Genomic DNA, 144,179 nt, shown 5'->3' on the forward strand with positions numbered 1-144,179 from the left:
CTCCTACAGTTTTGGTCTGATTTCAATATAACTTGGCACACAAGTAGGCTACACTAAGATACATAATTCTATGTATCGGTTTTTGATTTCGATGAACGGTGTTGCCGTGGTTACTAAAAATAGAAATTTCTGTTAAATACTCTCAAAATGCTACTCCAAATAACAGTTTTAGTCTGGTTATAATATAATGTGGCATGCAAATAGACTACACTAAGAACATAAAGAGACTTAATCAAGGATCATTATTCTATTTATTGCTGTTGAAAAGTTTCAATTTCCAACTGCTTAAGTACTTTTCTCTTCCTTTGCTATAAGTACAAACCAGTAGAGCTTCAGTCTCGACAGAGACTTCTGGTTTTATTTAATACCTAGGAACAGAGAAGAAGATTTTCAAAGAATTCATGTATTTTTACAATATAATCTATAGAGCCCCCCCCCCCAACACCAGAACCGTTGACCCTGGGACCATAAAATTCACAATTTTGGTAAAAGCTCTCTTGCTTATCATAACTATGCACTTAGTTGGTTTATTTAATGCCTAGGAGCACTGAAGAAGATTTTCAAAGAATTTGTGTATTTTCATTCTTTAATCAATAGAGCCCCCCCCCCCTTACACCAGAACTCTTGACCCTGGGACTATAAAATTCACAATTTTGGTAGAGGCACTCATGCTCATCATAACTATGCACTTAGTTAGTTTATTTAATACCCAGGGGCAGAGAAGAAGATTTTCAAAGAAATCATGTATTTTCACTGTATATAATCAATAGAGCCCCGCCCTAACACCAGAACCCCTGACCCTGGGGCCATAAAATTCACAATTTTGGTAGAGGCACTCTTGCTCATTATTACTATCTAGTTAGTTGGTTTATTTAATACCCAGGAGCAGAGAAGAAGATTTGCAAAGAAATAATGCATTTTCACTATATACCTATTTAGCCCTGCCCTAGCACTAGAACCCCTGACCCCAGGGCCATGAATTTCACAATTTTGGTAGAGGACTCAATGCTGATTACAATCATGCAAACAGTTTGACTGCTTGATGTCCAGGAGTAAGGAAGAAGATTTTTAAAGATTGCATTAATTTTAGTGGTTTTGGCCCCACCCCTCAGGCCCTAGGGGGGCAGGGATCATGAAATTCACAATTTTTGTTCCCCTTCACCCATAGATGCTTTGTGCCAAATTTGGTTGAAATTGGTTCAGTGGTTGCAGAGAAGAAGCTGAAAATGTTCAAAAGTTTACGAACGACGTACGACGAACGACGACAGACGAAAACGGATAGCAATAGGTCACCTGAGTTTACTCAGGTGACCTAAAAAAGGTCGGAAACAAACTCCCTATCACCTTTCATGAAATAGGCACAGTAACAACTAATTCACTAAGGCAGGACATTAGGCCTAATCATAAGTTACAGCCAGTTCAGTTTATGGTTCAAGAGGTACAGTTACATACCGGTATATACTAGTGTATGCCATACCTTGTTTGAGTGTAAAAAAAAATATTTTCAATTACCGGTATGTCAATTACTTTAATATTTGTACCCTGCTCATTCAAGTTTAACATCCTGACAATAATCAGATAATGGTTTCCTGTACTTTATACTCGTATCATAAAAATAAATATGCACGTCAATCAGGAATACTGTTTAAAAATCAAAAGTTTTCCCCACACTATAACATATCAATGAGAAGCTTTATCTTCATCGTTTCTATATAGAATAGAATAGAATTTATTTCCAATCATGGTGCCACTAGGGGCATACGTTGTAACACAGATACAAGTATATTATCACATAAGATAGAGACAATGTACAAAATAAAACATTAAACCAATAATGCAAGTCCATAGTGCCCCCCCCCCCTCCGAAATAACTGGTCATTAGCTGCTTATTACAGTGTAGCTATGGAAGTTCTCATTCTTAGGCAGGTTTGCAGGTCCTCCTTCCCCTCCGCACTATTAATGCAGTATGGTATTGCACTGGATTTTTTTTTTTTACGGAAAGCGATTGAGAAATATAGGACAACCCCCCCCCCCCCTCCCCCCGCCCTCGCTTCCCCCACAAAATATGTTCTTCGATTTTTTAAAAATAGTGTTCAGGTTTTCTTAAAATATTTTTAAAAACAATTTTAATATTTTTGTTGTTGTCTTTTTTTTTATTTGCCTTTTCAATGCCCCCCCCCCTCCTTTGAAGAGCGATGCTTCGACTACATGCCTGCTATGTAGAATAGTAGAATATCTTGAAAATGTGATAAGCAATCAATGATGCGACATGTTCCACCGATTTCCAGAGACTATATTTTCCGCGTTTTGTTTCCAACACCATCCGCTTACAAGTTACATATTATATTAAATATTTTATTAATTCAATAGCCATCTGTAAGCGATGGTACAACTTATCGCTCGGTCAAACTTGATATTTATCATTGTGCTTAATTCCATTATATTTGTCCAAAGGACGACCTCCTAACATTTGGAAAAGAAAGCTGAATTAAAAAAAAAAACATTTAATCACTTTGTCATTTACAACATTCTTTTACCGGAAATTTACAATACCTGCTATTAGGAAAGATAACTCGTGTTAAGAACGATAAGTCCAGTTTACGGGAAGAGAGAATAGGTCACCTGAGTTTACTCAGGTGACCTACAAATGCATTGATTTGTAAATTTCGGAAATATTGAATATTCTGAATGTACATATTCAACTGTGACCTAATTGAATTTGCGTAATTTGTATGTAGGGAGAGGGCGTCACAAGATTTTAGAACTTGTGCCAAATCCCTTTGTAATTAGCAATTACAATAAAATATGTTCAAACAAAAGCTAATGATACCATCGGCTTTCTTAAACGTAACCTGAACATAAGAATCGCAAATATCAAAGAAAAAACCTACAAGTTACTCGAAAGATGTAAAATATGCTTGAACTACCTGGGACCATATCTGAAAGAGGATATATATGTGTAGCGAATTATTATGTAACTATGATTTGTTTATATAACATTGCTCCTCGCGAGCAATGGGTTTTTGTTTACATTGCATTGCTCCTCGCGAGCAATGGGTTTTATGTATAAATATAGGAGCGATTTTAGACAGACAGTCAGTCAGTTTTTCATATTCATTACGATCACTTCGGACAATTTTTATTTGGATTTTTATACTTACTGTGTTTATGTTATTGTGGATTTTAAAATGTGAATAAACCGTAAACTTGATTACTTGCGTATCATTTCAAGAATATTCATTGGAAGAAATGGAAAACACTGAGAGTTATTCCCCTTAGACCGTATCGGAAAAACATTACAAATGGTGGCGAGACTGAAGCTCTACTGGTTTGAACGGTGTATAGCAAAGGAAGAGAAAATGTACTATATAAGTAGCTGGGATTGAAACTAAATAGAATAACGATCGTTGATAAAGTCTCTTTATGTTCTTAGTGTAGTCTACTTGTGTGCCAAGTTATACTGAAATCAGACCAAAACTGTAGGAGGAGTAGCATTTTGAAACAATTTTACAGACATTTCTATTTTTTGTAACCACGGCAACACCGTTCATCAAAATTAAAATTCGATACACAGAATTATGTATAGTGTATTCTACTTGTGTGCCAAGTAGTGAAATCAGACCAAAATGTACATTTTGAAACAATTTTACAGATATTTCTATGGATCAAAATCAAAAACCGATAAACAGAATTATGAGTGTATTCTATGTGTGCCAAGTTATAATTCAAACCAAAACTGTAGGAGGAGTAGCATTTTGAAAGAATTTCACAGAAATTTCTATTTTTAGTAACCACGGCAACACCGTTCATCAAAATCAAAAAAATTACAGAATTATGTATCTTAGTGTATTTACATGTTTGTAATACTGAAATCAGACCAAAACTGAATTTCTGATGTAGGAGGAGTAGCATTTTGAAAGTATTTCACAGAAATTTCTCTTTTTAGTAACCACGGCAACACCGTTCATCGAAATCAAAAACCGATAAACAGAATTATGAATCTTAGTGTAGTCTACTTGTGTGCCAAGTTATATTGAAATCAAACCAAAACTTTTAGTGAAATTTCTGTGAATTTGTGTATCTTATAATTGCCAAGTTATAATTCTGTGTGCATTTTGAAAGAAACAGAAATTTCTAACCACGGGTTCATCAAAATCAAAAACCGATATACAGAATTATGTATCTTAGTGTAGTCTACTTGTGTGCCAAGTTATATGAAATCAGACCAAAATGTAGGAGGAGTAAAAGAATTTCACAGAAATTTCTATTTTTAGTAACCACGGCAACACCGTTCATCAAAATCAAAAACCGATACATAGAATTATGTATCTTAGTGTAGTCTACTTGTGTGCTTAGTTATATTGAAATTAGACCAAAACTGTAGGAGGAGTAGCATTTTGAAAAATTGTTTACAGACAGACGGACGGACGCCGGACGCATTACTATCGCATAAGCTCTTCTGGTCTCTGACCAGTAGAGCTTAAAACGGTACAACTGGTGGCGGCCGGTGGGATTTAACAATTCCGGTGTGATATGACGATTCAAATGGATTTCTTATAATCTGTCTATATTCTTGGAGTGATTTCTGTGTAAATTGGATTAATTCGTAAGCAGGAATTAAAGCATGAACACAGTGATTTAAAACGGATTTAAAATTAATAGTGAATTCTGTGAATATGTGATTAAAAGTGATTCTGTGTGGAGAACACAGGAAATTTCGACTTTCTTTGTGTGCAGATGGATTAAAAAAAAAAAGTCTCTACCAGACAACCGGACAAGATACGTTAATATTTACGATGTTGATGAAAGTGGGAACTATATTTTCGTTCGAACGGAGGATGCTTCAAAACGAAAGGAATGTCCGAATTGTTTTGTGATGTTTATAAAAAGTGAAAATATTCATTACATTCGCAAACAAAGTGGAGAAATCAGCAAGTATTACAAATGTTTTGCGTGTGGATGCAGGATTAAAGCGTTTTTGTGATTATTGTGACTTTATGTGATTTTAGTTATTATTGTGTGCGGAAATATATCAAACATGGAACAAACTACGTATTCACCTAGAGATATGGAATTGACCGGAGACGCGAGTGATAGTCCTATAGCTGAAACACCAAGAAGTGCGAGGAATATTCCGAGAAGGGAATATGGTTCATCAGCAAGACGAAATTTAATGGTGAATTTTAATGAGGCGGAGAACGTTAATTCGCCTATTCATGCAAGTACTCCTGCATGTTCAGAGCCGGACCAACAGACCGATTTTAATCAGGAATCCAGTGAAAGCGAAACTTCACAATGGAAAAACTTCATGTGTTTATGGGGTTTGGTATTTCTGGCAGGAACTGTAGGTTTATACCTTTTGTATAAATATTTCCCAGGATATATGCTGCTATGCCTAACACGGGAATTTCTGATGACAGGAACACTGGCAATCTTGTGCGTTATACTTATTAGTATTATTTGCAAGCTGGCATTTAGAGATGATCTTGTAAGTGGGCGCAACAGAAACACAGAAAGGAATTTAACATCAAGGACCCCTATACCACGACGAACTCCAAGTCTCTCGCCAGGCGTTAACCAGAATGTAATGTCAGGTGTTCAACCCTCCCTATCTAGGGTTCCCAATACAAGGAATACACCAGCGCAACAGATAAATGTGAAAAGAACATTTAAGGGAGATGGCACAGATATTTGGAGTGAATACATACGATATTTTGAAAATATTTCAGAACTAAATGGCTGGGATAATGACAGAAAACGAAAAGTATTTTTCACAGTGTTGCGGGGACAGGCAGAAACATTCTGTTACGGATTATCCGATTCCGAGCGGAGCGACTGGAAACTGTTAACAGAGTCAATGAACCGGAGATTTGGTCACATGGCTATGAAAGAGAGCTACATTACGGAAGCAAAGTTGCGATTTAAGAAGCATGGCGAGACTTTCCGAGATTTTGGACAAGCTATCCAAGATTTATACAGACGAGCTTATCCGGAAAGCAGGGAATATGTACAGGAAGCTAGTCTCAAGACTTTCCTTGACAACTGTAGTGAATCAGGAGTTTTGTTTAGCTGTTAAGAGAACACGACCAAAGACTATTGATGAAGCAGTTACAGCAGCAATGCAGGAAGAGTGCATTAGACTCACAGAGAACCGGAAACCTAGAGATCAAAGGATCATGAAACCCCCAGTTTACCAGGTATGGTCAAATTCTACTAAAACCGGAAATTAAGACGGATATGCTAGAGCCACAGGATACAGTCCAGAGACGGTACTATAACAACAATAATAGTGTGACGACAGGTACGAATTATCAAGCGAGGGACAAGAAATTGTGCTATCATTGTAACTCAAGTCAACACTTAATCCGAGATTGTCCAAAGAAAGCAACTTCAAAGAAAATGCAAAACACAGGTGCGACTTTCCAAAAGAGGAAGAATCAGGAAACACCCGAGCAGCAGTTAAACGACATTCGACCGAGGCAGTAGGCCGTGTGTCGGTCACAATGCACCACAGGCCTAATACATTGGATTTGCAACATTCCGTTTCAGAGAACAGGGAGACTAGAAATGAAGCTAAATTGCTTGAGAAGCTTTCTGTGGTAAACTCCGAGGAAGGAGAATCTCCAGTTTTTAATAAGGAAGCGGGTGTAAATGATGCAACGCACATCGGTGTAAACTCCAAGCAGGGCGAGGACCGGAAATTTAAGGTTAAAGGATCCTGTGACATGAGGATCAATGGATGGGTAGAAGGGACTCCCCTTGAATGGAAAATCGATACAGGTGCGGTTAATACCTTTATTACGGAAGATACATTTTACAATATCTTACCGGAAATTAGACCTGTGCTGGAACGCGTGCAGAAGAAATTTCACATAGCTGATGGAAATGAATTACAGATTCTAGGGACTGCAAAGATGATTTTAAGTTTTGGAGAAAAAGACGTTTTATTTCGTGTTTTTGTCGGAGGAGTTAAGTGCAATCTCCTGGGACAGGATTTCATGAGACAATTTAAGTGCAACTGGGATTACAGTGAAAATTCGTTGATGTTAAATTTTGATTCGTACAATCAAGGAGGAGATTTCAGTCATAGAACTTTGCGGGTTTTGTCCATAGAGGATTGTGTTATACCCGGGCGACATGAAGCTTTGATTAAAACTAGGATACGATGCACGGAAAATCTTGGTGATGGAATCTTATTGCCGATTAAGCAGTTCATGCATGTTTATGGATTAATGATTGCGCATGCTCTTGTAAACGCTGACTTAAAGGAAGTGTTTGTGCGTGTATTTAATCAGTGTGATAACGATATTTTGGTGAAAAAGGACACAGATGTAGCACTGTTTTCACCTGTGAAATATATTAGTGAACATATTCATGAACAAGGAGTATTTGATGTAGATTTTAAAAGGAAATCTGAGGATTTGCCGGAACATCTAAAGAAGTTGTATTCAGAGGGATGTGAACATTTAACAGAGGAAGAAAGTATTACTTTCAAGGAATTTTTAATGGAATTCAAAGGAGCATTTGCTGACCCGAACCAACCAATGGAGCGTGCTAATTTTGGAGAGCATTGCATTAAATTGAAAAATGAATCGCCGTTTAAGGAACCACCCAGGCGAGTCCCTATATTTAAAAGGGAAATACTGGACACGGAAGTTCGGAATTTTGAGAAGCATGGACTTATAGAGGAGTCTATTAGCCCTTGGTCATCACCCCTTGTACTGGTGCAGAAAAAGGACAAAAGCTGGAGAGTGTGCGTAGACTATAGGAAACTCAACGCTCAAACAATTAAGGATGCTTATCCCATTCCAAGGATTGCCGATAATTTAGATTCATTGGCGGGATCTAAATGGTTTACTTCATTGGATTTAAACATGGTATACCATCAGATTCCAATGTCGGAGAGTGACAAGGAAAAGACTGCTTTTGCAACACCACGTGGAGGATTGTACCAGTACCGAGTTATGCCTTTTGGACTATGTAACGCGCCTGCAACTTTTCAGCGTGTTATTGAGAGAGCATTACAAGGACTACAGTGGCATATAACAGTACTTTACTTGGACGATATAATTGTGACTGGTCGAGATTTCTCAGGTCATCTGAAAAACTTACGACAAGTGCTCGATCGACTACGGCAAGCAAACTTGAAGCTTAAAGCGAAAAAGTGCAAATTCTTTCAAAAGGAAGTGATATTCCTCGGACATATTGTGTCAGAAAACGGTGTTAAAACTGATCCGGCGAAAACTAGAGCTGTCGAGGAATGGAAATCACCAGAGAATGTATCTGAATTAAGGAGTTTCTTAGGACTTGTGTCATATTACAGGAAATTCATCAAAAACTTTGCCGAAATAGCAAAATGTTTACATGCACTTACAAGTAAAAATTCTAAATGGGAATGGATGAATGAATGTGAAAATGCATTTCAAATGCTGAAATCAAAACTAGTGACTGCTCCCATACTAGGATATCCAGATACGGATGGAGGTGTATTTATTCTAGACACTGATGCTAGCAACAACGCAATTGGAGCTGTTCTGTCACAAATTCAAGACGACAAGGAAATAGTTATTGAGTACGCTAGCCGAACTTTGAATAGTGCAGAGAGAAATTACTGCGTTACTCGGAAAGAAATGCTAGCGCTTGTGTATTTTATAAAGCATTTCAAACATTATTTGCTCGGGCGGGAGTTCATTCTTAGAACTGACCACGGATCATTAGTGTGGCTGCACAAATTTCGGGAGCCAGATGGACAAGTAGCGAGATGGCTTCAACAACTGGGACCATACGTATTTCGCATTGTGCATAGACCAGGTAAACGCCATGGAAATGCTGACGCATTATCCAGAATCAGTGACAGTTTAATCTGTAAACAATGCAAGCGCTACATTCACGAAGAATCGACAGAAGAAACTTTCACTCATGTAGACGAATTAAGAAAACTATGTGAATCCCCGGATTGCTACAAACAGAACACAGAAGTTTTAGATATCGGATGTTTGTTATATCCCGGAAGTTATCCGAATCCGGATGCGTGTCAAGTAGAATCAACAAATGAAAACAGTAAAACGGCTAGGCGTAAGAAAGTCAAAAACAGACCCCCTCCAGCGAGGCAACGGAAACAACCAACAGAGTCTCTGACAGTTGAAAATATACGTAAGCGCCAACACGAAGATCATGAGATGTCTGAACTACTGCGCTTAAAGGAAAAATTGGATTCTGTGAAACCTGCGATAAGTTCTATTTCTCATACCAGTTTTGAGTTCAAATTCTGGTATTCTAGGTGGGAAATGTTAACAGTTGATCGTGGTTTACTATGTTACCGGTGGATAGAAAAAGACAGTGAAACACTTAAAATATGTATTCCCAGGACTTTACGTGACAGTGTAATGTGGTATTTACATGATTCAAAAACTGCCGGACATATGGGAATTAGGAGGACTGTTTCAAAGTTAATGAATAGTCAGTACTACTGGCCACAGCTGAAGCTATATGCTCAAGATTATGTATCGTCATGCGATATTTGCGAAGAGAGGAAAAATCCAACAAGGAAGAAGCGATCTTACATGAAGACGTATTTAAGTGGTGACAGGTTCCATAGAATAGCCGCGGATATTGCAGGACCATTTCAGAAATCAGAAAATGGATACTTGTACATATTAGTCGTCGCTGATTATTCTACTAAATTTTGTGAAATTTATCCCTTACGTGATATGGAAGCTGAAACTGTGGCAGAAACATTATTCAAAGGTTGGATTAAACGATACGGATGTCCGTTAGAAATACACTCTGATCAAGGTAGACAGTTTGAAAGTCAACTATTTCAAGAAATGTGCAGATTACTTCAGATCAACAAAACACGGACAACTGCTTACCATCCGCAGTCCGACGGGATGGTAGAGCGATTAAACCGAACTATAAAGGAAATGTTATCGAAATACATTTCAGCTCATCAGACAGACTGGGACAAGTACATAGACGGGATCGTTCTGGCCTATAATAGTACACCCCATGAAACAACGACTATATCTCCGTATAGAATGGTGTTCGGTACAGAGCCCTCACTACCCTTAGATGTTATGACTACAGAATTAACCGAAGAAGAACCAGTTCGGAAAAATGATTCGGAATATGTGAGAAACTTGGAAAGTGAACTATATTTTGTGCACAATCTTGCGAGAGAAGTTACAGGAAAATTATCGCAAAGACAAAAACATTATTATGACAGAAATGTTTGTAATGTGAATTATGACATTGGAGATAAAGTGAGGCGAAATCAACGCCAAATTATTACAGGGACGAAAGCAAAACTAGCAAGGAACTGGACAGGGCCATGGTTTATTGTGAAAAGACTGAGCGATACGCTTTATCAAATTCAACATTCCAAAAACTCCAAGCCTGTGATAGTGCACGCCGACAATATCAAACCATACAGGGGGAATAAACAATTGCGCCCAGTTCCTGAATCCGAATATACAACTGGCGAGACAGCAGGTGCCCCGCGACGTCGCGTGCCAGCTGCGAGAGAGAGACCAATGACCAAACGATTGAAGTTACCGCCAGAGCCGCGACCCGAGACTGTCACAGCGGAACAGTCACATGCCGACAGCCAATCAGAAGCCGTCATTAGAACAACACGACTTGGGAGAGTTATAAAAAGACCACTTCGGTACCAGACTGACCATTCTCCAGATGATTTGTGAATATTGTGGGTGTGTGTTTTCGACAAATAGTCACTTGTACCAGCATCAACGCGAACAACATAGAAGTGATTTGAATGTTATTAAATGTGAATATTGCCAAAAACTCTTTACTAGAAAATCAAATCTTAAAAGACATGTTAAAAACGTCCATAAGTTAGACGAGGACTTCATCAATGAGGCCTTAAATCCCCCGCGGAAGAAGATTCAACGACACAGCTTCATGGAGACCCGGAAACCGGTGTACGTTATGAGTGACTTTTATGAGGACATTTCCTCCGATGAGGAAGAGATGCATTATGCTGAGACTGCGCAGCCACTCGTTAGGGATTCATATCCGGACTTAGACATCATTTCAGTGAATTCGGAAGACTTGCCGGAAGTAGATGACGCTTTTGTTAGTGAAATTCTGGGCGACATAGAAGAGGAAGAAACGTGTGCGCGACCAACAGAAGAATCTCTCGAGTCACCAGACGTGAGCGAAGCCGCGAACTCGTCATCAGAGGACAGTGATATGTATGACATGGACGATAACAACAATCGCGTAAGTGTCGAGACGTCAACCATATGCCTGGTGATGAAGAAGACGATTCGGACTAATCCTGACGGCACCGAGGAGATTAATCGCGAATCTCAAATTATCTACTCAGAGAACGTAAATCCAGAGGAAGTAGACTTTCGTGATCTTGCCGAGGAGATTCTGGATGAGGTTCCGCGACACCTAGCGCCGAGTGCCCGTGTGCGGATAGTAAAGGGAGATTTGTCCTTGTGAACCGTGTAACAAACTAAAGGCCATACTGAAAAGTTGTGAACTCTAACAAAAGACTTGTGATCTATTAACAAGCTTTTATGTATATAATATTTAATTATTTTGACTTTGATTTTTATTATGTTTTAATGTCATGTTTGTAAATATTTTTTTTTTGTGCTTTGTTTGTCCGAAGGTGATTTATTGTTTACGTAGACTAAGTTTGCTAGGTGTAAGTTAATATGTTTACTGTTTCAACAAAATGATTTTATTATGGATTGTGTAGTAAAAATTTACTGATTTGGAGAAAATAATTGTTTATATAGCTAACGTTTAATTGTTTATGTATTTACTTTAAATTTTACCATCATGTTTAACTTCAAGAAATTATTTTTAGTTGTCTATTGTTTAATCATTTTGAACGGAGTCAAAAACTTAAGTGGGGGGGAGTTGTAGCGAATTATTATGTAACTATGATTTGTTTATATAACATTGCTCCTCGCGAGCAATGGGTTTTTGATTACATTGCATTGCTCCTCGCGAGCAATGGGTTTTATGTATAAATATAGGAGCGATTTTAGACAGTTAGTCAGTCAGTTTTTCATATTCATTACGATCACTTCGGACAATTTTTATTTGGATTTTTATACTTACTGTGTTTATGTTATCGTGGATTTTAAAATGTGAATAAACCGTAAACTTGATTACTTGCGTATCATTTCAAGAATATGCGATAGGATAATTCTTCTATAAAATAAGGAAGATAACGCGAACAGTATTCAATCTCAAAGTCCAGAAAACATTCAGTAATGAGCTCACTAAATAATTCCCCCGCCTCCCATATGAATATAATGGCAGTAACCATGTTTTGTTCTGGAAAATCCAAAATGTGTTATTAAAGTTGTTTAATTATAAAAATATTTACATTGTATTCTTCAGTATCCACTTGCTCTTTGTTTATTTTCGTTTGGCCATAATGGAGTCTTCAACTGGAAGGATCTATTTGCTAAAATAAAAGATAGGTTCAGCCCGGAGGACGAGTCTGTTTAGTATTAATTACCCAATCATATCCAGGGGTTTCCTACTTCTGTTAAAACAGCTTCTATCGGTGGTAAGCTAGCGCCACCTAATTACGTCATTATCATCCAATCAAATTTCTGGTTGTACTTTTTTTAAATCCGACCACTGTTTCCGCCAATTAAAACACTTTTTTCATCTATTTCAATCCATGTTTTGGCCATTAAGCATCACTTTCTTAGAAAATCCTCCGCGGCAGAATCCACGTCGTTTAACACTGATTTAATCTTGTAAAAAAAAAATTGTGCGTGTTCCGTGTGACCTTCTACGGCCGATCTAGTACGTGTTTTAATCGTGCCATCGAGACTTATCATGGAAGCCGTAACTGCCTGGGTCGTACAGTTCTTTGGACTTCCGACGTGGTACATTCTCTACGATGATGAGGCCATGCGTATCCACGCCATATTGGTAGACTGTGATTTCGACATTGCCAAAGCCTTATCTAACATTGCGCTAGACTGCTCCGCCATGTGCAACGGATGTATTTTCAGCGATCCCGAGGACATTATCCCCTTGCCTGCCTGTATTCCTAAGCATCCCAGGAGTACCTAAGTTAACCAATTAACTATTAACCCATTAACTGTGATTAACCCATTAACTGTGATTATCACGTTTTTGCTGTGAATTCATGATTATTAATTTCCGATGACGTCACAAAAATGGAATCCGAGGGAGAAAAAGAAGTCGCCATCACGATCGGCGAAGAAGCTGTCCATGAGTGGGCCACGACCAAAAAACTGTAGAGTAGGACTACCGACACCCTTATCAATATCGGCTACGATAGCATGAAGGCCCCTATCTCGACTAACAAAAGAAGACTTGATGCAAACCGAGATTCTGGTAGGCCAGAAGAATTCGGTCTTACACTGTGTTAAAAACACTTTCCCACTTGGACCCGAGGCCAAGACGAACCAACCCTGTGAAACTCCTAGTATTCCATGCGCACCAGGACCGTCCGCGATGGATTAATCAGCCCTCCGGCATCAATGTGTGATCAATCATCGGACAACTTCATCCGAAACGTTCTCGGACAGTTGTCGTCAGCGCAACAGCCCGAACATCAACCCCCGTCTTATGGTGGAAGTGGAATGCAAGCCTTGGAAAATACAGGTACGTTTTCTTGCAAGACCCCCAAATTTATTTAAAATATCTCTCAAACCCATCTGCAAATTATAGCTACTTAGATATTACAGAATTCGCTAATTCGACGGCAATTTTCCAAACGGAAAGAATCTTTTCTGATAACTATGATGGGCAATTAATCTTATAAGTCGATCCTCAAAACCTAAGCTCGAGTCCCTATCCATCTCACAATGGTATGTGGCTAACCTAGCAATTCTACTCAAATAGTTACAGGATAATTCCTTAGCCCAAGGTCAAATTCTCGACTATCTTTCGTGCACCACAAGAGTGTATCAACTCTTCCCTATTTATGACGTAAATTCCTTCTACTTCTATGATAGGGAATCCAGAAAGCTCCAACATCAACATACGTTTAGATGGGACACTAACATCCCCCACATTCAGTCTTTCTCAGACCAAAAAATGCCCCCCCCCCCTCAGTATGCCCATCAAACCAAACAAAACCCAAGACCCAAAATAGGGTTTTCCCTTCATCCCCGAGCCTCCCATACATCACAGGGGATCGAGATTTTCCGGCGATTCAATGCTAAACGCAGCTGCACTGTGCAGCAATGCAAGTATGCTTATACGTGTTCAGTACCGGGCTGTTCGGACAAGCACCCTGCTTCAGAGGATGCCGTATTAAAACACAATTCCTCGGGTTTGATCCTCTCTGCCTGGGAAGAAGAGCTTTCCAAAGACCCCGATAAACATTTTATGATTGAAAGAATTGAAAATGTTTTGACATCATCGACCCAACCTTATCCCCTATCCCAGCTGAAATGGAAAATCACCCTTCCTCTCTTAATTCGGAACTTTTTGACAAAGCTACAGACCAAATTCTTAACAAAATTGCTGAAGGTAACTATAATTTTGCACCGTCTCCCCCCATTATTATTATCCCCTTAGGAAGTATTCCAAAGAAGGACGGGGGGGGGGGGGGGGGGTACGTATATTTCATGACCGTAGCGATCTAAGGGACAGAGAAGAAATGAACACCGCCTTTGAAGGCTTTACAGGCGAATCGGCTGACGAATGTCTCCAGATGGTTGGCGGGAGACAAGATGGTGATCTGAGAAAGCGGTTACATTTTCCAATCTTGTATGCAAATGAGGTCGGTCAACCAGATGGCCATGATTTAGAGAGAGAGGAATCGTTAAATGAATATGATTGTTAAAAATCAATTTAATAAAAAAAAAAAAGTTAAATTTTTTTTATTGTTGTGTAGTATATTTAAAGGGGATACTTTCTAACAGAATAGTATCAAGTTGATAAGATATTAATGGTGAATGATCGGTTATTGATCGATTAATTAATTCAATCTCGATTGTTCAAGGTTTTGTTACGTACAATATAACCTTACTATGAATTGTGTTCTGGTCAAGTTGTTCAAAACGATTTATTAATTTCAATATTTAGGCTGGAAATGAACCAACGACCAAGAAACGTAAGAAGTCAGACCAGGGACTGGAGAAAAGAATATTGGAGCTGGAAATATCCCGAGAAAACGAAGGAGAAGAAGAACTGGGAAATTTGAAAGCGAAGGTGAGGGGTTTATGTATGCAGACGGAACCTAGCGTCCCGCTGATTCCTGTCTGTATGGAGGAGCTGGCTAGAACTGCGCGAAAGTCAAACCATGCAGACCTACTCTTCCGCTTTTGGCGTAATTCTTCCGCTTTTTACCACAAAATTAAGCTATTACGCCTTTTATATTAATTTTACGCTTTTGATACTTTGGTTAAAATTTCATTATGAATGTCTCAATTCAGAGTTAAAGTACGACCTGCTGAAATGAAATAGGAAGTTCTTATGAATGTAATTCAAAGATCAGTTCGATAATGTGCGTAGTATACCTAGTAGTTACATGTAAACTGGTGTGGTGAAGATTCGGAAGAAGACGAGAAGGCACTGCTTACAGGCGCGGATCCAGGATTTGGAGAGGGGGCGCCAAAATTAGACAAGGGGCCTTGTGGCCGCCTTGAGGCCCCCAGTGGGTCCAGGGCAAAAACCCTGGTGGGGGCCCAGGGGGCTTCGCCCCCGGAAGTTCCTGGATTCTAGAGATTTTGAAGAGTAAAAATGAGGTCTACCAAGTAGACATATTTGATTTACGCTAACTTTGACAATTTCAGGGGGGGGGGGTGCGCCTACCCTTAAATCCGCCACTGGCTTACGTTAACTATGAAACGATATTGCAAAACATACAGCCATTTCTATGCTCAAGTAAGTTTATTTTAACAATTCCTAAAACAAGATAGAGAAATATGAGTGTTTAAAAAGATAGGAAAAACAATTAAAAATGTACAATTTGTTTTAACATTCAAACGCAAGCCTTCAGTTACGTGATTTGATACAAATTGACCAAATGCTTCATCAAAGGTGTACGGTTGAATTGAGTTTGATATAGGATACTTGTATTTAAAAACACTTTTTTGCTAATAGATGCTTTTAAAAATTATGAAAAGTTTATGCCAACTTTGTTTAGTATTGTACAATTCCGGTTGTTTTGAAAGAAAAACAAAGTATTAAAGTGAAACAAAAAAAGTAAAACATGATTGATTACGCTTTTACCTCTGAAATTCCACCAAAATTGTACCAAAATTACACTCTTGCAATGAAAAGGGTAGGTAGGTCTGAACCGTGACGAAATGCCAGTATTTGAAGAATTATCAAGACAAGCTAACTGCAATAAGGAAAAACAAGATATTCCTTCATTTTGCATGAGTGTTCTTGGGGGAAAGCTACTGACGTGGTCAGCAAAGCGTTGGCGAAAGCTCTGAAGACGAAGACGGAATCGGGGAACAGTAGTTGCCAAGGAAGAGCAAAGACTCCCCGATAATGAATTTATACCCCCACCCATCTCAAGCCTATTGGGGTTTCGGACAAGGGAATTGTGTTCCCCCCAATGTACCCATACGGAGGTTTAGGGGGATATACAGGGTATAGAAAATATCAGAGAGGTTTCGGCCGGGGTCAATCGGCCAGGGGAAATTGTCAGTTTCGCAGCGCGTCTGGTCATTATGTTCGTGACTGTCTAAAGATGAAAGCGGCTAGGGGAAAGTAATGAAATATCGAAATTGTGACAATGAGACATCTCTTGTAACGTGCAACCTCTTAAAAAATGTAATAGTGTCTATTAGAATGAGAAATTGTAAGGGACTAATCGCTTACCATTGTGTATATTGTTTTGTAATCCCCAACTGCTGTATCATCATTAATCGTCTTTTGTTAGTTTCTTTTAATTGATTATCAACATGTTGCTGCTATCAATTTTGAATTTCTTTTTGTATATATTTCTCTTTACCTTTATGCCCTGATGAGCCCCAAATTTGTATAAATAAATCTTATCTTATTGTTTTTGGAATGACAGAGAAATAAAACTTCGTAAAATTTAAACTTACTGTTTTTATCCTTTAACCTGACATCCGGGAACTCTGAAGCCCTAGTGATCTCGCTAACGTGGATTGCAGGTTTAGATCCAATCTTCAGCGTTATTTCGTAGAGATGCTTTATTTGAAAATGTTTCTTTATCCCTAACAGGATTTTGAGATTGAAGTCCCGGAATGGGAAAGATGTGAGTCATTCCATCCGGAGAAAAGTGTATTGGAAAAGAGAGAGCATCCTACGTGGACAACACTGAAAGAAAGTGATCCCAAACCTGCATTCCACGTAAATGAACAGTTTAAGTTGTATGACGATAAAATAGATATTAATGATTTTGTTGTACGAAATCCAGATACTTTTGTGTCGGGAAAAATTTATAATTGTTCAAATGAATGGTTGGATATTACTGGGAAAATATCTGATAATATGTCTAAGACGGTACAGTATTGCGTGGACGCAGGAATTGACGCGCAGTCTTTTATGCGCTCGTTTAAAGGGAATAACAAAGGGAGATCTTTTGATTCAGATAGTCCACCAAAACAGTATTTTCCTAAGTCATTGTCGTGCAAATCACACACCTCCTTTATCAGAAAGGAAATATAATGCAATGTACGAAAGATTGAAATGCTATTTAGTTACGTTAGGAATATATGAGGGTGAAAACCCACACAGTTTAAGGGGAGGTTTCGCTATTACAATGGCTGTTTCGAGTGCGGTTAAGTGTCCTAGGGAACTCATGCACCATGTACGGTGGTCAACAGAAAGTTCGGCACACTATTACAGTAGATCAAAATCTTTTGACAGATGCTAGTAGAGTGGCGGGTAACATTGCCAAAATCACAAGTGATAGGGGGGATATAGAACTATTTTACAAAACACACGGGGATATGTCTGCATTGTCACCCGCCTTCAACTGATGTACATGCATGTTATTACATTTTCATAAAATGTTATCACAGTAGTAGTATATGGTATAGCAAATATCTCTACCCTCACCGGATGTGCTTGATGGGTAAACTAACTAGAACTGTCCAATAGGGACAAATACCCCCCGCAGGGTTTTTCAGAGAAGGTGCCAATTCAAAAATACTTTATGGATCTAGAGATGTTCACAATTTACTTAAAAAAATTTGCAGTGAAATATAATTGCTCATCATGTTTCTTAATGAATGAAACGGAGGTGCAAACAAATGAAACATCAATACTAATACATTGTAATTCCATTGTAACATTTTTTTAAAAATTTTTCATTTAATTTTTCTTTATTACTGCATTAAAATAAAGTGCCACGCCACAGCATGATACGCCCGTCAAAAAAAAATACAATTACAATGTATCTTAAACAGTTAAAAGTGCAGGAAAATCATGTCAACCTTGATTTTTAGATTTCAATGATGTTTACACACCTTAAAATATCTCCTGTGGTGTAGGCATTAATTATAACAAATATTGCATCATTCATAGATTTCTATACCTTGCCAAATGCCTATCATATTTAAAAATATCAAATTAGTCTTCACAACTTAATCTACACCTAATTAACTTTGGAAATAAAAGACTGGCCATCAAATATAAACTGACCAACAGCTCTTCTTCTAATTCCCGAAGGATACAGATTAGACCATGCTCTGAAGAAATGAAAGAGATTCCTACATTGAACACATTAATTAATCTTTAACTGGATGCTTGTCTACTCATTACTCCCAAAAGATTATTGGATCTGCGCTATCTACCATAAAACATTTTTAAAAGATATAAAACATCAATGATTTTTTTTTTTTTGGATTTAATGTCAGACAGTTAATTGTTAATATGCAATTCATATGGACATGCAGATTCCACCCCTACCACCATAAAATTAATTTTTAAGTTCATAATATTATGTAATATCAAAATAGTTAATATGCAATATCAAATTTGTTTTAATTACTTCTCATCAAATTCATTTTCAAACTTCGGCTACCTAAAAAGAGCTATTTTTAATCCAACAGGCTTACCCATTTGGCCCAATACTCAAGGGATATAGATAGCACCGATGCTCTTACAGCTACTCCTCTCACTAAACTCATTAATTTCTCTCTCTAAATTGTCATGCAATTTTCTGTTATCATTCTTCTTGACCAGTGCTTGATAATTAGACTCATGGGAGTGGTGGAATTTCTCTAACATACTCTATATTTGTTATAGATTGCTGTCAAGTATATGCTAAAAAATAAGTATTTTCTTGATTTAACATTTTTCTAATAAGGTTAGTGCAATAATTTTACATTATTCTGAATGTGTAAATGAAGAGAAAAAATTTAATTTTTTTTTTAAAAATTCCACTTAAATTAAAGGTCACATGTACAGTGACCTTGAAATAGGTCGCGACACACCTTTTACCTAAGATGCATAAACTGGCCAAGTTTGATGATTCTAAGTCTTATAGTTTTCTAGTTATGGACCGGACAGGATTTTTCCATATTTGGCTATAACTTTTTAATTATAGGTCAGAGCGACATACTTTTTGTGCGCGACACACCTTCTACCCAAGATGTATCAGATGACAAAGTTTGATAACTCTAGGCCTTATAGTATTAAAGTTATGAGCCGGAGACGAGAAAAGCTAACAGACGGACGGACGGACAGCTAGACAGACGGACAGACAGACAGACACGAAGCCTATCACATAAGACGGGCATATAAAAATATATTGCAATTATGTGTTATGTCACTCTGCAAACTGATTGTTGAAAAAAAAAAAAAAAACATTATACAAAATCAAATTAATCTTGATACATCAATTTGAAATGCATTTTGAAAATAAAGAACTGGTCATCCAGTAATGAAGTGTTTTGACAGACAATAAATTACAATTAAGAGAATAAGAGAAGAGAGATCTTTAATTCTTGTGCCTTATTCCCTGAAGATTTGATAACACACACACACTTGATAAGAGATATGACTAAACAACTTCCAACACCCAACTCATTAATTTATCTTTAACTGGATGCATGTCCAGTCATTATTCCCCAGAGACAAATGAAATTACATTATCTTCTGTGCAATGTAAAAACTGTTTTTAACACTTGATGTTTCTTTTTTTTAAAGTTTTTATGAGTAGTTTTAAGCTGTAGTTCACGTTTTTGTACAGATATTCTAGATTCTATGTCTCAAACCTTATACATGAGCCCAAAATAAACAAGTCAATTAAAATTTTAAAAAACCTGTAAAATGCAGAAAAATGAATAAAAAGAGTTGAAAATTCCAGGTGCACAACTTCATATGGTGAATAATAATTGTACAAATTTTCAGATTAATCCTTGCAATAGTTTCTGAGAAACGGTCCAAACAAAATCACAAAATAAAAATGAAAAAACACCTGTAAAATTCAAAATAATAATCCAATCAAGATGAAAAATATCAGGTGCACAACTTCATATGGTGAATAATATGTGTACAACTTTTCAGACAAATCCTTCCAATAGTTTCTGAGTAATGGTCCGGACAAAATCTCGTCTACAGACAGACGGACAGACGGACATGGTGATTCCAATATACCCCCCCCCTAAACTTCGTTTGCGGGGGGTATAAAAATAGACACGAAAGCAGATCAATCTACCCTGTGTGAGATGGGTAAACTAGAAAATAAACACACTAAAGGGACAGACTAAACATTCAAATCTACTATTAAAATAAAGAAAGTATTTAAATCCATGTATCACAGTTTAATGTTATTCAACGTTACATAGGACTTAAAATCCGATGTTTTAGAGACGTTTTATTGGTTACTTAGCAATCAAATTTATACTTGTAAAATAGTGAAATATCACATTGTATCATTTATTGAAATCGTACACTACTGAAGTAGTAATATGGATTTAGATAAGATTTTATACCATGTTGAGGATGTTATAATAGAAAGTGAAGTGCAAGAATTTCAAAACAGAAATGAATTAATTCGATGGGCAGAGGAGAATAATTATTTACACCACTGTAGCGTTACAAGGAAATTAAAGGAACTCGAATCAGAGTAAGTGAAAACTATTTTTTTTTTTACATAAGGTATAATTTTCCACGAATAGAAATTCAAACAATTTATATAAAAGAGGTATATTTAAGATATCAGAGAAATATTCAAAATTTATTTTAAAATTTCAGTCAACGCGTTAATACATGTAGCTGATATCTATTTATTTTATATAGGTACGAAAGTAATGGCACGGACGACGAGGATTCAACTGACGAGAGTGACTACAACTCGGAAAATGACACGCAAAGTGTTGATTCGAATAAAATAAGCAGCAACAAAACTGACACTGAAGATACAGAGGAAGGAGATGTCATTATAACATCTACACAGCAATATCTTCAAAATCCTGTACATTTAACCACAGAGGAAAAAAGAAAATATATGCAAGACACTGAATATTCCGATTTATCAAGATTCAGACCTTCATGGAATCCACATCACACAAGGAGACGGGAATTGTCTTTTTAGAGCTGTATCGTATGCTATAAGTAATACAGAAAACAATCACGATAACCTCAGAAAGAAAACCGTTCAATATGCACTTAAAAATAAGGATCAATTCAAAGACATTCTACGATCGGACTTCGATACTGTAAATGAGTATTTACAAATAACAGAAATGGAGAAAATCGGCTCATGGACTACTGAATTCGAGATATTTGTTTTAGCGCATTTACTTGCATGTAACATATACACGCATACATATGGAGACGCAAGACCACTAAAATTTTCTGCTCGCGTAATCGAGCAAAACAAAAAACTTCTGACGGGTAACATTTTATTAGAACATCGTCACAAAAGACATTACAATGTATTTAACAAGTGGTGAATACGTAGAAATCTGCGATTTATGTATATAGGTTCAGTAACAATTTAGTGAAATGATTTTAATAGTGCAATCTGTTCTTATAATTATCTGTCCGTAATCTATTAAGTCAAAATGATGGGGAATTTTTGTGATATCTTGTATGTGCATATATTATGTAACTTTTTTGCTGATCGAGTTAACGTCCCACAGCGGTCAGGGCTTCCGCGCACCCTGTGGTCTTTTGAAGACAGCCGTTAACCACTGTTCTCCTTTGAAATGATGCAGTCCAACTGACCACGCACGTGCAGTTTCCTTCACTTCAACTTCTATACTAAAGACAATAAGATGTATCTTACGCTGATGATATCAACATATTATTGATGAAGGGGATCATGAGCCAGGATTATAAGAGAGAAAACGACATTGTCAGTTGTTTTTCTTACAAAAGAGAAGCGTTTCAAGGTGAAACAACGATGCGCATAGCTAAAGTAAAAGCTCCGAGGTTGGCAAGACGGACTTCCAGGATCTCGAGCTACTGGAAATACTTAAAACCACTATCCAATGCAGAGACATAATTACCGCTGAACAGACCAAAGTCATTCTCAACAATATTCCGTACGAACATGTAAGTAACCATTTAATTAATTAACGGGGGGGGGGGGAAGAATAAGAGCACAGCGTTTCCTTATCAAATGAGTTATTTCTAAACATCTACATTTTAACACGAATTTCAGGCAAAAACATCAACCACCGACTCGAATATGACAATGACCAGTATTGTGCAGGACGTTCTAAGCAATGGTACAGGTAATTAATTTATATTTTTCATAAGTCAGATACCCGATCACTATAAAACATATTAACATAGGAGTTAGTCAAGGAACTTGTGTGTGTGTGTGTTTTTTTTTTAAACATAATACGCGAACTTTGAGGGAAAAAGTTATCAAAATTTAAGCATCTACAACTCGTTTTTTCTTTTGGATGTTAACCTGATTATTGTATACGGAGCCATTTCTGCAACTTTTATTTTGTTCGCCGGAATATGCATTAGACTCACCTTATGGAGAAAATTTAAAAGGAACGCGACCAATATCCAAGACCGTGATTCCCTGGTGTACTTCAGCATAAGTGATATTAAACTTGAATGAATTGTTATCTTTCAGTGATTATCTGTCTCCTCTGTGTAGCGCAAAAGATTTTCCGTCCTCGCGATCAAGAGGAAGAAGTCCGTCATCCACCAGAGGAAATTCAAGAAGCAATTCCCCAACTCCGTAGATCTACCAGGGTTAGAAGAAGGAGACCAAACCGCCTCTTATTTTAAGACTGATGTTTAAAAGTGTATGTAAGACAATTAGTAGCTGTAGTTTGAAAAATGCGGTAATGAAAATTTTCTCAGTGTACCATTTGAAAGAAAAACAAAATTAAATCTTAAAAACTTGTATGTTTTTTTTTTAATTTTTTTTTTCCTTTCCCGATTCTTATTACTAAGTGACATATATATTCGTTCCATTGTAGAAATGTCACGCAAACATTTGTAATTTATTTTATGAAGTAATTAATCCGTCTAGTCATTGTTCTTTACATTGTTTACATAATGTATCAAAGTATAGGGGGAAAAGGAAACCAAATATTTTATAAGTCCTGAAGCATATTGAAACTTTCCGCATAACAGCCAGTAATGTATAAAGTAGTGGCAAGTTTTAACAAGTCTCAAAAATAAAGTTGTTCTTATAACCATAGAGACAAGTTGTGTAAAATAAAAGTATATAAACTCACAATGTTTACATAATCTTCTCGAAATATCGTGTGGAAACGAAACTTTACAGACAAACATCCCTTCAATATTGCGTTAAGAAAAAAAGAAGGGACCCATGAGCAACATCGATCACCTGAGCTCCCGAGTCATTGAGATAGTGACTGCCAGTGAGATTTAAACTGGAAGATCAGGATCCGTTTATTATACATAAATAGAATGTAAATACTTTTAAACTAGTTATCTCTCAGACCTTGCAGAATCAAGACATTAATAAGGCCTGTCATATCCGGTGACTCAGATTTTTGGCGAGTTGTCTATTCGTTATAACTGATCTATTGTTGATTTATTCTTTATTTCATTGTATTTATTTATGCACAAGAGAGATATATGATAAATCCAGGATTGAAACCAGATGTATCGGAAGAGACTGTAGCTTGACTGGTTTATACGTATGCGTACGAAAAGTAGCAGTTGGGACATGAACATGACCGGCAGGCACCAGAGACATATACATTGTTTTATATGTATCTGATGGCACTTAGTTTTTTATTTATTTTTTTCTTACACTTTTTCATTGAAAATTTAGAGTTCCGTTTGCGCAAGGCCAGTGTATAATCATCATGGTTGATGGAACGCTGTATATTGTAGATGTAGATGTAACCTTACAAAAGCAATAGGTAGAATAATGACCCTTGGTTAGTTTCTTTTTGTGGCAAGATTGCAGTAAGATTACAAATGTAAAGTAGCTTTTAATAAAATGTTACAGAATTTTCAATTTCAGTTACCTTGGTAACATCGTACACAGGATTCTCTGTTATATACTTGCACAAGCCAGAGAGGGATTCGTCATGACCATGAAAGCAGATAGGCTGCATCCAGGTAGTTTAACAGTATTTTCATCTGTTTATGTCTTACTTGTTAATTTTTAAAAGAAAAATCGTTTAATTAGTAACACATAATTTCTAAAAAATTTTAAATGCTCTTAAGTAATAGTTAGATCATATTAAGTAAAATTTTAGTGATTAAGAAGGGGCGGAGGGAGCGAAGCGACCGAGCCCCCTTCTTAATCACTAAAATTTTACTTAATATGATTTAACTTACCGGTACTTAGAACCTATCGCGCTTTTTCATTGGCTAATTAGTCAGCCCGCGGAGTTTCTGCATAGACATAAAATCTTAACAATTAAGTGATCGACTTAATAGAAAATTTAGCAGCTGCTGATTGGAGGAAAAAGCGGGTTAGGTTCTAATGTTACTTTATCAGTTGACAATTCCAAACAAGCCCCGGATGTCAAACATATTGAAGGTATTAAAATTAGGTATACAGATACGTCACATTAATATCTAGGTCAAGTTTCGTTTTGGCTACGATCTCACCATTTTTGAAAGTTATGCCCCTTGGACTTAAAAAATTCCAATTATTTGCAGTTTCTGTTCATTTCCTTCACAATTTGTGAAAAAGATTTATCAGATGAATATCTAGGACAAATTCGGTTTCGAGTACAATCGCGCCAAGTTATGCCCCTTGGACTTGGACAAATTCCAATTTCGGGGTAGGGGGCATAAGTGTTTTACAAACATCTCTTGTATTAATTATATCTTTTTAATTTGAATTAAGTTTATAAAAATTTAATTTATTTTTGTATATTTCTTTTGTAGTTTTTGCCATCACAACTTTAGGAATGGACAACACGGACATTGTTAAAGCCATAAACACCACTATCGGTTCCATGCGCCGTGCTGTGAAAGAAAACCGACTAATCTAAGTAGATGTCCTGTATGAAGAAGGGAGGGCATATTGCTTTGCTGCTGTCCGTCGGTTCATTTTGTTTCCGTTCATTTTCACAATCATTACACACACTGAATTGAAATTTGGTTTACATGTTTGTCAGGTAAAGATCCCTCACTGCTTAATGGCCCTGAGTGCCGAGTAAAGGTCAAAATTTGAAGCCCTTCACCGGCATACGGTGACGTCTCCATGTGAGTGAAAAATTCTCGAGAAGGACGTTAAACAATAAACAATCAATCAATCAAAATAGTCCTGGCACCGCATTGAAGCAGAATTCAAAGTCAAGTGTATGTGTCTTTTACTTCCTATTTGAATGGCTCTCTCATGACACTGAGGCATTCAACAGCCTAAAACTGAAAACTATTGATGATGACTTTTATTACCATATACTGAATCTGGGGAAAAGCTCCAAAGGTCACCGCTGGATTTGATGACGAAGTTCATCGACGGGCTTCCAATGCAGCTCCAATTTTCGTTCGCTCTGGTAAGCTTTGAACACAAAATAACATTCTGGAAATTAAGTGGTTTTACCAAAGTCTAGACCCCATACTAAGGGACGGGTGCACCTAAACGACATGGGCAATTATAAACTTCTACGTCAGATCAGGGGTGTTTTTCTTCATCAACCGACTAATACAGGACCTATTGCTACACAATCTTGAAGACGGGGGTTTATTGCATTGTGCGTTTTGTTATACTACGAGAAAGTATGATGTGTGTAACATTTCATTCTTATTTCAATGTTATTGCTCATCATTTCATTTTTATTTCAATGTTATTGCTCTGATGGGAATTTTTTTTTCATTTGTGAACATTCTTATAGAAAATGTAATAGGACTATTTTCAAGAGGTGCAACCGAAGAAGAATTTTGGTTCATTTTCGATTTATTATGCTAACCGATGGTGAAATGAGGTATAAACCATATTGATACCTCAAACGAGGTTTTAGTAAAACACTCGCCTCATAGAATTACAGGTTCCACTAATATAACATTAGGAGTTAATGATAAAGTTAGAACAAAAATACATTCTGGGAAGTTTGTCAAATTTTCATCACATCTACCTAAACATTTCACAGTAGAAAAGGAGAACAAATTCAGCTCATCGCTTTTTAAGCTCACATGGTTTTTTGCAAAATTATGGTCACATTGTCTTAATAAAAATTACCATTTTCGAACTGCAGTACAATGACATAACCCTTCGTTTTATTACATATATTATGTCAAGATTTAGTTATGTGGTTTGATGTTTATGTTCAACTTGACTATTTCCGCTCCACGAGCTTTTCATGTGTACAAGGTTTTTTTTTGGATGGTGTTTTACAGACCCCGCAGTGTATGTAAATTTATAATTTCATTTTCATCTTTATATTAGTGATGAGAAGGATATGGAGATAAAGAAAAGTATTCAATCTCAATAAAACAATATAAAATAAGAGCAGAGCAAACACGGAACCCTGAAACACCAGAGGTGTTTCAGGTGCCATGGAGGAGGGAGCATCCCTTGCTGACCGGTCACACCCGTCGTGTGCTCCCTGCCATGATCAGGAAATAATGAAAAATTGTGTATTTTTTTTAACTACAGTAAATTAAATATTTTGCATTTGAAAATTTTGTTCACGAGAGTATTATTACATGTTGTTTGTATGCTCCCTGGCATGGAGTATGATGGTTTTTACATGTGCTACATTGTATTGTTTTGTTATTGAAGCATCTACAATAAAGTGTAAATGTGGACAGACTGAATATTTATTCCGAAATCCGAAACTGACTACCAAACATAGACATTTGGAAAGTACTATGATTGTATCTGAAGAGTTAAAGGAAAAATAAATTTCATTCCCAATAACCATCATGTACGTATGTCAAAAATTTGGGAGCCCTTGGGTACTTTTTTTCAATTTCTCACCTATGGTTCTTCAGGATTTTCCTTATGATGGTGAAAAAAAATCCCTAAAATAGGATCTTTACAGTATCACAAAGACTATTCCAAGTCGATGAAGCCAAACTCCAAAGTTGAGGCTAATTTTGGCCACAGTTGCTTTAGTTATGGTGTTAAATATACCAAGTGTAGAACGCATCATTCGCTACAGACCCTTAAGGTAAAAAAGCAAATCCCCAGGAAAATTAACGAACGTGTGATAATCCTACACCATCACTAAAATAAACAAAACTACTCGGGCATGAAGGTTGTGATGATCGTGACCACCAATGGGCAGATTTGTGGCTAAAATCCAGGTTCCGATGCACTCATAGAGAGCAACAACAAATAATCGAATTGAAAGTAAAACTTTAGAAACTCTCTCAAATCAATAGACTCATCGAGAGTAAGATTCATATCCATTAATGTTTCTGGGTTAAATTCAGAAAAACAATTTCCCGAGTTTTATTTTATTGATAAGTATGATATAGTGTGCCTTAAAGGAGATGATAATCGACAATCCTAATTTACTTCATTTTGTAAATTAATCACTTTGGAAATCCGGTGGAATTGTTGTGTATATAAGAAATTCAATTGCTCAAAACTGCAATATTATTAATAACGAATGTGACAATGTACTTTGGGCCGGAGTAGAAGGTAATGCATTTAGAATCTATGAGCACGTATTCATAAGAACTAAATACCACCTGTTAACACTAGATTTTTTTCTGGTGAAATAGGAATATTTGCACTCACTACAGAGCATACATTGTGACTTTAACAATAGAGTCTACTTTATTAAATGATGAATAATTTGTATAAACAAATTACAATATGTGTGATAATGATTGATTAAATTGTTCAGAATCTCTCTCTATCTAATTATAGAATTTATTTTCAGTAGAGCTTGCATATTATGCATATGCAGACAACCTGACCCGCATGATTCTTTGTTAAAATGAGCAAAACAGGGAGCTTGAATCTTGCTTTGTTAAGTAAATTTAGTAACATTATGGCTATAGTGTGTAAAAAGGGTGTAACAAAACACTGTTCTCAACGAGTCTGTGGAAGTTACTCAAGTTATGCAAGGAGTTTTTTTTATTCAATTTTCCAAACCTTGGAGAGAATCCGATATTGAAAAGTGTAAACGATTGGTGAATGCTTGTAATCGGAAAGGTTGTTCAACTGCAAAGCTCACTAAGGATACAAAGCAAGCACCCAGACCCCCTTCCTGCAACCCAATCTGAAGAAGGTACTTTAGTACAGCATATTAATATGTGTTAAAATTTTGTGATAACATAAACTAGTATATGTAGAAAAATACGTTGTTTAATTGTGCAATACTGTTCATCTGTTTCGCTTTATTTATTTTTTGAACAGATTAAAAAGATGCACAACAAAGCGTAAATGTCCAAGTCGCATCGCAGACAAAAAATCTCACATCCCAGGAAAATGGCAAGAAAATCTCTTCATTATGAATAAGAACTGACAGGATTCATAAAAAAAAATACAAGTACAACGGAGTCCATATATCTCAATGCTAAAGTACCGGTATTTGTCAAACTTCAGATAGATTGACAGACAAATGCTTTCAGGTCAAACCTCAAGAAGCATCAATGAGTGCACAAACCGAAGGGAACATCACTATTGAATTAGAGGTTAGAAATGAAAAATTGCATGCTACTAAAATCAATTGCTCCAAAATGAAGTTGATCATCTCCAAACATCTAGTTGTCATAAATAACCTAACAAAAAAAAACCTTTGTAGAGACTTCGGATGAGTTAACTTTTGATGTCACAATCAAGGATGAAGAGTTCAAGTATTATACCACCGCAAACGAAGTAGAGGGAGTTAATTTTGAATCAGCTTGTCCGTCTGCCTGTCTGTATGTCCGTCCATATGTAGACAAGAAATTGTCCGTACCGTTTCTCCAAAACTATTGGAAGGGTTTGTTTTAAAAAGAAATGTACATTTATTATTATTCATCCTAACTTATGAAGGTGTGCACCTGGTATTTTCAGCACGATTGGATGAATTTTAAGCAGTTTACAGGCGTTTTATCTTTTTATCCCTCCCCCTCCTGAACGAAGTTAAGGACTGCTCCATTTCAATGGGAGATAATCCATAATTACTGAAGAATCAATGGCATTTTTCCAAAATGTTCTGTTCAAGACAAACTCTGCCAGGAATGTTATGTGCCTGAATCTTTAAAAAAAAAAGATAAAAATAATTCACTGACAAATTGTTCCTAAGTTGAAATATGATTATGAATTCTCGGAATCAATTTTTAAAACCAGGTGGAATAACCGTCACAATTCTGTTGAGGGTTCAGAACTTATATGCAGAAATCGCATTAATATTGGTAAAAGTGTGGCATCAATAGAGATATGTTTTCCTTATATATCTCTGCTAGCCATATGTATGACATGAAACATTCCCTGACATGCATTGAAAAAAAGGTTATTGTGTTATTTGCAATCTTATCATATGATTGTTACATGTGAAATCTAGCATGTTATATGCATTTGAAGGAAATAGATTTTTTTTTGGAAGGTGGGGGGATGTTTGAAATTTTCTGGTGCCTTTACAAAAAGTAGAAAGGTAAAATTCCAATCTTCCATGTTAGTTTAATGTTTATATTTGCCCTTTCCCCTCCAACAAAAAAGAAGAACAAGAAAGCCCAGTATTGGAGGGTTAGCGCCCAGGTGCAGGTGCTTCTCCGCTGTTCCCTCGCTTCTGTCACATGATTTTCCACGAGTTCTGGGCTGTACCCATCATCATTTTGCCTTTTGCCTTCAGAAGACTCAAGAAGATAAGGTAAGAAATTTTTTTTTATTGTCCTTTATAAAATTAAATTTACTGAATATGTACATGAATTTATCCAACATGTACCCAAATGAAATAGGATGAAATGTTATAAAGAGTACGTGCCTGAATGGAATATCCCAAAGCACAGTCACATGGATTCACTTGTGCCATATTCTTCGTGTATATTTACCAGTATGACTAAAACTACCGAGTATGGTAATGTTCTGTTAACTTGAACTGAAAATGTGTGTTTTATATGTTTGAATAAAATTATGAATGAAGTACACGTAGCACTGAAAATTAAATTTAAACATGGCTGCCATGTTTCAAAAATGGCCGCCGATAACAGTATGATATGGGAAAGTATTGGTAGATACAGAATTTGAGAGGTAGATGTGTAATGTCCTAGTTACTGTGTTTGTAATAATACAATGCATAATGTGTTATATTAAGAATGGTCCCAAGGGAACTTGAAAGTTTGTAACAAGAATGTGGCAACTAACCCTGCAGAGAAAACTTGTTTCATGTAACACTGTAGTGCATGCTTGCTCTTTGAATTGAAATCAAAAACCTTTAATTTCATTGAAGGATAATGATATTGAAATGGTTAAAATTCTTAATGAACTTGAAATATTTAGTAGAGGTGTTCCAGATCATCTCCTTTCCTCGTTATTTTCTGTCCTCTTTTGGACTTTTGATAATGGATAAGAATGTTATGGTAGGGAATATCAATTTCTTATAAGCCTTTGTTGACTAAAATGTTTAATGTAGACAAGAATGGAGAAAGAAATGTTTCCTAGGCATATAAACAAATTATTATTTATTGTGCTTTTAGATATTGAAATTGGGATTGACTCCCAATATAAGAATGAAGTTTGCATCCACGTTAATTTGTACAGATTGCAAATACACACATAAATTTTATTATACACCCGACAAACACTGTCATACTGGTTGAGGTAATGAATTTCTGGTAGAATTAGTTTTGAGAAAATGTTGGCTTCAGAACAGTGTATATTGTAATGTATCATATCCTATTGTTAGTGTTATGAATTGTTACCCTTAGAATTACCGACGGTATTATAATTTTTTTGGCAGAAACCCGATGAAATTTTTAGTTAATAGTTATAAATAAAAGTCTGAATTGTGAACAGGCGCGAACACGATTGCTAAGATGAATACATGTATATGATTAAATGCCGATTGTAAGAGTTATTGTTTTATATTATTTCTCTACTGTAGTAACTCAATATGAAATTAATAACATAAGACTGCGTATTTCCCCGTGAAGAGACTCCTTCCCTCATCTGAGGATTACTCCCTGAGAAAGCGCTACTCACTGGAAGTACTCTCTCATGAATATTTATTAGTGCTTTTAACCAATCAAAGTGTTAATTGGGCGGAGCGTTCCCGGAATCTCGAGTGTGTGACTTCATCATTGTTGCGCCGTTTTCTCTTTGTGACGCAAACTGCAGAAATTATAAAAAATAAGGTAAAAGTAGCTACTTTGGCTAGCTTTAAATACTTGTACCTAGTTAGCTATTAATTGCTACGTAGGTAGAAATAGTCTTTGGGCTAAACCTGATTAATGCTGAAGACTTGCCATGGATTGAAAGTAACATTCAATCTTTGCTAGATTAATAAATAACTTAAAGAGAAGATCTTTTATGAGCCGTTTGAATTAATTTCAGTCTAGAAAGACGCAACAACCTGCGCCTCCCTTCAGAATTCAATGAACTCTTCCAAAGATGTTGACGGCCGTTGTCTTGGCTTATTTATATTCACACGCTAAGGACAGCTCGGTTTCCCTTTGATTTAAAACTGTTGCGTAACAGTGCGCGCAGCTTTACTTGCGAGATAAATATAGCCCAGGTCAACACACGGTCATGAGAGTATCGCGTGTGATTTGAAGTGAGGCTGAATTCTGCTAAGTTTTAAAACTATCGCAAGTGTTATATTGAAAATCGGAAATAAAAAGAAATTAGAAAAAAAATCAAAATTTAAGTTAACTGTCACTCTGAAGAGAATGTAAGATACAGTTAAAAAGAAAATCCCACCAACGCCAAGGCTCAAGTATTGAAAGGAAAAAAAAAAGAAGTAAATCCCTGACAGCAATGACTATACTTATCAGAAAGGTTTTAACTCGTCAAACGAAGATAGACTTTAATGTAAACTGATGTGTTAGATCCTGAACGAATTAATATGACAATTTTAATATATTTCCCACGTATTAAATCCAAACAATGTTTATTCTAACATGTATCTGTATCCCTGCTGACTGTAAAAGAAATATTCGAAATAAACTGTACTGCGCGAGGTTATTATTACTATATCTTGAAAAGGCAGTATTATATACTGTTGGAAGGCCTAAGACGGATTAAAGACCTGCCAGACCCCCCCCCCCCCCGGTCCCTTCCCCTGTTAAAAAAAAATAATATCAAAAAGTTATATGTTCAGTAGCAGGGATTTATACTAGTATATAGGTCCGGCACTCCTTGTTCATTAGCCTGAAATCATGGAAAGCACTGTATTGTTTAAAAACCTGTGATCCATCACCCCCAAAATCATCACCTTTCGTAAGACCTACTTGCATGAGTCTTCAATACAGCATACAGACCCCCCCTCCCCCCTGAGATCGAAATCGAAAACTTACTTCTGAAAAACCCAGCGGGGGGTATTTTGTCCCGATTGGACAGTTCTAGTTGTATCAAACACGAATTATAAAATTTCTTCCAGTGACCTTGGACTTCCCCAAATGACCTTGGGTCAAGGTCATGACACATCCTTGGGTCATAGGCAATCTTTGAGTGAAATAAAAACCTACCAAGCTTATCAATAAAAAAGATGTGGACCGGACACGAATTATGAAATTTTCTTCCAGTGACCTTGAACTTCCCCACATGACCTTGGGTCAAGGTCATGACACACCCTTGGGTCATGGGCAATCTGTGTGTGAAATGAGAACCTACCAAGTTTATCCATAAGAAAGACATGGACCGGACACGAATTATGAAATTTTTCTTCCAGTGACCTTGAACTTTCCCAAATGACCTTGGGTCAAGGTCGTGACACACCCTTAGGTTATGAGCAATCTTAGTGTGGAGTAGTAGATTCTAATGTCCCTCTGCAAGAAAGATATGGACCGGACACGATTGCACAGACAGACGGACAGACAGACGGACAATGTGATTCCTGTATACCCCCCCCCCCCCAAACTTCGTTTGCAGGGGGTATAATGAACTGTACCATCGGGCTCGACCTCCTATACTTTAGTACTGCCATGTTTAAACATTTCATCAGTCAAGGCAATAAACTTTTAATATTGAACTAAGAACAACTTAAAATACAAGAAAACATGATGCCATTTAGAAATAGATGGAAAGTCTACTACGGAAGACCAATGAAAGTTCCTGACACAATAAGTAAGCCGAAATACCACCTTTGGATAGCTTTGATCAGCTGATTACTGGTACTACCAGAGTACGAGAGAGTACTTTAGAGTACGCTAGAAAAATTGTATTACTCGTAATCAATTTTAAATTGTCATATAGCTGCAGATCTGCAGCTCTCCGAAAAAAATGTGTATTGATAGACCGGAGAGCTACAGTGCCACCCATTGAAAGAACTGTATATTTATTGCGCACAAAAAAGTGCGCTCGATTCTTGATTTATTCTTCCAAATCCTTACCTCAATTGCAAAACATGGAAGAAATTAATAGGACTTAATTGTGAATTAGAATCATAAGAATAAGATAGACAATGTAAATTAATGTACTTACTTTTTTTAGATCACCTCAGCCGAAGGCCCCATAGTATCTTTGGGTGAAGTGGATTCAAGTTTGTTTAAGTGAAGGGCCACGCCCTTATTCAAGGGGAGATAATTGAAATATAGAGAAAATTAGGTGGTATTTGGTGGTAACTTATAGTTAAGCAACCTCAGGTAGTGAAGATTCCATTTTGTCCAATTCATGATCTTGGGGTAAGGCAGGGCCACAATGGACGACCAAAGTGTATCATAGAAATGTGAAGGATTTTTTTTTTTTTTACATATAGTCTTTTTGAGAGCCACTGTGGCAGGAAAGATGAGATTTATACATGTAGGGAAGCATCCTTAGGTAGTGTAGATTCAGCTTTGTTGAAATAATGACCCTTGTTGGGAGTGTTTATGGCTATTTTTTGGAACAGTGTTTGTGAATAATCAGGCAGTTCGCCACCCAAAAAAAAAAAAAAAAAAAAAACTGGACCAAAGTTCGTGACACTAACATGGATTTCTTTTTGAAGATCTATTACACAGATTTAATGTTAGCACCTCTGTAAATCTGACATGGGTTCAGTTTTATCATATTAAAGATTTCACCTGTTCAAAAGTATAAGATGTATAATAGATTGTAGAAAGTATTTTTCCATAATCTAGAGACTTTAACTTGGTGAAAATATTCTTCGTGCAAGAGTTACATTACATATAAACTTTAGGTTGTAATAGCTGTCTGTAGAATCTCGGGAGGGAGAAGTGACGAGAGATTCAAACGATGGAGGTAAGGGCTATTTAATGCTTATTGATATTAGTGGACATGTAAACTCCACGTTAATGATGGTTTTACATTGTAGAGAAGGTAAAAGGATGACATATTGAGATAAGACTTGAGAAAATGGAATCGGCAATGAAAGAAGTGACATGGAATACAGATAAAGAGGCGAAACTGATATTAAAGAACATTTCTATTTTGGCTAGCAGGCCCACGTTGACACTACAGTTATGTTAACTGCGGTTGAATCATTAATGTAGATTGCAATTTCATCTGGCCATATTTAAAGAGGCTAATTACTATGCTAAGGATTTGCAAACCTGTAAGAAATTTGAAAGAAGCATATGGAGATACGAACAGTATTCAAAATCAAAGTCCAAAATAGTACAAAATAGGAGCAGAGCAAACACGGACCTCAAAGGTGGGATCAGGTCAAGAAGGAGTAAACATCCCTGCTGACCTGTCACATCCGATGTGTGCTGCTTGTCAATGTCATGATCGGGAAATAACTGAAATTCTGACCTCAATTAAGTGTATAAATAATGGACTAACAATTAGTATGAAAAACGTTAGTAAGCGTTTGTCTCAATGATAAATGTATTTGCTGACAAGGTCATTGTATCGACCACAAAATTGACGAAATGATGATTATCGATGAAGGGACCCCCTTTAGGTTGAAAAGAGGTTGTGCAGTGACCCTTTCACTTTCTGGTTCAGCGGAGGTTTGATTGCATGGACATACACTTATTCTTCCCAATCCTGACATCTGGAATAACACGAGATATTTGTAAAATACTTATGCTCCCCTCCCCCCAAATTGGAATTTTTCCAAGTCAAAGGGGCAAAACTCTGTCAAAAATGGCATGATTGTACCCAAAACAGAAGTTGACCTAAATATTCATCTGATAAATCTGTATACTAAATTTCATCTCCGCATGTGCAATGGTTGTGAAGAAAATGAACGGAAACTGCAAATAATTGGAATTTTTGTAAGTCCAAAGGGCATAACGCTGTCAAAAATGGTACAATCATACCTAAAACAGAACTTGACCTAGATATTAATGTGATTTATCTATACAAAATTTCAATCACTTTGAAAAAAATATAATTGATTTGGATCTGTTATTACTAAATGTATTGAGCACTATTCTGAAATTTAATGTTGTAACTCATTGGATATAATATTTAAAAGTGAAATGTTACTGTGCATTTTAATATGTACATTTTATTTTTTGTTTTAATTAAAAACATACAAACTGTTCTTATCGTGGTCACCACGACGCCCTACCAGGGCCCAGAATCTGTTTGTCTAAAACAAATAAATAATTTACTATCACTTAATTAAATATCACTAGTCTTTTGACTGTAATGTTTAAAAACGGAGAAAATGGTGCATTACATTGGGGACAGTTGAAAAAAAACTTTCCCTTAGGTTTGAAACACCTGCACATTTCAGATGGAACCATTGCTGACATGATGGAGTGTCGCAAGCGATCATATTGTCAAAGATGCTTGGCAGATTGCACTGTGCAGCACAATCAAGTAGAATTGTTTGTACTTTGCCTTTATTTGGTGAGACTCAGTCTTTTCTTTTGACATGGGTTTCTGGGCAATGGCGTGAAATTCTTTTCTTCAATTCATTTCACCAAATGACTTCTCATGTTATCGACATCATAGTTAATTGGCTGATCGCTGTTACCTGTGAAACAAAACTGTCAAATTCGCAATGGCATACACCCCACAATCCACTCCATTCTGCTGTTGTTTAAATTCTGCTACTGGCACTTTGATAGTTTTTCCCCATCTCCATATACTCCTAGTATTTTACCAAGCTGGATTTGTGTCGGCTGTGAAATGTAATCTTTATTTTTGTTACAACTGTCTGATATACTGATGGTTTCATCACCCTCACGTTGAGTACTGGCAATCCAATGACTGTAGCCAGTGTAATGTATTTGTGCCACTGGATATTTCATGGGCTTCATCTGAAGCTTGTATTCCAATTTATCTTTTTTAAGCACTGGGGCATATCCTGTATGCTGAAATCCTTGGATATTTGAAAATTGTTGCTGCAGGATTTCTTAATAGAAATTGATGATGTCACTGCACAACATGTAGTTATTCAGAATGTCATTTTTATGTTCCATCATAAGTATTTGTTTCCCATTTTCTGTCCATTTAATTCTTTCCTCGTCAGTTTCATTTTCGCATAGTGTTTGAACAACATCTTCCTCTATTTGAATTTGTTTGGGTTAATCTTTTTTGTATTCCACATCATCCACAAACTTGGTTTTTTTTCTTGCTGTTGCTTTCTCATCTGTTCGTTTTCTTTTCATAATAGATGCAGGCTTCACATCTGTTAGAGGCAGTGTGGGCAATTGAGAATCCATACATTCTTCCCATTCTGCATTTCTTTTCACAGCTGAATCTGAGCCAGCTATTACTGAAATATCTTGGTAACAATCCTGCTTTCTTGTTGGCTCTTTTCCTGCTGTTCTTTCTCAATTGTGTTAAATTGAATTCCAGTTTTTCTTCTGTCTTCTTCCCCAATGCTCATTTTGACCGCCAAGATTGATAACAAGTACCAAGAAGGATATGGAAATAACGAACAGTATTCAATCTCAACGTCCATTAAACAAATATACAAAATAAGAGTAGAGCAAACACGGACCTCCGAAACATCAGAGGTGGGATCAGGTGCCATGGAGGAGTGAGCATCCCCTGCCGACCGGTCACACCCGCCGTGTGCTCGTTGTCATAATCAGGAAATAACGGAAAAAATCCGTTTCATTAAATTTCACTCAGTAGTATGAGAGGAGTTGTGGATAAGAGAAAAAGCGTAACAGACGGACGGACGGACGTACAGACGGACGGACGGACGGAATTAACGATTACTATATACCCTCCCGCTTTTCAAGCGGGGGGGGGGGGTATAATAAAGGCAAGTCACTGTAGCGAATTATTACGTAACAATGATTTGTTTATATAACATTGCTCCTCGCGAGCAATGGGTGTTTTGTTTACATTGCATTGCTCCTCGCGAACAATGGGTTTTATGTATAAATATGTGAGGAAAGTGAACTATATTTTGTGCACAATCTTGCGAGAGAAGTTACAGGAAAATTTTCGCTAAGACAAAAACATTATTATGACAGAAATGTTCGTAATGTGAATTAAGACATTGGAGATAAAGTGAGGCGAAAGCAACGCCAAATTATTACAGAGACGAAAGCAAAACTAGCAAGAAACTGGACAGGGCCATGGTTTATTGTGTTAAGACTGAGCAGTCGCAACCCGTCATAGTGCACGCCGACAACATCAAACCCTAGCGCGGAGATCAACAGCAGCCCCACTACACAACCAGCGAGACAGCGGAATACACGGGTGGCGAGACACCAGATGGTCAACAACTGCACTCGTCTGGACCAGGCCGGCGGCGTTTCAAGTTACCGCTAGCTCCACCCCCGAGAACAGACAATTCGGAAGCTGACCAATCAGAACCAATAATGAAGATGACCCGAAGAGGACGGACTATAAGAAGCCCCATCCGTTTCAGAAATTAAAACATTCGACAAATGTTGTGCGAGACTTGCGGAAAGACATTCAGCACAAGCAGTAATCTTCGCCAGCATACCAGAGAGAAACGTAGTGATCATGTAAATAGTTTACTGTGTAGTTATTGCCAGAGACCCTTTTTGCGAAAATTTAATTTGAAAAGACACTTGACTTCAGTTCACAAACTGAATAGTAAACATTTAGAAGCAGCCATGTCCTCAAAGCGGAGACGAGTCGAGCGTGATGTCTTCTTTGAAACCAGGAAACCGGTGTACGTTATGAGTGACTTTTATGAGGACATTATCTCCGATGAGGAAGAGATGCATTATGCTGAGACTGCGCAGCAACTCGTTAGGGATTCATATCTGGACTTAGACATCATCTAAGTGAATTCGTAAGACTTGCCGAAAGTAGATGACACTTTTGTTAGTGAAATTCTCGGCGACATAGAAGAGGAAGAAACGTGTGTGCGACCAACAAAAGAATCTCTCGAGTCACCAGACGTGAGCGAAGCCGCGAATTCGTCATCAGAGGACGGTATTATGCATAATATGGACGATAACAACAATTGCATAAGTGTCGATAACCATATGCCTGGTGATGAGGAAGACGATTCGGACTAATCCTGACGGTTCCGAGGAATCGCGAATCTAAAATTATCAACTCAGAGAACGTGAACCCAGAGGAGTAGAATTTCTTGATCTTGCCGATGAGATTCTGAATGAGGTTCCGCGACACCTAGCGCTGAATGCCCGCGTGTGGGTAGTAAAGGGAGATTTGTCCTTGTGAACAATGTATATTCGTGAAACAAATTTGAGGCCATACTGAAAAAGTTGTGAACTCTAACAAAAGACTTGTGGTCTATTAACAAGCTTTTATGTATATAATATTTAATTATTTTGACTTTGATTTTTATTATGTTTTAATGTCATGTTTGTAAATATTTTTTTTTTTGTGTGCTTTATTTGTCCGAAGGTGATTTATTGTTTACGTAGACTAGGTTTGCTAGGTGTAAGTTAACATGTTCACTGTTTCAACAAAATAATTTTATTATGGATTGTGTAGTAAAAATTAACTGATTTAGAAAGAAATAATTGTTTATATATAGCTAACGTTTAATTGTTTATGTATTTCCTTTAAATTTTACCATCATGTTTAACTTCAAAAAAATAATTTTAGTTGTATATTGTTTAATCATTTTGAACGGAGTTTAAAACTTAAGTGGGGGGGAGTTGTAGCGAATTACAAAGTAACAATGATTTGTTTATATAACATTGCTTCTCGCGAGCAATGGGTTTTATGTATAAATATAGGAGCCATTTTAGAAAGTCAGTCAGTCAGTTTTTGATATTCATTACGATCACTTCGGACAATTTTTATTTGGATTTGTTATATACTTACTGTGTTTATGTTATTGTGGATTTTAAAATGTGAATAAACTGTAAACTTGATTACTTGCGTATCACTTCAAGAATATTCATTGGGAGAAAAGGAAAACACTGAGAGTTATTCCCCTTAGACTCATCTGACTAATCTGTATACTAAATTCCATTTCAATATGTGCAACCTCTCCAAAGAAAATGAACGGAAAGTGCAAAAATATGGATTTTTTTCTAAGTCCAAGGGGCATAACTCTGTCAATTATGGTGCGATCATACCTAAAACAGAACTTGACCTAGATATTCATCTGACTAATCTGTATACTAAATTCCATTTTAATATGTGCAACTTCTTTAAAGAAAATGAGCGGAAACTGCAAATAATTGGAATTTTTCTAAGTCCAAGGGGCATAACTCTGTCAATTATGGTGTGATCGTACCCAAAACAAAACTTGACCTAGATATTCTTCTGACTAATCTGTATACTAAATTCCATTTCAATATGTGTAACCTCTCCAAAGAAAATGAGCGGAAACTGCAAACAATTGGAATTTTTTTAAGTCCAAGGGGCATAACTCTGTCAATTATGGTGCGACCGTACCCGAAACAGAACTTGACCTAGATATTCATGTGATATACTTGTATACCAAATTTCATATCAGTATGTGCAATGGTCATGAAGAAAATGAGCGGAAACTAAATGGACCGACAGACCGACCGACCGACAGACAGCAGCAAAGCAATATGCCCTCCCTTCCTCGAAGGGGGGCATAATCAACATTTTATAGATATGTATATGTATATCTCTCCTTCCTTTGTAATATCTGGCTGGGAGTTAGGACCTGCAATGGGTGAATTCTTGATATAACATATACAGTAATATTGCAGTATACCCCGGGTCCAGCATTATCTCCTCCCAGAAGCTCCCGAAGGAACTCGGACACATATATGAAAGAAGAGTGATGGATGTTGAACACAAAATAAGGAAAAACATGTACTTAGTTGTCACCGTTAGGTATCCATACATGTTATACTATACCTGATTGAATCAATATGCTGTCTTTTTAATAAAAATATCTGAACACTGAATTGACCACGGATTTTTTCCGTTATTTCCTGATTATGACAACGAGCACACGGCGGGTGTGACCGCTCGGCAGGGGATGCTCACTCCTCCATGGCACCTGATCAAACCTCTGATGTTTTGGAGGTCCGTGTTTGCTCTGTTCTTATTTTGTATATTTGTTTATTGGACGTTAAGATTGAATACTGTTCGTTATTTCCATATCCTTCTGATTTAACTTTCTTTGGCTACTTCTAAGATTCCCCCCACTATTTAACCCATACAGCATAACAATTCAATTTTTCCAGTCCGAAGAGATCACAAGTACATCATGATTATATAACATTCATTTATTCATAAAGACCTCGTACCTACATTTTCTTTTTCAGGTGACAAACATTATAGTAAACTATTCCGGAATCTTCAGGTTTTTCCCGGGTGATTGGATCCTGTTTTAATGACCTAGTTTTTCTTTAAACATGTAATTTGTTACGTGAATATTACAATAACCAATGAAGAAATATTAATTTTTAGTTAATATGCATTCTTAAACACCAGAATTATTCATAACTTTATGGACTTAAAGCAGCATATGTTTGAAAACGTAGATTTGTGAACTTGGGAAGCTGCCTACCCATTTTACCAACTTGAAAATCAAAAAATCGCCGATAAAATCTATAATATAAAGCATTTAATGGCAGTTTTTAGCAGCGAATATAATCATCATGTATTAAATACATTCTGAAAAATTCAGCTGGATCGATAGAGTATGAAGACAGAAGTCTGAAAAATCTCGATCTGCCCCGGCTTTTAATTTGCCCCGGCCCGGGTTTGCCAACCCATTTTACCAACACTCATTCAAGCCAATATTTTCTCAATAATCATTTGTTGTAGGTTTTAATAAAAATAAGTAAATGATATTATTTCATTGTACATGTAGGTTATAAATTGCGGTACATTACAGGCCGAGTATTTTACGTTCGCCTTCACTTTGGTGCATGTAATAATAGGAGAAATAGCTCGTTCTTCACATGACTCGTGATTGCCGATGCATTGTTCATGGATGTGTTCCCAACCTGTGATATAATTTTTCTATAAATTTATCGTTTTTAAAGTATTTGTTATCAAGTGATACTCTGTATATATTAATCAACGATATATTTATAAACTGTAAACGTTTTGACTTTACACCACGGCTTAGTTTTGGAGCTATTGTAAAAATATTTTTTGGACATACTGACCTTTAACGAAACTTTAAAAACGTTCAAACATTGCCTTTAGCAAAGCCTGATTTTCCCTCTCTAGCGACCCCGTGGGGATTCGGGTAAGAATAGGTTCTCAGTACCCTAACTTCTGAAAAGGAAAATCCTGAAATATGTCAACCCATCCGATAATTTTTTTAGTGTCTCATCTTAATATATTTGCTTCAAAATATTTCATGTACTGCTGCAAATCATGGAAATTAGAATCAGTCTATGAACAATAGTGTAGCCTTCCTAGGGAGGACCACAGGTGATAATTATCAGTACAAGTTATAGTTGAAGTACATTTTATCTCGTGTATCATGGATAATCAAGGGGGCGGTGACGAAGCAAACGAGTCTCCGCCCCCTTGATTATCCATGATTCACGAGATAAAATGTAATTTAAAGGCCGGCTCTGACCTAGTTTAATATCCACACGGACAGCAATTAAGCCTTTTATGGAGCTGGTCACACCTCCAACTGATTAGACTGCAGAGTGAAGCTATAAATAGATACGTGCATAGAACATAAACGTGTTACACAGAAAGTAGAGATAAAACTCTGCACATGGTTTTACTATTTATTTCTCCGCTTTGAGTACACTTGTTTAATATAGCGCATCCATAATTTATTTCTAAAATTAAATGTTTTCTTTTTATAGTTCTTTTTTCCCTTTAGTCTTCTAGGGGCCTTTGGGTCAGCCTTGAATGAAGTAGAAGTATGTTCTCTGTTTACATTTTCATTCCAATGCAAAGTTCCAAGGAAAGCACGCACTTTATATTGTTCACTTCCAAATGCTATTCGTTTGTCTTGATAGATATTTAATGTATTATTGAAACTCTCCACAAAGTACGTATCTCTCCCTAAATTAAAATGGTCTGGGTTCTTATAAATAGTTGAATTTACTATAACACTTCTGAGTAATTTTACTGCCACTGGATTTTCAATTACAACCTTTGAAGGTTCATAATTTGGATCTCGTTTACACCTAGAGCTGGGATGACATTGTTTGTGGCTGTTCTGGTAATGGTCCACAATATTGTCCAACAGATTTCTCAAAGTAGCTGAATTACCATCACAATACTTGGTCGCCCAGTAAAAATGTGTTGCTACAGGCTCCACTTTGTCAATCAATTCTTCAGACCATGTTTTTCCTTCCTTATATCTTGGTCCTTTTGATATATCAGTCAAGGCTTTTTTAACACTCTTGATGCCATGCCAAAGATCGTTTTGATTGCATGTAAATCCATGTTCTCTTTCCCTTACAAATTTGTTGATGGCCATATTCCTGTCGTGGGTATGTACATTCACAGAAATGTCTCTATTGTCAAAATCTTCATAAATTTTCCTTGTTCCGACTACCTCATGTCTTTGGGAAACAGGTTCCTCTGCTTTCGAGACATGGGCACAATTCAGTACTTTATGGGATTCTCCCCAATAGCAACAACACTGGTATCTTGTGAATTTTTTCTCCATCCATGGCGGGCATCAGTTATTATGTCTATTCCATCCAGGTTTTCATATAATCCAACTTCTTCTAAAATAGCAGTAGTGCACGAATCCCCATATTCTTCTTTTACAAATTGCTTATACATTTTGAAAAATGTATCTCGTTTCTCTACGGAAAGAATTCCAAGAGCATTACAGAATCGGGAATAATGAGAAGGTAATTTTCCGCTGCATAGAAATGCATGGTAGATTCTTTTGTTAACAAGGTATTTCCCGTTGGGTAAGTATGGAGAAGATGCCCAAATATAGGAATGTTTTCCTAGGTCCCCCCGGGTACGTTTAAATTTACGAATGCACATGACTTCTCTTAGTGACTTTTTTGATTTCTAGAATTCCTCTGCAGTACTTTCCATGGGTTGCTTGAATATCCATCAGTTTTTTGATAGATTGCATTGATGTTACAAAAAAGTCCTGCTTCACTTGACTCTTCTTTACTTTGGTATAAGTTCCCGGTGACTTGAAATCACCACTTTTACTCACTTCTAGGGATTTTCTCCAAGCATCCATCAATGATTCCATTATGTCAGTGTTGTTGACAGGTCTCCCTAACTTACTGACCAAAACCTCCCTTACTTTCTGAAGACTTTGCATTATTTCTTGCTTTTTTCCTTCAGTAATTGGCATCTCAAACTTGAAATTGGCAGGCCGTTTTCGCTTGGTTTCTGCCATTTTCTTCACTTCTTTTGAGTATTATTTGACTTTCTATATTCTTTCAATGTTTACTTGCTTATCTTCTTGTAATACTATATAAAATGTTACCTGCAGTTTTGTGTGTTTCCTATTACGGACTAGGCCACTATTTTTTGTGATGTAACAGGATACAATCATATTTTTCATTTTCAATAGAATTAATAGATGACTGGCAAATATGGTTCAAAGTTTGCTCCTCATGATGAAACTGATATAAGAATTGCAAAATCAAGTCTCACCTCTTGCGTTTGAAATTATGTGTATTTATGCAATTAAATATTTATAATCTGAATTTACCCTTAGTCTATTATCAAATGGAATAGACCAGTTACACTGAACATGTAAAGCTTAAATATTTTCACAGTGGGGAGGCACTCCCTGCATCCCGCCAAATGTCAATAAATCTATTAGTCAGCACACCTCCCATGATGGGCCCTCAGGGGTCAAAGAATATGATGCAAGAAAACCCCCAGATATTATTATTATATTTAATAGATTATCAGTGTATTTATTTTATAAAAATTTTGATGCCAAAAAAATAATAAAGTTTTAAAATTTACAAAAGTGACCAAATAGACAACAACATGTTAATAAACCTCCTTGGGTGCCCCATGTCCTAAAACTTTCCCTCCAATTCCAAAATGGATGAAAATGAGGACACAAGTGTAATTTCTTTGAGAAAGAATCCTCAACAAAGGGAAACAATTATTCAGTTGATAAATTTTAATGAATGGGAATTAGATGAAATGTTATGCAAAGGGGATACTATTGAAAATCAAAACACCAGTGATGAAAACTTTGAGAGGACATTCCGTATCCCACAGAATGAAAACTGTGATGAATGTCAACAGTGTTTTTTGCAAACCCTGCATCACAGATGAGAAAAACACACAGATGTGGTGGCCTTCTGAAGCAGTGTTACCGGACAGAAGAAACAGCTCCTTCCAGAAGCAAAGGTATAAGTTTTTTTGGACAATGCTCTTTCACAGAGGTTTTTCTTGATGCCCGATACAAAGAAAGAAAACTCATCGCGCTGCAGTCAGACCCTCGATTGAAAAATGTTGCAAGCCATCGTAGGGACATTCTACCAGAATGTGTTGTTGATCTTGTCAGATTTTGGTATCCCAACCCAAAGGATATTCCATACATGGGACACCGATGGCAGTGAATGTCATGTTTAACAGTTTGAATACACGAATTAATGAAATTTATGTTTTTGTGAGAATTACATTTGTTTGCAGCTTCATATACTATACAAGTCTTATCTGTTGACTGGTCAGTGCTTATGTGTTAATTACTTGTATTCTGCGCTGTGAACAGCGGTCAGTTGATAACAGCCTGAAACAGCAGGATGCACTTTTATATGTTCTTGTTTACATACAGTGTGTTCTTTATCTCTTCATCAAATAAAAGGAATTAATGGACTTTTCTTTCTCTTTGCTGAGTAAGAGAATTAGGCATATTAACCATATAATAAGAAGCCATTTTGAATGCGTCCATAGAGATTAGAGCTTCCGGTGTAAATACAAACAGAGCTTTGCTAGCTGTCTATCGAAACAGGCAGATTTTGAAAATCAGTGTCACTTCAGAATTTCAATTGATAAATTCTCCCTTTTTACAAACATTAGAAATATAGTCTTAGCATTTTCTTAATGCAGAATAGTAAACTTTATTTACAGAACAACTATCTCAAAATGGTAATTGGTGCTATAAGTATGAATTAAAAAAAATATCCCCTGAAGTGAAGAGTGGCAAGAAAATTGAAATTTCCACCATTTTCCTGATTGGCTGCTATTTATACCCCAGAACCGGGCTTTTACTGACTTTTATCAATGGTCCAATCAGAAAGCTCGAAATATTAGGGCGAAAATTCTCCTTGAAACAGCGCGGGAATTTATTCCGGAAAATAACCCGCGAAAATATCGGGGGTTTTCGTAATAGAGGTGCGAAAGTATCGACAGCATTCGATAGATTTCGTTATCATTTCCCGCGCTCCAACCGGCATATTATTGGTTCTATTGACTCTCGGAACATTCCGTAGTCATTTCCCGCTAACTCTTCGTGATATTCTGTGCATTTAGTCATTAACTTAGATTAAGTTGAGGAGGGTGAACGTACTAGGTCTAGATGATTTGCATTTGTCGACTATTAACCTGGGCGATTTAGACTTTTTTAACATGTGTGGAGTAACCGACGAAGATATCGAACTGTCGCAGGTATTTGATGCAGTTGCAGAAGAAAATGCCATATCAGAGGGTCTATGTGAAGTGCTGAATTTAAATGGTGTCGAAAATATGGACAGTGAAATTGGTACCGCATTTGGGTCTTTCAACCTAGATACAGTGGACCCTGTAGCTGATATTTCCGATGCAAAGCCTCGACCAGTTAAATCGGAACCTGGTGATGATAACAGTGAACGGTTTGGAAAACCCGTGACAGATGATGAAATTTCAAAATTGATTGCGTCGAACGAGAATGTTAACACCAAGAAAAATACCACCTGGGCGCTCAAGGTTTTCGAGGAATGGCGAGAAAAACGTAATGGTAATTCCGTCGATGAAATACCATTTTTACATTTAATGACGGCAGAACAATTGAATTTCTACCTGGGGCGCTTTATTGTGGAAACTCGGAGAAAAGATGGCATTGAATACCTTCCCCGATCTTTGTACCTTATATTGTGTGGGATATTGCGCCACCTCAGAAATAAAAACGTTTTCGACAAAAACATTTTGGACAATAATGACCCAAGGTTTAGTGAATTCCGGAAAATTCTTGACAGCAAAATGAAAGACCTTCTGAAGCGCGGGTTTGGAACGGCGATAAAGCAAGCTGAGCCCATTATGCCACAGGATGAGGAAAGCATGTGGGAGAAAGGTGTATTTGGGGATGGCAGTTCCGAAAGTCTTCAACATACCATGTTTTTCTATAACTGTAAACTATTTGGTTTAAGGGGGCATGACGAGCATCACGAACTTAAGTGTAGACAGTTTGTTCTTGGAGAGGACAGCTCTGGAAAATACATGGAATTCATTCGACATGCTAGCAAGACTTACAAGGGTAGGTTGGCCAAAATGCAGCTGACAAACAAGCAGATTCGTTATTTTAGTCCACCCGGTAAAATACGATTTCATTTAGTTTATAATCTAATTTTAATTTCAAAATTATATGTGCATTATTAATTACGTAACGACTTGGAAATATTCATGAATATTGTCACGGAGGTGACAGAGCAATTATAACTTTTTAATTCCACTGTGTATATATCAATTATCAAACTGTCATAACCAAGCTTGACCTTAACTCAATACACGGCTCCCGATTCTACGAACAATGGCTCCCATTACTCCACTCATTAAAGACTCATTATTCTTGACCACACTAGACACTGCTTTACTCTTAATTACCCCAACACAGCTTGACTAGTCGGGGCAATGCATCCAAATGCCTGTAACTGTGGACATTTAATCATAAATCACTTCATTACTTTTGAGCCTAAAATTACCACTCATCAATAACATAACCCATATGCACCTCATTTTTAGGTCACCTGAGTCACTCAGGTGACCTATTGCTATCTGTTTTCGTCCGTCGTGTGTTAACATTTGAACATTTTCAACTTCGTGTGCCAATATGTTGTCTATATAGAACATCCCCTTGAAGCTGTGCAAAATGTTGACGCAGTGTTATCAAATTGCTGATATGAGCCCTATTTGGGCTAAAAAATATTTAAATTGCAATGTTCTATGTTCATTTTGGAGCAATACCTTCAAAGTTGTCAATTTTTTCTTTGATATGAACCATTATTTCGTTGTCATGGCTTGGATGTAGATATTTGAAAAGAGGATTTCCATGTCCGCCACAAGAGAATGATCGCTCAACTTGAAGTAATTTCTCTCAAACCTCACTTTGTTGTCAGCTAAGATGCATTTCTCTAGAAGTGCCTGATTCGTGCATATCAAGACAACCACAGCTGAGCCTTGCTTGATTGCTGCTGGCATTAGCATATATCTCGAGATACCGATTGCGGTCATAATAGCCTCCCTTTTTTATTTCAACAAGCAAGTGTTCTTTGGATGTGCTTTCGAGAACTATGTCTGGTATGAACTTGAAGACTTGACTAGTACTACAATCAACGTCCTTTAATATAGGAGCTTTCTGTGAAATGCGAGGTGAACGTCTTGTCACCGTAGATTCACTTTGCAACTTGGAAGGAGATTCCGATGGCGAAGAGTCGTACTCACTTTCCTGAAATGTAACTTCAAAGGCTAATTCCCTAACTGATGGCGCTTTGACAGTTGAGGAACCACCAATATTCACCACTCTGACTGAGGTGTCTTAGCCGAATAGTTGTGAAAGGAGATTTTATATCATTGATCTGCCCCGGGAGTTTGACATATCCGAGACAAAGCCTTCTGTAATTGTTTGTTGGTCTATGGATAATACACCTGAAAAGAATAGAAAGAACAAAGAATCAACAAATGTTTAATTTGGTTGCTGTATATTAGGCAGTACCCTCACATTTCTGTAGTGTACATGTAGTCTAGCAGTGGCACTAACTCAGTTGACAATATTTCAACAATTAAAATTGAAAATGGAGGCAGAATAAGAATACAAATAGCCTTTTAACTTGCTTTAATATAAATATATTGCTGTAAATTTCCAAGTCTGATGTGTATAAAAAAAGAGAACAGAGTTCCGATATCCCCCGCCGCCCCAATTTTTTTATGCTATTGTTTGAGTTTTCAAAGGCAATATTCCTATACATATTTTGAATTCAACTTTTTTTTCAAATTAAGAGCGCTAACAAGGATATTTCGTTAATTTTCTAAGTTGAAAAGGGGCGTAACTCGCACAAAAATATTCGGTCAGAACTCATCTTCAAACTATCATGAGATATCATTGAGCTAAAACTAATGTATAAATTTTATCCTAATCGGATGATAAATAAATTTGCTGGAGCGCTAACAAGGATATTTCGTCAAATTTTTAAGTTAAAAAGGGGCTTAACTCTCACAAAAATAGAGCTAAAGCTACTGTATAAATTTTTTTCGAATCAGATGAGAAATAAATTTGCTAGAGTGCTAACAAGCATATTTTGTCAATTTTCTAAGTTAAAAGGGGCATAACTCCCACAAAAATATTCGGCCAGGACTCATCTTCAAACTTGCTCGGGATATCATTGAGCTTAAGCTACTGTATAAATTTTATTGGAATCGGACGAGAAATAAATTTCCTAGACGCTAACAAGGAAATTTTTCAATTTTCTAAGTTTAAAAGGGACATAACTCCTATAAAAATTTTCGACCAGGACTGCATGATCTTCAAACTTGCTCAAGATATCATTTAGCTAAAGCAACTGTATAAATTTTATTTGAATCGGATGAGAAATAAATTTGCTAGAACAATACAAGGAAACTTTTCAATTTTCTAAGTTTAAAAGGGGCATAACTCCTATAAAAATTTTCGACCAGGACTGCATGATCTTCAAACTTGCTCAATATATCATTGAGCTAAAGCAACTATGTAAATTTTATTTGAATCGGATGAGAAATAAATTTGCTAGAACAATACAAGGAAATTTTTCAATTTTCTAAGTTTAAAAGGGGCATAACTCCTATAAAAATTTTTGACCAGGACTCATCTTCGAACTGCTCAAGATATTATTGAGCTAAAGCTTCTGTATAAATTTTATTTGAATCGGATGAGAAATAAATTTACAAGAGCGCTAACAAGCATATTTTGTCAATTCTCTAAGTTAAAAAGGGGCTTAACTCCAAAAAAATTTTTTTGGCCAGGACTAATCCTCGAACTTGCTCAAGATATCATTGAGCTAAAGCTACTGTATAAATTTTATTTGAATCGGATAAGAAATAAACTTGCTAGAGTGCTAGCAAGGCGCACGGACGGACGGACGCCCGGCATAACCATATCCCCGCACCGCGTTGCGGCGGGGGATAATAAACTGTGCATGCATAAGTGAAATTTTGTAGAAATATGTTTGAACACTCGCATTTGAAGATATTTCTCCTTACAAATTATCATGGTGACTTTCAAATATTTTAAGAACAAAGACAGGAAGTTATGTTAAAAGTGCCATCTACAGTTGACCATGTGATATTTCTATAGATCAGATTACTTCTGGTGTGACGGTGGTGTACGTTTGATCTGATATAATAGACAAACATTTATTGGTGTATATCTGGTGTAATGAAAAAGAAAAATTTAAGAACTCCCTGCGGTGTATTTCTGGTGTACCCTGTAATCTCAACTGGAATCAAACACCCACTGGTGTATCTGTTGTGTACCCAATAGGAATAAATTTCAGAAGTCCATATGGTGTATCTCTGGTGTACATGTTTTTGCTATGGTATACTTGTGGTGATCCATGATCAAGTGATTTATTTTGCTGAATTCTTTAATTTTTATCGAGGCTGAAGAGTGATAAAGTTATTATTGTTTTGTGAAGCGTATTTTATAGACACATAGGTAAAGAAACGGTTGGGTGGGTGACCTGTTGTTATAGCCATTTTACTCATGTTCAAAATTTAGCGCCATTATGTCAGTGTATTACGTCACAAGTTTTTGAGTACTGCACGAGCAGTGACATTCGCTGGAAGGTATCGTTCTCTGGTCTGTACTTTTGTTCAATGCATCTCTTTTGTTCAATTGGGGAAAAACTACTTATTCGGTAAGCCAATTATTCAAACACCAGCACACCCATATGTATTTGTATGCATTTCTTGTTAGGGCCCCGCAAGGATTTGCGGGTGCCCTATAGTAATCACTCTGTCTGTCCGTCCGTCTGTCCGTCTGTCTGTCCGTCTGTCACTCTTCCGTCCACAAATTTTCTGTTTTTTGCTAATAACTTTTTTCATGGTTGCCCAATCAAGTTCAAATTTGTAATGGTAGTTCAGTAGGCAGAAATACATATTTTGATGCTAAGTTTGGTTCTCTATGTCTTCTGGTTTAGAGGTGGGGTGGTGGGGTAGATTCCTTAATTATGCATAAGAATGAATGAATAACTTTTTTTATGGTTGCCCAATCAAGTACAAATTTGGTACATTACTTCAGTAGTCAGAAATACATATTTTGATGTTAAGTTTGGTTCTCTATGTCCCATGGTTTGGAGCTGGGGTGGTGGGGTAGATTCCTTAACTTAATATAAGAATGCATTGGCAAAGAGAGATAACTTCTGAAGATGTTCCCATTGTTAATTTGTTATGCTGCTAGAAGTCCCTTGAGATTAATTAGCTTTCCTCCTGAAGAAAATCCAGAGCGTTATCTTTATCTGTCACATTGAGATTAATTACCAACTCTGTCTGCAAATGAAGTTTGCTTTGAAGTTAAATCAATTTGGAATGCTATGAACACTTTGAAATGTGGATTTAAATATAAATTTTTATAATTTATTTTTGTTGATAGTTATGATTTCATTGAATTCTAAAAAAAAAAAAAAGAAATAGATTAAAGAAGATTTTTTAAATTTACTTTTTTCACTTTTTCAAAAATATTAATTCAAGAATACATGTATAATTAATTTTTAATGTACATGTAGTTGTATAAAAACTTCATTCTATCATTAACACTGAAAAAATTCTTATTGTAAATTTAGAAGAAAATGATGAGAGAGGTACAATTAATCCCTTGGGATTAATTATCTAGCCTGCTGCAGAAAATTTAGTAGGCTTTTCTTTATCTATCACTTCAAGATTAATGAAAACCTTTGTCTGCAACTGCTGTTTGTTTGAAGTAGAGGTCAAGCCTTCATGATATTTGCATTCATTAAAGGCTGGCATTTATATGACACAAAGCTTCATAATTGTTTAAATATACATTCAATGTTAAGTTGTTCTTTACTGCCTAATGTAAATACATGTACAAGGATATTATTTTCAGGTTTTTAAATATTCAGGAATTATCTCTAAGTTTTAAGAATACAGTTCATGAGTTGCTGTTGCTTATTAATCAATCTGTAAGCGGCACCCTTTTAATTCTACCCCATGGCGGGGCCCTTGCTGACTGGTCAGTTTTCTAGTATTTTATTTATGAATCAGTATTTTTTTATACTCTGATAATGGTCTACATAGTCGAGCATATTGGATAATCAATACTTCTTATGTAAAGCTACATTTACAGATTTATTATATTAGACACAATAAGATTCATTGATAGGTCTGCATATCTGTTGTTTAGGATAGGTGTTAAATGCATTAGGCTTAAACTGTGTATCGCAAGGGCGATAACTCTCATATCCATTTGTAAACACCAGTTTCGAAAGTTAGATATTTTTATGTATACTTAGTAATATATAGAACGTTAACTTATAAAGTATTATTTTTGGGTTTGTGATATTGATAGCATATATTCTGGCATATATTTCTAGTCTTAATTGCCTTGGCACTGTCAGTTTTCTAGTCCGCATTGTCTCTGTTACAAGATTTTTTTGTTTACAATTTTGTTTATTTACTTTACAGTAAATCGTATGATGAACCGTATGATGGATGGTATGATGTCAGTCATATGACGTATGATGGATTGTATGAGAACTATGACATATGATGAAATCTATGAGCGAATGTTCCTATGAATGAAGTTGAATAAAGACATACGCATTTACAATTTCTCAATCTCTCTCTGGGCATTGAACAGGACACCTATAGTATTAGAGTTTTGGCGCAACGAAACATATTATAACCTTTACTGGAGGGGGGGGGGGCTCTATGTAATATGAAGAAGATACCGATTGAGACATTGCATGTATGAGCTGATTTAAAGAAGAGAATTGCTTGGCAATTTAGCAAAGAAAATACATGGGAGTTGAAAGGAATATAGAAAATAACTCAAAGTTGTGTAAAGAGTCAAGAAAGTTTGGAACGCATGTGAAGTAGCTCGATTGGTCCTTTGGGTCATCTTTGTCATGTTAGGCACATCAGAATTTTTTAAACGTAAATAGTGGATTTATTCGTTATTTTTAGTGTAAATTCTTGCTTCTGTTTCTGGAATTTGGAGAATTGGCTGAATTGACCAATCAGAAATTAGAATCTATCTAGATGTAAAAAAAAAAACTCCCTTGTTATTGCTTAGAAGAATCAGATAATGACTCGGGCTTTTCCGTCAGCAAACAGAACCCCCAGAATTTGAAATATTATAAATATGAAATTATCTTTAAAGTGTAAGCTACACAATAAATAAACAGTTATTTCATGCTACAACATGATACAACGAAATTGTTATCGTACAGTCTATCTGTAATAGATTTCACAGTTTTCCCAGAATGCACGGCCATGGCGGACGAGCATGCGTATTCAATGAATTTGGACTAACGTAGTTGCTAACGCTCGAGAGCGCTAGCAATAAAACACTTACCGGTACAATCTGTCTTTTAGCTCATGATGCTGTTGTTTGTCAAAGTACAAGGATTCAAGAGGCTTCATGATCCTAGTAATAGTCTGTTTTATTTGATCAGGAACATGTTCAGCATTGCTCGTTTGACAGTGTCCGCCCAGACCAAGCCAGTCTGTTATATCATATTCACTCTCGCCTTCTTTGATGCAAACAGGAATCACCGATCTCCAATGCCACTCAGAAATGCCTAGCTTCTGGGCTTTATTTATTGTGCATACTGGGAATCGACATTGCTGAAAACAGATATATATCAGTTAGTAAATATGAATGCATAAGATAAAGAAACTAGAGATTTTGTGATTGCGGGCAATCACTGAAGATGCCTCCGCTTAAGAGCAATACTGACTGGCAAGGGTGCAGCATGACCTTGATATAACACACGTCAATGTAACACGGGTTTGAATATACTGCAGTTGTTGTATGGCTCCCATTTCTAATCATTTAAACATATTTATGTATATAAAACCTCGATATAACGCGACCTTACTAATGAAATGGGCCAATAAGATGGCTCCCAATAAAAGGGTTATAATGAGGTCCTACTGTATTACTGCATCTAGTAAAATGATGAAGCGGATTTTCGAAAGCAACATTCCTCATATATTGAGCCATGTAGGTGTTCAAAAGTTATCAGTTGGAAACCATGAATTTTATAGGAATTTGGTTAAAAAGGGGGCATAATTGCGCCAAGAATAGGTGGAAGTAACCAAAATCGAAGTTGACCTGTATATCAGGAATATACAGCCGTGTACCAATTATGAACTGAATCCCTGAAGGCATTCAAAAGTTAACAGTCAGACACCATGAATTTGATAGGAATTTGGTGCAAAAGGGTGAATAACTCCACCAAGAATTAGTGGAGTGTAACGAAAATCGAACTTGATCTGTATTTCATTTCTATATAGATGTATACCATATGTCAATGGACTCCCTGAAGGCATTCAAAAGTTATCAGTCGGAAACCATGAATTTGATACCAATTTGGTGCAGAAGGGGGCATAACTCTACCAGGAATTTGTGGAAAGTAACCAAAATCGACCTTGACCTGTATTTCATTTTTATATAGCCGTAAACCAAATATGAATAGAGTCCCTGATGGCATTCAAAAGTTAGGCCGTACAAAGTGGAATTCTCAAAAGCTCATAACTTTCATATTTATTATCGGATCAAGACGAGTTTGGTGTCGCTGGAAAGGTACGAAAACGGACAACAGACATATTAAACTTAGATGACAGCAAAAGGGAGAAAAAAAGCTCCTTATTTACACCAAAGAAATTGACAAATGGAGAATTTTTGACCATTTTCAATCTTCAATATCTGGAGAATGGCATGCAATCGACACACCGCTCTTATGTGAGTAAGACACCCTAAAAAGGACTCTTGGTAGCTACAAAGAGTTGGCCAAATTGCGTTCTCCTTCTAAAGATATGAAGGACTAAACATGCAAAAAATGTGCAGAAGTCTTAAAAACTTTAAAACAGGGATTTGGACAAGTTAAAGTGGTCAGATCTCGACAACCTGCGCGTTGCCGAGGAGACCTAACAAGAAGCTGCTCAAGTGCCCCAAAAATGGGTTATGCTCGGAGACGAGGTAAAATTGCGTTCCGCGCTAAGTTCTTTCTCCGGGCGATAGCGAAAACCATACCTGCTTTGATTAATTAAAAAATATAGTCTAAATTCTACACAAGAATAAAGCTTATAGGGTTTATGTCTGTAACGTTAACAACTTCAGACACATATCTTTGCATTCAGTCAAACACTACTAAAACATCCCGAATTTCTGAATATCTTTGAGAAATTTTCTTATTGAAAACGCCTTTAAGAAATCTCTGGTTGGTGTCCCACAGGGTCATGAACAAACCGACACCTCTTCCTGGTAGGAGAAAGTAACAACGTTCGAAAATTCCAAATATTCTTCAAATCTGCACATTGAGACCAATTCCCTCCGTAAAGAGACATCGATTTCCTCCTTGCCGTCATTCACTCGTATGTTGCGGACCTCAACATCGGATCCTCGAACCTGAGCGGTGCGTTTCATCTCTTCCTGCAATTTAATGAATTGTGTTATATTTCTCAAAGCATCCTGAAGATTTGTGCATACTTGAGATATAGTTATCTAGTTCAACAATGTTGAATTTATTGTATGTGCTTTACATGCAATTGTAGATATCAGAGGAAGAAATTAAATTAAACATAAATTCAAACTAAAACAACCCAAGTTGAGATCACTATAATCATGAAGTTCTTACATTGCAAGGGTACTAATGATTGAATAATAGTTGTCACTAGAGGCTACCTTACTTTACATGTATACTCACTGTAACATGACCTTTCATTGAGTATAAAAGTTTTGAGCTCTTGACCTTGATCTGAGAGTGTGCCACTTCTAAACAAACTTTAATTTTGACCATAATTTTGGAGTCATTTAAACAGGAGTTTTCATATTTCACAGGTGTTTTGACAATACCTTTCTTAGAAACCAACAATTCTGATTTTTTAGTTTAACTTGCTTTTGAGAATCTTCAATCCTTCACATATTAGCATCAATATGGGGGCATTCACAAACATTTTTTTTTTCATTATTTTTATTATGAAGCTATAAAAATAAATCAGTACTTCAGATATCAGGATCCAATGAACCTTGTAAATGTTCACTTAAAATTGGTAGGAAGTACATGAGGAAGTAGTTTAAAATAAAAAAAAGAATTATCATATTTTGTGTAAATCTATTCTCTATATTCTATCATTTTTGAACAGTTGATAAAATAAGATAAAATTCAGTAGATATTTTGCAAGGTTAACAAATCTAATTTCACTAAGTTCGTGCATTGGCCATGCTTTCAATACATCTGTATTATTGTTTTATCCGAAGTTCCTGTATTACTGCATTATTTATGGGATGAATTAATAGGCTAATCATAAGTTGTTTTGGCGTTTTATATTATTTTCGGCATTGCTGATGACAAAGTAAGAATTTGTCTCCCATAGGAATTTTCTAAATTGGATTATCTGTGTTGGGGGAATGCCCAGTAGTTGATCAGGTGTAAGAAAATTACCAGGTGAAAGTAGTTTTTCACACACAGGAATATCTTTGGATATGCTGTTCGTGGAAGCTGTTGTCAAATTATCCAAGTTCTCCCCTAAGAAATCCGAGTCATCATCAGATGATAATAGCATAGTCTTTATGCTGCACTTACTCTTTTTGGATGGTGGCTGGAGTTTGTTTGAAGTTTCTTCATTGGACGAACTACTACTCTCTGGTGACAATGTCTCAATTTCTGATGATGGTGGACTTAAAGGTTTACTTGCTGCCTTGTTCTTGTTGGTCTTTCACTTTCTGGACACACCTGCTGTGACACGGGGCCTCGGTTTATAAAGATCCCTCCCTGCTCAAAGGCCGTAAGTGCCGAGAATAGGCCTAAATTTGCAGCCCTTCACCGGCAATGGTGACGTCTCTACATCAGTGAAATATTCTGGAGATGGACGTTAAATAGTATACAATCAATCTTCATGGAGTTCACCATTGTTGATGCCCTGGCATAATCTCCTAACAAAACAGTGATGCCTTTAGTAATCTCATTTCATTTAACTATAAATTATCAGTTATCTGTATGCGAAATGATAATGAAATTGAAACAGAAAAACAAAGATTGAAACTAAGATTAAAGCAATTTTTTAATAATTTTAATCATGATTTTATACATGTTATTACAGTAAAACTCGTTTAGTACGAACACGGATATTGCGAATTCACGGATATAGCGAAGTCATTTTGGATCCCCGGCTATATAAATCTTATGAATTCCTTATACGGATACCGTATAAGTCGAATTTTTAGCGAGGATTTAATTTTGGCATTATTAGCGACGGTGTCAAGATCGCTTAAATTGAATATCGCTAAAAATTAATTGCGTTGTATTTGTAATATTTTGTTTAATGTGCATTTTAAAATAGCTAAAATAACATCTCGCTAAAAATAAATTACCAGCTTTAAAGGACAAATTGCTAAATTTGCGTTTCGCTAAAATTTCCACTTATACGGTATAACGAATTACGGATATAGCGAAGTGATTTCATAGGTCCCTGTGACTTCGTTATAACCGCGTTTTACTGTAATTTAGAATTATTTTACTGAACTAATAAAATAATGACATCTTTTTCTAACACAACCATGAAAAGATCGGCGGCCGATTATAAAATTTAAAAAATTCAATGAAAGAGATTTTTCATAAATTAGGTCATAATGCTCGTTTAATTTAAATGCTTTATTTTTTGTCCTTTAACTACAGACAGGAAAACACTGAAAGATACGAAGCCCTTGAAGAGCAAACTATTGCTAGGTCCAGGTTCCCCTAGGGTCCTCGACACCTAGATACATGTACTACCCAGCGTCACCGGGATATACCCCAGCATCAAAGGGATATAGTCCCAGCATTTCAAGGATCACCAAGATATGTCCATTTTACAAGAACATTTCCTTGCTTCACCTGATCACTCCGTGACTCCACTTCTGGCTTCATTTATGAAAACCTAAACATTATCGGGGTGTGCTCATGGCATATGTGAAATCTGCCTTCTTGAAGAAACTGTTTATGATGATTATGTTGTAGACACAGCTGCAAAGACAAAGATATGCATCACAATGGTCCTTTGAATAGATGGAAGACCATATTGTGCAAAAGTTGCCTTTCCCAGTGAAACTTACCGCCATCGGAATGCATGACTGTCCAAAGCATTGAACTTGAAGGTCCTGTTGCACATAAGCTACTGCTGAAAGACAAACTTGCATAATTACAATTATAGCAGGCATGGAGGTACCCACACATTCCATTGCATTCCCGCCCCCAATTAAATTTGTGACAGGTTTTACGAGGGGCTTGATTTTTTCATCTGGATTAAAAATGCATCTGTCCAAGTTTCAATTGTTAAATATTTGCATTTTTTCCCAGATGTAAGACCAATTTTTTGGTTTTTTACCGCCAAATGCAGATCAAGATCTGCTGGTTGATGATCAACCAAAACATCCGACATGTCTATGAATATCCTTGTCAAGAGTTCTTTTTGGATTTTGTTGAGTTGAGAAGGAAAATCAATATCAATCAGAAATATCAAATAAGTTTATGAACACAACAAAACAAAACAAACAAATTATATTCAATTACTCTCACTCATGCTCATACACAAGTACACACACTGAAATGAAAATAAATATGAACAGTTAACACAGTTTTAACCAAATCTGATACTTTACATAATAACGTTTAATATTATAAGCAACAAAGTTGATTCAATTATTATCATATCTTAAATCAAATAATAATTCACCGAATTTTGTCTTAAAAAATTAATATTTAGAAAAAGCTCAATTGACTTCAAATAAAAATAATATCTTTTCAAATGTAAACGTGTTCTGTTATTTACTACTGAAAGTTACTAAAAGTTCTGGTTCACAAATCTGGTCAGCGACACATGTCCTAGAAAATGCACCACGGCGCTCTCGCCATACAGGTAACGTCAACGTCACACCAAGTTCCGTGGACCACAAAATAGTAGTTCCTAAATTGCAGATCCCCGGGTCTTAGCCTCCCGCTCCGGTTATCCTACCACGCCCTTAACAGTGTCGACCTAAGATAAGACGCATGTGGCCCTCCATACACACTCGTCAATAAGCCTCAGACCTCGTTTAACGACCCTCAGGACGCCCATAGATCAATAACTCGTCTCCAAACCCCTTACGCACTGAAAAGTAATTTATATTTACTAAAACCTAACCCTAATATCTAACTGAAACCGGAAATTTATAACTGCAAACCCACTATACATTATTCGAACACTCTTACCGGCTAGAACTGCACAAACACGCTCAATAATCCTCCTGACAAGTTATATGGCTACCCGTTTAATATACGGTGCTATATCTCACCGAAAATATTCGCCACTTGTATAAGTCATGCCGGGGAAACTGCAAACGTGGCACACCTCCCGCGGTCTCACCAAACCGGTCCCTTTATATACTCCTTACCAAACAATCTCCAATGTATGGAAACCCATTAGAACAAAATTAAGGTAATATATACAGAAAATAAAACAACCTCTTCACAATCCTACTTATGATTTGTTCTTGAAGTTTTGAGTTAATCTTTGAATATAACTGTCTTCTTAATGGCTTGTAATTGTATTTGTTTTTATTGTCAAAAGAAGAGACAATATCTTGTGCGGGAATATGGATAGGTTTTGAATTTTTATTTTTAGGCATATCCTCATTTGAGGCAGTTGCCGTTTCTGTTGTTGACGCTGTACTGGGTCCACCATTGTTGTTTGTGGGTTTTGGAATAAGGCCCTCTTTCTTTAAATTCTCCAAAACTTGTGCCGTTACTGCAGCAGTTATTGATTGCATAGTCTCATTGTTGTCTGATTGGTCAATTGTTTCTGACTGCTTGGGTACTTCCTACCTCCGAGGCTGCCTAGAGGACATGTATAATGATAACACTTATTTGTCAATTACATTTGATCATCATACTTGTTCTTTTAATTTGACAAACAAATACATGTCTTATAAATTTTCACTGCAGACAATAACATGTCTTAGAAATATCAATTAAGACAAATTTATGTCTTATAAACTTACACTGCCGACAAAAACATGTCTTAGAATTATCAATACAGACAAATACCTGCCTAATAAATTTTGAATATACCGACAAATACATGTCTGATAAATTTTCATTGCATTGAGAATTATCAATACACACAAATACATGTTTAGTAAAATTTCGATATACAGACAAATGCATGTCTCTTTTTTTATATATAAATAAGTCAAATACATGACTGAAGAAATAGTGAATAGTAAAATACATGAATAATATTCTGTAAGTAATTAATAATATGCCTATATAATTTTAACCAATCACCGAGCTGAACTCTACAAATTAATACTACCTATGCTGTTCAACAATCTATCTGGTTTAATGGTATACCTGCAATGGCATATATGTACAGCATAAACTGCAATATGTAACCCTAGAAAAACAGCAACCTTGTTATTAATGAATTGTTTGCTTAATCTTCTATAATCTATATGACTTTCAACATCAAGATATAAACTGACTCAGTAGTCTTTCATAATTTAAAAAAAATTTAGTATCGTTCCTTTCCTTTAAACTTTATTATAAGCATTAGAGAATCCATATTATCTAATGCATTTAAAAATATAATACTTATTTATATTAAGTTCAACATATAAATGTTAAATTATAGTAATCTTGACTTCTGGTGCGTGCAGGGTACAATGTAGACGTGTCGAGTGGCGCGAGAGTTTTTTTCTCTATTTAAGGTTTCGTCAAAGGTCAACATATCTTAAAAATTATTTTTACAATAGCTCCAAAACTATTTGTGGTGTACAGTCAAAACGTTTACAGTTTATAAATATATCATTGATTGATAGATAGAAAGTATCACTTGATGACAAATATTTTTAAAAAGATGTTTTTTGAGAATAATTGTATCAGGAAATGTGCATATTTTAAGAAAAATGCACCTGCTTTATTCTGTCTTTTTTGTGTAAACCATCATTGCAGAAATAATATATGTTTATCATTGAAGGGCAAGTTGCACATGAATGGTCTTTGAAACGCCGTTATTGAAAGCATGACAAGTATAAAGACAAGACCCCTATAAAATCCGCCATTTACATTGTACTTTCACTTTCAAGTCTTAACATTTGGACAAAATAAACAGGGAAAACAACTTTCCAGAGGCTTTCCAAGTCCAACTTGCCCTTCATTGATAAACATATTTTTTTTCTGCAATAATGGTTTTCACTAAGATCGTTGAATTAATTAGGTGTATTTTTTGAAAATATATGCATTTTTAAGAAGAATTTTTCTCAATTAATATTTTTCCAAGTATTTTTTTTTTATTAAGTGAAACTTTCTATCTGTTAATCAATGACAAATTTATAAACTGTAAAAGTTTTAACTTTATACCTCACATAGTTTGGGGGCTATTGTAGAAATAAATTTTTGGACATGTTGGCCTTTGACGAAACCTTAAAGGGCTTGAGTGCTATTACAGACAGTTGAAGTGGGCTGTGTTCAAACATAAAAATGCCAGGAGGCTCCCTTGAACGATTCATAAAAGAACCGGAGAAAACTTCAGCAGAGGAAATTCGAGAGAGTGAGTCTAAAGACGCAGGAAGAGCAGAGAAGGGGGGTATTTCTAATAATAGTATAATGTTCCCATATATGGTGTGGAAAAAAGTGAAAAAAGAAACGTTGTAGAAGTTGTCTGTAGAAGTTATCTGTAGTATGATCACCACTGGTTTGAAAGACTTTATGCAGTACTGTAAATCTTGATTTTTAAGTGATTTTTGGGTCACCTGAGTAACTCAGGTGACCTATTGCTATCCGTTTTCGTCCGTCATCGTGTGTCGTGCGTCGTGTGTTAACATTTGAACATTTTCAGCTTCTTCTCTGAAACCACCTAACCAATTTCAACCAAATTTGGTATACAGCATCTATGGGTGAAGGGGAACAAAAAATTTGAATTTCATGATCCCTGCCCCCCCTGGGGCCTGGGGGTGGGTGGGGCAAAAACCACTTAAATTATTGCAATCTTTAAAAATCTTCTTCTTTACTCCTGGACATCAAGCAGGCAAACTGTTGTTATGAATGTAATGAACATTGAGTCCTCTACTTAAATTGTGAAATTCATGGCCCCAGGGTCAGGGGTTCTAGTGCTAGGGCGGGGCTATATAGATTATATAGGGAAAATGCATGATTTCTTTGAAAATCTTCTTCTCTGCTCCTAGGTATTAGATAAACTAACCAAGCACATAGTTATAATGAGCAAGAGTGCCTCTTCCAAAATTGTGAATTTTATGACCCCAGGGTCAGGGGTTCTGGTGTCAGGGCGGGGCTCTATTGGTTATGTAGTGAAAATGCATTTTTTCTTTGAAAATCTTCTTTTCTACTTCTGGGTATTAAATAAACTAACTAAGCACATAGTTATGATGAGCAAGAGTGTCTTTTTCAAAATTGTGAATTTTATGACCCCAGGGTCAGGGGTTCTGGTGTTTGGGCGGGGCTCTATTGGTTATGTAGTGAAAGTGCATTTTTTCTTTGAAAATCTTCTCTACTTCTTGGTATTAAATAAACTAACTAAGTACTTTGTTATGATGAGCAAGAGTGCCTCTTCCAAAATTATGAATTTTGTGGCCCCAGGGTCAGGGGTTCTGGTGTTAGGGTGGGGCCCTATTGATTATATAGTTAAAATGCATTTATTCTTTGGAAATCTTCTTCTCTGCTCCTGGGTATTAAATAAACTTACCTAGCACATAGTGATGATAAGCAAGAGTGCTTCTTTCAAAATTGTGAATTTTGTGACCCCAGGGTAAGGGGTTTTGGTGTTGGGCGGGGCTCTATTGATCATATAGTGAAAATGCATAAATTCTTTGAAAATCTTCTTTTCTGCTTCTGGGTATTAGATAAATTATGTAATTAGATAGTTATGTTGATCAAGAGTGCTTCTTTCAAAATTGTGAATTTTATGACCCCAGGGTCAGGGGTTCTGGTGTTAGGGGGGCTCTATTGGTTATATAGTGAAAATGCATTTATTCTTTGAAATTCTTTCCTTTGCTTCTGTGTTTATGACTATGATCCAAATATATATATTCATGATGAAGAAAGGTGCACCTAGCAAAATAGTTATTTTTTATGCCCCCGCCCCTTCCCTGGGTCAGGGTGAGGGGGGGCGGGTACAAAGTCTAAAATTAATTAATGCTTGGAAATTTGCTCTTTGGTGTTAATCAACCATTTTATGATAAAATTTGCAAAATTTTGAAATATGTGGCCCCAAGATCAGTGGTTCCTTTGGGATGAGGTGTACAACTGGTTATAAAGTGGAAGTGCATTTTCTCTTAATTGTACTCTGATCTACCTCTGGGTATCAAGTAAATAGAGCATGCTAAGTCTAAATTATTATAAGCAATGGTACCTCTTTAAAAATTGTGAATTGCGAATTCCATGGCCTCTGGTTTATAACATGAACCAAATTTAATCGTTTGAAAGTAGTTGCACAATACTCAGGTGACCTGTACGGCCCGTGGGCCTCTTGTTCCATTCTATGGTATACAGCATCTATGGGTGAAGGGGAACAAAAAATGTGAATTTCATGATCCCTGCCCCCCCTGGGGCCTGGGGGTGGGTGGGGCAAAAACCACTTAAATTATTGCAATCTTTAAAAATCTTCTTCTTTACTCCTGGACATCAAGCAGGCAAACTGTTGTTATGAATGTAATGAACATTGAGTCCTCTACTTAAATTGTGAAATTCATGGCCCCAGGGTCAGGGGTTCTAGTGCTAGGGCGGGGCTATATAGATTATATAGGGAAAATGCATGATTTCTTTGAAAATCTTCTTCTCTGCTCCTAGGTATTAGATAAACTAACCAAGCACATAGTTATAATGAGCAAGAGTGCCTCTTCCAAAATTGTGAATTTTATGACCCCAGGGTCAGGGGTTCTGGTGTTAGGGCGGGGCTCTATTGGTTATGTACTGAAAATGCATTTTTTCTTTGAAAATCTTCTTTTCTACTTCTGGGTATTAAATAAACTAACTAAGCACATAGTTATGATGAGCAAGAGTGTCTTTTTCAAAATTGTGAATTTTATGACCCCAGGGTCAGGGGTTCTGGTGTTTGGGCGGGGCTCTATTGGTTATGTAGTGAAAGTGCATTTTTTCTTTGAAAATCTTCTCTACTTCTTGGTATTAAATAAACTAAGTACTTTGTTATGATGAGCAAGAGTGCCTCTTCCAAAATTATGAATTTTGTGGCCCCAGGGTCAGGGGTTCTGGTGTTAGGGTGGGGCCCTATTGATTATATAGTTAAAATGCATTTATTCTTTGGAAATCTTCTTCTCTGCTCCTATGTATTAAATAAACTAACCTAGCACATAGTGATGATAAGCAAGAGTGCTTCTTTCAAAATTGTGAATTTTGTGACCCCAGGGTAAGGGGTTTTGGTGTTGGGCGGGGCTCTATTGATCATATAGTGAAAATGCATAAATTCTTTGAAAATCTTCTTCTCTGCTTCTGGGTATTAGATAAATTATGTAATTAGATAGTTATGTTGATCAAGAGTGCTTCTTTCAAAATTGTGAATTTTATGACCCCAGGGTCAGGGGTTCTGGTGTTAGGGGGGCTCTATTGGTTATATAGTGAAAATGCATTTATTCTTTGAAATTCTTTCCTTTGCTTCTGTGTTTATGACTATGATCCAAATATATATATTCATGATGAAGAAAGGTGCACCTAGCAAAATAGTTATTTTTTATGCCCCCCGCCCCTTCCCTGGGTCAGGGTGAGGGGGGGCGGGTACAAAGTCTAAAATTAATTAATGCTTGGAAATTTGCTCTTTGGTGTTAATCAACCATTTTATGATAAAATTTGCAAAATTTTGAAATATGTGGCCCCAAGATCAGTGGTTCCTTTGGGATGAGGTGTACAACTGGTTTTAAAGTGGAAGTGCATTTTCTCTTAATTGTACTCTGATCTACCTCTGGGTATCAAGTAAATAGAGCATGCTAAGTCTAAATTATTATAAGCAATGGTACCTCTTTAAAAATTGTGAATTGCGAATTCCATGGCCTCTGGTTTATAACATGAACCAAATTTAATCGTTTGAAAGTAGTTGCACAATACTCAGGTGACCTGTAAGGCCCGTGGGCCTCTTGTTCCATTCTACCCTCACTTATACCGAAGAATCGGATTTCCCACTTGGCAAGGTTAAAATCAGCTTGAAATGCATCACTTTGTCCTAAAAGTTTTTCTGATCGTGGAATAAAACTATGGCCTATAATTAAAACTTTAGTGCGTTTTCCATATCAGTACAACTGAGATTCAAGCAACATTGCTCAAAACAACTGTTATGCAATATGGAAATGGCAGTAAGAGTAAGTAAAAATGTCCTTTCCTTCTTACGTAGATAAAAGGTTATTAGTAAATACAAAGGTTGGTCGTTTTTTTTTTTCTGATCATAGATCCTTGTAAGTTATAGAACGTTTTAAGAGAGCAAATAAAAACCAAAAAGATCGCTTAGCCTCTTCATGGCGGCGCTCCTGTGAATGTTGACTGTTCAGCTCCTATCCGTCGAATTTGCAATCATCACATGCTTAAACATTTACCTTCCTGAAATAATCCGTATCTGGGATCATTTTCCAATTTTGGATGTACAGGAAAATAGAATGGAAAGTCTTGTTAAATAATAGAAAATCTGCAAAGCTTCTTAAAGAGTTTACATCAGGGACGCTAAAATTGTAATATGATCGCCGAATATAATGAACCAGTCAGAAAATAGGGAAATATCTGATACAATGAGACTCGCCACGGTTTACACACTAAATATCATTACATACAGAAAATCAACAAATAGAATAAAATCCAAAAGATAAACTCGTTTACATAAAAACAGTTATTGAAATAACTTTAATTTGTATCTTGTTGGAAGCCTCTGTTATTTAACCAAAGCTAATGCCCGTATGTTACCTCATAGCAATACTGAATCTTTATTGGCTGAAAGATAGCCGTCCTTTCTTTATGTAAATTTAGCCTGATAGAAGCGCAACATCACAAATAATTTTTGTTTTAGCCGATTTATTGCGATGTTAGTATTTCTGCATTGTTTGGGGAAGTTGCAGTTATACAATATGTTAATAGATCAGGACTTCTACAGGTAATTAATGACTTAAAAATCCTGGCCACGACAAGCCGACGTAGTGCCCTTGGGAAAGGTACTTTGCACGGATTTCCTCAATCCACCCAAGTGTAAAAGGGGTACCTGGCTAAAGACAGTGAGAGATATTGTCAAAATGTTAGAGTTGTAGTGCTAATAACGGCAGCTTGAACTGTGAAATATTATTGATTGTTAAAGTCTTCTTGGGTAATTATGTATTGTAGAGCGCTTTGAGTAGGATTTATGCTAGAAAAGCGCTGTATAAAAGAAGCATTATTATTATTATTTGTTTTGTTTCACGCACTGCCATACTGAACTTTGTGTACAAACATTCCGAAAATTGCAGTTGTTGGCCACAGTTTTATACGTCAACTTGAATGGGCGTTAGGGTAGGTTAAAGATGTGTCAATAATTTTGGACAAAACTTATCTTTGTGTACACCGTATATTTTTATGGAGTTAGCGGTGGAGGAGGTCAGAGGTCATCCAACCGATAAGTCGGTTCAACTAGGGCTCCGGTAAAATATCCTTGAAACTATACCATTTTACTGCATAAGAATATAAAAGAATGTGCAAGAATACGTGATATTCATTGATGAAGACATTTATAGTACAATTTTGGTGAAATCCAACGTTAAATCGATAGTTTCTTTGTTATTTGCTTGTGCTATGTGTAATCAGTGTGAGTTTAGTTCACGCACATACATTCTATGTTGTTGATCCGTGCCTGTTACCTGTATGTGACTTCGATTTCGATTCTGCCTTTGTCTTTGCCATCTTGTATCAAAATGTCTCAAACATCTGATATTCTAAAAGAGAGCCACTCTGTAATTTACGGCAAGCCAGAGTCGGAATGTGACAATGCTAAGGAGCTAGAAAATCAAATCACATTATCCTCTATACACACCCTATTGACCCAAATGAACTGTAAATTAACGGACATCCAACACAGGAGTGATTCACTTGATTCCAGACTCAGTGCTATTGAAAATAAAATGGCCTCCTTTAATGAATTACAAGGGTCTGTGAATATGCTAAAATCGCAAGTATCAAAACTTGATGAAAGAGTGACAAGTGTGAAGAATGATGTTCAAAACTTTGACACAGACATGAAAGCACTGGGAAATGTCTTCGATTCAGTCAAAGATGCAACTGAGGCGAACAAGAATCAAATTGTGAGCAATGTGAAAGATACAGAACAGTATATACGTACCCAAAAACAAACAGAAAATGTGTTAAAAGCTGTGACAGATGCTAACGAGGCTCTACAAAACTCGGTTACAGACCTCAAAATGCGCTCAATGCGTGACAATCTTATTTTCTCAGGAATACCAGAACGGAGATTCGAGGATACTGAAGCTGTTCTTCAAGATTTTATTCAAAGAAAATATAGAATAAATTACGAAATCTCATTTGAACGTGTACATAGAATGGGAAAATGGAGCGAGTTCAGCGAACACCCAAGAAATATTGTCGCAAAATTTACGTTTTACAAAGACAGAGAATACATCCGCAGCCGAGCACCGCAAAAACTAAAACACAGTAATGTTTGGGTAAATGAGCAATTCCCTCCAGAGATTGAGGAAAAAAGAAGGAAACTGTATCCGGTTCTACGGCAAGCATTGAAAGATCATAAACGCACCAAGCTTGTGAGAGACACGCTGTACATCGACGGTAAGAAATACATACCATCAGCTGGATCCGCGCACAGCGCACCTGTTCAATCTTTACCCACCTGGAATTCGACCCCGAGTTATCAACCGATGGATCAACAGAGCACGCCGCAAAATACCGACCGCCAGGCACTAAAACGACAGCGACAGGGATCTACACCTGAGCAGGCATAGGAAACCGCGGGAGAACAAACTGACAGGGACAAATCCCAGAAAATTTTATCCTTAAATGTATGTGGACTTTAACAACGACTTAATTATCCAGAGTTTTACGATTTCATCTCTGAGTATGACATAATCGGACTTTCAGAAACTAAAACCGATGATTCGGACAATATACAGATAACCGGCTACACAGTTTTCATGAAAAATAGACATAAATTATCAAATAGAAGATCTGGTGGGTTAGTTATAGCAGTTCGAGACGATATTATAAGACATGTAAATATTTTGAAAACAGATTGTAAATTCATTTTTTGGTTCAAACTTAGCAAATTTCTACTTAATACTTGCGAAGATGTCTTATGTGGAGTTGTGTACATTCCACCAGAAGGGAGTAAATATTCTTCTCCCGACTGTTTTTTAGAAATAGAGCAAGAAGTTTTAAACATGGCAAATAACTGTAAATATGTATGCTTATTTGGAGATTTCAATGCTAGAGTTGGTAAATTACACGACTATTGTACTTCTGACGAGTTCTTGACACAGGTAACTCATAGCCCGATTCATTCAGAGATTGCTCTTCGATGTTCGATATTTAATGACCATCAGATTCCTTTAGAAAGAGTTGTACAAGATTGCACTGTAAATAATTATGGACATAAATTTGTTGACTTTTGTAAAAATGACTTGTATATTGTGAATAGCCGGGTAGGCAGAGATAAAAATACAGGTAGTGTCACATGTAAGAATAGCAGCACTGTTGATTATGTTGTAGCCAGTGCAAATATTTTTGAAATTGTGGAAAATTTTGAAATTATTGATTTTTGTAACCTTTTTTCAGATGTACATAATCCAATAACTTTTTCGTTCATTAATTGTAACAAAGAGGTCAAAAGTTGTATAACAGGTAAAAATCAACCAAGTGTAAAATTATGGTGTGCGGACAAAGCAGACGATTTTCGTAGCAATATTGAAGTGAGTTCTGTATTAGCCATAGAAAATGATCTAGATAGACTATCTAATAATATTAAAAGTATCTGCAGGGATGATGTTACGAAAATAGCGAAAAACATTTGTGAAGTATTTGTTAATTCAGCTAGAGAAACGTTTGGTATAAAAAAAATATAGAAAACCCCTCAATGGCTAATAAAAAGCGTAACAAACCCTGGTTTAACCAGGAATGTAAAACAGCAAGGAGAAAATTCCATTTAGCAAAGCGAATTTACAATAGAAATAAAACAATTGAAAACAAAGGTGATCTAAAATCAACTAGTAAACAATACAAGAAAACAATGAATAACTGCTTGAAGGGTTACAGAAATAAATTAACTCAAAAACTGGCCCATTTACGTTCAAAAAACCCGAAAGATTATTGGAGAATTTTAAATGCATCAAGTCAAGATAAAAAATGCGCTGTTGAAATCCAAGATATGTTTCTATTTTTAAAAGAAATGAATGAAGGCAATACTAATGATGTTAACGATGACGAAAATTACGACTTTAGATTAGATGATACAGATGATAACTCAGACCATGTAGACAGTATTATCAATTGTGAAATTGTAGAAGAAGAAATAATAGCGGCTGTTCAGAAACTTAAGAATGGTAAAGCCGCAGGGTATGATAACATTCTAAATGAACAAATTTCTACAACATTGTCAACGTTTTTAGGTCACCTGAGTAACTCAGGTGACCTATTGCTATCCGTTTTCGTCCGTCGTCGTGCGTCGTGCGTCGTGTGTCGTGTGTTAACATTTGAACATTTTCAGCTTCTTCTCTGGAACCACTGAACCAATTTCAACCAAATTTGGTATACAGCATCTATGGGTGGAGGGGAACAAAAATAGTGAATTTCATGGTCCCCACCCCCCTGGGGCCTGAGGGGTGGGGCCAAAACCACTAAAATTATTGCAATCTTTAAAAATCTTCTTCTTTACTCCTGGACATCAAGCAGGCAAACTGTTGGCATGAATGTAATGAGCATTGAGTCCTCTTCCAAAATTGTGAAATTCATGGCCCCAGGGTCAGGGGTTCTAGTGCTAGGGCGGGGCTCAATAGATTATATAGTGAAAATGCATTATTTCTTTGAAAATCTTCTTCTCTGCTCCTAGGTATTAAATAAACTAACTAAGCACATAGTTATGATGAGCAAGAGTGCCTCTTCCAGATTTGTGAATTTTATAGCCCCAGGGTTAGGGGTTCTGGTGTTAGGGCGGGTCTCTATAGATTATATAGTGAAAATGCATTATTTCTTTGAAAATCTTCTTCTCTGCTCCTGGATATTAAATAAATTAACTAAGCAAATAGTTATGATGAGCAAGAGTGCCTCTTCCAGATTTGTGAATTTTATGGCCCCAGGGTCAGGGTTTCTGGTGTTAGGGAGGGGCTCTATTGATTATATAGTGAAAATGCATTATATTCTTTGAAAATCTTCTTCTCTGCTTCTGGGTATTAAATAAACTAACTAAGCACATAGTTATGATGAGCAAGAGTGCCTCTTCCAGATTTGTGAATTTTATGGCCCCAGGGTCAGGGTTTCTGGTGTTAGGGCGGGGCTCTATTGATTATATAGTGAAAATGCATTTATTCTTTGAAAATCTTCTTCTCTGCTTCTGGGTATTAAATAAACTAACTAAGCACATAGTTATGATGAGCAACAGTGCCTCTTCCAAAATTGTGAATTTTATTGCCCCAGGGTTAGGTGTTCTGTTGTTAGGGCGGGGCTCTATTGATTATATAGTAAACATACATTAATTCTTTGAAAATATTTTCCTTTGCTTCTGGGTTTTGTGCCAATGATCCAATTATACATACATTTATGATGAAGAATGGTGCATCTAGCAAAGTGTTTTTTTATGCCCCCAGAGTCAGAGAGGGGGGGGGGTTACATAGTCTGAAAATAAATTAATGCTTTGAAATCTGCTCTTTGGTATTAATCAACCATTTTATGACAGCATTTTCAAAATTTTGAAATACCGGTATGTGGCCCATGGAGCAGTGGTTCCTTTAGGGTGAGGTACACAACTGGGTATAAAATGGAAGTGCATTTTCTTTTTGTTACTCTGATCTACCTCTGGGTATTAAGTAAATAGAGTAAGCTAAGTTAATAATTATGATAAGCAATGGTGCCTCTTTCAAAATTGTAGATTGTGAATTGAATTTCATGGCCTCTGGTTTAAAACACAAACCAAATTTAATTGTTTGAAAGTTGTTACACAATACTCAGGTGACCTATAAGGCCCGTGGGCCTCTTGTTACCATTGTATAAGAAGTTTTTTAATATAATTTTTGATAGTGGTTTCGTTCCAGATGAATGGTTAATTGGTATTGTTAGACCGATATATAAGAATAAGGGCGACCCAACCCAGCCTGAAAATTATCGTCCTATATCTCTGCTAAGCTGCCTAGGCAAACTTTTTACCCGCATATTGGCGAATAGACTAGAAATGTATGCAAACGAAATTAACTTACTAAATTTCAAGCAGGTTTTAGGAAGAATTACTCAACATTAGACCATATTTTAACTTTACAATTTCTATCTGATATCCTTATGAAAAGAAAAAAGAAACTTTTTTGTGCATTTATTGATTTTAAACAGGCACACGATACTGTATGGAGAAACGGTTTGTGGAATAAGCTATTCAGAAATGGTATTAACGGAAAATGTTTTAATTATATAAGGAATATGTACATGGGAATTAAGTCTTTAGTGAAACAAAATGGAATGTCCTCGGGATTTTTTGAATAAGACAAGGCGAAAATCTATCACCTTTTTTACTTTCCTTGTACATAAACGATCTTGAAGAATTTTTGGTAGAAAAAAACATAGTCGGATTACAAACTATTAGTAAAGAAATTGAAGATGAATTATTACTACATTTAAAACTTTTGATTTTATTTTATGCTGATGACACTGTTATATTGGCAGAATCTGCTGATGATTTACAAAAGGCACTGAATGAATTCCATACTTATTGTACTCAATGGAAACTTAATGTGAATGTGGATAAGACAAAAGTCTTGGTTTTCTCCAAAGGGCCAATGTTAAAGAGGAAATTTTATTACAATACCCAATATATTGAAAATGTAAAAGAATTTAAATATCTAGGAATTGTATTATCAAGAACAGGTTCATATTGTAAAGCGAAGAAACATCTTTGTGAGCAAGCACAAAAAGCAATGTACGGGGTGATAAGAAAAATTAGACAATTTAATTTACCGATTGAATGTCAGCTTGACTTGTTTGATAAAGTAGTCACATCCATTTTACTTTACGGATGTGAGATATAGGGCTATGAAAATATGGATATCATTGAACGTGTCCATTTAAAATTCTTAAAAACTATATTTAATTTAAAAAGTTCTACACCAAATTACATGATATACGGAGAAACTGGAAGATTCCTTTTGTACATTAATGTTTTTACGAGAATGACTACATACTGGTCAAAGATGTTTACATGTACAGAAGATAAAATTGTCAATATTGTGTACAAGTATATGTATAACCAATTAAGTAATGATGGTATTAAATGTCAATGGATTGAATGTATTCAAAAGATCCTAAATAATTGTGGACTTTCATTTATATGGAATGAGCAAGGTGTGGTCAATGCTAAATGGTTAAGTGCTATTGTAAATCAGAATTTAAAAGATCAATTCATTCAGAAATGGTCAAATGATATAAATAGTTCTTCCAAAGGCCAGATTTACAGAGTTTTTAAAACTAATTTCGGATTTGAAAGCTATATTAAAAATTTACACCCAAAACAAAGAAAGTTATTGATGAAAATGCGTACCTCAAATCATCATCTACCTGTAGAAATAGAGAGATGGTGTGGCACCCCATTAAATGAAAGAATATGTTCACTTTGTAACAATGGAAAGATAGGTGATGAATACCACTACATTTCAGAGTGTACAGCTTTTTCAGATATAAGAAAAAATTTTTTACACAAGTATTAGCTTTCCTAAAAAGCTTGTCTGACCTTGTTTGCTTAATATCAATTCTCTATAAAAATCAAAATTTTAAGTAGGGTCGTGGACATGACATATCTCCGATTTACCTGAAATTCACACCATTTACTACAATTGGTATGTCTTTAATAAATATGATGTTAAAGTCTAACTTTTCAATTTGGTTGCCATGGTAACAGGGATGTTATATTTAGAACCCTCTGATTAAGCAAATTTTGCTCTGTTTTAAATTAAATTTGTGCACATTCAATTAATTAGTAAAAACTCGCATGAAAATTATATTATGTGAGCTCATACTACTTAAATCTGAGAAATTAATTTCATTCAAAGATATTTGAATGAAGATTAAGCGAATTTTCATTGCAGCATTAAGGCTGTTAGCAAATTGGCAATTTGCCAAAATTGACTTTATTAGTCATATTCAATGAAATTTTTCACCATTTTGACAACTGATATATTTGTAACCATGTATCATTAAATAAACTATATATTCTAAGGTTTTATGAGAATAAAAAAAATTAATGGGTAAATCAAAAACTTTCTAGAAATTATTGCATGAAAATTGGCAATTTGCCAAAATTGACTATTTTAGTCATATTCAGTGAAATTTTTCACCATTTTGACAACTGATATATTTGTAACTATGTATCATTAAATAAACTATATATTCTAAGGTTTTATGAGAATAAAAAAAATTGATGGGTAAATCAAAAACTTTCTAGAAATTATTGCATGAAAATTGGCAATTTGCCAAAATTGACTTTTTTAGTCATATTCAGTGAAATTTTTCACCATTTTGACAACTGATATATTTGTAACTATGTATCATTAAATAAACTATATATTCTAAGGTTTTATGAGAATAAAAAAAATAATGGGTAAATCAAAAACTTTCTAGAAATTATTGCATGAAAATTGGCAATTTGCCAAAATTGACTTTTTTTAGTCATATTCAATGAAATTTTTCACCATTTTGACAACTGATATATTTGTAACCATGTATCATTAAATAAACTATATATTCTAAGGTTTTACGAGAATAAAAAAAATAATGGGTAAATCAAAAACTTTCTAGAAATTATTGCATGAAAATTGGCAATTTGCCAAAATTGACTTTTTTAGTCATATTCAATGAAATTGTTCACCATTTTGACAACCGGTATATTTGTAACCATGTATCATTAAATAAACTTTATATTTTAATGTTTTGTGAGAATAAAAAAAATTAATGGGTAAATGTACAGCTTTCTAGAAATTATTGCATGAATGTCCCCCCCCCTCCATTAATCACAAATAACAGAGAAGATCATCTAAGAACATGTTTTACCAAACTGAACAAATTGTTATGTTGTATGAATATATGTCAAGTATTTGAATTTCTTTTCAATAATTAAATAGAACTTCTGAAATTAACTCAGTGACAAGTAAATTAAAATGTTGCCATGGAAACAAATCAGGCTTCTAGTTTTTTTAATTTAAATATGAAATAAAACAAGTGATTTTCCAAAAATTCTTACAAATCTGTTAATGGCCTGTAATTGTGTCCAATCCTTTTGATTTATTCACTAAAATATGTTCAAATTAAAAAAAAATTGTTTTATGGTTAATTTTTTTTAAAATGTATAATTAAAGTAAACAGGCCAACTCATATCTAATAAATGATATGAAAGTATTTTATGAAAATATGAAAGTAGGTCAGACAATATAATGTCAAAACAAGTTGGCAAGACCATCTTGATTATAATGTTTGTTTGCCCTCTCCCAACTCAGGGTAAAATTATTAAGTCGCCTTGGTAGGTAGGTTGTAAAATCTTTTTCCCAGAAAATTTCATAATATTTGTTGACGAGATATTAAAGATGGATAAAAAAAACCATCCTGTCTTGCAATGTAAAAAAAAGTTTTGAATTTTAGTTAGTCTGTTGGGGGAAGGCAGCCAAATTTGTTTAAATGACCTTATATGCTAAATATTGTGGAATTAACTTTTATTACCACATTGCTTATCAGCATATTCAGAAGATCAGTTTACATGTATACTATGATCTTTTAATGGGTATAAATATTTTTAACCATTTGACCTTGACCTTAGACATTGTCCGACTTAAAAAACTTTAACCTTAACCACAACTTCTGAAGTTGGACTAGATTTTCATATTTCACAGGTGTTTTACTTGTGGCAAGACCTTTTTTGTGATACCTCGTGGAAGTCTTGACATAAGCTGCAATGTATAGGGAATCAGTGTTTCACAATTAATCTTGTTCTCAGTTTTGTTAAAATGTATTCATATATATTCTAATCATACATGACATACTGTGTGAAGCCTGCCAATATAAAACTCTAAATTTGTGAGCCCATGTGGGGGTATATAATAAATCAGCATACCACCTCTCCTGCAGAGTGGGGATATAAAAAGGGAAGAAACTGCTTCTTAGCATAAAACTGCTTTTATAGAAAAAAATAAACAAGACATTATCTTCACTTGACAACAGTGACATTTTTGGAAAATACAAGAAATCACTTTAGAATACACATATTCTCTAAGGAAAACAGATGCCCTGCTTAAAATAAAAAATTTTTGCTAAAATTTGTTCCTTCATATTCTCTCATTTGATGTCAGCTTGGTTTCCTCGAATTCACATTTCTTTATGTCCTTTTGTGTAAGTTTGAAAAGTAGCTCAGCCTTGCAATATTAATTTGCTGTGGATTTTAGTAATGATCATTGGAAAACCCTCTCTACGTCCATCTTGCACCAGTGACAACTTTAACTGGGTCCTCTTTTCTTTCTGTTATTTTTCCTACTTTGTATTTTTCATGTAAAATTTACTTCCAGTCCACTGTGAATTTTTTTTTTTTTTGGGGGGGGGGGCTGTATGTCCTCTGCTCTGGTCATTTCTATCTGTTCACATAAAAAAAAAATAACATTAATTTTTGGTCACTTTGGATAAAAATTCATTTAAAAATTGTTTCAAAAACTTAAAACCGGAATCTTAAAATTTTGCTATATATAAAACATATACATTTTCAACCTATAAACATTATTATCTCCCTTTATGCATTGTTGTGGCAATCATGTCTTAAGTCACCATGAATCCATGCAACTTAATACACACTACATGTACCTGTGTGGTCTTCTTGCTAGAGGATCTGTAATCCTTAGAATCTTCATTAGGAAAATCTTGCAAGGGCTGCAATGATCAATTAAAAATTATTTTTTAATTTGAAAGTTTGGGTTAAAATCTTGAACATCATATATATATATATATATATATATATTACATGTACCTAATATTTACATGTTATCCTGAAAATTTTCTGAATCAAGAGGAATGATTGATACAGGAGTGGATTTAATGTTGTCATCAAGCATTTTTTTTTCAATTTACATATAAAGCTTTTCTGCAGTTTGGACAAATCGCCAGAGATATAGAGACTAAGAGTAGAAATCAATTTGACAACAATTGATTTCTAAAGTGGAAAATGAAATTTATTTATATCATAAATTAATTGTAATAAAAACATACATCTTTTATAGATACTAACGTAATGTGGTATAATTTATTTTGTTCTTTAATGCGACTATTTTTAATTTGTACAATATGTCCTTGACATGTAAAGTACACAGCATCAGAATGATCTCATCTGTACAGATCAATATTGTCAAACTAAAACTATTCATATTTAAATTGTGTGCAAGATTGATATACCTGCAATATATAGCTGAAAAACAGTGATCAGTAAAATTAAAATTATGAGACAGAAAGCTGCATCCTGGAAAGTACAAATGCCCAGGAGTTGCCATATTCTAATACCCTTGGATAGATTTCTTTACCTACTTTACAATACATTACCTTGCAGAGCAAATAACTCCATTGAATCAAGGTCCCAAAAATGATTTCACAATAGTATGACAAAGTATATGTACTTAGATCTAGAACACTATTAGCATCTGTAAATCTGTGTGTCTGTATGTACTTTCATAATTTTGCACTTACACTTTTTTTTAATCAATTCTTTAAAATATTCTACAGTCCTGATATTGCTTAAAAATTTCAAAAAATCTAACACACTATTCAGTTATCATTTTCAGAAGTCAAAGGTTTAATATTTCCGAGGTATGATTTCTACAAATCCTTTTTGTAAAAATAGATTGGACACAAGCATATTATCATTTGGAAAAATAAATTCATACAATTTTCTTCAAATATACTGAATTTTATAGAAAATAAAATACCAGTACCCAAAACGGGCACATATATTGCACAGTAGTATTTGATTCAATGTCATGTACATGTAATATGTGCAACTGTGCATCAAGTTTTCATGGTTTTGTTTGTTTTTATTGTCTTATATTTCATTATACTGTCAGTTACCTAATCCGAGATTCCTCTGACTCTAACCCCTGCTTTTATATAGATAGTTTTCATTAGACCCACATAAACAGGAGTTACTTCCCTTTGGCCGCCATCTTGTTGGTCAACCTTGTAATTTTCCCTCTTTGTCCTACCAAATATAAGAGGGTGTCGCAGAAATATTTTGGGGGAAATCTTTGTGGAATAAAAATCATGAAATAGAAGAGGCTCTAACAAATGTATATTTTAAAGAAAAACAATGCTTACCACCCCACAATTACCAGTATAAAAAGTTAAAATTGGTTGAATAATGAAGGAATATGAGCATGTTGACCCCCAATATGGCTGCCAACGGGAAATAACTCTTGTTAATTTGGGTCTAGTGAAAACTATCTATTGTGACTTGTGCGCACAAGTCAGAGGTTAGAGTCAAAGGAATCTCGGATTACCGGTATCAGTTACCATGCAGGTACATGTGACACCTGAATAGAATTATGAATAAAAAAATACTTACACATTGCAATCGGGATCGGTCGGGGACTACCACACCACTACATGTATCTCTCGATCTCTATTTCAAAGACATCTTGAAGGGAACAGCTAAAATCCTCTTGGCCTTCGCCCCCATACCACCCTGATGTCCTCCTATTTTCTTTTCTACGAGTAGCTATACGTGTACTACTCATCATGTCCAGATCAACCCTTTGGCTTTTCTTAAAGATTATCCCAACTTTGTCAACTGTTTTTCATCAAATTCTGAGTCTCTTGAGGTAGAATTTTCCTGAACAAGATGTTTCAAAACAAGAAGAAAAAACTGCAGATTTCATTGTCTGCCATCTTGTTTACAATTTTTACATTTTGTATTCTTCAATGCCGAAGAGCTCCAACAAGGGAAATAACTCGGATAGAGAAAACGCACATTTAGACCAACTTTATAGTGTAATAAAATGTTTATTTTTCATTTACCCATAAATGTTTTAAATGATATTTGCAAAGTAACATTTCTTGAATCTAAATCTCCCTTCTAGAATTTTCACATCACTTGTCAAAGTCTTTAAATATTAAGTCTAACAAGGGAGGTAACGAGGACTAATTATTCACTTTATTGGCATCAGAAAATTAGAAATTGTAAAATTTTTGTGACCTTGGCAATTTTTTACATAGTTTTGATTGTCATGAAGGATATAAAAAAATATGAACATAAACAGCTTTGTCTAGTAAATATTTTTTTGATATTATTGAAAAATAGCAATATCCACTATAATTTACACCTTCTAGTCCCGTTTCCATGGCAACCAGATAAACTACCACGCTTTCTTTCATATAGTCAATCTTTTCATTCATTGAAGTTTCAGTAAGAAAAAAAATTAGCTGAATCCAAGACATCGCGTGGCCACGTCATTTTGATATTTACGTAGAATTGGTATTAAATTCATAAAACGCAAAAAAAATAATATGTTATAAATGTTATATAATTTCTTTTGTTTGATAAGATATCTTCAAGAGACCATGCATAAACAATATTGTATACAATAATGTTAACCTTAACCCCTCTGGTCTGCATGACTTTTACAACATTTTATCAATATGTTTTATATAAAATGAAGATTTTGGTCGACTTAGGCTGAAGATATTTCAAGATCCCGGGTCAGCATTTTTCAAGTGTTTTATATGTTAAATGACCTAACTGATTTTTTATTTAACTGAGTAAACAAACAGAATAATATGAAGGTTGTAAATGATGAAATCAATGGGAGGATCTTAATTGATCACTTAATCGGCGCGTATAACCTTAACCCTGATGATAACAATCTTGACAGAGCGTTACACTTGCTGACCATTCTCCTGCTGATAGTTTTCATTGCTTCTCAAACCATTTGATTTCCACTGATTCTCTACTTAACACGTAATTGATTGATGAAATTTTGAGCTGAAGCATCTGGGAAAAGAAACAAAGATATAATAAATGTAATCTCGTCCAAAATATAATCGTTGGATAGGAGTGGAAGTATAACAATACAGCAACAAATCTATTAACACGATAATGAATTATAAGCAAACTTGAATAAGGCATTTTTTTCTGTTTTCATTGCATTTTTCTCAGACACTGTATTATCAGTTTTTACAATACTTGGAGAAGGGCAACCAAGAAAAAAATATATTCGACCTCTTGCCTGATGTTTAGGTACGAGTAATTTAATGTCAATGTATAATTTTACTGAAAATAAGCAATCAATTATTTAACAATAACATATATAAAATGGCTTAATATTTGATACACAACACAACAAAGTGAGATTTATATATTAATTTAAGGCATTATTGTTTTATAGAGAACTGAAGTGAACATGTTCAAAGATAAAGCACAGCTAATACTAAAGACAAGATCATTTAGTAATGTAAATAAAAGCTCATATCCTCCTGGGACGAATTACATGCGTCCATGAAGATTATGCTTGGATCGAAATTTCCACCATTGAACTATCTAAACAAATTCATGGAACGCTTGCATAAATAAGCCCTGGTTAAATCTAGTACTGTCTGACCCCTTGAGGTCAGACAACAAAAGTTACTGCAACAGACCAAATGTTTTCAAGTTTTATGAACTCATGGCCAATTCAAATATACAATCTTTAAAAAAACTATGTACATTTATTTCAAAAATATTTGAGACTGTCTGTCCTTCTTAGCTGTCCTCCTGGTGTTTTCTTTTTGCATATATATTATTATTTCATGTACTTTAAGTACATCCTCTCTCTACATGCAGTTGTAAAACATTTACTTATGTATATATTTATATGTATATATATTTATACGTGTGTATATTTATACTAAATGTACCTCTGACGACTTTATAGACACTGTATATACTCTATGTTCCTCATGTACCATGTTGTATGGTTTGAGAGAATAAACTGATTGATTGATTGATTGATTGAAATATTATACAAGCTTGTTTTATTAGATAATTACATTTCAAGTTTACTAGATGACAAAATTACCTTAATCGTTTGCTATAGAAATTAATTTAACAATTAATAAGCTTTACAACCACCAACAACTACGTGTTTACAATTGATCCATACACTCGCATAATTATAAAGACAGTCTACATCTAAACACAGATGATAATAAAATTTTAGTTTATACTTTTAAAAATCTTAAGAATTTTTCACTGTATGTTGAATTCGCGGAATTTCTTTTTCCGCGAATATAGCGAATATTAACTCCGCGAGTTAATTTTCTGCTGTACAGTATGTGTTTTGAACTGCGTCGTGTAATTCAGTAAATGCTGTAAACAGTCTGTGCAAAATATATCATACAATTAACTGCATGATTAATTCTTTCAGTTGATGCAGGGAACAGGCACATTTAAATTTCTCTTCCATACGACAGCAACAACAACATTGACCGTCAATAAATTGATACACTTGTTGACAGTAAAGAGGGTGTTGCAGAAACTCGCGATTATTCCCTATATATCGAGAAGGACATTTAAATACCCTCGTTATGTCTAAATATAGATACAGCTACGTAGAGGACTATGTTTACGGTGGGTATTTCCTGCTTGATATAGCAAAACACTTTCGTTATTTTGCACAAAAGAGGTTGGAACAACAAGAGCACAATGGTTAAAGCAGCATTTTGAAAGATATACTGTAGACATCGTGCGAAAATATTTTTTCATGAAATAAAACTGCGTCCCATAATCACACTGTTGGTTTTACGTCCAAGACATTTTATTTGTTTCATATAAAAATTTGGCTACTAGCTAAGAGACCAAAATTGCAATAACTACAATTTGTAATTTTTTTAAAAAATATATTATTTAAACAAAACAGTAACTTTATTTTCCAAGACAAAACAAATAAAGCATTAGTTTTAAGTCAAAGCATATCAAGGAAAACAATTTAATCCTGCATTTTAAATATATAGATTAGTTTTTACTCAATTAATGTCTTGACATCCATCTCCCATCTCTCTTTCAAAGAATGTGTAATTTCATTGCACTACAATATATGGGGAAAAAATGATCCATACCAGGATTCGAACCCATCCTCTGGTAAAAGCACTAGTTGGAAGCCCACCAGCATATCCACTGGACCATTTCGGAATCGATAGATATATAGTGTTCTTTACAGTTCACATTTTGCATTTCGTTTGGAAAATAATTTTTATTCAATTTTTGCGTTTTTCAAAAATGTGCCTCTTTGAAACAAAAATCGGAAATGGCAGTTTTGAAGAAAATTCCTGCCTCTTTGTGTATATATCAAAATTATTTTGTTTCAAGGAGGCACTTTTTCAGAACAATGGGGATTCCCTATCTAAAAAAACAGAAAATCTGATTTATTTTGCCGTAAGACTAATTTTCATATCAATTACTGGCGAAATGGAAGTCAATACACACTTTCCAAATATTGTTTCTCCTTGTGTTTTATATATTGTTGCATTTGAAAAAAAAAAATTATATGAGTTTCTGCAACAAAAAAATTCTTTTAATCTGCTACACATTTAGGGAAAATAACAAAGGAACTGCAACACCCTCTTTCTCATGTGGGGGATCGTCTCGCCCAGCTAAAGAGGAGAAAACGTACAACGAATTTGTTAAATTCCTCAGGGATGTTTACGGTAGGTGAGAAACAAACACGAACACACACCCCCCCACACACACACCCTTTCTCACATCCTAACGAACCCTCCTCTATCTCAGGTTGTCATACATAAACCCTTACCCTCCCTCGATCACGTACGTGCAAAGAAAAGCACAAAGTGTATAAACTATTATTTATATATGCTTAAAATTTATAAAATACATTATTGTCCTTAATGTTATACATAAGGTAACACATGCACTCAAGTAAAACGATATTAACAACCCAAAATCACACAATTAAATCATAAACATACACCTGTTGCTAATAGCTTGATTATTTTAGTTACATAGAAACATAACAATTTAGTGCCTGTGTTAAGTTTATAGGATAATTAAAGATACCCTTTAAAACTTATTTATAAATAAATTTTTCAGCTGGAAGAAGAGGAGACAATATTTCACTGAGAAATGTTTTAAATTCAATCACTTGCGTTGAAAACATACCTCTGCTGGGGTTTGCCATCACGCCATCTCTCACCTTTGTTGGTGATGCTGGGCCATATCCAACGGCCCAGACTTGTTTTAACCGAATTATACTTCCTTCTGGCACCGCTGCACTTGATCCAGATTTTCTGGACCTGACTTTCTTAAAAGCACACTTCGGACACACGTAGAAAAAAAATTGGAATATTTAACAAAGAACGTGCATGTTTACACCGTTTTTGTCTGCATTCCCGTGTCTGTTTCTAGTGTACGATTTCATTATCGCATCATTTACATATAACTGTTAAATTAATTTTAATTTGTCACTCACATTGTACGTTTTGTATTAAAAACTAATTTCTTGATTTGTTTTACACATAAATTACATAATTATAACGTATGCATGTTTATTGCGCTTTTGATCAGCCAGGTGCAGTGTTGCACATGTAAATACAGCTGTTTATATGATCTTTGAGGTCAAACGTAAATAAATTTTATTAAAGTACGGCTCAACAGTATAGATGCATTTGTTTTGAAAGAACAGAAGGTTCAAAGATGAGAACAAACTCATTTTAGCTCAACTGAGCTGGAAGGTGAAGTAAGCTTTTCTGATCACTCAATGTCCGTTCGTCCGTCTGTAAACCTTTGTCCACATTGACTTGGACTAAATGAGGCTTCATTTTATATATCTCATACTGTAACATATATATCATGCAGACATAAAGTAACATTTTTGCTTCATTGCAGCACTGAAGTCCATGGATTGATTGTGTATTGTTTAATTCCTTCTCCAGAATATTTCACTGATATGGCGACGTCACCATTGCCGGTGAAGGGCTGCAAATTTAGGCCTTTGCTCGGCACTTACGGTTTTTAAGCAGGGCGGGATCTTTATCGTGCCACACCTGCTGTGACAAGGGACCTCGGTTTATACGGTCTCATCCGAAGGACCGCCCCATTTAGTCGCCTTTTACGACAAGCAAGGGTTTGTTTACTGAGGAAGTATTCTATCCCGGATCTCCACGGGGGCTGAGGTCCATGGAAATGACGACTTTGAGTAAAGAACAAACATAGAACAACCTGCTGCAGCTTCTATTGCTTATGCAATTATCTCAGAATGCTTATTTTAAAAATTACAACTTTTATTGTAAGTGAGAGATGTAGTGACAACGTGATCACCAGCATCAGTGCCCCCAATGGAAGCAAACAGGATCACAGAGCAGTCTGGACAAGATACAGCAGGTACAAGAAGTGGAGTGGGGTTTGAAATTAATAACAACGATAATAATCATCTTTTGACCCCTAAAGCCGTAGACAACACAGCATTTAAAATAGGGTTTAATGTCAATGCGACTTCTCGTATCAAATTAGTAGGTCAATACGTTGACTTTGCCGAGCTTTTAAAAGCTCAATCTTCAGAAACTCCCAATAAAACGTTTCAATTCACAAACACAGGCGGACGTATATTTGAAACCAAGAAAACAAAACTTCAACAATGTACATGCCTGGGGGTTGAATATCTCACAAACACAGGCCAGCAGACCCTCACCAGCATCAGCTTAATTGTTACTTTCACTATAAAGGACCCAGTCTTACTAGCCATACCAGCAGGTTGTGTCAGCGAACTCGAACATTTCACCAATCAGTTACTTTGAGTATAAAGGACCCAGTCTTACTAGCCATACCCAGCAGGTTGTGTCGGCGAACTCGAACATTTCACCAATCAGTTACTTTGAGTATATAGGACCCAGTCTTACTAGCCATACCCAGCAGGTTGTGTCAGCGAACTCGAACATTTCACCAATCAGTTACTTTGAGTATAAAGGACCCAGTCTTACTAGCCATACCCAGCAGGTTGTGTCAGCGAACTCGAACATTTCACCAATCAGTTACTTTGAGTATAAAGGACCCAGTCTTACTAGCCATACCCAGCAGGTTGTGTCAGCGAACTCGAACATTTCACCAATCAGTTACTTTGAGTATATAGGACCCAGTCTTACTAGCCATACCCAGCAGGTTGTGTCAGCGAACTCGAACATTTCACCAATCAGTTACTTTGAGTATAAAGGACCCAGTCTTACTAGCCATACCCAGCAGGTTGTGTCAGCGAACTCGAACATTTCACCAATCAGTTACTTTGAGTATAAAGGACCCAGTCTTACTAGCCATACCCAGCAGGTTGTGTCGGCGAACTCGAACATTTCACCAATCAGTTACTTTGAGTATATAGGACCCAGTCTTACTAGCCATATAAGAAAAACTTTTAAGGCTACTGTACTAAACAGGGTTGCACATATGCTCATTTAAGCATCAAGTGTCACAACCCTCACGGCTTGTAACAATATTAATGTTAATAGTCCGCCCTTTCAACAACCAAAATAACTTTTTTAAAATTTATATATGAAATAAAAGAAGTAAAACGTTTATTTAAGAATATGCGGGTTGTTATGTTGTTCTATACACAAGGGAATCGAGATCAAGGCCAAGTTTTCTGGGAAGACGATGAAATTCAAGGCAGAACATTCTCTCGAACGTCAAACTGGATAATTTCTTAAAATAATTATTATTTATTAAAGCGCAGGTTTGGTCCCACAACGGAGTAGAAGTGAAAAATGGCTCCATAAAAAAAGTTTTTTCTCCGCATTTAGTATTTTAAATAATGCTTTCATTGTTTAGAAGATGAAGAAACGAAAAAATAGAACATAGGGTAGGCAAGGGCCGAAAGTTGTTTTTTACATGGACACTGAAAATTACATTTTACAGAATAGTGCAGGGCGATTCTTTTTTTTAAACATGATAAATGTATCTTATTAAATAAGATATTTTTCTCAATTTCCATATTAGAATAAATATTTGCAGAAAATGGAAACTCTCCCCTGATGAGGAGGAAGAAAAAGAGTGGTTCACTATGGCTGGGGCTGCCTCGATTTGACTTCGTGAGCGACTGTTCATTGGACGGACAAGTCATGACACACAGGGGCTGGTATCATACTGAATTTATTTTACGTAATCACTATATGTATACGAAAATAGAAGGGAAACAACTTCAGTCCAAATTTACGCAGGATCGATCTCGGAAATATTTCGTTTTTCATAGAAAAAACAATGTAGCCATTTAAATTATAACTAGGAATATGCTGCAATAAATATTCCTTAATAACACCGAAACCTTATTCATTAATATAGCGTTTAGGTTGGTTAATACGGACTCGATATCCAGTTGAGGGAGTCTATGTACTTTAAGTCGTGCACTAAAACGAGGCAAAATTCGCACATTTTCTTCAGTTTTGCAGTGTTTCCGGAGATGGAAAACACGAAGTAAAGATCCAGCGTTCACGAAAATCATCTTTTTCTTTTGTTACTTGCAATTAAAAGGTACAACCTCTCCGATTTGAATAAGAATAGTGGCTTTTCTTGTTCACGACAGGGACCTAGCCGGACGCCAGTTTTGAAAACACCCATGATTGGTAAAAGGCGGAGTAAGATGGGTCCTTTCTGTTGTAGAAAATCACAACTGACCAATCACATCTCACGTCAAATCTGGGATGCAATGTTTAGTCAATTTAGTTGACGACTTTAAACTACATCAATTGCATGACAGGATATCTGATATGCAAAACACGACTTACACGACTCTTAAATGACTGCAATGATAATTTTTATTAAAGAGTGATTATTCCTGAATTATCCCAGGTGTTATTTCACTAACTGCAAGGTATTTTATTGAAAATTTGAATCATTTCGGGCCCTCTGTAAATTCGGACTGACGTTGTTTCCCTTTCTCTTTTTGTATACATACACACATGTATTGATTTCGTAAAATCAAATGCAGTATGTTACCGGCCCCTGTGATTTAAATGCATATTTTTACACATGTTCAGTATATTTTCTCCAAAAATTTTATCAAGACTTAGTCGACTCTCTCTAAAAAAGCCAGCAAAGAATAATACTACGGACGAAGACTTTACCATTCCCTCCAACCAAGAAGCTCTCAACAATATCGATGAATTAGATCTTACTACTAGTATACGACAACCGGATCCAAATCCCATTCAGAACAAAGCTACAGAAAGTGGATTATCTGAAATTACGAAAATCCTAAGGGACTAGAACTCTAAAAAAGCGTGAAAGTCTCATTCACGGTAACACGACGGGAAAGTGTCCATCCTGGTACATCATTAACACGAAATGCTTCCTGAACCTGTCCAACGAACAAGAGGACCGCCAGTTTAGAGGCTTCTGGAAGGAACTGTCCTCGGCTATGAAGCAAGCCTCAAAGAAAATTATTGACTTTCTCTTTAATGCCCTCAGGGACAAAGAAAATGAGGCAAACAGAATTAGAACGGACACCATCAAAAAAGTAGGACTTGCAACATCAGAAAGTGCGTCTGTCAGGGGACGTTTTGATGAAGAAATCTTAAAACCCTGGGATCAGAAAACCAAAGAATTCGAGAAATTCCGACGTTGTGTGGGCACTATGCAACAGACTTCCTCCACTCAAAGGACAGCAACTCATTAAAATGATGAATGATGTTATTCTATGCATCTGGGGGATGTGGACCGGGGTACTTCGCGCGCATTTTTAATCACGTGCTTATATGACCTGGTCAAAGTGTGCAAGATGATCGGAAGAACATTCGAAATTATTATGACATGGATCGTTATAGTAGAACATGCACTTGTAGGCCGAAAGGTATTAACTTGCTACTGGCCCGACTGTCGCGAAGTCCGTGTGAACGCCACTGAGGTTCGAGAAGTATTAGTTACTTCGTGCAGACTGGACCGTGTGGTTGTTTTTGGTGACCCGACCATGATCAAGATGCGGGATCTTCATGTTCATATCTGCGATAAGTACAAATTATGCATTTTTACAAAATTCAAAAGCATATAAATTAGAATTTCGAATCCAACCTCCCCCCTTTTTTCTGGAATAGTAAATCCTGATTCCGCCACATAAAGATCGTAATGTACGTTACATCATTTAAAAACCTTTTTTTGGCGTGTATATAAATAATTTATATTTTTTATTTCAAATATTGAAATTGTAGTAAGCATCATTTTCAAAATCAGTACCCCGAACCCTTTAAGAGTGACTTATACTGCGTCACGCGGTATTATTAATTTTTTCTGCCAAAGGCGTGTGTGCATGTGTAAACCCCCCTTTCTTATTACGGTAATTCCTGAATATAACACAAGAAGGTCACAGTGTGCCGTTGAATGATCCTTTTTATATTTTAAGTATATAGTAATCGGTAGTAGGTATCATATAATAAGTTGTAATCAAGTTACCTCCATACTGATTAGTCGTATAACATCAAAGTACTCAGAAGTACAGAGAGCCGGGCTCATTTATAGAGTAGAATGGATTTCTTACATGAATCACGTGTATATGAAAAAATTATTTTAAAACTATCAATGTAAATGATAAGACACTGACAGTGAGTTTTTCAATCCTAAGACCACGGTCCTATTTTGCTAGAATCAGAATTAATCTGGTACTGCAGCTGAATGTAAACAAACAGGACAGTCTGGTTCCCTCTCCTGCTTTACCTCGTATGTGTAGAGAACTACGGTAACACTGATTATTAAAAATCCTTACGCTAATGATCTATGTTCTTTGACTTATAAAGTTATCAAAGTCATTGCTACTAATATTTATTTAATATAGATAAAACTTCGTTTTATTTTTGTTGCTTTATTTAGCGTTGTATTAACTCAAAAGCGGTCAAGAGTAAGAACTATATTTTTGCACGTAACTTTAAAATGGCGACTATGGGGTCAACATCCTGCCTTGAACAGGATCACATAAGCCGGCAATTGCTTTTGAGCAATAAGCCCGGCTAACAAACGTGTGGCTCAATTGCTATGTCACGTGATATTATTGATTTTGTTTTTTTTTTTTTTTTTGCTTGAGGGTATGTGTGCGTGTAAACCCTTTCCGTCTTTTTTTTTATTACGGTAATTCCCGAATCCGCCACATGAAGATCAGACTTTGCAATGAAGGTATGAAAAATATCTTTATTTAAAATAAATGAAACGGTAGCAAGTGTTGCTACAAAATCAGAAACCTGCTAAGTTTATAATTATGATAAGCAATGGCGCCTCTTTCAAAATTGGGAATTTCATGGCCTCTGGTTTAAAACACGAACCAAAGTTCATTGTTAGAAAGTTGTTACAGAATACTCAGGTTACCTATAAGGCCCATGGGCCTCTTGTTCTATTTAAAGACACACTTGTAACACCCCTCTTCTTTTATTCATAAAGAAAACTGTAGTATGCGTCATTATAATAATCTGTTGTTTACAAGGATAATGGTTCTAGTTCATGATTTTTGTGACCCTATCCTTCCCCTGGGGATCATGATTTGAATAATTTAGAATCTACACTACCCCAGGATGCTTCCACATTAGTTTCAGCTTTTCTGGCCTAGTGGTTCTTGAGAACTAGAAAGTTTTTCTATTAATCTCTATTAAAATAGTGTTTAGAAATAATGAAAAAAACCTCCTTCTTGGTCTCTTTAATATTCTCGTGGTGAATGCTTACATTCTTTACAGAAAGTATGGTGAAAATATCAACAAAAAGTCTGAACTTGACTTTAAAGTAAAACTTGTAAGATCGCTTTAGGAATCAGCGGCAAATGCCCCTAGCCAATCTAGAGGTAGCAGAAAATCAGATGATATAAATGGGCCCATTAGCAGGCATTTCATCCAAACCATCAAACCTATAGGAGGGGCAAATTAAAAAGAGAGAATCCAAAGCGAGACTGCATAGTGTGTCATTTATCTGTAAAGGAAACAGAGGGAAACAATATTGGAATGCCGACAATGCTCTGTGCCACTAATTCGAAGCCTTTAGGCAACGCTACACATTTGGTATTTCTTCACCCTAAGGGCAGGAGGGTGTAGTTTATAGTCTGGTGTTGTCAAAATTCAGCTTGACGTCATCCGAATTCAGTTCGCAGGCCAAGACAACGCGGTCAACTTTTACCCTAGCCTCAACCGTCCGTCTCTCTGTCAACATTGGTATCAAGATTCGACCAACAAATAGCCCGGTGTCATTACAGTATACCACCGTGTCTCAAGAATATTTCCCTCCGTCACCTGTCCACACCTTAACACTACATCAGACGGCATTGATGTACCATCAAATGTACTCGGGTGACATTCAGAAAGATGTCAGCATATGAAGGATCCCTGTAATGAATCATATGGAGATAATAAACAGTATTCCAAGGTCGAAACAACACAAAATAAGAGTAGAGAAAACACGGGCTTAAAGGAATTGGTAGAGCTTTGCGAACTAGTTGACTCTTTTAGAGTTGATCTTTTGCAGACATCAAAGATAGTGAGTTACTTTTAACTGTTGTTGTACACTGTTTTCTTTACGAGTGTTAGGTTGTTTTAAGTCTTGAGGGGAAAGATTGCGTTCCTGTTTTAAAATAAAACAAACCAAAAAGAATTGTTATCATTGCTTGGTTTGATATTCACCGGCTGGAGAAAACAATTCAGACGTTCTGAAAAAAAAACCAAAGGCCAAAACATGTATAAAGTAATCAGGTTATACTGATGTCTACAAAGTCTTGGTACTGATGAAACTAATTTTTTTCTCTATACAAAGGTTAATTAATTATGTTTATCTTGAAACTTGTATTGAATAAATTTACAAATAGGCTGGAAAATATAACACCAAGGGAAAGCCAATTTACAGATTTCCCTCAATTAATTTTTTTTAATGAGTCGTTTCAGCGAGCATTGGCAGTGTTTGCATTCACCATCTAAGACGACACGTGGAAGGTTAATGCATTCGCCATCTAAGACGACACGTGGGAGGTTAATGCATTCGCCAATTCTTTTTTCATTCACAGACGTAAACAAACTTGATCAAACTAAAATGATTCAGGTCACCTTCTAAACTTAGGATATCAGATATAGCGAGAATTCGAACAAATTAGCGGGCACATTTTACGACTTCAAAGCAGACACTCTAACCACTGCGCCGCGAGTAATTGTAGATACGTTTCAGCAAAGTCAGTTGTCTTCTATCTGTTTCATGCAGAGTTGGTAATATTTCTGAAAATTAAAATTACAAATAATTAATGATGCGGATCAAGGCGCACTGAGGGCGTACACGTATACTGGACACTCGATCAATGGAAATCTAGGATAAACAAGCAAGCTAAATAGGGAAGTTCCAAGAAAGGGGCAGTGGAACTAATTCTTAGAGAAAACGCCGATATGCCACTAAACGTCTGGTGAGGAAAGGTGATCAAATGCACACACGCACAGATTAGACATGGGTGGACAGTATCCTCATCTCAATAATAAGTGTAACATACTTATAATTATGTAATGTAATGTAATGTGCGGGAATTCCATTAAAGGATACAGCTTGAATACAATAAACACCAACGATCGAGGATTCGTGATTCTTGGGTCTAGATGGAACTAAAGTGTTCCATAAAAATATATGAATGCTGGGTATCAACAGCTTGCCTGGAACATAACGTTTTCAACCCATGATGGATTAAAGGCTTACATTCTCTATGATGCTGAGTATGCCTATTACATTAAACTGAGGCTGTAAACCGGTAAATCAGCTCAACCACCCAATACCAGAGGAGCGACATATGACCTAGAAATGCCCCTCCTTAGGATTAAAATTAAATTTCTAAATCTGGTTTCATACTCAGAATATAGTTAAAATATTGACACAAGTGATATATAGTGTATGAATATTATTTATGAATTGTAGAAAATCCTACAAGACATATACTTTATATAATAGATGAAATACAATAGAAATGGATTCATACCATAGTTTGGTATGTAGCTAAATATACATGTATATTACTGTAAATAGTTATTATCCACTATTATGAAGTGATTGTTTAAAGAGTAATATCATTTAAATCTTTTAACGGAATAATTCCGACGTCTTTCTTGTACAGGGACCCAAAACATTTTGTAGTAGCTCTCAACTATCTACGAAACAAAGGACAGGTTTCTATTCCAATTTTACCAAATGAGAAAAGAGCCTAGGATATGGAATGAGAGTACTATGAACTTGCCGAATTTGTGGACATTATTGATAGACAATGGAGGGGGGGGGGGTGTTCCTGCAGCAAGTGACGGTGAATTAAAATGTTTGGAAAGAGTAAGACTTTTTCGACAATGCTTAAAGTTTGTGTCTTTGTACATCTTATTATTTTATATTTGATGCATTTTTATTTTGGTTTTTACTATTACGTACACAGGGAAAAGTGGCTCGCATGATTTTCATGCGATAGCCTTTTCGCATGAATTTCGTGCGAAAATCATATAAAAACCATGCGAAAAGTTCCACATGCGAATTTCATGCGAATGTCCTCATATAATATTTATGCGAAATTCATGCGATTTTCATGTGACTGAAATTTTGCATGATATTCATGCAAATTCCAAATTATCAGTTTTTCATGTAAAAATCATGCGAAATTCGCATAAATATTATGCGATATTCATATACACAAGAGAAAAGCAATGAACAAAGAAATTGAACATTTCAATTTTTATTTAGGTTTTTCTGCCACATCAAGTGATAAAAATTGCCAGTCTCTGATATCATATTGCTTGGATGTTCCTGGGTAATCCATTGACTTTAATGATTGTTGTGCTTACAGGCAGTTTTTCAGTACGTCTTTCTTTCAGTCTTGTGTCCTGACAAGTGTTTCCTGCAAAGATTATTAATTAATTAATTATTTAATTATTATATTAATTATTATAAAATACTATTACCCATACTAATATTCCAATTGTTTAGGTCAAAGGGACCAATTCCTAGATTAGGATGACATTAAATACAATAAATTCAATGATATCACTTGAAAAGTCCATGTTTTGGCAACTTGAATTACTGAGTACCGGTATGTTAAATGGTACTACATGTATATGTTTAGAGCGAAACAGAAAAGACCATGTGTTTAACAGATTCATAACTGCATATTAGACTTTAAAGGGATTTGTCAGACACCATACAGTGTGTTATTGACCTAGCGACTCTATATATCGGGCTGCTATTGAACCATAAATGAGATAAAAATTTTCATTTTAATTGTGATGTTCCAATTGGATGACAATAAACATGTAATTGATGAATTTTTAATATTTTACAGACAACAGTAAAATACTGAAAAGATTGATTTTTTTAAAATCTGCACAGAATAATTAGAATACCTCAACTGTGAATAAATCAAATGCAATATATAGTTACTCTTTTTTTGCATGGACCTCAAATTAATCCCCTAGAAGATTGAACCTTTTGTTTGACCTATGTCTAAATCATTTAATGGGATACACTTGGTCTATAAAAGTTGTGTTTACATGTGTCAGAACAAAAACACTGTCTGTGTGTTGTGTTCTGACACATATGTAGAAACTTGTAATGACAATTAGTTTAAATAAAAATAACCTTAAATTACTTACTCAAAATTTAGTAAACCTTCAAATAGATGTCACTAAGCATAAAAAGGACCAGTCGATTCACCTGACTGCGTTACGTAGAACCTGAAATGAGAATGCAATCCGAATTTACTCTGAAAGATTTCGTTGCAAGTTGAATTATCAATAAAAATGTGCATTATAACCACAAAATATGACAAAAAATCAACAAAGCATACATATTTACCATTGTTTCAAAGAAGTATATCACAATCAGCCAAAAGGAAAGTCTAGAACAAACCATAGAAAGGAGCTCTTGCTGAATCGGATTTTTTTTTTCTGTAACAGGAAGTGCAAGTAGAACCTGGCTAATCAGTTTCGCATTCATCCAGGAATCGGGAAATACCTTAATCTTTGTAATATTAGTCGTTCAAATTTTTATCTTAAAAATGCATCTCCACTTCAAAGACGAACGCAGATGACTAAGTGATATAAATTTACTTTATGGAACCAAAGCTAGTTCTTTTATGGAATGCCGTACGTCACAAATTACGTCATCATGCGACTTAGAAAGCAGAAAGAAAGAAAGAGCAAAATGTTTTCAACTCCATATTTTCTGTAAGTTTGTAAGATTCTCATTTTCTTTTTATATCAGACGGATGTAATAACTTTATTTGGGAATATTTGTTGACAGCTTAATAACAGATATGAGATTCAAGTGGATCTAACATTATCTATGGTAACGCATAACGTTATGTGTTGAAAATGAAAGATGGGCCTAGTACAGGTTCTCTGCTTTTCTTACAATATTATTGGCCTATTGATAGGCCTAATGTTTTAATGTGTTTTTAATTCCTGTTGCATTGGGATCTAGTATATAAAATTAAACTGTAGCAATCAAATAACGCACGTAGCATTTGGGGTGGGGGGGGGGGGGGGTTGTAGATGGAATGTTGATGTTCTATCATTAAAATGATAAAAATTAATGTCCTACGTACCCGGTGAGGGCTTAAGATTATTCTAACTACGGTGGTAAATTGCAACCCTCCCTTTTGGATTTGCAAAAAAAAAAAAAAAAAAAAAAAGGAATAAGAAGAATTAAGTTCCAAATTTTTGTTTGTTTGTGTTTTTACCATAGAAAATGTGCAGTGAAAAGCTAATGTTGTAGGATAGGATTCTCAGGTTCTGAGATCAATATTTTCCTTTCTTTTTCAAAAACTTTTCAGGTAATCCATACAAATATTTTTTCCTAGATTTATATCAACCTCCTCCTTTAAAAACCATACCCCACCCGGTATCCTATTGAGTTATTTAACTACATGCAGGTGTAAAATGTACATTATAATCCCCCCCCCTTTGAAAAAATCCTTCCACCCCTCAACAAAAAAAAAAAATACCCCACTGTCCTGTCCACAAGTACCTGTGAATGTGCATTCCAAAATGTATGCAGATATAAAGAGGCTTAATTACATCTGGAATGCAAGACAGAAAGTCCTAGTCACTTCCCTAAAATGAGTCGTACTGTACATATATTTACAAAATATTTATTAATTCGAAAATATTTATTAAATGTTGTATTCTATACTCACAGGTATAATTTGCTGGTTATAAGCAGATCTATGCACGGCACTCCATTATACCACACTGATAGCTTCTCAAAGATTATAAATATGATACATGTAAGCAGGTAAGAAAAAAAAATCTAAGAGAGAAATATTTTTTGCAGAGCCTGTGGTATACATTGTTTGTTATTACGTGTATAACAATCAATAACAATTTTGTTATTACGTGTATAACAATTTTGTTATTACATGTATACATGTAGCAAAACCTTAACCATTCAGCTTATATTTGCTTATCTTGCATTTCTTTAATGTAAAATCATGTATATCATCTTCGTTAATTTATAGAATACATGTTTTTAATTTAAATAAAGTGACAAAGAGATAAAGAACTAAATGTTATTGAACCGACATTTTTTAGTTTCTCTGTATAGGCACAGTTACTTGTCATCACAAGGATCAGATTTCAAGTACCAGAGTAGTCCTAACTCCTAAATTTTCCCAATTTGTCAAAAGTACATGTAAGTTTTTTATAATATTTTTTGTTAGCTCACCTGAGCCGAAGGCTCAAGTGAGCTTTTCTGATCAAAGTTTGTCCATTGTCTGTCTGTCGTCGTTGTTGTTGTCATTAACTTTTCACATTTTCGACTTCTTCTCAAGAACCAGTGGGCCAAATTCAACCACACTTGGCACAAAGTATCTTTAGGTGAAGGGGATTCAAGTTAGTTCAAATGAAGGGCCATGCCATATCAAAGGGGAGATAATTCAGATATAATGAAAATTTGATGGTATGATTTAAAAATCTTCTTCTCAAAAACCACTGTGCCAGGAAAGATGAATCTTACAGAGAAGCATCCTCAGGTAGTGTAGATTCATGTTTATTCAAATCATGACCCCCAGGGGAAGGGCGGGTCCACAATGGCCAATCAAAGTTTTACATAGAAACTCTTCGGGCTTTATGGAATTTGATCTCGTGACCAATTATGACTAAGCTGGGAATATTTCATTGAATTTTTCTCACCTAAGCCAGAAGCTTAAGTTAGCCCTTTTTATGCCCCCGTAAACAAAGTGTTGGGGTACAGTTTATAGTTTTTGTCGTGTCCGTCTGTCTGTCTGTCTCTCTGTCTGTCTGTTTGTCCTCAAAAACTTTAACCTTGCCCATAACTTTTGATTTATTGGAGCCATGACTTTCATATTTCACATGTGTATTCCTTGTGACAAGACCTTTCTTTGGGTACTACCAAATTTGACCTCTTGACCTTGGAGTTTGACTCACTTTTACATGATAATTTTACACTTTTACTTTGGCCATATCTTTTGAACAGTAGACACCAGGACATTTATACTTCACATGTGTATTTTTTATTGAAAGACCTTTCACTGGATACCAACAACCTTGACCCTTTGACCTTGACCTTGTAGATTTCTGTACCTGTGCAAAACTTGAACCTTGGCCATAACTTTTGAACGGTAAGGGATACGGTTTTCATACTTCACATATGTAATCCTTGTGAGAAGACCCTTCATTGGATACCAAGCACTTTGACCCTTTGACCTTGACCTTTGAGTTTGACCTATTTTAAAAAGCAAGCCTTGACCATTACTTTCAAAGGGTTAGGGCTAGTGCTTTCATATTTTACATATATATTTAATTCTTGTGACAAGACCTTTTATTTGATAACAAGAACTTTGACCCTTTGACCTTGACCATGGAGTTTGACCTACTTTTAAAAGAAAATTAACCTTGGCCATAACTTTTGAAAGGTTAGGGCTAGAGCTTCCATACTCTACATAAGTAATTCTTTGTGGCAAGACCTTTCATTGGATACCAATTAGTAACTTAGCCTTTAGGACTTGACCTTGGAGATTTTTGTACTTATTGAAAAAAAAACTTTAATAATGGCCTGTTTTCAAATTTCACAATTGCTTTCCAGTGAAAATATCCTACTTTTGGTACCTATTAATTAAATTTGCATTTAAGAAAAGTTTAATCTTTGCTATGTTGTCATACGGGAGCATCAGTGTTTCACAAACATATCCTGTTTTTGGTCAAAATTTGTCGTAAAATTTTTCATTTTGATTTCATGCATTGTTGATCGAAACTTTAAATGCATTTTATAAAAAAAAGTACAATTGTAAAAATACCAGCTTATAAAAAATTCTTAAATTTGTGAGATTCTCAATAATATGATACATTTCAGCTAGTGACACAAGAGAAGAATGTGGAGTAAATACCAATAAAGGCTCGACTGCAGGGGTATACCTGACTTCTCGGCAATTTCTGGTTATCACCATCCGAATGACCGATTCAGAGGAGAAGACCAACTTCAAGGTGACTCTTATGCATTGGTAAGGATTGAAATTTAATTTCATTAATATGGACACTTGAGGGGTGCAAGTGTCAATTTATTGTTATTTGTTTTTAGACCTATTGCTTCTTTTTTCATCAGTTGTTGTGTGTCCCATCAGTAACAAATTATCCATTACTGACTGAACCATTATCAACCAAATTTTGCATCGTAAAAGTGCTTCTTGATAGAATGCAAACAAACTAAGTACATTTAAAGTATATACTTATAATGAGTATTAAAGAGTTCCATTTCCAAAATTGTACATTACTTTGCCCCTGGGTACCCAGTAATAGCTTCTGATGTTATAGAAGACATATAAAAAATGCAGTAATTCTTTGACAGTCATCTTTTTCTGCTCCTAGGTACTCAGCAAATAAACTTATACATACATATATTATTTTATCCTATGTTTACGCACTTATATATGCCTATATGACATCTTAAAGCGAGGACTGAAATGCAAGGCAAACTTAAAGGTCAAGGTCAAAAGGTCAAATTGTTAGCATCTGAAGGAAGGTTTTGTCATAAGGAATAATTTAACCTGTGAAATATGAGAATTTTAGTATTAACTGTTAAAAAGTTATGGCCTAGATTATATTTTTTAAAAGTGGGTCAAACTCTTAGGTCAAGACCAATTTTAAGGTAAAAAAACTTATTGAATGCCCAAATGAAAAAGAAATCTAACAAAATACTTTCAAAATATCTTCAAAACACTACCAAATCATACTTTTATATTTTCTTAGTATGTTTTGAAAGTGTTGCATTTAACGAAACATCAATGCTATACTTTACAGGATGGGGTGGCATGGTATTTTGTTAATGTTTCATTACAATGTTGGTGTTTTATTAATGTTTCATTACACTCTGCAGAATGAAATTGCATTTTGAAAGTGTTTCATTATACTTGTCTGCATCAAATTAATATTTTGTTAGCATTTCATTTGATTAACAGACATGTTAAGGGTTGACTTATCTAAGAGCAGTAAAATCTTCCAAGAACAACTTATCTATTTATATCCTGTGTTACTAGTTTTGCGCCAATTTTCAAACCACCAGCACTAGGTCAGAGAGAAACAAAGAGATTGGTGAAGGGACATGTAAAGTGTTAGTATATATATTGATCCCTGATTGGAAAAAGCAAAATCAGGATGAATCTGGATATAACAGAGGTATTTATTTATTGCATGACATAAAGTTCTTTTAAACTGGACTACAGTTAAACCTTCAATCTGTGAATGTGGATGTGTATATGGCCTATACTATTTTTATTGGGTTTTTGTTCATTTTAAGATTGATCGACCTTTAATCCATATACTACCCAGCTTAGATCAGTTTTAAGCACTGGGTTAAATGAATTATAATTATACTTGAAAATTCTGTGAAAATGTATGTGAATGGAGAAATGGTCAATGGATTGAGAATTATATCTCTTACACCAAAGGATTTCACTGCAGAGAATGATTGATATAAGAGAGTGATCATGAATCGAACTTGGTGTTTTTTAATGTTGGAATGGTGTGCTATTGTCTATTGAACAATAATGTCAAACCTGGAATTCAAAATACTGTGAAACAAGATGTTTATAATGTTTCAATATGAGACTGTGTTTAGATGCGCGTATGTTTTCAAAGACTTGTGAATTTGCTAATTATAATTTTAAAAATTCAAATTTAGTGGTTTATTGATGATTTGTTACTTATGCTTTGTTAGTATTTTGTTAGAGTGTTTTGTTAGCCTCATTTGCATGTGATTTTCTATACTAATGGAATACTATCAAAACACAGTGTTTTGTTAGTAGTTTGTTAGAGTGTTTCGTAAGTATTTTGTTACAGCGTTTTGTTAGTAGTTTGTTAGAGTGTTTTCAAAGTAACTTGTTATAGTGTTTTGTTAGCTCATTTGCATGTGATTTGCTATACTATCAAAACACTTTCAAAACATATGTTTTGTAAGTAGTTTGTTATAGTATTTTGTTTCCCCCTTTTTTTCATTTGGGTGGTCTTGTCACAATGATTACAAAATAATGTGAAGTATCAGACTGATAGCACTAACTGTTCAAAATTATTAGCCTAGGTTAAAGTTTAGGGATTTTTTTTGTAAAAATGGATCAAACCCTTATATCAAGGTCAAGAGGTCAAATTTTATAGTACCCCGATAAAGTTCTTCTTACATGAAATACACCTTTGGAATATGAAGCCATCGCCCCACCCACTCATAAGTAACGTGTTTAAAGGTTAAATATTAAGACAGAAAGATGGACATAACAGTATAAAAACAATATAAACCCAACAGCAGGGCTCAACATTAACTTTAAAATTTACTAGACCAGTCGGACTAGTAGCTGGAAAATTTACTAGACCTGACCTCAGTTTCACTAGACCTGACCTAATATCCATGGTTTACTGAATTAATATTAAATCTGAAAAAAATTATCTAGAAGAGAAAAACCCATAGTCAAATAATATTGTCAGTGTAAGCAAATTGATGCTTTTCATTTAACCTGGTTTCACTGCAAAGAAAATTAAAGAAAATAAATATCTTTTAATAAATTCCAAGAAAATATTTGAAAGGGAGATGTATTTCAATTCAATTTAGTTCTATGACTGGTTAAAAGAAATCACACCATGCAACAGTTGTTGTTAATGACCTAGCAGGAAGGAAAAATCTTGGTAGAGTTATCATTTGAGAGAGAGTAAAATGACAGTACAATTTATGAAATATTGATATGCATTATAATACTATAATGGAATAAAAAATGTTTGTTTCCTGTAATATGTTGGTAATATTACCCTAAAAACAAGGGATGGTCGGTAGATTTTTTTTTCTAGGGGGCTTGGGCTTAATACGATCTCATAAATTGACATAATAAAATTCCCAGTTTAAAACTTTTACTTTCAGTTTCCATAATGCCTAAATAAAGTGGTCAAACATCCCGGACTGAACTAACCAGGTTTGATATTTACAGTGGACACCCATCATGGCTGTCTTGCGGTAGACAACGAAGTTCCAAAAGCTGTGGGGGGTTGCTAAATATCATTACTTTTTATATTTAAAGTGAATGTTGACTAGGTTGACATATATTATATTTCAAGTATTGTATCAGCTAATTGATCAAACACAGATTTGGCAGAAAAAAATCCACCGGCTACATTTACAGCAATTCAGGAAACAAACGTAATTTTTTAAAGTTCATGATTTTTAGTTGGGATCAAAAATGAAAGTGAAACCTGATTAGACACATCAATAAACAAGAGAAATCTCTAAATTTGTTATAAGTTTTGCTTCATTTGAACTTTGGTTGAAACATTTTTACACGACCAGTCGGGCTACCATGAAACAAAATAAACTAGACCCGACCTGACTTTTACTAGTCTGAGTCGGTCGGACGTGCCTTAATGTTGAGCCCTGCAACAATCTTTGATAGCAGAGGCAAAATTAGTGCATGCTATTTCCATGACTGCTTAAATAGCAAAACAGATTCAAACTTATTCCTTTAAAAAGTTGAACTTTGAAGATATAAAATTCATGACTAGTCTTAATAATATTTTTAGATTTATTTCTGTTCTTTGCTTTACAGAGATCTTTCGCTGATGGACTCAAATTGTTCAGGAAAAAATCCAGCTACCACAGCCACAGATTTCTGGCGTGTGTTCAGAAGGAACATAGATGCAATGGTAGGTAAATTTTGCTTTTAAATTCCCTTGCAACAGATACAAATTGCATCATCAGATATAGGTCAATGAAACAGAGACAATTATAAGGTTTAATTGATACCTGACACAAGATTGTTTTTAAGTTTAAAGTCATTTGCAGGAAAATTGTTTTCATTTTTTGTCAATAATTTTATACTTAAGAAACATTATAATTATACTTTTAATTATGATTTATGATGTATGATTTTGAAATCATTATAATTTATGATGTATGTTTTTTAATTTTTTAAAGATCATTTACAATGTAGGTAATATAAATTCAACCTTTTACCAAATTGAACTTAGGGGTGATATGAGATTGCTATATCTACTTTTGTTCATATTTTATGTTATCTTGATAAGTAGGGAAATATTGACTTTGGAAATGCAGTTGTAAAATTCATGACTGTATTTCATTTACCGGTACCCAGTATTCATTACAATTATTTTCTCTTGCAGATGAAACAATCTCCAGACAGATGGGTGGCCCTTGAGCAGAGAATGTTAAAAAGAATTGAAGCATTCAATAAAGAAAATTAAGAAACAGAATGACGTGTCCAGTTGTTTGTTCATCAAAAGAATAACTTGGATAATCATAGTGGTGCTTCCTCAAAATCTGCATGTGTTAAAATTAAGCAGTTTCAAATTAAGATTTAGATAAAGCTCATTAAGTCATTTGCTGGATCAGATTTTGAGATTGTACTTATTGCATTTTTTTGAATACAGTAACAGTGAAACGATGATTAGTTGTACAAATTCATATACAGATCTAAGTATTAGAATTTCCTAATACTTTTCATCAAATGGATTAAAAGAATTGAAAGTCCAGTATACTAGGAAAAATATATAAATTACATCACATGGATTTGATATGAATATATCATCATATTTACATGAAATTCGCATGAAATTCATATGAAAATCTGTAAAGAAAGCGGCAACAATATTCGTATGAATTTCGTGCTAATTTTTATTCGGATGATATTCGTGCGAATTTCATGTCAAAATCGCATGATATTTTCATGCGAATATCATGTGTGGTCCTTTTCGTCTCCTTTTCATGCGAAGAATTCGCACGATATTCATGCGAATTTCATACGAAGTTCATGCGAGCCACTTTTGCCTGTGTAACATTAAGTAATTGTTAACTTGCATTATTTTTGTATACATGATTTCTATTCCTGATTGCCAAAAAATCGGACGTAACTTTAATTTGCTCTCTCTTTTATTTAGATTATTCCGCTCAGCAAACACCTTTAAGGTATTTTGCTGAGTGTTGAAGTCGTCAACAGGGAAAAGGAAGAATTCTGTTTCACCCCAACGAGAATAATCAACCTCTCATTAAATAAATATACAAATATACAAAGTTAGAGACGACTACTGGTGGAGAATAGATCGAAAATGGCACCTCCCACAACCAAGAACTGAAGGAGACATGCGCCCGCCTGCAACAGAAACAAAACGACGATGAGGAGGAAATCCAAAGAATGAGAAGGAGGGTTTAACAACCAGAGCAACAGAATCGCATATTGCAAGAGACGCTCCAGGAGAAAGAAGTAAGTGCTGTACAGAGTAATCCCGAACAGGCGGCCTCTCAGACAGACACCTCCTCCTCCCACCACACACAGTCCACCCACAGCAGCAAGCCGAGAATAACAGTTCCACTTCTGGAGAAGTTTGATGGAACTGGATCCATCACAGAATGGTGGACAACATTTCTCATATTCGTGTCGTTACATGGCCTCCCCTCCCCCCAATGGCCTTTCCGGGGGAAAGGCAATTTATATGCTTCCTTTTTATCGGACTTCTACAGCGCACCAGTGGTTTATGCATCTTTACTCAGCATGTAAAACATCATAAAGACAGTAGAAGAAGCAATCTACAAAAGATTTAAATCCAGAGCTCCGGTGAAAAGGGAACATTACAAATACAGCAGTTCCCAGAGGAAACGGTCGAAAAATATATATACCTTGTGAGAAAGCTAGCAGAAGACTCAACGATGGAGGAGTTCTTCATAACATTCCTGGCTATGGAAGGACTTCGACAGGATTGGAGGTCTATTGTGTTTCCCCAGGATCCGCAGACCATGGAAGATCTATGGAAAAGCGCGCGGATGGCAGAAACTGCAGTGACGCCAAATCGAACGACTGCATAGCCTGTCGCCATAACAGACGTTTTCACATCTGGACCTGAAGACGTGGTTTTGGACATGGCTGCCGTAATAGACAATAAACTGTCGCAATTCCAACCCTAGCAGGAACAACAGAAACGTGGGCCACATCTTTTAGAACGCCTTCCAAGGACTATGTGTGCTTCAACTTTGGGGGTGATTCATGTTTTAATAAAGTTAGAAATTCTAATTGAATGTATTGCAAAAAAGGGTCATTTTGCTAGGAGTATGTCACAAGCGTTTACTAGATAATACTAAGGCGGTAACAAATCCTTATTTTGAAAAATAGGGACTCGCGCCTGTCCGTGGGCGAAAGACACTCATACAGAAAACGAAATTGGCCTTGCTACGTCATTCACCCAAAATAAAGTTCAAATCACGGTCCTGTTAAGACATTCTTTTTTTTATTTTTCAATTTAAATTTGTATAAGACAATTCTCCCATTGCCACAAAAAGTTTGTCCTCAAGCTTTAAAAAAAGATTACACGTCTGTAACAGTACAAAATTTAACATATTGCTAAGGCAAAAACATTCAACATTTAGTGTTCAGAATTTCTTTGTACATTTCAAAATGTTTAAATTGTCTATACTCCTCTCGGGCAAGTTTACTGTTTTTAGCATCTCGGTTACACACACAGTTCTGTTTGATGGAACGCAGTACGATATTTTCCATTTCAAATTTTTTAAGAAGCCAGTTGATATGGGAAACACGTCCTGAAAGTTTTTTTTAGATGCGACATGGCATAGTATGTTGAATACAGTTTTATCTTTTGGTCTTTTTCATCGATGGCCTTTGACTTCTCCTGTAATTTCCATTCTAGGAGTTTACTATCCATTTTCTTTAACGCTGTTGAATACTGGAGACCTTTTATCACAGATTGGACTTCCGCTGAATACACTGATCTTAAATTAAAACATTCTTTAAATTTTGAATCGCTTATGCTTGCAAACGGTAGCACCTGGACACAATCTTTTCCTGCTGATGTAGTCTTGTAGACGTTCGGTGTCTCTTTTCCTCTAAGCATCTAATTTTACAGCGCGGGATGAAGGTTCTCCGCACACTCTGCTGAAATGTCCGTTTTCCACATCTACCACAGCGCTTCTTCATGGCGTTGCAGACGGTGTAATGCCGTTTGTTACATCTGCTGCAATGCGGCGCTGAAACCTGTCATTGTGGTCGGAACTACATGCAAATGTAAAAGCTGGTCATTCTACTCGGTAACTTCGAAATTTGGCGAATACTCGCTTAGCTTCATGAGAGGTGGCGTTGTACCCGGACATCTGCACCAATAAGCACATTTTAATGTAAACCAACCCGATCATCACTCGGGCCGTGCTAGATTAAGACCCCAAGTAGAAAACGTGAACGGCTTATTGCCCGCTTGAAGAACTTTTTTGAGTTCCCTGACGATCCTGCCCGAAGACTCTGTCAGCTTCCCTGAGGATTCTACCTCAGATTCTGTCAGCCACGATTTACGTTCCTTTGCCAGCTATGAGTCTTATTAGACAGATTTAAGATAAACTCAGACCAGCGTTTTAACTTTCAACATGGATCTAACAAATTTTGATACGGGTCAGTGTTCTCGGGACGGCTGTCAGATTCAGACTGATTATTCAATTCAAAATAAACAGTATATATAACGATTCAAATGTGACATGTGTAAAAATGACATTTGAGGATAAATAGATAAAAAGTTTTGACACTTGAGTAAAACCTTAAATTAATTGACAGCCAGATTATCGCCCTTTTGATGTTATTACGCTTAAAGATAATTTAGCAATTATCAATGAATACCTATATATTTATTACAAATCCCTAGTACTATTTTAAGCAATCACTAGTGCTACACCTTGGTAAATATATCGGTGCGACTCGGTGTTTACCAAGATTAACCAAGTCACGAATACACAACAACTTGTTAAATTTCGGTAAAAAATCGGTGCTGATATTAAAATCAAGGAATAAGAGAAGTTAATAGCCGTTTAATAATTTAGGCTACCACAAATAATTTCTCCGAAAGCCCTTGGTGTGTAAGATTTCGGTGAAATATCAGGTGTGACTTGGTAAATCCTAACTAAACTATAATAAATGTTTAATTACCAAAACCTGTATAGCCCATCTTAACTGAGCCTCCGACATTTTAAAAATAATCAACAAGTCTACAGAGCAATTAACCAATTCAACCCTATTTATAATGGTCATCTCCTCAATGACAGATATATACTGCGAATTAATAAAGAGGCTGGCTAACAAACTCCACCTAGACAGCACCCCACTGTGAATATACAGAAGTTAGGAAGTGATACACATTAAGCAATTGTCATATACAAATTTTAATTGAAAAATTTGTTGAGGACATGTTATCACGATGAAGTTTAATTGTAATGGAATATTTTTCTAGTTTTTATGATTAAGCTAATTTTTCCAATTTTTTTTTCTTCTGAAAACAACTCTTTCTATTTTTTGAGTTTTTCAAATTATTTTCTGTGTTTAATTTTCGTCTCTTGATCTTTATTGAATTTTATCTCCGGAGATTTCACGTAATCCAAGCTAATTGGTTTTTAAAACATGTCATTGTTTAATAATTACATATAACTTTAATAAGAAACTTTTAGGTAAGTAAGGAGAATAAAAAAAGTTGGGTTGAATTATTTTTCATAACTTTTCTTTTCTTTTCAACTGTAAATAAATAGTAGAATAGAATTGGTTTTAATAGAATTGCTTTTATTATTAAAGAGCGGTAAAGGTTTTATACAAGGATTACTTAATCAAATCGATACATTGGGATTTATATTTTAGGATTTACAAGTGCTGTGGATTACAGTGTTGCAGTGTGTGATTCAAAGGAGCATTAATAATTTGCACGATAAAAACAAACGTTCCCTTTTACAAATGTGTTGACGATTTCGACAAAGCAAACCGATATTACACTTAAACTTGTAAGTAGGCCATAATTGTGGAGTCTGACACATACAGCGCAGAATTGATCACACTTGCGTAACAACTTAAATTAGAAACAAAAGCGAAAGAATTACCCCCCTCCCCCCAAAAAACAGAAGGGTGAGCAGTTCTGTGTTAGGTATAAGCTTAGCGAACAATTTATTAGCACCTGGATTAGGGTTAACTCTAGTCTCTTTCGAAATAGTTAACGAACAGTTAACATACATTACAATCGTAATATCTCTTCCGTTCGTTCATGTTAACTTCGAGTTGGCAACTTTAAAAATTATTAAATCCGTTATTACTGGTCGATTAGTTATAAACTGAAGTAAATAAAATATCAAAATAATTTTCGCATTTATGAATATTGTGTTTATTAAAGTCGTGAAAGTAATACTTTAATATATTTTACGGTGTGCCCGTTGGGGCGAGAGCAGTTATACCATCAAAAACACTTGGAAAATATTGATCATCATAGGATTCGGGTCACATTTAATGGGGGAAGGTCAAATGGCTAAAATGTAGCATATGTAGGAAATTTAAATGCCCCTCTTTCAATGATACAAATAAAAACAGTTCACATGTTTGTCATACATTATGGGTATAGAAATGAATAAAGGTTTAATGTCTATGATATGCATCAAGGTGCATTTCAAGCAAAAATTAAGCATAGAATTAGAAATATGTATTGAATAGAGCAGTCATTCGGTTACTTTACACATTTTTTCGCCAAGCGAGAGCTATCCTGAGGTCATGACGTCAGAAGTTTATTAATATACCTGCATTTTTATGCGATAGTAATGCGTCCATCGTCCGTCCGTCTGTCTGTTAACAATTTTTCAAAATGCTACTCCTCCTACAGTTTTGGACCAATTTCAATATAATTTTGTACACAAGCAGACTACACTAAGACACATAATTTTGTGCATCGGTTTTTGATTTCGATGAACGGTGTTGTCATGGTTACAAAAAATATAAATTTCTGTGAAATTCTTTCAAAATGCTACTCCTCGTACAGTTTTGGTCCGATTTCAATATAACTTGGCACACCAGTAGACTACAGTAAGATACATCATTCCGTGCATCAGTTTTTGATTTCGATGAGCAGTGTTGCCGTTGTTACTAAAAATAGAAATTTCTGTGAAATTCTTTCAAAATGCTTCTCCTCCTACAGTTTTGGTCCGATTTCATTATAACTTGGCACACAAGTAGACTACACTAAGATACATAATTCTGTGCATCAGTTTTCGATTTCGATGAACGGTGTTGCCATGTTTACTAAAAATAGAAATTTCTGTGAAATTCTTTCATAACGCTACTCCAAATACAGTTCTGATCCGATTTCAATATAACTAGGCACACAAGTAGACTACACTAAGATACATAATTCTGTGCATCTGTTTTTGATTCCATGAGCAGTGTTGCCGTTGTTACTAAAAATAGAAATTTCTGTGAATTTCTTTCAAAATGCTACTCTACCTACACTTTTGGTCCGATTTCAAAATTGACGATATTGGAATCTGATACGTCAGGCTCGAGCTTTTCTTTTGACTTCATCAGGTGTCGTCTGTTTCTCCGGTATACTACTCCCTCACTGCATTTAACCGTGTACGAGCTGTCTCCTTCTTTGGTGACTATTCCTTGTTTCCATAGTTTCCCTTCATGGTACCTTATACTGTCTCCTACTGAAAGCAGTGGTAAAGGCTTAGCACTGCGATCATAGTATCCTTTCTGTTTCTTTCTCTCTGCTACCATCAATTCCTTGACCCTGACTGGCACCTTTGGTTTCAGCTCATCTGGAACTACTGGAAGTATGGACCTTAACTTGGGACTCATCTATAGTTGGGCGGGCGAGTAGCCTAAGCTCAAAGGCGTTGTCCTGTATTCTAGTAGTCCCAGGTTTAAATCTTCCCTATCTGCCTTGCTCTTGTCCAAAATTCTTTTTGCAATCTGTACTGTCTTCTCCGCTAGTCCATTGGACTGTGGATACTTTGGACTGGAAGTGACATGGTTAAAGTCATAATCCTGAGCAAATGTGGAGAAATCTTGGCTTGCGTATTGCGGACCATTATCCGATACGACTTTCCGTGGAATACCAAGTCTACTAAACATCTTCTTCATTTTCTCTATAACAGCTTGACTGGTTGTCTTGTGTAGTTTCTCTACTTCAAAGTATCTACTGTAGTAATCAACTACTAAGAGGTACTCCTGGTTGTTCCATGTAAACAAATCTGTAGCTATGGTCTCCCATGGGTAGTCTGGAATATCATGACTGATCAGTGGCTCCTTGGGGTTCGAGTTTCTTCTCTCTAAGCAAACTCCACATTCCAGAACCATGTTCGTGATGTCTGCTGACATCCTGGGCCAAAATATAATGTCTCTAGCTCTCCTCAAACATTTTTCCACACCCATGTGACCTACATGTACAGCTTCCATCATCTGGCGTCTTAAGTCTCTTGGTATGATTATCTTGTGACCCTTACATATAATGCCATCTATCTCTGTCAACTCATCCCTCCGAGCCCAAACTTAGATACGTCAGTCTCCAACACTACTGGTTTTCCCGGGTCAAAATATGTAAGCAGAGGTCCAGGTGTTCTGGTTATAAGGTCCTTGACCTTCTGGAATGCCAGGGCCTGTGGTGTATCCCATATAAATTCCGTGTCTTTCAGCAGCAGCTGAAGTAACGGGCTGGTGACGTTAGCAAGATTTGGTGCGAACTTTGAAAGGTAAGTGATCATACCCATGATAGTCTGAACTTCTGACTTATTGGAAGGAGGCTCCATATCCTTAATAGCAGCTATCTTAGAGGGATCTGGCTTCAATCCATCTGCTGAGAGGATGTGGCCAAAAAACTCAACTTCCTGAACTCCCACTTGTAACTTCTCCTTGTTCATCTTGATGCCCACACTCCTGCATTTATCTAACACCTAGATGAGGTTGTCATTGTGCTCCTGTGGGGTCCTGCCGTAAACCAATATGTCATCAACAATGGCAGCAACTCCGGACATTCCTTCGAAGCATTGGTCTATCTTCTGCTGGAAGATGTTTTGCGAGTTCTTCAAGCCAAATGGTAAACGCAGGTATCGATATCTCCCGAATGGAGTATTGAATGTAGTGAGCAGTGATGATTCACGTGAAAGTCTAACAGTCCGGTAACCAGAGCTGGCATCTAACTTGGAAAATTACTTGGCACCTGAGACTTGAGGAAGGATATCATCCAAGGTCCTCATAGGGTAGTGTGGTCTCATAATGGCTTTGTTGAGTTCCATGGGATCCAAACATACTCTAAGCTTTCCTGATGCTGGCTTTGTAGTAACGACTAATGAGTTCACCCATTCTGTTGGTTCTGTTACCTTGGTGATGATTTACGCTGACTCAATTCTGTCTAACTCTACTTTTAGCTTGTCGCGTAGGGCTACAGGCACCTTGCGCGGGGGGTTGACAACCGGTCTAACATTTGGATCAACCTGAAAAGTACATTCTCCTGCAAACAGACCTATGCCGTGAAATACATCTGAGTACTGACTAAGTACATGACTCTTACTGAAGGGCATAACCTTATCAATAGAGTAAGTGCAGTGAACTATGCCTAAATCTAAGCATGCTCGTAAACCTAGAATTGGATGCGAATGCGTCTGTACGACCTGATACTCTATGCTATAATCCTTACCCTTGAGGTTGCTTTGAATAACAGAATAGCCTATGGGGTGTACAGAGTGGCCATTATAAGCAAATAGCTTGATCTAAGATTTGCCTAATGTGTGATAGGGAGCTAAATCAATGTACAAAGATTCGGGCAGAATATTGACTTGAGACCCTGTATCTACTTTGAACCTAACCTCTTTGTGGTTTGGGCCTAGCTTAATGTTAATAAATGCTTGATCATGCTCAACATTGCCATCAACATTGTCAATATTAAAATCTGAATCTGACTCATGAACAAAATTGCCAAACACATTACATGAATCATGATTAATGTCAACAGATCTCTGTGTATTGTCACTTTCACGATTAACATTGTTCATTTCACTGGGCTTCTGCAAACAGTCACTCGAGTTCACATGGTTAATGTCATTTACGGATCGCGAACGACACACACTGGCGAAGTGGTTCCACTTGTGGCAGTTGTTGCACCTCTGACCTTGTGCCTGACAAGTATCCTGAGTTCCATGTCGCTTTCCGCATGGCTTCGTCTTCGGAGTAGATGGAAACTTTGGCGGAGTGGATCGCATCTTTGACTGGTGGGGTGGTCTCCTACCACTCCTCTCTGCAGGTGAGTGTGCATGGGATGTAGACTTGGACAATGCTTGTACGTGTACCGATTGCTGTCCCATGAGTTTGAGCTGTTCCTGAGAGTACTCGTATGCCTGAGCTATCTGTACAGCCTTATCCAGGGTGAGTGCCTCGCCAACGTTCATAAGTTTTTCCCGATTTTTTTCTGATTGTATCCCAAACACAACCCTGTCTCTTATCATTTCCTCTGTGTCTTGAAAGTTGCAGTCTCTTGCTAATAGTTTTAGTTTAGTCACAAACTGATCAAACGTGTTTGTTCCCTGTACTTCATTGTTAAACTTGTATCTGGCGAAGATTGGGTTTAACTTGGGTTGAAAGTACCTGAGGAATCTATCATAGTGTGGTTGTAGTTTTTTCATGTCGTCGTTCGAAAATGCTGGGAAAGTGTTATAAATATCACGACCTTTCTCGCCAATCCACAATAGAAGGTATGAGACTTGTTCTTCTTCATTCTTTTCTTTCAATGGGCCTGCGAAAAGCACATGTTGTTCAAACTTTTTCCAGGCTTCGGGCAAATTCGAACTAGACCAGTCCATGGTCGGTGGGGGAATGCCGCATAATTCCGTGATAGCCGTGTATTACTTGTGAAGGTGGAACTATCCGCCACTTCTGACACCATGTATCGTTTTGTATTAGTTTTAAAATGTGGGTTCACTGGCTGGATATGCGGATTCAGAACTGACAACACGTGTGTACAAAACAGGAAAACGTTTCTTCAACGACACACATAAAAGTAACTCGTACATCATTCAGTTCGTACATTTACATATTCGTATTACAATAACATTACAGGAACTGCTTCTCCTGCGGCCTTCCAAATTTTAACTCAAGTCTGTTTGATGATTTATTACCACACCAATCAGAATCATTGTTCTACTCTAACCTATCAACAACATGGGACTCGATATCAACAAACACAGATATGGCCCTCCATAATTTACATCTTCACCAAAGAAATAACTCATATTCCAAATGCAAACTCGGTCATATCAGTAAATCTACAAATAATCAGAGCTAAAAAGGAATTATTCCATCACATGTTAGAGCAAACTGACCCAGTTCAAGAGAAATAGCTTGGATCAGATATATATGATTGTGAAGTCCTACCACCATATTCACCATACCAAGTTCTATAGCCAGGAGGGATAGACCATCAGACCCCCATAGTGGAGTTGCCATCATAGCTCGCTCTAATATACAGGGTACAGAAATACAGCTCAACACGATTTTGAAATAGTGGTAGCTTGCTTCCAGGTCCAAAACTTAAAAGAAGCCCCTGGTCATAGGATCAATCTATAGGCCACCAAGCAGTGGCCAGCTGTATATGGATTCTTTATGTAGTGTTAACCTAATATACTTCCATTGCCCCCATGTTATAGGCATTCTTGTATAAATCCCCAGACACCATGGTATAATTTCACATTGTTGCAGTTATACCATGGCTTGCATGGTACAATTTCTTTTGAATTACCCATGCCGTAAAAATAAAGCAAAACAGGGTTTCTTTATTAATTCAAAATTTCACAATTCAATAAAGCACGAGAAACAAATTTATTTGAATTTGTTTACACTTCAAACAAATCTAAGAATGTTTGAACATTGTAATTAATTTCCAAAGTTAAAAGTGAAACTACACTCACTAAATCCACTTTTCAATTGGTTCAGAATTTCTGTTGCTGACGTTTCTGTAGGACCCAAATTACATTTCAAATCAACACCGGAATTTGGTCGACTTGGCAAGCTCGGTTTCACATCCGTATTATAATTTTTTTTACCGGAACTGCATGTAGCATTTTGTACACACAAAGACGAATCTTCAACAATTTTCACTTTTTTGGAACAAGGTAGTTCGAGAATATTTGAAAATCTCTCAGCTGGTCGTTAGACGCACGCTTGTATTTTCGCACTCCGTTTAAACTTCTATGTCCGGTCCTGCTCATGATTTGCTGCTCGTCTAAATCGCTCTGGTACAACTGGGTTACACATGTTCTTTTTCCCGACCGATTCGTGAAATTTCCCTCTAATCCTGCCTTGTTGCACATTTCTTTCATCAAGTTTTCAAACCTATTCACAACTTTTTTTTGCTTGGAAAATTTGAGAGTTCCAGGAATAGGGCGTTTGTAAAATTGTCTATCTTTGTCATCAATTAGGCCAATGTAAGAAGTGTACAAATGGACAAGATTTTGGTCAATATCCTCGGTAGTAACATAATGTTTAATGTTATTGTAGGCAACATTACGATGCTTTAACCCACCTGTAAATGTTTTGTTTGCACGTCCCACGAACTGTATGAACTTGCCAGTGTCGTTCTCGCCTACTTCAAACTGAGAAATATCTAGGTCGTGATGCTCATCTCTACTCATAATCCAGATAGCTTGCAGTTGTAGAAAAAAAACTCCATATAGTAATGCCTCACTGGATTCATGACCGATAGCACCGGATGTCCAAAGCCGTTCTTCCTGGTCGCGGCTGATTGGGTCTGCCTGGCGTACAGTCGAACCATACGTACGTAGATGTTCGACGTCAGCTGCAAGTTTGTTGATCTTCTCCATCAGAAGAATAACTGATGGCTGAGCGTAGGCTCCAGAAATTGTTGGAACTTCAGGTGTACCGGTAGGTAATGGCGCACTAGGGATGTCTCTATATCCACACGCTGCGCCAGATAACGCTGTCTCTTAAGCTTGGGTATGGTCAACTGGTCCCCCAGCACGAACAAAAAATCCCAGGCTTTCCGATAAGCCCGCAATATATCTGTACATGATGTCACGATCTGCAAGTTGTAAACGAGCTTCTGAAGTCAGCACTATTGAGTAAAAATTCTAAATGCGTTGGGCATGTTTAAGGGCAAGGGAGTGAAATTTCTCGATATCTGCACTATATGTCCTCTCTAGGTCGTTGTATCTTTGAAAAAAACATTCAGTAATGCTTGCCAGTTATACTTGACATTGTCTACAAGGCGTTGATACAAGGAGAGCGCTGGTCCGCTCAAATAAAGGTGCAAAGCTGTACACCTGCGGTCGGTGGCAGTCAGCTTTATTCCATGTAGAATCAGATAACTGTCGAGTTCGTCCAAATATTTATTTGGGTCCTCGTGTGAGTGGCTGGAAAATTTCATGATGTGGACGGCCTTCGAAGGATTGGCATCCATGCCAAATTTGTACGTGTTAAGTATATCACAGCAAAAAGGAGGGAAATGAAGAAAATGTTTCTCACAACATAATGTTCTTTGTAAGTTTTGATTCTCCACCATGTTCCGGATATGTGATGGCGCGGATTACATGGTGATTATGGCCGTTAAAGGACCATAGAATGTAAACACTAATAAATCTTTAGATTATAAAAAAACCACGCTTCTTCCATTTTTTCCGGAAACTTTTTTATTAACATAAAAGAGAAAACCTATCCGGTCAGACATTCAATATCCGGAAATCTGGTCTGAAAGCAAGAAACTGTCGTACAGTACATGCGAACTGCCCATGCTGTACTTTTCTTAGTGTTGGAAGGGGTTGTCCCGGAGATAAGTTCATCCAAATCTTCGTCTTTGACTGGATTTGCGAATCTCAACGAATTCTCTGAAAGAGTACACTTATCCTGAATTGTAGTTATAATTCTATTGTTGAGTACCGTTTCTCTACTCTCAGACTGATATCCAAGATGAAAAGTCATGTCCGCAATATCAGATATCATGCACTCCGACTTGATGTAGTCCAGTTTTATACGATCGGCGATTTGACTTAATGTAAAGTTTTCATCATCATCCCCAATTTCATCGCCAAAAACCGGAAAAAAGTCCATGAAATCAAGATCGTCATCCTCCATCGTTTTTGAAAAATTCTTAACTCAACTGCGCGCTTGACGCCAAATTTGAATCACGTGATCATTTGAAAGAGGTTCCCCATGAGGCTAAATTATTGATAATTCTTACATTTATCGCACTTTTTAAAAACATTTACTTAAAAGTTTTATCAAAGTACAGAATATTTAGTGCTAAATATTATCTTTTAAATATTGTATTTAAATAATAGAATTTATCACTTTTTTGTTATTGAATATAAATTCACCTTTCCACCCCCTATTTTCCGAGAATCGTTCCTTCTTTACTTAATGATGATGCAATGGAAAAGGAAGACCATCCAGGGAAGCTACTTCATACATTACCAGGTCCTGAATATTACCAACAAGGCTAAGTACCTGGGTGTAACTATTACCAATAACTAAGCTGGAACACCCACATAGACCAGGTCTATAAGAAGGCAAATTCCACTACAGCCTTTCTCCGTAGGAATCTACCGTCCTGTCCTCTGAAGACCAAGGAGATGTGCTACACAGCAATGGTCAGACCACAACTGGAATATGCGTGCACTGTGTTGGATCCCTGTATCCAGAATAAAATCAACAAGCTGGATAGTGTACAGCGCTGAGCTGCAAGGTACGTGCTGACTGACTACCAGCAGTGTCACCTCCATCATCCCGCAGCTGAGATAGGAGACGCTACAATATTGCCGACAACCCACCAAAGCAGTGTTGATGTACAAGATCTTGTAGCCATTCCATTCTCACCTTTTTTCCATCATACTGGTGCTGCTACTAGAGGTCATCAACAAAGACTGCAAATCCCATTTGCCAGAACAGACACATACAAAGGATCCATTCTTCCATCTGGGATCCGTCTGTAGAACGCTTTACTATTCAGCGTCACAGAAGCCCAATCCCTTGACTTATTAAAGCCGGGGCTGGGGAAAGTTGGTTAACCTTAAGGTGACAGTAGTGTTTTTACTCAGTTTTTAATTGTAAATAGATGACTCTCCACTGCACTTGTGTCCTGTGTCCTGTTAAACACAGTGCGATGATGCCCAAAAGGTCATGCACTATACTGGAATAAGGAGAAGAATAACCAGGGAATTCCACATTGAACACCCCTATTTCAGGATGTGAATATAAGACGTATTGCTCTGTCATGTGGTCAAAGATATTTTGGAAATGAAGCTTTTTAAAAACACAAAGAAAATGAAACACATGTTTTTACTCTATAAGTCAATATACAAGCTAATTGTGGCCCGGGTCCATCAAGCCGCACGAGACATATCGTCTAACTGTGACGTCACGGGTATACATTTACAATCAACTGTCAGTGGCGCATGTACATTTATGAAAATCAGCAATTGCTATTTTCCCCCAACGACGTGCCATAGATCCATATTTTGGAAACTCCAAAACTTCTAACGCGGTTGCTAGAATCACTTTCTCACTGATATCTGATGACATTTGTAATAGAGGATTGACAGATAATTGGTTTCACGAACGGATTCACATTTAGTACGAAGGCTCAGGAAGTTTGGTGTTGATAATTCCAATAGACACTTTAAACTTTCCTCGCACACTCTCTGAAGGAAAGGATTACCATTAAAATTTATCATTATTGATATCCATATAAATATATGACAAATCAAAAAAAAATATAGCTCTACAAAACAATTGGATCTTTCAACCTGGCAGATCAGTATAATGTAGAATATGAATTCACTATCTTGCAATTGTTTGTTCGAATAAAGGTTAATTATGATAAAATGTAAAAATGTGAAAAGTTTGTAGACAACAGACAATCACCAGACACTGATAAAAAAAAACTCGATCCTTGGGCCTTACGATTTTGAATTACTTCCTTAGAAAGCGATGTATGAGTAAAAGTGGATTACCACTTGTAGAATTAAATCCAAGCTCAATGCCTGACTAGCATTGAAAAAAAAATAAACTTTCAAATATGTGATTTTATTGATTGCAACTTTTGTTGGTTTTGTAGTGAAGGTCAAGCCTTCATGATATTTGCATTCATTGAAGGCTGGCATTTTATATAACACACATGTACACATCGTTTAGAGCGTCATTGCTTTCATTTAGCTCCCTCTTAAGCTCCGAATTTTCTGTTTTAAATTGTTCAATATCGTGAGTTAGTTTCTGATTGTCTTTTAGTTGCAAAATTTGGTCGTTCATTTTCTTTTCAAAATTCTTTATGTGATTGCAGAGTTACTCCTCAACGACATTTTTGATGATATCCCTGATGTCGTCAACTTTGACTGATTTTTTCAGATCGTTTTTTATTTCAGTAAGTTGCTTCTGAATTGAGAGCATTTCCCCTGACGGTCTCTCCGACGCCTTTTCCGATTTCTCCTGACTTTGATTATTGTTATTTGGAGTATTAGATGTTTTTTTTAGAGATAGGACTATTTGTTGACTTGAGTGAGTTAGAATTCGAATTTCTAGTAACAAAACCACTGGCCGACAAAGTCAACTATTTGTCTGTCATATAACCGGTTTGGACATGTAACTTTTTATAGTTATAACTACTCGCGTCAAAGTGTGGACTGAAAACTCCTACAAAAAATCATTTTGCACTTAAGGTCTCTAAAAATAACAGTCCTGAATCTCTGAACACACTTGATTATAACTACTTCATCCAAGACACACAACATATTGAGTTATGCGCTATAATGACCACTCTACCTCTCCGTCACTAAGCGTTACCTTCTCGAACGGGCGCCATTACCGAAATGCTAGAGAATCACAAATGATTATTTTGTAAAATTACATTTTACCACATATGAAGGTTTGAAGCAAAGCATTTTGACTGCATGGCCAAATATCAAACAATATTTATATTATACTTTTGTTAAACCATATCAACCGGAAATTGTAAAAATACTCTGTAAGAACAGAAGAGGATCCAGAAGTATTTCTGATTATTTAATGTCAAAAACACAGCACAGACCTATTTGTGAAAACAAATGGGATACTAATCTAAAATAAGAGTTAAATTCTGATTGGAAATATGTTTATACACACTTTAAATTGACAACAAACACTCGGGACTTATGTGGTTCAATTACAGAATTATCCATAGAATATTAGATACTTATAAGAACCTATATCTGTCTAAAATAAACAGTTCACCACTTTGTTCAGTATGTAACTTAGAACCAGATTCAATCAAGCATTTATTTTCCTACTGTCCACAGGTTTCTGTGACTTGGTTAGCATTGTCAGATTGCATATTTCATAAGTCTGGTACAAGAATTGATTGATTGATTGTATACTGTTTAACGTCCCTCTCCAGAATATTTCACTGATATGGAGACGTTATCATTGCCGGTGATGGGCTGCAAATTTAGGCCCATGCTCGGCGCTTATGGCCTTTGAGCAGGGAGGGATCTTTATCGTGCCACGCCTGCTGTGACACGGGGCCTCTTTTAATACGGTCTTATCCGAAGAACCGCCCCATTTAGTCGCCTTTTACGACAAGCAAGGGGGTACTGAGGACCTATTCTAACCCGGATCCCCACGGGGCGGTACAAGAATTGTATTTGGTGTCAAAACTGTTATTTTTGGTAATTTGGAAGAAGATCATATTGTAATTAATTTAATTATCCCACTAGTGTAGAAATACCCATTTCAACATTCAAGAAAGAATAATCATATTGTTTTAATGAAATCTTAAAATATGTAAATAATTACTTTTGTTTAAAAGAAAAGTTGTCAGGAAATATATTTTACAAAAATAGATGGTCCAAGTGGAAATGTCTTTTTAATGTGTCTAATAGTAACTCTTAATATAATTTCTGATTGAATATCTTTGCATATTGCGTTAGTTTTATGTTTATGTTTATTACTGAAGTGTATCTATCCTTATGTATGTATACTAGATGGTCATTAATGTGTGCGTATTTGTATTTTTCCAACAGGTATGAGAGTAGGATAGAGAGGTGTATGATTATGTTTTGCAATTACTTAAAAAAAATTATACAACACTAGCTTCATTATCGTTAAATATACAATCAATGTTGAGTTGATCAGAATTGTTCTGAACTATTCCGTTAGCTGCACCCTTATAATTCTATCATATGGTGGGGCCCTTGCTAACTGGTCAGGTTTCTAGTTTGAGATTGTTCTTACCATATTCACAAGCATAGTGACAATTTCCTTCTTTACTGCATATAATAAAAAAATGTGCAATTCATTCTGAAATATTCTAAAGGTTACTTCAACTTCTTCATCAGAATTCATAACATTGTAGATAACATCATCTCCAAAAAGTTCATTAATGATTTTCAAAATTTGTTGTGCAACATCATATTGCCAATTGGGACAGTTTTTTAAAATGTCTTCAGGTGTAAAAAATATTATCTACATGTTCAATGACAAAATTAATGACAACATATAATAAACCATGTATTAAATCTGATTTAACAAGAGTTGAAAATTGGACAGTTAAAATTTTAATTCTCCCAATTTCTGTCTTAATAATATTCTGTCTGATGAATTTACATCCCGGCTCATTTGATCAGATAAATCATCTTTCAATTCAAACAGAACTGCAGGATGGGTGTTCGGATACACGTCAAATTCACATTCACGTTTTTCACAAACATCACAACATACATGCATTGGAATACTTCTTTCAATTTTACTTCCATATGAAGAACACAGAATATCACGTCTGCACTTCGAGTCTTTCGCCAATTGTACTAGTTCCTCTTCGGACTAGTTTCAATTGTCCCTTATGACATTTATAAATTATGAGTTCATGGTAAGAAAAACCATCTTATTACAGCCTTACAAAAGTGTCATTCTCCTTAAGAAGGCCATAATGAATGTTATGAACCCCATAGAAATTAACATATACCCCTGCCGAATTAGTACAAAAACCCATGTCTGCATCCATATTTCTGAACATAAGAAATGTCAAAGAACAAGTGTATAATGCATATAGGGCATATAAGATGTTATATTATGTGATCATGGATCTCATCTGTTTGCTGCTTTTCCTGCATGCCATGGGTGTCCCAAATACTGAACATGAAAATGATCACCCAACCAACTTTGCAGCAATGTCAGAAAAAAATAGATCACATCGATACCGTGAGTGAAAAATTTTTGAGAAAGTACTTCTTTGGTGACATCGAGGACTTATTTCAAAGAACAAAGTACGGTATTGGCCAAAAAATGCCGGTCGTCAGACATGCTCCGTTCAAAACATTTTAAAAAGCTTAGAATTTTTAGAATCAAATGATATATAATTTATATACCTGACTTAAATGTATGCATTGGAAAAATAACGCTGAATACAGTGCCTTTTATAGCAGAACGTCGAGATTTTGCGAAGAATTTTGACGCGACGTCATGAATACGTTTAACGTGTAGAAAGCGTTATCTGAAAATCCTAACTTACTCGCCAGGACACAGTTTATATTAAATACTGATTTATTAATACGTCATTGTTGTTTTGTTTTTGCTTTTCTTTTTATTTATTTATTATCATTATTACTTACAATGTAATCATCCACGTAAGTGCCCCGCTTTAGTTGATGAGAATTATTAAAAGTCCAACAGAGGAACGTGGAGAAAAAGAAATAAACTGCCTTTTCTCTTTGATATTTGCTTTCATTTTATTGCAGTGATTATACAGTTTAAACAATATTAAAAATAGCTATTTCTTTTAAATTAATTGATAAAAATTTCTACATCAAATCTAGTAAAACCAGAAGTCTCTGTCGAGACTGAAGCTCTACTGGTTTGTACTTATAGCAAAGGTAGAGAAAAGTTCTTAAGCAGTTGGGAATTGAAACATTACAACAGCAATAAAAAAATAATCATCCTTGATTATGTCTCTTTATGTTCTTAGTGTAGTCTACTTGCATGCCACATTATATTATAATCAGACTTAAACTGTATTTGGAGTAGCATTTTGAGAGTATTTAACAGAAATTTCTATTTTTAGTAACCAAAGCAAAAATGTTCATCAAAGTCAAAAACTGATAAACAAAATTGTGTATCTTAGTGTAGTCTACTTGTGTGCCAAGTTATATTGAAACCAGACCAAAACTGTAGGAGGAGTTGCATTTTGAAAGAATTTCACAGAAATTTCTATTTTTAGTAACCACGGCAACACCGTTCATCGAAATCAAAAACCGATACACAGAATTATGTATCTTAGTGTAGTCTACTTGTATGCCAAGTTATATTGAAATCAGACCAAAACTGTAGGAGGAGTAGCATTTTGAAAGAATTTCAAAGAAATTTCTATTTTTAGTAACAACGGAAACACCGTTCATCGAAATCAAAAACCGATACACAGAATTATGTATCTTAGTAAAGTCTACTTGTGTGTCAAGTTATATTGAAATCAGACCAAAACTGTAGGAGGAGTAGCATTTTGAAAGAATTTCACAGAAATTTCTATTTTTAGTAACAACGGCAACACCGTTCATCGAAATCAAAAACAGATACACAGAATTATGTATCTTAGTAAAGTCTACTTGTGTGTCAAGTTATATTGAAATCAGACCAAAACTGTAGGAGGAATAGCATTTTGAAAGAATTTCACAGAAATTTCTATTTTTAGTAACCACGGCAACACCGTTCATTAAAATCAAAAACCGATACACAGAATTATGTATCTTAGTGTAGTCTACTTGTATGCCAAGTTATACTGAAATCAGACCAAAACTGAAGGAGGAGTAGCATTTTGAAAAATTGTTTACAGACAGACAGACAGACGGACGGACGGACGCATTACTATCGCATAAGCTCTTCTGGTCTCTGACCAGTAGAGCTAAAAATGTACTGATGAAAAAAAAATCGATGCATGTTTCCCCGGCACCAAAAAAGTTCAATTCTCAAGAATATGGTATACAAGATGCAAGAACAGAAAACTTGAATGTCAAGATAATATAATTAAAATTACAATTATCTGATTATAGTATAGAAGACTATGGTTATATTTAATGTACAGGAGAAATTCCCCCTCCAATGGTAATTTTTCAGGAATGCGAGGGATTTCGATCCCGATTAAAAAAAATAAGCACAGCTAACTTTTTAAAATCAGATAATGGGTACATGAAATCGATTGTTTTCTGAGATATATTCATTCATATCCTGCTTGATGACTGAGGAATACTTAAAATTTAAATGTAACTCACCCCAACACCCCCCTCCCCCCATTCGAGTGTAATGAGGTCTTATCATTTATATATATGCCTTACACAAACATTTTGGTTTTGATAAGACATGTAAAATAATATTTGATAAGACTGAAAATGAATAATCAGTAAATGTCTTCATTCAAAAGTGTTTTTTTAGGGGGGGGGGGGTTATAAATCGGACTTTCAGTTCGGACTGAATAACTGGCAAAATTGGAAATACAGCTAACGTCCTTTCTATCTGTTACAATCAAAACATTCAGTGATAGCTATAGACAATGAAATTGGCGGGTACAATTCGACGCGAACGTTTGGAAAACATCGGATTGAAATTGCAGATCAAAATTCATTTTCAATCCACTTCAACTACGCTTGAAGCCACATTGTTACTGACTTGCCCAGAAGACAAATAATTTCAATTTTGGTACAGTTTGAATTTTTTTTCCCAGTGTTTTAAAAAAAATATTAAGGGACAAATATTTCATTTCTGTTTGGTAAATATATGTATATCTTTGTGGTGGTGGGTGGTGGGGGAGTGGGGGGGGGGGGGTTGGAACGATTATCAAATAAAGTTGTCCAACAGTTTTCAGGGAGAATAAGTATAAAACTCATGCATTCTTATAATCCTAGAAATAAAATATATTGTCATGTTAAGCCATGACATGACTCGACAATCCCCCCTTCTAGAATCAAATATCTCCTGAAAAATAATCCTTGTCTTGTATGATCTTTCGCGGTCTTAAAATTATAAGCTAAAACTCATATTAATGTGAACTTCAAACAATATGTATTGGGGAGTTGAAATATACTCAGTAGATGATTTTTGGATCATTCATTCACTCTTTGCTTTGAAAACAGCTCAGATGGATTGAAAATGAATTTCGACCTGCAATTTCAATCCGATGTTTTCCCCACGTCCGCGTCGAATTGTACCCGCCCTTGTCTCTCACTGAATGTTTTGATTGTAACAGATAGAAATGACGTAAACTGTATGTTTCCCATTCTTTCAATTCGCTTAAAATGTTTTAAAAACCTTTTCGAAAATTATAATTATTTTAGTATTCAACTGATTACTCGTTTCTCACTTGAAAGGCTTTCTACATTTTTATTTAAGTCCGTGTAAATACTTACATACGTATAGGAGTCATTTTAATATATGTCGACATATTCAATACATGTTGACAATTATGTCGGATAAGTATAATCGCTCGTGGGTTATTTTTCAGAATCCTCACCTTCTAGCAGCCGATGACAAATATTTATTCCCAATTTCAAATGTTTGTATGTCAAGTTTTTGCCTATTCTTATCAGGATCAAAATGTTTAAGTTGCTAGTATCACTTTCCATTATTTTTATTTCTTGCTTGGTAGAGAATTGAGGCTATTTAAAAGTTTTTTTTAAAAATCATAGCTTCCTTGTGTCTTTACTTTTCTGACATTTGAACGTGTGATTCTCGCAACAAACAAAAAGAATGTAATGGGCTAATTTACAGTACAATACAGACAGGTATTTCCTGTATGTTAAGGATATACGAAGATGTAAAATCAATGTATTGTTCCATGAAAAGTTATTTTAATCATTTTCCACAGGAATTAATGTTACAATGTAATAAAGTAAGCAATACCAAAAACAAAAAACATCAACAACCTGTAATCCCAATATACATGTACTAGTACCCGGGAAACACGGGTCTTTTCATTAGTTGGCCCATGACAACCCCCTCCCCCATAAATAGATATTTCCGTTTCTAAGAGCGTTGCAGTGATGTAGCATCATTTTTGAGCGTGAGAGGGGGGGGGGGGCTACCAAAGAGAAAAAAAATAACTTACCGGGGAAAAGTTGACAAGAAAAAAAAATAATGATAATAAAATTTAAAAAAAAAACCTAATTGGGGGAAATTGTCCACACTCGGAATTTTAAGTCAAATTTCGGGAAGGGGGGTGTAAAGGTCAACTTCTTTCAGTACTTTTCTTTTCAGATATTATGTAGAACATGTACTTTACCCTTATATCACTGTACTGTAACAAAAAATTGGAGAAGGGGGGGGGGGGGACGGGCCTTTCAATGAACATTTCTAATTGTAAAATGTTTGGAAAAAAGTGCCCCTTCCCCCTTCCCTCTGTTGCTACGTTCCTATCTTGATTTTTTTTATTTTGAAAGAGTCGTTTGCGTTTTCTTAAGCAGTTGTACATTGGCTTTTTTTAATATTGTACATATGTAATTTCTTGTATTTGCCAATATACGCCATACGGTCTCTGTTTTTTATAGTACAAAATGTAATGCATAATGTTACTTGTGTCTTTCACTAATTAATAGCCATTCTCTGTAACCACTTAAACTCCGTTACCACGCATGGTCACCGATTTTGATGAAACTTCACCCATGCTTAGTACTTGACACCAGAAACAAATATCAAACAAAATTTCGTTGCTATGTGTCTCGGTTGCTATGGCAACAGCCGGAAAAGTTTGAAAAATCGAGATTTTCAGCCACTTTAAATCTTGACTGTGGCTTAATAAAAACTAGAAAAAGCAAACAAGTCATTCTCACAAAAACATGACACCTTGATGTCACTTATACTGTAAAGAAAATGTTTAGAATATATCTCTAAGTAAGTGGTAACTAAGGATACATTTGGAATACATTTAAAATGCTGAAATATGCTGAAAAACACCCTGTATTCACTAATGGTAGGTGTTACATGCTCAAACTCAATCAACGACTTAAGAAAAACAATGAAAATGTTTGACCATAAGTATATAAGTATAAGCTATATTATTATATAAATAACTTTTATGGTTGCCATGGTAACACAGTGTTACCATGTAAAACCAGTAACTAAGTTTGGGTTAATGCTACTGTCTTGAGGAAAAACATGAAAACTCAAGACTGGCTAATATGCATCTTTAGGACCTTACAACACCAAAACCATAAGAAAAATTGGGTATAATTGCTACTTTGCAGTGTTACTATGGAAACAAAGTACCAGTGCTTAAAAGTGAATTATTTTTCGCTGCATTAAGAATGAAATTGCCATATAACCTAGAAACAAATTAAATGACTCAGCTTGAATCATACTTATCTGTTAGAACTGAAGTTGAATATCATATATTGATAAAATTTGATGAAGAAAACAACACTGTTGCTATGGTAACCAAGAAGTTAAAATGTTCGATTTTGTGAACTTTATATCAATATTAAACCCTGTGTGCCAACTTCTTGCATCCACTTAGAGATTGGATGATAGTCAAAATTAAAAGTCAGGTAAGCTGTTAATAAATATCAATCATAAAAATTTTGGGAATCTACATTTAAGGGTACGTATCCAAGGACAGAAAATATTTTTCAGGTTTTTAAGCATATATTTTCTGCTTATTTCCATAGCAACGCTCTATTTAAAGAATCTAAACTGAATTTTTTTCAAATGGGAAAAGTAGGAGCACACCAACATCTTCAAAAATTGATCATCAGTTATGAGGAAATGTGCTTTTTTAAAAGATAGGATCAGATTGAAACATACAGAGTGTTACTTTGAAGGCTCTCTGTGGTATAAAAACCTTGGCAACCATTGCCAACCAAAATGAAATATCATAATTTGTTCTTGGTATATGTTTCAAGGCTCTTTTTTCTATTATTTGGTCACATTTCATCCTATAATTGCTTTTTATTTTTACGTGTATGACTTTATAAAATTCAATGAATATTTTTTTTACTTTTGAATAGTTTGTTACCATAGTAACGTATGTAATAGTTAATTTACCAAACATGTTTATCATGCATTTGAGACATCTTACCTTCAACTTTTGGAAACAGTCATTGCCGATTGTTTGCTTTGCCGCAAATGTTATCTATGGGGCTCTAAACATGTTAAAAAATGCCATTTTTCGAACTTTAAGACATGTTGCCATGGTAACTATAAAACATAGCAACCAATTCTTGCCTGATTTCAGTTTAGGGTATCAAAGACTTTTATCATAGAGAGTTTGGAGAAATTCTGAGACTATGCGTGCCACAGCTCCTATATAAAAGTTCAAGTCATTACAGAAAATGGCTCTTATCAATTTTCAATTGTCAATGAGTACATGACTAATTAATTAGTCATGTACTCATTGACAATTGAAAATTGTTAATTAGTGAAAGACACTTGTATGGAGTGGTGGTATTTTATCTCCATAAACATGTATTAATATGGTAGCAATATAAAGATTAGTGCAAACTATTATATAAAAAAAGATGCTAGTTTTTCTACATGAACTTCGTGATCACAAATTACATTTAAACTGTAGGCTATTGTCTATGCAATCGGAATTATCAATATACCTGGACTTACGTCGGGCGAAATGCATTTACATGTATCTGTGTATATAAAAAACGTACTGTTTACGGATATGACTAATTTTACAGCACACTCAGATTTTTTTTTCACAGGGAAAAAACTAAACAGCAAAGGTGTCCAAACACTTATTTCATTGCTGACAACTGTCAAAAACGAACTGCTTTCCTTCGTAACAAAGAATCACGTGGGTTCTGCCTCATCTGTTTGACTCCCTACTGTTAATCTTTTAAAAATCTGAAAATCCATGGATGAAGGAGGGGGGTGGCTTAGCTTGATCACATCAAAAGCTGCTGAACGTCGCTGACTATTGTCAGATAAATTTCAGAATTCCACGAACATGCACATGTATACATTGTATGTCTTTCTTTTTTTTTTATTAACCAAATAAGCACCACCCTTTCCCGATATACCACTGGCTTCTAATTACCGGTATATATTTGTGTTACAAACATGTAGTTTAAGACTTTGTGGGCGATTCTGCACGAAATATTTGCAAAAAATACAATAAATAAACATCTGAGTTTGTATGCGCTGCGGCTATTTCGGACTATTTATGTGCATATGTACTATCTAGTATTCGGGAACTTTTTTTTTACTAGGATTGTTTTTCCCCAACTGATATCAACTACACAAGATTTACATCATAATATTTATTTTTCACAATTAAAGGCTAAAAAACAATGATTGATCTGGCATATCAAAAGGTAATCAAAAAGTTTATTCAATGTATTTACATTTTATTGTATTTTTTATGGTTGTCATATGATTGTTCGGAGGTCACACTATATATGCATGATTAGTAAGACTACATGTACATACATTGAGGAAGACTCGTAGAAGAAAATATAATACTGTAATACTGAGGTACGTGTATCAGAGATTTTTTAATTACTCTTGTAATAATTAAATTTATATTTTAGTACTGTTTTTTCAAAAAATTACATGTACAGCCGGCGGACGCTAGTATACGAACTTACAAGTGCCTACGATGTACAAACAGTATAAGCACAATCGTATCTTTAAGGGACAATATTCCTCTGCTCCACATTTCACGACTTTTTTTTTAAAATTCTAAACATTGATTTTCAGCAACAACTATAACATTCAATTCAAATAAAAAATAGTTTGAAGTATGAAGCGTTGCTTACTTTTTCAGAAATGAATGATATGTCAAATCATGATTTGAAGAAAATTTGATATGGTCATTAGAAAGATCAATTATTTTTAATCTCACAATTAAATTAGAAATATGAGGTATATATAAAAATAATATTTACTCTCATACCTATCTAAATCCCTTTAGAAAACATACTGGAGCGATGCTTTTTAAATCAGAATATCAAATTGTTTTCTGTGCATGTAAAATAAAATGCATCCATAAACAAGAGTTATCGTTCCATTATCGCCCTTGAAATTCTTTTTTAATGAAATAAAATATTAATTAAATGTTTATAAACAATTCTGCGGCTGTTATTTCTGTACAATTAAAAGACTTACACGTTTAGAGATAGATTTTTTTATCAATTTACACCGTTTAAAGGAACTGAGTATAAATGTTTTAGGTAAACTATTAAAAATAATTTATAAATATACTAGCAATAGAACTAGAAATCAACCTCTGAACAATGGATTAGGTTTGCTTGAGTTAACAATAAAATGGTCCTTATGATAGAGATTTGTAAACTCTGGCATGACAAATTACTGAATTTCATGACAAAATGTCTGCAGAAAGTTATCTTTCTTATCTGTAGAGTTATCTCTCTTATCAGAGTATCAATGAACCTTAACTACAATTTATTCTTTGTTTTCAAAATATCTTATTTATTTTCATAGGTATTTATATAGTTTACTATGTCCAGTGATGGGACTTTAAATAAAAAAAATCTCATTCTGTGTAAATTTATCGTCACTGGCATCGAGTTAGGAACATTGCGTCGGTAGAATATTTTGATCCATAAGCTAACTTTTGTAAAATTCATATTGATCACAGGTGACAACCAACACTATTTTAATAGTGTACCTAAGATATGTAATGATGAACTTATATGCGGAGTACAAAAGTGGTTGTTGCATGTGAAAGGGTCTAATTTCAGCAAAGATTACTCATTTTTCAGCATAATTTAACGATTTTGCACGACCATTCGATGTTTAGCGCGTATCAGTGACGTCATAGTTAAAAATTACGTCATTTTTGTACCTGTAGAATTTACTTCACATCTTCTTTACTTCAATGCACAACATCAGAAAATGATACAAAGATGATTAAAATATCGTTTTATTTGCGGTGAATTACAGCGAATACCGTACTTTGTTCTTTAAAACAAGATATAATGTGACAAGCAGGCTCAATTTTTATAAGTGAGATCAATTGCATTTTAAATCATAGTCCCCATGGACTTCATTTGAACACTGGCTTAAGTCTTGGTTAATTGTCGAACTGGTCATCTGACGACCAGAAGTGGTGAGGAAGACAAAGTTCTCGACATTTATTTCTTACATGTTCCTGTTGTTGTAAACAATGCAGTTTAAAAAATACACAAATACACAGAGATAACGAGCGCACACAGCAGCAATTAAGTTATTTTATATGTGAGGCGCACACACAAGCCCCTGACCGCACACAGCAGGTCGAAATAGTTCACAAAAGTTACTAGTGGTTTCTTACACGGAATGGCGTCTTCTTCTAATGGCTACACACGAAAGCGTGACGTCATACGCACACATACACAAAAGGGGTACAACACGGGAATACATATAGGGGCTCGGCACAGGATACAAATTGTACTACATTCCCCCCTGTTCCAAAGAAATGATCCTATCCTGGACCTGAAATAAAAACAAATAATGCGGCAAGTCACCGCATTGCAAGAAATACACAATATATATACAACAGACATGAAGCAACATGAATTAAATATGGTAAAGGCATTTAAGGTTGTGAAGGGTTTCTGTCAGGACGTCAGACACTGTTGTCCTCTTAAGTTTCGCAACCCTCTCAGCCACTGGCAAAAGAGCCCATGGGGTGTTGACATCCATGCGGGAAGTGGGTGGCAAGTATGGAGCATCTGACTCCAGCAAAATCCTCTCCATGGGCATTGCACAGAGAGCGTCCGCGGTTTCAAACAATCCCAGGAGACTAGAAGTGAAACCAAACTTTACATTTGGTAAACGCTCCATCCATGCAATGGCTTCTTCTGGGCTCCCAATGTAGCAGTGCCTATGGATCCGCAAGTCTGTCAGACCCAACTCCTCCAAAAGAGCAAGGAATTCTCTGGCTGCGTACCCGGAATGGAGGTCTCGGCAGTGGACTACGAGTGTGAGGTCCATGTCCTTCGCCAAAGGAAGAATTTCTCTAAGAAATGCTCGTTGGCGGGCAATCGATTCCTTCTTGCAGTGCTTTAGGCTTTGGCATCTTGGACTGCAGCGGCAAGATGTTGTAAAGTCTAGACCGACCTCTCCTAAGCCGACACAACCTGGTTCCTTCAGAAGTTCGCGCAGCAGTTCCATCGAATAATTGCTCTTCACAGTGTGAGGGTGGAGCCCAAAAGTTAAGTAGATCCTTGGATCTCTAGCCTGCTGGCGCAATCGTTCCCAATGATCTGGGAAGACGTAGTTGGCAATGGCCACACTAAGTCGGAAATCAGGGTCACCGAACTCATCTTCCAATGCAGAGAAATCCCTCAACCTAGTCCGAGAAAGCAGGATGTCTAGATGGAAGTGGGAATCCCCAAAATGTTGTTGTAGTAGGTCTGGCCTGCTAAGGGAAAGAACTGGTGCCACCAAGTTTCCAGAAAAAGTCAGCTCTTGCATGGTTGCAATAACATCCCTCTGCCCTGCAGGTAAAAGGAGCTGTAAGAGATTACATATGATTCTCCAGTGAACGAGTGAAGCCACAGATGTCGGTGGATGAATGGAAAAACATTGAGACCGGGCAAGACCATTAGCATCCTCATACAGATTCGGCAACTCGACTTCGCCATCAGTAAAGTCTGATGCTGCAGGATTTATTGTCTCCACATACAAATGCTTCTCAACCACAAAACAGAGAAGGTTGTCCAGGGACCCCAGTCCAATATGATAACATATCCTGTGTAGCAAGCCATTCATTAGAGAAACCCAACGACGTCTATTTGCCTCATTAAATAAAGCACCCTCGGGATGGCCCTCAGCATTAATATGCTTTGCTCTAAGGAAACACTGCTTCCCTTCCTGGACTCCACATTTCCAGCATGCTGTCAAAGCTCCAAAATACCATGGAAGGAGCGAGCGCAAGACATGGGGCTTTATAGCTGGTGTCCTAGCAGTGCACAGCGGACACTTTCGTCCGGACAATATCTTTGGTCTCTCTGGCACTTTCACTGAATCATCTTCCATGTCTTCTTCATAGTCTGGAACAATGCTTCTTCCATATGTCAGACATATTGCTGTACAAAAATAGAAACTACTAATCATTACATCATGAAATAATATACAAGTATTAGTACCTTATTGAGATAAATGAACTCAATAAGTTTGACTTATGCCTGCCTGGCACAATATAACCAAATAAAAAGAGCACAACTTGTAATTATACAAAATCTTCCAGATGAGCAGGTTTTTTTTATCTTTCTTCCTGCTCTGGTTGTATCTGTGGATCCTAAATCTGGATTCCTCTCAGTGTCATCAACAATATGCTGAAATCACAAGACTTTACAAAAATCAACAGCATAAAAACTTACGACTTTTCAACTTTATACACAACAATTACGACAAATTAAAATCCAGGCTTTTTGAGATCATTGATATTCTTACAAAAATAGAACGAGTAAGTTTACTTACCTCGTCATTGGTCATTTGAAAAATTATTTTGTTAAAACAGATTCTGATTGCACACATAAGTACTCTGAAGTTGACATCAAGAAGTCTTGAGTTTCTGATTGACAATATCTATGTTCCACATATTCCAACAATCTATTGGAATTCCCACAAAACAAAAGCTCCGTTATTAGCAGACTTATTTTTATATTCATGATAAGCAGAATATGCAAAATCTTTTGTGAAAAGAAAAAAACACTTGCTGTGGCCTTCAACTCGACATTTAGATATATCGACGACGTATTGTCAATTAATAATGATAATTTCCATTCCTACCTCGACACGATTTATCCTGGTGAGCTTGAGATAAAAGATACCCTTCCGATACTTGGATATTTTACTTGAAAAAGACACAAATGGTAATCTAACAACCAAGCATAAACGTGATGACTTTAACTTTTTGTCAACTTCCAGTGCAGCAATATACCGTCATCACCTCATACGGAGTATTTATATCTCAGTTGATTCGATACGCTGAGCACTGCTCACGTATGAACAATTTCTTAAACGAGGTAAATTATTGACAAGCAAGTTGATGAAACAAGAATATCAACTTCGTTCCATAAGTCATCATAAATATGCTGTACAAAAATAGCAAATACAATTTATCATTGAATGAAATGCTAATCATACCAATTGTTAGTCCATTATTTATACACTGAATTGACCACAATTTTTTTCCGTTATTTCCTGATTATGACAACGAGCACACGGCGGGTGTGCACAACCGGTCGGCAGGGGATGCTCACTCCTCCATGGTAATGATCCCACTTCAAGATGAGCAGGTTCCGTGTTTGCTCTGCTCTTATTTTGTATATTTGTTTAATGGACGTTGAGATTGAATACTGTTCGTTATTTCCATATCCTTCTTGTCTCTGTAAATTCATCTTGAATTGCCTCCATGTCATCAACAATGTCCTGCTCATTTGTCTCTATCACAGTATCATTTGCTTCACCTGAATCTTCCAGGCTGTTGTCTGTACCAATTAATTTGTTCTCCCCACTATCAGCATCAGGTGAGCTCTCATCCTCTTCAAAATACTTGTTTCTCAGCCGCCCGAATCCACAATGGCAATTCCCTGTCATTACATCTCTTTAATTTGTCATGATGAAGAGTGGACTGTCTCTCTTTCTGATCTACAACAGTGTATAATGGTGGGTCAGCTGAAACGACAAGGTAAGGGCCCTTCCATGGCGACTGTAACTTGCGACTCTGTCCTACTGTAGTAGCCTCATTAAGCCTGTAGACGACATCTCCTTCTGTGTATGTCCTCTCATTTAGCTTCAAATCGTACAGGCGCTTCTGTCTCCTCTGCACGCTGTCGAGTTGCTTCCTCGCAAACGAGTGTGCCTCCATCATGACTTTGTCCAGATGCTTCACCCATTCATCTGGCTCATATTCAGTCAATGTAAGACTTGCCATTCCCGTCACAATATCAAGTGGCAAAATAACTTCACGTCCAAGCATGAGTCTGTTGGGCGTATATCCTGTAGAACGGTTCTCGGTTGAATGAAGGGCCATTACTACATGTAGTAGAGGTAAGTCTACATCCCAAGTTCTTACCTTGCCCTCTATGTAGCAACGAATCATCTGAAGAAGGACCCTATTATAGCGTTCAACCTGTCCATTCGAAGATGGGTGGTAGGGTGTTGTCCTTGTCTTAGATATCTGTAAGGCATTACACAAAGCCTTAAACAGGTCCCCATCAAAATTTCGACCTTGATCTGTATGGACAGTGAGTGGACATCCAAATGTCACAATGAAGTGGAGGAGGAACTCTTTGGCTATTAGCTGAGCAGTTTGATTTGGAAGTGCGACACAATCAATCCACTTTGTAAATTGATCTATCATAACAAGGACATACACATTTCCTCGTTCGCTAGGTGTAAATGGGCCAAGAATGTCCAAATGAACACGCTCCATCGGGGCATGATGTCGCTGAAGTGGGGCTTTGGGCTTGACTGACGACTTCTTATTTTTATTGCATACAGAGCACGATTGGACATATTCTCTGCAGTCTTGGGACATACGATACCACATGTACTGATGTTTGACTCGCTGCAATGTCTTATCCTGGCCTACATGCGCTGCTGACTTCATATCATGGCAACCGTAAAGGACTTCTTCTTGCATGGTTTTTGGAACCAGTAAGCATAGCTTCCGGTTTGCTTCATCTCGCCAGGCATAGAAAAGTATCCCGTCCTTTATGAGCAACTGACTCTTGCACATCCAGTATGACCTCGAGGCTGGGCTACTCAGAAGCAAGTCATGTGATGTAGGGGGTTGTTCTAGCCACTGGAACAATACTGATAAATCTGCATCTTCATGTTGTAGTTTTGATACCTCTTCCTTTGTTTTTGTTTCTGTCCAATTTACTTCAAAGGAAAGATCATCTGTTAGCACATCAGTGTTGTACTCTACTCTCAACACTTCTGCAGTTTGTCCTGGCTCAGGGTTAATGACCTTGACAGCTAGCGGTACTACGTTATCTACATCCTCTGAGAATCTCTCCCACTGTTGACAGGCTCTGGTACAGTAATTGCAACCTCCACAAGGCAGTGATTCCAAGTTGGAACCTGCATTATAACAATCGCAAGCCTCCAATCTATCAGGAATACGTGATAAGCCATCTGCATTGGAATGCTTGTTCCCATTACGATGAACAATTTGCATATCAAACTGTGAGAGTTCCTCTATCCAGCGAGATAACTGCCCCTCGATGTGTCGAAACCTAAACAACCAAACTAAACTGTTATGGTCAGTTCGTATCGTGAAGCGTCGTCCCAAAAGATAATGACGAAAATGACGACAGAACTTCACAACTGCCAGTAACTCCTTGCGCGTTGTGCAATATTTCCTTTGTACTGGTAACAGAACATGGCTGCCATAGGCTATAGTCCGTTCCTTTCCACCTTGCAACTGTATAAGTTCAGCTCCTATTGTTACGTCAGCTGCATCAGTGTCTAAAATAAAGTCATCAGTAGGAGTTGGGTAAGCGAGACAGGGTGCTGAGGATAGTGCTGTCTTCAAGTGTTCAAATGCCTCTTGGTGCTCAGTGGTCCAGTGAAATTGCTTTGCCTTTGAACCTGTTAGCTCATACAGACACTTTGAAATCCCAGCATATCCTTGTACATGTTCTCGATGGTAGTTAGCATAGCCAAGGAAAGATTCAACTTCTTTCTTATCTGTAGGGACAGGCCAGGACCGTACAGCATCCAATTTGGCTGGGGAAATCCTTACACCTTCTCGAGTAATTCGCTTCCCTAAGAACTCACATTCAGTCTGGAATAAGAAGCACTTTCTTGGCTTGAGCTTCAAGTTATATCTGCTAAACCTCTCTAGGACTACATTGAGATTGTTCAAATGTTCTTCAAAGGACTTGCCGAGAACATTAACATCATCTAAGTATGCAATGACATCCTTCCATGTAAGGCCACGCAACACAAGCTGTATAACTCGCTGGAAGGTGGCGGGGGCATTGCACAGTCCGAACCCCATTCTCACATGCTCAAACAGCCCAAATCTAGTGATGAATGCTGTCTTTTTCTGATCTGCTGGATCAATTTCTACTTGATAGTACCCTGACTCCATATCTAATGTGCTAAAGTAGATCGAGCCGGACAATGTTGAGAGACAATCTTCTATGTTAGGAAGGGGATAAGAGTCCTTGACTGTTTTTTGGTTTAACTGGCGATAATCGATGCACCATCTGACCGATCCATCCTTCTTACGAACTAACACAGGAGCAGATGACCATTCAGAAGTTGAAGGCTGTATAACTTTGGCATCCAACATTTTCTGCAAGTGTGTCTCTTCTTCTCCTTCAAACCCAAAGGGAGTTCTACGCATTTTTTGTCGCACTGGGGAAGAAGTTCCGGTGTTAATCTGATGTTTAATCTCCGAAAAACATCCCAAATCTAAGTCATGTTTTGCAAATACTTCACTATACTTATTCAGCAGTGCCTTGACTTTGTTAGCCTCATCAGCATTCAGGTTCTTGCAAGTTCTAACAAACAATTCACGCAAGTGCTTAGGCAGATCCAGATCCTCTGCTGGGGCTGGTTGGGTAACTGGTTGAGCACATTTTGTTACTTTGTTCTACACCTCGTAATTCCTCGCTGAAGTCCAGTGCATTGCCTATGTGCTTCCCGGCCTTTATAACAATTGTACCATTTGTCGGGTTCATAATGTTGACTCTAGCTGATTTCCCGGAATCAACTATGGTTGCTGCCATGACAAACTTTCTATTGGTCTTCAAAGGTTCAAGGACTAAATGCCTATCATCATTAATGTTGGGTCCATCAATAACAACATTTGTACAGGAAACTGTATTTGGAGGGATGACTGTCCTTCCTTGCATGAAAACTTTCCTTATGTCAACATCTGTGCCACTTTCAGTTCTCTTGACTATCCCGGTAATGGTATTGTTGCCTATTTGCAATATGTTATCCCTCAAGTCTACAATGCAGATGTATTTCACTAAGAAATCCAAGCCAAGTAAAATACTATCTCTTATGTCTGCTGCATAGAGATCTGCAAGGTAGGTTCTACCTATGCAAATAGGTACACTTTTAATTATATACCCAGGTATCCTTTCATCAGGTACCACACCCCTTAGGTATATGAACTGCTTGTCGTCAATCATCAGTCCCAATTCTCTCGCGAGTTGAAGATTCATCACAGATACTTGAGCAGCAGTATCTATTACAGCAGAGACTTTCTTTGAATGTATATGGATAGGGATCACCAGGCTAGCTACATTTACTTGTTTTACTAATATTTCCTTAACATCCCTGTCAGTAGATGAATTCAGTTCATGACCGAGCTCATCCAATGACAAGAGTGATACATCTGGTGTTTCTTCCAGCTCTTCATGACATGTTTCATAATTTTCATCCAGACTCTCATTCATCGGTAATGTCTGGCCATCATCTATTGGCTGGACTGAGTGTTGGCCGATCCGCCCAGTCCTCTGAAGTTTAAATCCTTTTTATCTGGGCTAGGGCTCCTCCCCTTGTCTCTAGCCTGAGGGCAATCCCTTTGCAAATGACCATAACCCTTACAGAGGTAACAGCGACGGCGTTGTGGACTTGATGGGGGTGTCGGTGACCTTGACCTTGGCTGGTCCTTCCGTTCCATAAGTCCTATGAGCTTGGAGATCAGGCCTTCCAGTTTTTCTGAGGAGTCTCGTCTTGAGTCATGAAGAGTGCGAATACATGCCTCGTCTGTAGCTGGCTCAACACAGTCGTCTTGGAAACTTACACGACGAGTACTGTAATTAGCTCGTGAACCGAACAGTGCCTTGCGATTATTTACAGCTGCTTTGACATACTTCAAGGCCTTGTAAATACTCTTTGGGTTCTTTTCCATAGCAAGGTGAGCAGCCTCCTTATCCTTGCATCCCCTTAGGAAAGCTTCTACCGCCATTTGATCAACAGTGCTGTCGTTTGCTTCTGGAAGTCCATCCATGGTTAGAAAATGGACTCTTTGAGAAAACTCCTCAAAAGTTTCATCTTCCTTCTGTCGCACAAATTGTAACTGTCGTCTCGCAGATATGGGTGCCTCCTTTGTACTGAATCGCCTTGACATCTTCTTTAAGAGATCCTGATAGCTACAATGTGTAAGTTCACGTGCAAAATCTAACGCCTTATCCTGCAGACAGTCAAGTAGCCTTCCTTTTGCTTTTCGCTCACTCCAATTATATTGTTTCACTTGTCTTTGGAACTGGAAGATAAACGAGTCCCAGTTCTTGTCGCCACGAAAGGTAGGCATCTTAGGTCTTGATGGGCTCCTCCGGGATTTACCATGCCGAGTTTTCCTTCTGGATAAGTTAAGTGAGTCATCAGACTCACAGGAATCTTCCGAGTCTGATGAGCCAGAGCTACTTTCTCCTCTATATCTATTAGCCTGTGTATGTCTCTTTTTTGGTTGTCTCAGGTCGGCACTGGAAAATCTATCTCCAAGAGTAGATCGCTGATGGTCAAAATCCAGTTGCATATTTGCACCGCCCACACTACACGGGGTAGAAGATTGAAAGGATGGTCCTCCAGAGGAAGGAAATGCAGTAAATGACTGCATTGATCCCAACTCAAATGGTGAATGAGACCTAATACCAGTCATCATGTGTCCTCCTTCCAAGGTGCGTTGTCCAGGTTCTGCCCTCAAAGAGGTCAGATGCTGTGTCATGGGTTCATGCTTAATTCCTGCCTTGTCCAAAGGTGTCTGTGGATAACCCAGTGGCAAGTTTGGTATGTTTACGGGTCTTTGTCTATCTAGCTCTTTTCGAAGTTCAAAAATTTGAGTCTCTTTTTCCTTTAGGGCCAAGTCTTTACTATGAAGCTCCTCTGCCTGCATTTGCATTCTGCCCTGCTGCATATTTAACCTGTGGTGCAGATCCTCCTTTTCAAAATAACAGGCTTCTAATTTCTGGTTGGTATGTCTTAGTTCGCGACTAAGATCTTCATTACCTGCAGCTTTACTTGGTCGTCCGTTATTGTCGTCTAATTCAATGCGGCCTTCATTGATCCACTGCTGCCATACTCCTTCCTTGATTGTTGAGGCATAAGCCAGCAGTTGAATGGAAATAGGAAAATTCAGCATATCTCGTAATTGGATGATAGCTTGAGCTCTCTTTTCTCCAATGTTCTCTAAAGTTTGAAGCTCTTCCTCAGTAGCGGTTTGAATATTTACACGCATGTTCAATGTTTGTGATATTTATTGAAAAACAGCAGTACAAACTTTTAATGTTAGACAATAGATAGAAAGAAAGAAAGTAGAAAGATTTAGCAATTTAATTATGGCAAATAACCATACACAAATTGCTAGGGAGCAATTGGTAAGGTAAACAGTATTTGCTGTTTGATGAAATCAAAAATTAACACAGGTGTTAGTTATATATGCAATTTGAATGAACCTTTATTTTATTCCTTTCTAAAAAAAAAAAATTAGAAATTGTACTGCAGTGCGCGTCCACCCAAAGGAATGGGGGAGGGGGGTATTAAACTGTTGGTTTTTTTTTTTAATGTATACTTTTTTTTTTGTTTACAATTTTGTTATTTATATGGAAACAGGACTTAAAATGGAACAGCTATTAACCCTGGTGTATTTGGATGACAAGTATGCGATTACCTACTTAAAATAACAAGTATAACTGTAAGCCTATGCAGAACTTGGCTACCCTTACATTCTGAGGAAATTCGAACGAACAATAAATTTTGTAAATTAACCCTTATCTCCCAAAAATAACTCTATATGTGAATTAACCTATCCAATAAACTAGTACAAATTAAAATATATCGGTTCTGAATCGTTATCTAAAGTAAAATTGAGTTTGATATTTTTCAGAAGCACATGGCCGGATGTTTCGCGCCGTTTATCCTCGTCGCCAATGTTGTAATGACATTTATTACATAAACAATGCAGTTAACAAATACACAAATATACAGAGATAACGAGCGCACACAGCAGCAAGTTATTATATATGTGAGGCGCACACAGCAGCCCCAGACCGCAAACAGCAGGTCGAAATAGTTCACAAAAGTTACCAGTGGTTTCTTACACGGAATGGCGTCTTCTTCTACTGCTACACATGAACGCGTGACGTCATACGCACACATACACAAAAGGGGTACAACACGGGAATACATATAGGGGCTCGGCACAGGATACAAATTGTACTACACTGTCTTGCACAATATGTGCATCTCCGTACGTTTTGGAAGTTTTATGTTGTTTGACCTTCAAAATAAAAATATTACAATTAAGTTCGTAAAATCTGCGATGCGGATATGTAATACAAAGCATTTAGTTCTCGCTTTAATCTATTAATAGATTTTTCCACTTGCATCAAATACGCAACCAGACCATAGTACATCTCTCTCCTTGATAATAAATGTAAAAGAACTTTAGGGGTTTTTGAAGTTGTGTGTACACATTTTTGTATTAACACATAAGTAAAAACACATAAAAAGAATGAAAAAATAATTAGTGAAGTGTGTATTCACGTTACGGTCTATTGCTAAAATTGAAGACCAGAACAAATAACAACAATAAAATAAATTATCCTGAATATTGATACATATTGTTACTCACACAGTTTTCAATACTTTATGGTAAAACAAATTATGCTAATAGTGCTGGATTCCTTAATTTTTTTCTAAAATATGAGGCCGCAAATTTAGATTTTAATATACCAGGTATATACCTTTATGATTGCTAAACCTTCCGAGTAGTCCTTCCTGCAATTAAATTGTGGAAAAGTCATGTTAATGACTGCTCACATCTTTGTCGGGTTGAGACTAGTTTTTTGTAAATGATCATGGCTCGCACGGAGATTTAATCCCTAGGGTCCATTTCTTTGATATTGGAAGACAATCTTTCCAACTCCGACGAATCCATCCTCTGTATAATATCTGAAAAAAATAAATCAAAATAATATATATTTATATTTGTCTAACAGAAGCGATACAGAAAGAAACAAAGATAACATACAAGTATACAACCTCCAAATTTATACTTACCCATTTGCTTTTCTTTTATTTTTGTAATTCTAACTTTTCTCTCCTTGGATGTCGCCTTCATCCATTCTTCCAGGGAGGCAATTGTGTTGGTGACAGTTTTGGTACATATACTGTTGTCTGAATGAGTCACCAGTTTCTGCGACAGCAGGAACTTGAAAAACGCTTTTAAAGCGTGTAGTGAGAAATTCAAAGTTCCTGCTGCACAACCCCTGAGACTGTGCTTCATTGTTTTGAAGGCTGGCAGAAACCAGGACTCTTCTAGACGCCTATTAGGTGTGTCTTCATCTGTTGTTGCTGAAAAAATAAGGTTGTTTGAAGTTCCTGTAGAATTCGAATGCTTGAAAGGACGAGCTATGCTATTTTCGCCAAGTCTAGAATGATCTTTGGCCTTCGAGCATGAGTAACAGTAGTATCAGGTGCAGCCTTGATCCTCATGGAATACTGATAAAGAAACCTCATCCAAGCTTATAATAAAATGTTATAACTACAAATGCAGGAACTGAAACTGTAAAAAGACAGGCGGACGAAACATTAAAGACATATAGTAAGGGAACCAAATGTCATGCGCATCATTTAAGATCATAGAAATAACATTTTATTAAAAACTAATCAAAATAATTGTTTTTGTAAGCAAAAAATAATAAATCCAGCAATTGAAGTTAATGCAGTCTTTTTCTTACCAGGAAGGAATAAATCGATCCAAGTTATCTTCATTTCTTTGAGCATGTTCTTGGCCATTAATGCGTACTGTTGTGCAGTGGCTTCAGTTTTTGCACCACCTGAGGGGGTTTTGAAGTAAAGCCTTTTCAGCTGCTGAAGTTATAGCTGTGCCCATTATACCTTTTACTTTCAAGGCCACACAAGTTTAAGCATTTGTGGCAAGTTTTGTCAAAACAAGTATGCATCAACGGAAAACCTGATTTGATGAAAAGGTTGGTAACGCGTGAACTTCGATATTGTTAATAATACCCTCTATTTCTGAAAGTTGCAATCTCAATGAGAGAAAGAGATATATTTTGGAATAATTCCTAACAAAATTACTGTAGTAAACTAAGATGTAAATGGCTCCAATTAAAAACATTCCACATGGATTTTCCAAATTGATGTTCAAGTTATTATCTAAGTCTTATCGTTCAAAAGCTGATTAATTTCTGTAAACATTGTTTTCAATTCCAAGAAGCTCCTTACTGATTCTGATGTAAGACATGTTTACATTTTCACAAAAAATAACTCTGGGGATGCATTTATCGAAAGAAACAAGGAACGTCGATTTGCTTTTTGAAACAAAATATGTGTGCATACATGTTGAGTACCGTTGAACATTGTCGATAAATTTCCTTCATTGCTCTCAAATAAAAATGGAGAGATACCTCAATTTCTAGCACTCTTGGCAACATGCGACAGCTGATGAACACTAAATCTCAGGTGTTCAGCGCAATACAGTTCTCCAACTTGCTGTACATACCATCTGAGACCTAACTCTGCACCGTCAATATTGTCCTAAGTTACATATGACATACGTCAACCATTTCTTACTCTTGATGTTTACAATATAAACACTACTGCAGTCATACGGCGCTGTCTGTCCATATGACGTTTTTGGAAAGCATCAGAATGGAGTGCTTTCCTGAATTGTTATTCACTTTTAATTCTACGAGGCATTCTTTCATAACAAAACATCAACCGTTTCTTCCTCTTAATGTGTTTATAATATGCATAATGTAAATATATTCACAACTACTGCAGTCACCTGTAACTTAAGACAAGTATAGACAATTATAATAGAAAACAAGTATAGACAATTATAATAGAAAACAGAAAGAAGTAGGCTTCTATGATCGAATATAAGGAATGGTGATTGTGATTTTATATGGACAGGTAAGGTATATATTACAAAGATACCTTTCATTACAGTTCCATTTCCAAGAATGACAACACTTGAGGACGTTTTTTGGAACCTTTTCGGCTATCTATTTAAACCTTATGATTATAATGTATCGCTAAACTTATAAATGATTATTGTGCATATACATGCTTTTGATATATATGTCTCGATTTTACAGTCATATATATATTTCTACAATTACATATAACGCTATTGAAAAGAAACATACTCTTTCCCTCTCCACAACTGGAGGCATGCACTGAAATGATTTCCATCGGATATTCTTTATTGCAGATCGGACAGGTTCCAGATGTCAGATTAGCTGAACTACAAAATAAGTACAAAATAAGAACTAAATATATCTATTTAACAAGGTTAACAATTATCTCCGAGAAATATTCTTATCTTGAATTATGAAATTTATCTTTGATAAAATTTCCAAAGAAGTCAGATAACATTATATTCTTTGATAAATAGAATATAAATAATTATTGCTGAAATTTAATATATGTTACAGAATTAAAAAAAATGATGAAATAACATTCATGATAAAACTAAATGGAATCGTCATTAAGACCTAAAATTAAGAATACAAAAAAGGAGTCTCGTGTTTATATTAATTTTTGGGGGGTGGGGGGGGGGTTATATATTCCAAAGTAAAAACTTGGTCCTGTTTTTGTCCATGACTTTAAAAGACTAAATTCTCAAATATCTCTCCTTGAAAGGGGATGTGGCCCTTCAATGCACTTAAGCATTCAGGGTGATAAAGAGTTCATTAACTTTTTAGAAAAGATTGTTGTACAATAAAGGAAGCATCTTTTTCCCTCACAAAACCTGAAGGTTCATTCTGAGAGTAGATTTTGTAAATATAAAAAATAGTTCATCACCCAACTTTTCTTAATAATCTGTAAATAAACATCCCAAATCTTGTGTTTTGTTCATGACTTCTTCGAATGCATTGTATGTTTCGGTGACAGGAATGCTCAAAGTGTTGAAGCACGTGTTTGAGTAAGGGGTAGCCAAAACACTTAAGTTTTCATCTGCTTCTGGATGACGAAACTTCAATTTCAGTGGTGGAGAAAATCCTAAAGGGGGACCGAATCCAAACCAGTTACAAATACCAAGATGGATTTGAATTTGTAAGGTGTATCTACAAAAGGCACTTTGAAGTGAAAGTTGCGGGTCCTTCGAATGAGACCTTAAAAACCGAGGCCCCGTGCCAGCGGCAGGCGTTGGCACGGTAAAGATCCCTCACTGCTCAATGGCCCTGAGTGCCGAGTAAAGGTCAACATTTGAAGCCCTTCACCGGCATACGGTGACGTCTCGATATGAGTGAAAAATTATCAAGAGGGACGTTAAACAAAGTCAGTCATTGTGCAATGTTTTGGGTTGAGTATTGTCGCTGCTGCCTGACCTTTTGGACATGACAATGTGTTCAAGCTGTTTGAAATATTTATCATTAAAAGATGAGCATGTTGCTCCTTGAATGTTTACCTTCCCTGAAGTGAAGAAGTTGAATTTTACAGAATTGTTTTCTTCATACATGACCTTGATAACACAATTGCTTTTGTTCGGGTTTGATACGCATGTGTTTTCAAAAAAATCTTGTAACACAGTTTTCCACAGTTCGATGTTCTTTGTTTTGAAAGTAATATTATTTATTTTGCCATCACATCGTTGGTGTAAAATGGCATCATTATCACAAGCAATATCAAGTTCATTTCCAGTTATACACTCTTCATACATTTTCGATTCATGTATTTATTTGTATACTGTGGTTTCATCAATTTTCGTTGGCATCAATTTTCGTGGATTTTGTAAAACAGACAGTTTCGAGGATACGTAATTTCGTGGACAAAAACATTGCTTATACAAATGAATATATTTTTCGTAATTCAATGAACATTTGAATTCGTGGATCTGTTCAACAACGAAATCCACGAAAATTGATGCTCAACGAATATTGATGAAACCACAGTAAATAAGGATAGAGATGAATTATTTTCCAAAGTTTCGGTTAATTTAAGATATACTATATTAGCATAAATATTCGTGGGGGAATAAATTTCGTTTATTTCATTGTTAACAGTTACATGTATCAACGAAATAAAATCCCACACGAAATTTTATATAACCATAGATTGAAAAGACTTACCCTCAAAACAACGAAAATAAGTGGCAACAAAATTATTTTTGATGACAAATCAACATTATTATATCCCCACTAAAATTTCTGCTTTAACAGTACTGCAAAGATTGTAATATGGTGTTCACTCACGTTATCTGTTATGTCCTGTCCCTTATACTATAGGTAGGTCGTTATATAAACAAATAGAGAGTGAGGGTTAAGCTCATAGCGTGGGAATCAAGATATAAATTTACTGAATGAAATATGAAAACATTACATCCCTCTTCACCTTAGACAAAAAAATTTTTCTATAATGTTTTTTTATCGATTTAAATCTTTTATTTTCTTTATCTGAGTACAGTATATTATAAACAAAGTAATTAAAATGTCCTCTATACGACATGCAAAAGTTTCGAGATCTATTCTAATCTGTAATATAGTCCTTTAAGTATCCTGGCGGTTTACAGTCGCGTTTAGGTCTTACGTTTGGCGTTTCATCTGATTTTTCGTGCGGAATGATATCGCACAGGTCGTCTTCATCGCATTCGGGCTCGATCTTTTTAATTGCACTAGTGTTTCGGTTAATCATTTTTCCATCCTCATCTTCCAGTGTAACCGCATTCTAATATTTATCTTTAACAGTCAGTTTTTCGGGCGTGATTTTAATCGTCAACTAAGAAGTTCCGTGCTATTTCTGAATTACAATGTCACCAACTTTAATATCAGATTTCGCAGCATTCCGACTGTCATCAGCATATTTTTTGAATTTTTGTTTTCTCTCCTCATCACGTTTTCTTACGTCCTTGGTGTTTGTGCTTGTTGGAAATTCCGGTAATTTGGTGCGTATCTTGCGATTGAAGAGCAGTTCTGCTGGGGACTTTCCAGCGGGGTTGAACGATAGGCCAGCAAGAAATTCGGCAATTCCCTTTTCCAGTCTTTTCCTTCTGCATTCGCCGTTTTGATGGCTTTCAGCAAAATGCGATGTCGTGTCTTTCGACTTCTCCGTTTCCTTGCGGCTAATGTGGAGTTGTCGTTATGTGCTTAATTCCATTGTTCTTTAGATAATATTTGAATTCTGCGGAAACGAACTGAGGAACATTGTCACTTCGAATGGTTTGAGGTATACCGTGTCGGGCAAATATTCCTTCCAAATGAGTGATAATTTTACCACTAGTTTTCTTCATAATAGCTATTTCTTGGTATCTCGAGTAATAGTCTATCACAACAAGTAGATTCAACTGGAAATCCTTCAATTTTCCAACACCGTCGAACACACCCTTTCTTTGTGATAAGACTTTACCGATCCCACTTGAAACAGAATAAACATTCGGATCCTCGCATCCTAGGAGCAAAACTCCTATTGCGATAGCAGTTTCCTTACTAAGTAATGAGATGTTATCGCCGTTTACGACAACAAAATCAGCATCCATTTTGTGTTTCCTATACTCCAACAAAGTACGGAATGTCCCTTTAATTTTCAACGTATTGTCTGATCCATTAGCGTAAAAGTTTCTCGAGTAAATTGACAAAAAATGTTCTTGTTTCTGTCGCGAACTGCGTCCCATACACTTCAGCTGACCACGTTGAAACTCGCGCCGTA

The 144,179-nt window shown here is 36.0% G+C and overlaps 2 protein-coding genes, 3 long non-coding RNA genes and 2 pseudogenes across 6 annotated transcripts; 3 read left to right on the forward strand and 4 right to left on the reverse strand.

Moving 5' to 3' along the window:
- The first annotated feature begins 14,635 nt into the window (after positions 1 to 14,635).
- On the forward strand, positions 14,636 to 16,705 carry LOC134231609 (uncharacterized; annotated as a pseudogene).
- Positions 16,706 to 46,261: 29,556 nt separating this feature from the next.
- LOC134231622 (zinc finger MYM-type protein 2-like) lies at positions 46,262 to 47,510 on the forward strand. The gene is made up of 2 exons (XM_062713610.1): positions 46,262 to 47,201; positions 47,470 to 47,510. The coding sequence occupies exons 1-2, from the start codon at positions 46,262 to 46,264 to the stop codon at positions 47,508 to 47,510; spliced, it is 981 nt and encodes a 326-aa protein (XP_062569594.1).
- A 362-nt stretch (positions 47,511 to 47,872) lies between these two features.
- Positions 47,873 to 56,668, reverse strand: LOC134231633 (uncharacterized; annotated as a pseudogene).
- An 18,896-nt stretch (positions 56,669 to 75,564) lies between these two features.
- LOC134231616 (uncharacterized) lies at positions 75,565 to 78,227 on the reverse strand. Its single transcript, XR_009984588.1, has 3 exons — positions 77,897 to 78,227; positions 76,153 to 76,218; positions 75,565 to 75,929 (listed from the first exon to the last, which is right to left on the reverse strand). It is a non-coding gene; the product is annotated as an uncharacterized LOC134231616 (long non-coding RNA).
- A 13,525-nt stretch (positions 78,228 to 91,752) lies between these two features.
- LOC134231674 (uncharacterized) lies at positions 91,753 to 93,257 on the reverse strand. The gene is made up of 3 exons (XR_009984594.1): positions 93,122 to 93,257; positions 92,920 to 93,000; positions 91,753 to 92,168 (listed from the first exon to the last, which is right to left on the reverse strand). It is a non-coding gene; the product is annotated as an uncharacterized LOC134231674 (long non-coding RNA).
- Positions 93,258 to 93,285: 28 nt separating this feature from the next.
- Positions 93,286 to 101,040, forward strand: LOC134231662 (uncharacterized). 2 transcript variants are annotated; one of them, XR_009984593.1, is made up of 6 exons: positions 93,286 to 93,492; positions 94,466 to 94,561; positions 94,871 to 94,957; positions 96,638 to 96,785; positions 100,362 to 100,458; positions 100,936 to 101,040. It is a non-coding gene; the product is annotated as an uncharacterized LOC134231662 (long non-coding RNA). The 2 variants fall into 2 exon arrangements; XR_009984592.1 differs by lacking the exon at positions 93,286 to 93,492 and having other exon boundaries at positions 94,287 to 94,561.
- A 6,383-nt stretch (positions 101,041 to 107,423) lies between these two features.
- Positions 107,424 to 108,026, reverse strand: LOC134231644 (uncharacterized protein K02A2.6-like). Its single transcript, XM_062713629.1, has one exon. It carries the CDS (start codon positions 108,024 to 108,026, stop codon positions 107,424 to 107,426), a length of 603 nt encoding a protein of 200 aa, XP_062569613.1.
- Between the last annotated feature and the right edge of the window lie 36,153 nt (positions 108,027 to 144,179).

This window comes from Saccostrea cucullata, unplaced genomic scaffold (genome assembly GCF_032062105.1).
Source record: "Saccostrea cucullata isolate Sc308-1 unplaced genomic scaffold, CSIRO_AGI_Scuc_v1 ctg1299, whole genome shotgun sequence".
Classification (NCBI taxonomy): Eukaryota; Metazoa; Mollusca; class Bivalvia; order Ostreida; family Ostreidae; genus Saccostrea; species Saccostrea cuccullata.

Excerpts from the sequence above, each read along its gene's own strand:
- LOC134231644 (XM_062713629.1), bottom strand. The coding sequence starts at position 108,026 with ATGATGGAAGCTGTACATGTAGGTCACATGGGTGTGGAAAAATGTTTG.
- LOC134231622 (XM_062713610.1), top strand. The coding sequence starts at position 46,262 with ATGTGTGGAGTAACCGACGAAGATATCGAACTGTCGCAGGTATTTGAT. Across the intron at positions 47,202-47,469 it reads TCGTTATTTTAGTCCACCCG|ACACTGCTTTACTCTTAATT; the intron begins GTAAAATACGAT and ends TGACCACACTAG.